The following is a 144179-nucleotide window of genomic DNA, read 5'->3' on the forward strand; positions in this document are numbered from 1 at the left end:
AGGAAGATAGGGAAAACAAAAGCTTTTCAGAGAAGGTGCATAGCTGAGTGGCAGAGTGTAGGTTTTTCATGCAGAAGGTCCCACGGTTGGTTCCTGAATTCTGCAGCCAACAGTCATGGCCAGCAGAGCCCAGGAAGGCAAGTATCCATCACAGTTCATTAAGTCAGACCTTGATGGACTGAAGTTGGAGCTAGAAGACAGTAAGAGCGTTTCCATGGGGGGCATTGGTACCATGCTCCTTTGTTCCCTAGCTGGCACAGCCAGTGGGCAGCTGAGCCAATTTTCTTTCTTGTGGTTCAGCTATTCTGAATCCCAAACTGAAAATCATCTGTGGAGCTCCACAAGGCTTGGGAGTGGGCAGTTTTCCCATCGTCTGGAACTCTTGCCAGGGGCCACTTCCATAATTCTGCCTCTTGACTGCCATCATCCTAAGCCCGTGGCAGTGTTGCATTAAACTCCAGGGCTTTTTGTGGTCAGGCCAGTTTTTTTTTCCTTCTTTCCTGACCCCCGTCAATTAATGTAGCAAGGTAAGGACAGAAGCACAGGCTTTTCTGAACGTCCTTACCAGTTTGCTGGAAAGAGTGCAGATTGGTTCTAGCCGTTCTTGCAACGGCGGCAGCAGCAACTATATTTATGAGGGGTTGTAAGAAGGGCTCTTTGATGGCTATGTGGAATTGCCCAGAGATACCCATATGATACTCTATGGCAGTGTTTCTCAACCTTGGCAACTTTAAGGTGTGTGGACTTCAATTTGCCAAGGTTGAGAAACACTGCTCTGTGGGGTAGACTGTAAGTCTTACTTACCACTTTTTCTTGAATTTGGCATTGGCCCCTGATGTCACAGGGCGAAAAAAAAACACCATACCAATCTGTGGCACTCACTTTATTGTCACTTCAGTTTTGCACTTCAAAGCACCTTTTACCAAGCGGTAGACCGGTATTGCCATTGTGTTTGTAAGTTACCTGGATACTCGATTGCTGCGGCACTCAGTCCTAGAGCCTGAACCCAGGGCCTTATTCTCCCATTAGACCTGTTGGGCCTCCCACCAGTCTCAGCCCTTTCAAGAATGGTTGGTTGAAGATAGAAACCAGAGGGTCAAGCCATGGTAAGAACAGTTGGGCTCGCTTTTACTGTGTTTAGGATTGCACCGAAGTGTAGAGGAAAACAAAGTTGGTGAAGGTATGGAAGAGCCTCTGAGCCTTGTAAAGGGAGGGAACATGAGAAAGAAAGTTACTCAAGATAATCCCTCTTGATTCTGTTTGGTATAAGAAGGGGCAAAGGGAAACTCTGGCAGGCTTTCAAGATTCTGCTGTTATACCTTACAGCAGCAATTGTCCTTGAGGGATCTGTTTCTTGACCTGGCTTGCCCAAAGGCCTGACACTGAGCAACTGAGAGTAATCCTAAATATATGAAATTGCAAGTCCACTGTCAATCCTCTACCTGTTGCTTTCCAGGTGTATTGGATTCCAATTCCCATAATTCCCAGTCAGCATGTCCTATTTTATTCCATGGCACTTCTTCTTGGTAAGTGGGATGGATGTCTACAACCTAATGACTGCAACTGAGACTCGAATGTGTGCATTATCCCATGTACTGTAGTAGCTTTCTCACCTCTCAGACTCAGAAGCAATGGTTTCTCTGGAGTCAATTTATACCAAAAGTAAAATGGTTGCACGCTTAGAATTGCATGTCTGAACAAAGCCTGAATCACAATTATAGACTGAGAAGATACATTTTAATGAAGATGTGCTCATCTTTTGAAGTAAAAATTTATGGCATAAAATGACCTGCTAATTCCATGATTCTTTAAAATGTATTTTGAAACCACATTGTTAAATGCGTACAGTAGTTTTATTTGGTATGCACTTACAACTAAGCACAGTACCAGTAAATCAACATTATATACAATAAACAATATAAACCAGAATCACAATGAAACAATATAATAATGTAATACATTTCCTAATTTAATACAATAATATAAACAATTCTCAATACACATTTAGGATAAATACAGCAAATAACAAGATAGCATGTGACCAGTTTTATCCTGTTTGGGGCTCATCAGCTATATATAGCTAGAGATCTTTCAATGGAGTTCAAACCCTCCCTTCATCAGAAATTGAATGTATGGGCTATTGTATCCTAATGTGATGATAATAGAATAGGAAAATAATTGTCAATATGTCAAAAACATATGCTCAGTAATACGATTCAACTTACTCTGAGAACCGTTTGTTGACAGGACTGGATCAAACACAGCTGGGTTACTGTCCAAAATGCCAAATCCCCAAGAGCTCTTTTTGCACAGTTCAGAAAGCTGATTTCTATCCTATTCAGCGACCTCTGGATATGGATCCACTTTTGCTCCCAAAACAGTATGGATCTGTTCTGCACTGGTAAGGCCTTTTTGCAATCCAGCCAAGGCTGACGAAGCTAACGTTGGCAACCCATCCAGAGAAGTGCAGCAGTTCCTTAGAAGCATAAAATAAAGGCAGACTCTCCAATTACATGCTGCTGATTACATGTTTGTGTGGTTTTCTTGGCCACAATATGGAAGTGGTTTCTACAGCCACCTGCTGCTGCTGCTGCTTTGTGTTCCAGTCTAGCCTACGGCCCTGGTGTTTCCCGGTGGTCTCTGATACGAGTACTAGCCAGACCTAATCCTGCTTAGCGTTTTTTATATCAACCAAGTGCTGTGCTGCCACCTGTTGAGGCCAAAAGAAGCATAAATATCATCAAGGAGCTTGCTTTCTGATGCTTCGTTGCAGGGAAGCACTGGGATTTTTAGTTTAGAAGGAATGGTGGTGGTGGTGGTAGTCCTGTACCTTTGAAAATATCCTGCACCTAGATGTTCATTCTGCGCCTCTTTTGAGGAAATCAGGATTGTCTGACACTTGCAGAAGGTTTTGCAGTACCGAATGAGTTTCATACACCTGCCCAGAGGGGCAGCCAAGAAGTAATGGGGGTTGCTGCACTGCAGATCTTTCCCCTCCTGGTAAAGGCTGGAATGGCGGAATCTCAAGTGGCAAAGTCAGTGGTTTCCCCTCACTGGGGATGGAGGTCTTAACCTGCCACTCCATCACTCAGTTCACTTTCTCCTTCCCAGGTGGCAGCAACAAAACCTCAGCTGAAACAGCCTATGTGTGCCTCGCCTCATATTTCTTTCTGGGGATGGAAGGACTTATTGGTCTGCTTTTCCATCCCACTCAGGCAGATAGGCACCAAAAAGCAAACAAAATCTGTTGGCTACCACCTTTTTGGAGCTATTTGGCTATATCTGCAATTGTCTACATCAGTGTTTCCCAACTTGGGCAACTTCCAGGTAAGTGGGCTTCAAATTCTAGAATTCCACAGCCACCATAGCCCTTGATGGAAATTCTGGGAGTTAAAATCCACACACCTGGAAGGTGCCCAAGTTAAGAAACACTGGCTTAGATGATAACGCAGGGTGGGAAAACCATGGCCCAGTAGGTATGTTAGACTTCCCATAGACTTCATATGCCTATGAATGCACCTTGTTTAGTAGGCCACACCTCACAAAATGAAAAAAACAAAATCCAAAATTATTGTTCCCTCCAGGTGATATAAGCATCTTACCACCACATACCTTGTAGCCTTTGAAAATCATGGGTTCAAAGGAGAAGAGTCTTCCCTTCCTGACAATAAAAGAAAATAAACAGAGGTAGAGGGACCTCCAAATGCCCAAGCAAATTACCTTGACACCAGCCAATTGTCTATTGTCTCACTGAGAAATTTTGACATGATCCAGAATAGAGTATGTAAATTTGCTTCAGCGGGTCACCGATGTAGAACAAACACAGATGTTCGCTGATTTGTATATAACAGAAAACAGGATTGTCCTTACTGGACTGCAATGCAGTGTTTGACAGGTTAAGGCAAATGGATCATCTCTCAGCTTCAGCCACTCTCTGGAGGAGCCGTGTTCTCTTCATCGTTTTTTTCCTGAGAGCAGTGCAATAAAATGCTAAGTTTGGACATCAGAAAATCATCTTCAAGTAGCCATTCTGCTCTGACCTCACCAGATGATCTTAGAAAAATGCCTGCCTTTAATCTCAACTTATTTCATAGGTGTGACGTAGGACCACAATGTTTCTCTGAACTCTTTGCACTAAGAGTGAGATACAAATGGATGACAGTGAAGTATTAAATGCATTATTCCATCAGAATTTCATAGATAACAGTTAGTAATTTAAACCATGATGGCATGATAGCATTCTGTTGCCATTAGGTGCATTGAACACTGAAATTCACATAGGGTGGAATTTGAAAAGTAATCATCACAATTACCAAAATGATAAAGAAAGGGCATGTCTGCCTTTCAAACCTTTTTTAACTGTCATGGCTTCTGTGGAATCTTTATAACTTGAAGTTCCATGCTGAAGATGTGGCTCTTCCAGTGAAATTCTCACACTCTGGAAACTACAGCTCTTACTGGTCTTTCGGGAAAAAAGAGGACAAGGGCAACTGCCTGCAGAACATCCCAAAAGGATTAAACAAGGTATTGGTTATACTTGTGTAACTATTCAAAATGTAAACTGAAGACCGTTCCTACAATTCAGTTTTTCATCAGTAGAGTTGAGGTAATGTAATAGTTGGTAAGTTTTGCCATGAATGTCTGTCAGTAAATTAAAATCTTGAGCAAGATGGCATTAAGAAAGCAGGCTCCATCTTCTGATATTTGCATTGACTTGGTTTAACAAAGGTGAATCTCAGTGGGCTTTGATTTGAGCAACAAAGGTTTAATATTTCTTTTAAATAATCAGTAGTTTGGGTTACATATAGTTGACTTTACAAATGGATTTTAAATTCTTTCTCACATGGAAGTTAAAATGCCCAATATATATATATATATAAACGCATTAAACTAATGTTCCCCAGCTGAAGTTCCTAAATCAGCATTAGATACAGCAAAAAGTTGGCCAGCTCTTAAAATATTATTTAAAATTATGACAATGAACAGTGGAAAATACAGCACTTATGGTTTGCTATAGTTCTCTGTAGTATGAGGGATAGAGATCAATTTTCTTTCTACCCATCAATTTCATAGCCACAGTAAATTCTCACAAAAGGTGTTATTTCAGATGAGAAAATGAACCCTGTCTTCTGACCAGTTGTGGTTATTTCACCCCAAAGACTCTTGGGAACTCTAGCTGGATGAAGAATTTGAATGGTTTTACCTGTAAAATTCATAAAACTACAGTTTATAGAGTTCCATGACAGTTAAGCCATTTTAATCTGGACAGAGCAAAGCCACAGAATCCTAACAATTTATTCCAGAGTTCGTTTGTTTTTCAAATTTCTATCACCACCCGTCTCTCCGGAAAAGGGGACAGAGTTGATGTTGCTACTCCAAAATTACTACTTTAGACTCACTGTTTGAGCTGCCTATCATTTGTCTTCTAATTAACCAAGAATGAGAAGAAAAAAGGAAGGAATCATCTTTAAACTATTTTATCAGTTTTATTTCATTAACTTAGTCTCTTTTGGATACGCCATCTTTTTTCAAGGGTTCAAGCTCCCAAGGATAGTTTGTAACTTGTATGTTTTCTGCTTTAGAAATTAACTCATGTTGGGCTAATTAAAACTTAGAAAAGATTCTTCGCAGATAATTATTTTGGAGTTTTTTTCCCTTTGTTTTTATTTTATCCTTCACACACAGATTCGTCAACTCCTTTGATGAACATCTTGTTAGATGCAACTATATAAAGTCCCTTTTGTATCAAGTTCAATTCCTGATGACTTTATGTCCATGTATATTTTGGGACAATAATATGCCATTGCCTTTTTCCATATTTTTCCTTTTTACTTCCTAGTCTAACCTGAGGCCATACGATTTCCTGTAAATCCACCCTGCTTAGTTTGTTGAGATTGGCCAAAACTAGCCAGATGCTAAATTGCTCTATTATGAATTTCATTTGCTCCTGCGCTATACATTTTATGTTCTCAGCTCTTCCACACGTTTCTCCAGTTCTCTTTTTTTAGTAAATTGCCAGAAAGGATGATTCATTTCCAAAGTCCAGAAAAATGCAATCTGTTCCCCTCTCCTCATACAATTCCCTCTCCCACCTCTTTCTCTCTTCTGAAATAGAATTTGATTTTTAAAGAATATCATATACAATCTGGTTGCCAATGCGCATGTCCCTTGCTTTTATTTCACTTAACGTTTACTATGCACTTCATAAATGCCAGCTAGACATCGACCCATCCCACCCGGTCAGGCAGGGAGGGCCTGCTACAGACCCTGTCCATGAGGGATTTCCAATTGGGCAGGTCCAGGAGGAGGGCCTTCTCTGCCATTGCGCCTGCCCTTTGGAATAAGTTACCCCCGGAGGTAAGACAGGCCCCCACTCTCCTGGCCTTCAGGAAGGGGGTTAAAACCTGGTTATGCCACCTGGTTTGGGGTGGGAGGGACGATAGCCATACATGGAGGGGTTGGAACTGTGATGGCGCCAACAGTAAGATCTTGATTTGGCATCTTGTCTTTGTATTTTTATATTTATATTTATGTATATTTATATATACATTGTATTTTAATGATACGTTATTTTTATTATTGCAAACCGCCCAGAGTCGTTGTATACAAGTTGGGCGGTTGAGAAGTTCAGTAAGCAAACAAACAAACATATGAACGGACTCCCCTGGAAAACACAACTTTTGAACTGTACATGAACAGAGGAAGTTGTTTGCTATTGTAGGTCCCCAGACTATAATTTTGGGGGACAACTGAAACTACTGGAATGATGGAGAACTACCACATTCCTTTGGGCTTGGGAAATAGATGCATCCTGGTGGTAATTTCTGGAGATTAGAGTGCTGATGTTGGGGAGAGCAACAGACCTGCTGAGATACGAATGTTCCTGAAGTGCACCATGTTCCTCAACTCTGACTCATCATCATCATCATCATCATCATCATCATCATCATATTCTTTAATGTCCACAATGTTGCTTGTACGAAGACAGGAATGCGGGTTTTCAATGTGACCTAATAACTCTGGGTTATAATGTATTTTTAAGGCATAAGAGGAGCATCTCACATTGGACCATTTGAGTTCTAGTACAAAAGGCAGGCTACACCATGCACAAGCCTTGGTCACATACCAGTTTCCCTTTTCAAAAAAACATTGCTGCCTCTCTTCCTAGATCACTTATACTTGAAGGTAATCTCGAAGGGATAAAATCCACTGGGAAATTCTCATTCAGTTTGAGTCCTTGCTTGTTTTCATTTGATTTACCACTTCAGTGGACATGAAAGGAAAAAAGCTTTATTTTCTAAATAATTTCACACAAAATAGCTCCTATTTTGTGGGCATTTTCTAACATGTATTTCAAGTGCCCTACACATTTTAGTTTGGGCAATTGCTTTTTAAATCTGCTTTCTGTAAATTAGTATAAATTGTTTGGTTAATGCAGAAGACTGACTTGTCTATATCACCTAGTATTAAAATAACAATTGATATTTGCATTTACTAATGCACAGAGAGGCTTCCTTCTTAGCTATTCTTTTCTTTTCCAAAGTGTAATTTTTAAAATACATTACAGAGTGCTTTGACGATTGTCAAGGTGCAGACCTTGCAGACCCTAATAATTATAATTTATTTCCTAGCTTTGAATTTCCACAATTCCTAGTAATAAAAGTACATGTTTTAACTACAAAGCACCTTGTTATTTACCTCCTCGTTATGTCCCATGGGAATATTACAGAAATAAGAGTCTGAAATTCATAAAAATAACTTTGTGCGTGGGAGGCTCAACCTCATCTTTTGCTGGAAAGTAAGCCCAGCTGAATACAGAGGGAAACTTTTGAGTAGATACGAATAGGATTGTTTTGCAATAATTCTTCAGTAGGGATGTGATCGTTTCTGTTTTCTGATATGTACCTTTGCTTCTGTGAATGGAATTACTACTACTACTCTGAGTTAACCATGATAAACTTTCCCCTTTATCCAAAATTAACTGCAGAAAGCCAACATCAGAAGAAGGCTTTGAAATTGTATTGACCTTTAACTAGAGGGAGAATCTCTTAGAGGAAAAGAGAAAGGTTTGCAAGAAAGCAAGCAGTTTAGAAGTTGGTTAGAGACACCATTACATCCTCTTCCTGCTTACCTTTTTAGGAACAAACACTGGCTGATTTAGTGCAGGAACAGCCTTGTCCTTGACTGCACATGTAACTTGCTTCTTTCTTTAGGAGTTCTAGAAAGACAGCGGATTGATCAAAGAGAGTTTGTTTCAGATTCTTGTATCATCTGGGCTCCTTATGTATTCCCTCCCTTACCAGTACCTTACTGTGTACCTTATCCACCATTGCAATGGCTTCTACTGCAGTGTTTCTCCACCTTGGGAACTTTAAGATGTGTGACTTCAACTCCCAGAATTCCCCAGCCAGCAAGTCTGGCTGGGGAATTCTGGGAGTTGAAGTCCACACATCTTAAAGTTCCCAAGGTGGAGGAACATTGTTCTAGTGGCTTTGGAGAGGTCTGCTGATGTTTGCTGATTTTGGAGTCCTGCACCATATATTCCTTTTAAAGAATAGAGCCTAATCCATAGGAAACCCTGGAAGTTGGAGTTGCATGGTGGTTTCTACCAAAAACAGATCAAGGGTTCATGTTGACTCAGAAGGGTGACCTCCCTTATGCTCCTCTCTCATCTTACCTGGGTCACATGACCAAGAGGGAGGGGGGTTTAGAATGAAAGAATTGCAGCATTTTTGGCTGCTGGCCCATCGCCCCTCTTGCTGCTTCTGCTGCAACAAATTTGGCCCTCTTCTAACCAGGTTTGGGAGAATAGCTTTCAAGGCCTTTTATGCAATTTCTTTCCCACATTCCATTGGGTTGGAAAGAAGAAAAAGAGAAAGACTTTAAGAAGTTGGAAGGTAGCAGAAGGATAGGTAGAAGGATGTAAAGAATTCCAGGGACACCATATGGTGGACATTCATATTATGAAATGATTTTGTCATTCAACCTATGTTACAGTAAATTAAGGGTTTCCTACTTTTCCAGAGTGCAGCGAACACTTCTTGTAAACTGGTTTCTTTTCCTACTGCCTCATCAGATTAAAATATTTGATAATCTAAACTAATTACTTAATCTAACCTGTAGTGGTCCTCAAAGAGACTATCAAGTGCTGGTTAAACACAGGAAACACTGCAGCTTTTATCTGATTGATTTGGAAAACCCTGAAACCCTTTTGCACTTCTATTTTTCTTCCTGTCAGACTGCATATTCCTTTCTCCAGGAGCTATATCTGACACAAAGCATTTCTCCCATCAGACTTCGAAAGCATAACTTGGCTGAATAATGTTCTCTATGCAAGGGAAATAATGCTTGAGAAGCTAAGAATACAAGAATCTTCCCACAAACTGGAAGTTGGATGGGAACAGAATTTGAGTCCCCAAACTCAAGGAGTTCAAGTTTCAAGAACTTTTCAAACAGTGACTTTTTGCTGGTAAAACATGACTTATACCTGAAATTGTTCTATTGACAACACTACGCAGAATATAGTACACTACAAAAGTCAGTGCTGGAAAGGGAAGAAGGACAAGAGAGAAAATTGTAGCAATTGAAAGAGTATTCAGTGCTTTAAAAAAGAATAAGCATTTAGAAGCAATCACTACATTTCCATACTTTGGAAGAAGGCAATAGCCAGATACCGAAACTGGCCGGTTTGCACGCTGAATTAAGCAATAATGATGTTTTTAGTTTGCTGAGTTTGAGCTGAATGTTTTGTGTGGTAGCATTGTGGTTTGCACTCATTACTTAATGGTAGTGTAAACCTGACTAATGTGGCTTAAGTTTATAGATTCTAATGAAAAATAGTGGCTTTGTACATATATGAAATTAGTCACTAATTAACAAACCATAGTTTAGCATCAGTCTACATGTTCGGTTTGTGTATGAGTTTTCATAAATGCAGGTTTGTCTCCTAAGCTAGGCCCAGCCGAAGACTCTAGTCCGGGATAATGTTCCTGAGTTAATCAGTAGGAATATGCTGCACTTCAGATCCAAAGCAGAAAAGGTGCTTTCGGGTGGAGGTGCTTGTTGCCTTGTCGGCGCCTCAAAATGTTTCTTTTCCTGAGTTTGCACAGTAGCCACACAATCCCAGGAAAATACGTGCATGAATTAAGGAAGTGCTGAGTGCGCGCCTAAGCCCACTCCCCAGTATCTTGTAGCTGCTTAACTCAGAATTACTGAGTGGACCGGGAAAAAAATGCAGCCACGGTCAGATGCGATCTATGCCAAGGCACCTTTTTGGCTTCCCCTGAAGTGCTGTGCTGTACTAATCAGACCCTGCTGGGAAGCCCATCTGCATCCTTCTTCCAGGTCTGTTCTGCAGCAGCTGATAGAGAGACTTGGATTCTGGAGGTGCTCGTCAGCCTCCATAATGCAGTCCTTCTGCTCTATGTATTTCTCTAATCCACTTTCAAGGCAGTTCACGCTGACTGCACTGGATGTTCCTAGATGTTCTAGGAGACCCAATGAGGTGCATTAGTGGGGGAAGGTTCAGAAGAAGTTAAGATGTGGACTCTTTAGAATTTATAATGGAAAATATCCAACAGTATGATTCAATTTCAGGATATTGGATTAACAAAAAGGAGATTCAAATGTTGACATGGAACTTATCTGAAGAAAGCAGTATATGCAGCAAATAATATTTGTATAAGATTACTGTTCTCAATCATCAATCAAACCTTTATTATGGCCAGAAAGCACAACCATAAAATACACAGACCTGTAATTAATAATAAAACTTTAAAAAAAAAGACATAATGCAATATAATATTACTGTTAAGAAAGTACAATACCAGGGAATTTACTTGACAAAAACCAATAAAGATCTGTTTTAAAATAATTATGTTTGGAAAGCTATAATGACAGATATCCTAAGATGGAGGAAGGTAAAACTGTATTGGCTAGAATGAATCACCGCTATAAAAATGGATGTTCTCCCAAGGCTTAACTTTCAGTAATGGAACGTAGATTTGACTCAGAGAAGGCGAGAAGAAATGTTGAGCCACCACAGAAAAGATATCTGAGTACTGAGTTGAAAGCATGAGAAAGAAACTCAAAACTCTGCTTTGATTGTGTTAGGCAGTGTTTCTGAACCTTAGCAACATTAAGATATCTGGACTTCAACTCCCAGAATTCCCCAGCCAGCCATACTGGCTGAGGAATTCTGGGAGTTGAAGTCCAGACATCTTAAAGTCACTAAGGTTGGGAAACACTGGTGTTAGGTATAAATTAAAGTAGAGAGGAGCTTTGGCAGGCTTTTAAGATTCTGCTAGATAGCTGCATAACTTGGATAATAGACTGGCTTATATCACCTTACATCTGGGTTATGTCTTTTGAGGGGGCAGGATTGATAAGAGTTTTTAAAGATTAATAAAAGAACTCCAAGCAGCTAACAACAATCTTGCAAAGTACAAGCGTGAACCAAAAAGAAACGTGCACATTAAGCCTAATTACGTTCAGAAAAGAATTCAGTCTTCACACAGTAGTTAGATGAAGAGAAAAAAGAGGTAGCTTACATTTATTCAGTAGATCTGGATGCAAGTAGCTTCAAAGCACTTATCACTGGTTCTTTGTAGACACATTTCTATGGAAATAGAAATGTCTGCGTGCGAGATGAAAGGACAAGAGCTGCATTCTGCATCACCTCCTGCTTGCAGGTGTGCCAAAGGGTAATGGGGATCATTAATGCCCAAACCCAAGAAGAAGAAGGAAGTGGAAAGGAAGCAAGTGACCCATGTGACATCCCACAAGCACAACAGAGATGCTTTTACTAGAGAACCCCCCCTTTTATGCTTATGAGACAATGCTGAGTTGACCCTCTGATAATTCCAACAAGGATTTCCAGATATTTTACACAAAAACTTTTGGCTTGATATAAATAGAAATAGTAAATTAATAAAAGATCATTAAATAATAAGCAGCATATTAAACTATGGGATAATCATAAAAAAGACATAGCTCAGATTTATCACCTCTTGGTTTGTTATTAAATATTTATTTTCATGAAGGTGAAAATGCAGAGACATTTGGTCAGTGGAGAAATAATAAACCATAGAGCTTACAAGATGTAATTGTCAATAAAACAAAGATGGAATCTTTTGGGACTCTATTGAGATTGGTCAGAACCACCTGACCAGTTCCAATATCTTCAAATAAGCAGTATTGTTTGGAAGGAATTACAAAAACAAGGAAGAAAATGACTGAATTTGAAAACTTTATAGCAGAAACCTTGGACCATTGCTGGGCCTTATTTATAAGTTATTGGTGAAATATAACTCAGAAATCAAGTAAGTTAAATATTGTATGATTAAATTGATGCAAAATTTAGACAGAGCAAAGTGATATGCAAGAGTGGGAATTTCAGTGGAAGAACAATATTCACTGTAAATTTAATCTGGATATCAGCTTGAAGCCATGAGTGGCCTGCTAGGACCACAGAATGGAGCAGAGTTTAACACAGCAGAGAAGATGCGCACAGAAAAAGAATATTATCTTAGATAGCTTTAATGAGCACATCAGAGAAACACAGGTTATTGATCTTACACACTCAGCCCACCCAAGCATAAAGAATCACAAGCTTAGACAGAGTAGGTTCAAAGTAAAGTAAAAAGATTCTTACTGACTTTATTGTTGGTTCAGTTACATCCATCTTCAGCGGAAAAATGATGTTCCTTGTTTCTTCTGTTCTTTAACTATACTTAGTGATCTCTTAGCCCTATAGCTGCCAAGAGCTGCACAGAAGAAAGGGGAATTCCAGGCCCACAGCATGATGCCCAGAAAGATGGATGCACAGCCATGTGCTTCGCTCCCATTGGTGAAGGAGGAAGAGGAAAGGAAAGAGGAAGTGGGAGTGGCAACAAACAACTTCCTCTACAACACGGAGAGTTGCATCCTGGGAGAAACTCAATTTACATGCTAATTGAGGCATGCTGATTTGTTAACATTTCCAACAATGCTCAGAGAAAACAGGTATAAAGTGTTTTGCTGATGGTAAATCACTTCAGGATTCTTTGGTTAAATTAACAGTTCATTTTCTGAAAACTGTTGGAAATGACCAGGTTGGACCATTTTTGTATTTTTGGAAGTAACGTTGTAAAGCCCAGCATTTTTGGAACATGATTTATCATAGAATGAAACAAATTCTAAAAAATGGGATTCCTTTTCCAGGCTACCATCTTTCTATTAAATATTATTAAGCCTTGAATTTCTACAAAGTACACTAAACTAGCTTTTTACATGCTGATAGAGGTGTCAGAGGGTGGGAACGGACAAGAAACCACACACGCGCAGCTAATGAGTGAAGATAGTGCTGTTTATTAGCACACAAACGTAGCACAACGTGTATTTACAAGACTTGATGTGTTTAAGTGTTTATAGCTACCATGATCAAGCATGAATATGTACGCTAAGAAATCTAACTATAAGGTATACTGTCAGGGTCAGCCTCGCTCCGAATAAGACACGGACTCACTTAATAGGGATTAAGGATTTCCGGTTTATTGAAACGGTACTGACAGAGAGAAAAACGGGAACGGGGGTGCGGTGGTGAGGCGCCCTGTTTATACCCTCTTGCGGGGTCCCGTGCTCCCCCACCCTTCATTGTCCCCAATCCCCCTTGATGGGTTGCTTGATGGCTGTGTGGGCGTTTTCCCGGTGGCTTTCCTTGTCCTCTTGGTTCAGGTGTGGCCTCCAGGGCACCAGGTGCGGCTTATCGCTGCTTATCTGAAGTCCTTCTTTTCAGCTGTATGATTCCACGGGTGTGGGTGCTTGGTTTAAGCGCTGATTTAATTATCTCCTTCCTCTTTCCTTAATGATCATGATTCACGTTGTGAGGCTCTTTGTGCCTTGCAACGGGGTCATGACATGCTGCCCCCCGAAGATGTCTTTAGGGTGCTGGTTTCTCTGGGTATGCCTCGTGGAAGCATCTAGTCAGTTGTTTTGCTAAGACGTGTTGTGCCTGGACCCACTCTCGGTGTGGGAAGTGCTTCCATTTAACGAGGTATTGTAGAGTACCCCTTTGCCTTCTTGAGTCCAGTATCTCCTGTACCTCAAAATGCTGTTGTTTATCTATCATGATGGGTGGGGGCGGTGGGTCTTCCATGTGCCATTTGGATGGGCTTGTTGGTTTCAGCAAGGCACAGTGGAATACTGGATGGATCCGTCGTAGATTGTGTGGCAGTTCCAGTTTGAATGTCACTGGATTGATAACTTCTGTGATTTTGAAAGGTCCAATGAATTTCGGTGCCAGTTTCTTCGAGGGTTGTGAGGTTTTTATGAACTTAGTGGAGAGGTAGACCCTATCTCCCACTTTGTAGTTCGGTGCCTCCGCCCTGTGATTGTCCGCATATTTCTTGTACGTGGTTTGTGCGTCTGCTAGGGCCGTTTGGATGATTGGCCAGGTTGTCGCCAGTTGTGCCGCCCAGTCGTCTGGTGAGCAGGGTGGGGCATCAGGTTGAGGTAGTTCTGGTATTGGCACAAAGTCCCTTCCATAGACCACCTTAAATGGGGTGTGGCCAGTGCTCTGGTGCACTGCATTGTTGTAGGCTACTTCTGCAAAGGGTAGCAAGTCTACCCAGTTGTCCTGTTGGTAATTTATGAATGTCCTCAGGAACTGTTCAAGGGTTGAGTTTAGGATCTCCGTAGATCCGTCTGTGTGTGGATACCACACAGTGGACAGTGCCTGTTTGGTGCCAATGAGTTTTAAAAATTCCCTCCAAAATTTTGACGTGAACTGTGTGCCCCTATCGGTCACCAACCTACAGGGGGCGCCGTGGATCCTGTATATGTGTGTCAGGAACAGGCGTGCCAGCTGTTGCGCAGTGGGGATGGTTGCGCAAGGAATAAAGTGTGCCTGTTTTGAAAAGAAGTCTTTTACCACCCAGATGACTGTTTTCCTTTGGCTGGGTGGGAGGTCTACAATAAAATCCATGGAGATTTCTTCCCAGGGGCGAGAGGGGCTGGCTACTGGCTGCAGCAGCCCTTGAGGTTTCCCCCCCTTCCGTTTGGAGGTGGCACATGTGGGGCAGGTGGCTACGTAGTCTTTAATGTCTTTTCTCAGGGTTGGCCATCAAAATTGCCGTCTCGTTAGATGTAGGGTTTTTACGAACCCAAAATGCCCCGCAGTCTTGTCATTGTGTGAGCGGTTTAAAACTTCCACCCGCAATGACTCTGGTATGTACAAGACTTTCTCTTTCCAGGCTAGGCTGTCCTTGATAGATACAAGGTGTCGGTTGTTTTGTAACCATGTATCTGTTTGTAGTGCTTGTGCGAGTCTTTGTTGCCAGTTGGGTGAAATTGAACGGCGACTCCGTTTGTTTTCCTGCGTTCGTGCTGGCGTGCGCTGGTTCCTCGTATGGCTGCGCGTGATGGCTGGGCAGCCCAGTTGTTTGTTGATCCATACCGTCCCCACGATGTCTGAGGCTTGCGTGTCGTCCTGTGGCCATTGGGAGAGGGCATTCGCCAGGAAGTTCTTCCTGCCCAGTATAAATTTCAGCGTGAAATTGAACCGGCTGAAGAACTGTGCCCAGCGCACCTGCTTCGGGCTGAGGCGTTTAGGCGTGCTGAGAGCCTCCAGGTTCTTGTGGTCTGTCCAGACCTCGAAGGGGCAGGCTGCCCCTTCCAGCAGGTGCCTCGTTTCCAGAGCTGCTTTCACTGCGAACGCCTCCTTTTCCCATATGTGCCATCTCCGCTCCGTTTCGGAGAATTTGCGGGAAAGGTATGTGCAGGGTTTCAGCTGGTTGTCCGCATCCCTTTGTAGCAGGAGAGCTCCGATGGAGAAGTCAGAGGCGTCTACCTGCACCACGAAGGGCTTGGTGGGGTCGGGATGTTGTAGTACTGGCTCAGCTGTAAACAGGTTTTTTAGTCTCTCGAACGCCGTTTGACAGTCAGCTGTCCAGTTTAGCAGCGCCCCCAGGTTTCTCGGTTTGCGAGTGTCCCCCAAACCCTTGGTCTTTAGGAGGTTGGTCAGGGGTAGTACAATCTCTGCCAGCCCTGGGATGAACCCCCTGTAAAAATTCGTGAATCCGAGGAAACTTTGAAGTTGCCTCCTCGTGCGTGGGCGCTCCCATGCCAGTATTGCTTGGACCTTGCTCGGGTCCATTTCAATCCCTTTTTCCGAAATCCTGTACCCTAAATAGTCAATTTGTTGTTTGTGAAACTCGCACTTGGAGAGCTTGGCAAAGAGCTCTGCCTTGCGAAGTTTCTTGAACACTTCCCTTAACAGCTGTTCGTGCTCACGCTCTGTTTCAGTGTATGTTAGCACATCATCGAGGTAAACCAGCACCCCCTTAAAAAGGTGGTCACGCAGGACCTCGTTGATTAATTGCATAAATACACTCGGTGCCCCTGCCAGTCCAAAAGGTAACACCTTGTATTGAAACGACCCCAATGGGCAGTTGAAGGCCGTTTTCCACTCATCCCCCTCCCGTATCCTTATGCGGTAATAGGCTTCCCTTGGGTCTAGTTTAGAGAATACCTTGCCCTTTGCCAGGTGGGACAATATGTCCTTTATTAGGGGCAGTGGGCTTTTATTGGATACAGATGCTGCGTTCAGGCCCCGGTAATCTGTGCAGAGTCGCAGTGACCCATCCTTTTTTTCGCGAAAGAGGACTGGTGCTCCTACTGGGGAGTTTGCAGGCTCGATAAAACCCCTCGCCAAGTTCTTATCTATGAAGTCCCTTAACGCTGCCAGCTCCCTCGGGGTCATGGCGTATATTTTGGGTTTGGGTAGAGGTACCCCCGGGACCAGTTCGATGGAGCAGTCTGTTTTTCTGTGGGGGGGGGGGGAGTCTGTCCACTTCCTTCTCGCAGAAGACATCTGCAAAGTCCGCGTAGTTTGGTGGCAGGCCGTCCAGCAACGCCATCGCTCTATGCTCCGAGGTCGTCGTTGCCCTTCCCATTGCTGCCCGGGGGACCCTGACCCCTGTGGGTGCTTGGTAGCACCCGTCAGCAAACTTGATCTCTCTGGTTTTCCAGTTGATGACTGGGTTTTGCTGCGCGAGCCATGGGATCCCTAGTATCAGTAGGGGTTGCCCCACCGGTGCTACGATGAAAGCCAATTTTTCCTTGTGGCTGCCGAGCCGTAGCGTGGTTTTGCCGGTGTATTGGGTGACCGGGCCCCCTCCCACTGCTGTACCATCAAGCTGAGTAAACACCAAATGGTGCTGAAGTGGATAGCAGCGGAGGTTAAGCGCGGCTACCAGGTCCAGGTGCATTAAGTTTTTTGAGCAGCCAGAGTCAATCAGTGCCCAGACCTTTTCAGTCTTTTCCCCATGAGTGAGGGTGACACAGACGTAGAGGGTGGGGCATTCTTCACTCACTCCTCTGTCGGTGCGCCTGTTGCTCTTCTTCACCTGTCCTTTGGCACCCATTAGGCCAGGTGGCTGGCGTTTCCCGTCGGCTCGTCGGGATTGCTTCCCTCCTCCTCTGGGCTGTAGGGGAAATGTCTGGCTCGATACTCCCCCCTTGCTGCTGGTCACTTTCTTGGCGCTGGGGTTGGTGCGGCTGGTGCCCTCCGCGTGCTCTCTCTGGGTGTCTGTTTGGGGCAAGCTGCCGCCTTATGATCGTCCCTGCCGCACGTGAAGCACTGCCCTTTAGCGAAGCGCCAGTCCCGTTCCTCCTTCCACGGTTGGGATCTCGCCTTCCCCGGCCTTGCAGCTGTCCGTGATGGTCTCGCTGTCTCCGCCTGCTGTGCTTCCCTCTGGGCTTGGCGGAACGTGTCGTGGGCGTCCTCTGCTTCCCCTGCTAGCCGGATCCACTCGGTCAGGGAGTTGGGGTTGTTGCGACAGAGTGCCCACCGGAGCACGTTCAAGTTAAGTCCTTCTTTGAATTTCTCAATCAGGGTCGATTGAGACCAGGCTTCCACCTTTCCGGCTAGGGCTTGGAACTCCATGGCATACTCTGCCACGGGGCGCTGTCCTTGCCGTAGCGTTTTCAGAGTCCTTTTTGCTCTTTCTTGTTCCAGGGGTTCCCTGAAGTGCAGTTCCAGCACTCGAAGGAATTCTGTGCTGTCCTGCAGCGCCCGGGCGCCTGATTGGCACAATTGGACGTACCAATCAGCGGCCCGTCCTTTTAATTTTATGGCGAGGGCATTGACTTTGCCCCATTCAGTCCTGAAACAGGGACCCCATTCTTCAAGGTAGTACCTCGCATTTGTTAAGAAAAAGGAGAGTTTCGAGGGGTCGCCATCAAACTTTATGCCAAAGTCCTTGACTGCCATTCTGGCCTGGCTCCAGGTCACATCTGGGCCGTGCAGCGTGCTGCGTGGGGGCTGGTGCGGGTCGGATCGGCTCCAGGCGTCTGGCGGTGTCGGTGTCGTCTCTCGCTGGGTCTCCTCGCCAGTAGGTCGTCTCATCGGCAGGGTGGGAGGGTGGGATGTTGTCCATCTGGTGGCCTCTTGGAACCGGGCTCCGCCATAGCCCCCGCCGTCCGCTGGGTCGCCGCTCCGTCTCTCGTCCGGGTGCGCCTCCAGTCGTCGGGTGGGCTCCTGGGGCCGGGCTCCGCTGTAGCCGCCGCCGTCCGCTGGGTCGCCGCTCCGCCTCCCGTCCGGGTGTGCCTCCAGTCGTCGGGTGGGCTCCTTGGACCGGGCTCTGTCGTAGCCGCCGCCGCCCGCTGGGTCGCCACTCCGCCTCTCGTCCGAGTGCGCCTCCAGTCGCCGGGTGGGCTCCTTGGACCAGGCTCTGCCGTAGCCACCGCCACCCGCAAGGTCGTCCCGCCTCTCGTCCGGGTGCGCCTCCACGATGTTGCCGCTGCGGGGTTCCTGTGCCATCAGCTGCTGGAGCATCAGCCGTATCGCTTGCACCCCCTCCTCCAGCGCGTCCAGCCTCGCCGCCGTCCGCAGACTCCCGCCGGTGCGCTCGCCTCTCCGCTCGCTCTCGCCTCCGGCCATCGTGGATGACGGTCTGTCCTTCGGTCCCGCCGGGGTCTCGGGCGAACCTAGAGGGGATCCCCCCATCTCGCGCGCCGCGGCCCGCTGGCCACGGGATGCCTGGGTGTCCCCCCCCCCACTCCTCTTCCTCCGAGCTGGATCCCATACTTACCTGGGCGTTGCGCCGCTGGGACCTCAGGCACATCCCTCCGAGGGGAGGGGAGCTTCTCCGCCGGGTGCTGAGTGGTTGCGCTGCCGTGCTCCATGGCTCTTCATACCTAGCTGGGTCCCTCACAAGCTGGTTGGATTGGTGCTAGGTAAAATTTTTTTTGTGGGTTCCCGTTTTTATGTCAGGGTCAGCCTCGCTCCGAATAAGACATGGACTCACTTAATAGGGATTAAGGATTTCCGGTTTATTGAAACGGTTCTGACAGAAAGAAAAACAGGAACGGGGGTGCGGTGGTGAGGCGCCCTGTTTCTACCCTCTTGCAGGGTCCCGTGCTCCTCCACCCTTCATTGTCCCCAATCCCCCTTGATGGGTTGCTTGATGGCTGTGTGGGCGTTTTCCCGGTGGCTTTCCTTGTCCTCTTGGTTCAGGTGTGTCCTCCAGGGCACCAGGTGCGGCTTATCGCTGCTTATCTGAAGTCCTTCTTTTCAGCTGTATATGATTCCACGGGTGTGGGTGCTTTGGGTGCTTGGTTGAAGCGCTGATTTAATTATCTCCTTCCTCTTTCCTTAATGATCATGATCCACGTTGTGAGGCTCTTTGTGCCTTGCAACGGGGTCATGACATATACTAACAGAACTTAACTGAATGGTTTAAGTGTCTACTTTACAATACAAAGCCCTTTGCTGCTAGCTGCTCCCTCCTCCCACGCTGACTTATCTACAGGTTTAAAAATGCTAACAGCTTCTCCCCTTAACGCTCTCTTGGCCAGTTCTCCAGCACATGAACCAACGTGGAGTTCATTCATTCTGCCACCTTCTGCGGACCTTTCCTGCAGGACTTTCTTTGGCTCCAGCTGCCTCTGGGGCCTTCCCGGATCTTCTCCCTGGCCATGGATCCTCTGGCTTCTGGCTCTTCCAGCTATTGCTTCCTCTGCTCCACGCCTTGCCTGGTGGCCTCTCACTCCAGCAGCATCTCTTCCAAGCCTAGGAGAACCCCCCCCCCTTCTATCTGCCTGCTGTGGGATCTTTTATACTTCTTTCTTTCAAACCCCACGTGCCAGCCTGCAGGTGCTTCTTGGCGGAGTTTTAAATATTCCCCCCCGCCTTTCTCTGCAAGTGCCTAGATGCCTAAGCCAACAGTCAGACCACTGCAGAGAAAACAACTGTGACCTTGAGTGGCATGTAACATTTTTCTGTTTTAGGGCAATTCATCCTTCTACAAGCTGCTAGCACACTTTACATTTATCGGAAAATACATACAATTTCTTCTGTAGAAGAATGGCAAATTAAGTTGTGGGAGTATGCCTCAAGGTCTAAAATAACCTCATATTTGATTACAGAATTTATTCTGATACAGAATTTAATTTAACATGGAAACTATGGACTGTAATTCTACCCATGGGCTTGTACCATATTTGAAATTTGGGTTTCTCTTAATACTGTATAAGGTTTTAATCTATAAGTCATGGATCGTTTGTTAAAGAAGGATGGGTTTTTTATTGACTAGATAAGACTACTGTTTCGCTTTCGTTTATATTTCATACTGTGCTGATTAATGTCATTGATACTTGTATACTAACTTAATATTAATAATGATGTGTAGTTTTAAAATGACATAAGGTATTCAAATATGTAGCACTAAATTAACATTCTGAGAATGTATAATTACTTAACCTTATGATGCTTGTAAATCTCTTTATCTGTTTAATTTGCGCTTTCCCCCCCTTTTTTGATTGTTTTTCTTTAAAAAAGTTGAATCAATCAATCAATCAATCAATTCATTTAAGATGGCAGGACATGACCAGGCAGTCAAAGCCACATCCCTTTTTAGAGTGTGACCCATATAGAAAACAGACAAGTTTTTCACTGCCCAGTCATGGCCACCATCTTGATTTTTTTTTTTTTTTAACGCTCCCCTGCAGACATCCCTGGGAACAGAAAATGATTTTGGGCCAGTTACACTCAGCCCAACCTTTTCCCACAGGGAAAAATGGGAGGAAGGATGGCTTTGTATATTTCCTTGGGGAAAGGTGAGCTATACATATAAAAAATAATAATTGATTTCTATGCAGGTGTTTTCTATGACTGATGAAACTAATTGTAGGAAAGTGGTTAGGAAAAAATAGTTTGGAACATGTGATGATGTCCCATTTGAGTCGTTACTCACCCAAGCATTTCCTGAATACTCTAGAAAGGTAGAGTCTAGATCTAAACAATACAGTGATTAATTCCTGTACAATTTTTGATGAGTGGTGAGAAAAAAAGAATTAGAAATCGTTAGAAAATAGGAAACAGCTTGTCTGGGGGTGTGTAGAGCAGAGTAATTTTTATGAAAAGAGGGCTAATTTTTAATAAATGCTGATAGTGTCTTCCCTGAATTTATCTATCCTCCTTGAATTTGTTTCATCTTGTTCCAGCATTAAACACTAGTGGATACATCATGCTTTTTGGCAATGAAATACTTTCCTAGGTTGCTCTAATATTTTCTAACATTAATACCAATACTTTCTAGACTGACAGCAAACTAATTTAATTAAGTGGTCTGAGTTTTAGAAAGCCGAGAGATGGATAAAAATAATTAGGTGCATAAGACCCACAGGATAATTTTCTATTAGCATCTTAACTCAGCATTCTCAAACTCTGCCCTGCTGTTCACTGAAGGTGTGCACCGTGCGTTCATTGTGGTTGAGGTTGGTCAAGAAATAAATGTACCTACTACAAAATGATAAGTAACTTTCATCATGCTTTCTTGATTTAGGCTTATTTTTATCAGCACTACTCTAAACTGTCGCCGTTGGCTTTCTTCTTACCACTGAACAAAATGCTCCGTTTTGAAAGGGTAGGCATTGAAAATCACAGGTTAAAAATACTGAATGTCACTAATCCATACACTTTTATATACACTCCAGACAGAATACTGCGTGCCTCACTGGAAGTTCCCAGTTGCTGGAAAACCATGATTACTGGGTAGCTTTGACAGATGGCGAAATGCACAGGGTTACGCATCTTTTGAAATTTGCTCTGAGCTTTGTTCTTCACTGCGAATGCTGCTTACTGGGCCTGGCAAGCAGGAGCGAATCTTGACAGTGCTCTTGCTTTGCCTGTACAAAGTTGATCAGCTTTCAGAAAGAGGTTGCAACCCCCATCTAAGTTGCTCATGACCCAGCATTTGAGAAGGCCCATCTTAAATGATCCATTTTACTCACCCAGCAAAGATTGCAGGCATGTGCACGCATGCTGAAGAGGAAATGTGGAAGTCAGCAGAAGTGTTCAAAAAAGATTTATACCAGATCGGACCTGCAAAAATCCAGATGACCACTAGACAATGGTTAGGATATTCATCCTAATATTCATCCTTTGCTGCACTTAGTAATCATCCAGATTTCTGTTGCCCAGATATGTCATCTCTGGATTACCTATCAAATTTTATCGTAAATGTCTCTGTATCAGAGTCATTTCAAGTTCTGCGTAAACACTAAAAACTAAGCCTAAGCTCAGCGCAAGGGCATTGCAGGATCCTGGCTGTGCTTTCGGACAAATTCCACATTACCCAAGAGATGATTCGGTCCTTCAGAAGATTAGAGGAGAGTGTACTTTGTTCCAAGACCTGCTTCGGGTGCAGCTGCTGTCCCTTGAACCGCCTAATTGAAGCGGCCTCTGTGACAGAGCAAACTCTAAGGGGAAGAGTAGTAACGCAGGGGTCTGATTTACACCAGCAGAAGTCAACAGATTTTAAATGCAAACTGGGATTAGGCAACCATTACACAAACCATCCGTCCTTGATCTAAGGGTGGCATCGTTTGAAGCTGACCACGGGCCTTCTTTATGGGGAAAGAAATGCCACTGAGGCCCAAGCCTTCTTCTAAGATATGAGCCAGGACTGGGGCTGCAACGCGCTGATGGCCCAGCAATCAATCACAGCAAACTTTCAACTCTGCATCTTTTGAAAGGAGTCTCTACCTACAGATGTGGGCACTCAGGGCTTGCTTTCCCCCACTTTAAAAAGTCTTCTTCCAAGGTACAACACCCCCTATGTAAATCCAACCACAATCTATTCCCAACCCAGCCGTGGCTAATAAACGCTAGCAGTATGCAACGTGGATAGCCTTTCCCTGTTCGTCTGGTATGCGAGGATATACTGCCCCTGAACTTGGAGATTTCACCGTGCCACGGATCAAACACCGACTGCTGAGCCGCCTGCGCGTCAGTCAGAAAGCGAAACGAAGCTCCCCAAGCGAGAACCAGCGTTACACACGGAGTCGCGGAACGCGGAGGAGCGAGTAAAGCCCTGCCCGAGTGAACAGCCGCAGTCCCCCACCCCCCGCACGGTCGCGACAAAGCGGAGGCAAGCGGCGCCAAGCGCCTCCCAGCCCGCCCGCGGCCAGGCCAGGCGCCCCATCCCAGGTTTGCAGCAAGGTGCAGGAGCGCCCGGCTGCGGGATTGGCGAAACCAGGCCAATGAGCTCGCGGGGGCAGGGAGGCTTCGTGTAGGCGGAGGAAGTGGGGAAATTTGCGACGGCGCCCGAGAGCGAGAGCAGCCCGGCAGAGAGCCGCAACTCGCTGCAGCCGCGCTCGGCGCCCCTGTCGCTTTCGGCCGGCGGAGGCTCGGCGCTGCTGCGGAGGCTCCTGCTTGGCCCGGCGCGGGCGGCGTCCGGGAGCCGCGCGGGGCTCCTGCGCCTCGCCGGGAGCGGATTTCTGCAGGTGGGGCCGCTGATCCGGCGCGCGGGGCAAGGGGAGAGGTGCGCCCGGACCGGCTGCGGGGTGGCTTTGTCTTCCTTTCCGCGCGGCGGTTGTTGCCTCTGCTGGCGGGGCAGGAGCAGCCTGGATGGAGAAGGGTTATTTCTGGCTGGCTGTTTTCGGGGAGGGAGAGGAGGGGAGGAGAGTATCGCGTCGTCCGAAGGAGGGGAATGAAAGTTTTTGGCGTTTTGATTTTTTTTTTTTTTTTAAATTGGGACCACCCTGTCTGGGGATGCAGGACGTCCTGGTGGCGGTATACCTAGAGCCTGCTTGAGGAATTCTGGGAGTTGAAGTCCACACGTCTTCAAGTTGCCCAGGTGGAGAAGCACTGACCTAGAGATAGAGGCTTAGAAAGAGAGTTAAAAATTGCAAAGAGGGGTGGGGGGTGGGGAGCGAAGATAGGCATGAATCCAGCAAGCCGACGTTGAGCAACATCAGGTATGAGAAAGAACGTGACTTCTTTGAGCAATAATTCGGCCTCTCTTTTCTCTCCAAAGAAATCCCTCTGACCATGCACTTAATATCAGCGAATACAGAAGCGAATCCGCCAATTGGCAAGTTTCAGCATTTTAAATTCCTGGGGCTTCTGTTCTCCCGGCAGAAACTAACCTGATTTCTCAGGAGTCCTTCCCATGCAGTCAGCAAGGCCTTTCTTTCGCTTTCCACTGACAGCCCAGGGGCTCACCTGCTTAGGGGACTCACTGCTGGCCTGTGCGGACACACTTCCCTGAAACGGTGCAGGATTAAGCCGCGTGATCACAGTCACACATTTGTTGCGGCTTTTGGGCATGAGTCAGGAGTCCCACCTGGAAGTGCCCAACAGACCGTCTGCATTCACACAGCATGCTTAACCAGGTTCCTGAATTGGCTAATTTTCTGGGCTTGTGCAGCATGATGAACCAATAGCAGCACAGGCTAAGCCACAAAAGAACAAAACCAAAAACGCTAACCGAAGTTAATCCCACCAAGCTTAGCGTGTAGTAGAAAGGATAGCAAAGCTTCAAGCCATGGTGAGGATGCTGCTGTTCCATGTTAGGAAAATCCCCCGTAAGCTGAAAATTGGCATGGCATTTGCAGGCAGCTGATAATGTTCGAGAGAATGCTAGGCAGGGGTCCCCTTCACTGTCCATCCTCTTCATCTTGTGGCTGAGGCGGTCTTCACGGGGAGAATAAGCCGGGTAGCATCTTCCTCAGCTTGCTTTGGTTCCAGCAGCGAACAAGCCTACAGCCTTAATCAATTGGCCAGGCCTCAGGGAAGTGGGCCTCCTTCTCACTGTGGCTCTTTTTCTTCTCTTCTCAGCTGCTGATCATGAGGAAGAAGGTTGAGGTTTGGAGAAGAGTCCCGGATCCCTGGCGGTGAACCACAGCCAGCTTGTAGCATCCAGAGCTAGAGGAGAAATGCATTTTCCATAAAGACTGCCTTTTCTCTGCCCGATGCTCTGCCTGCCCCGTGGGCTTCAGCTCTCTTTGTGACAAGGCATGACTCTGTTTTGAGACGAGCGCGGCTGTTCAGATCTGGACTTGAGAAGCCCTGGGAAAGAATGGAGGAGTTCACTACCAGAACGTACGGGACCAGAGGCCTGGATAACAGGCCTCTTTTTGGAGAGACGTCGCCAAGGGTAAAATGAAAGACCTCGTGTTTGCCTAATGTGTCTTTTGTCCTCCAGGGAAGGCGTGATTTGCAGGGCTAGCCCAGGTTAAGGTTCTGCCCCAAAAGGCAGCGTAGATGTGTCCTGGAATGTGTGACCACGTTGCTCCTGATTTCAGTTGCAACGGGGCTCCGGAGCCGGCATGGCGTAGTGCTGACGGTGCTGCATTTAGGGTTCCCGTCTGGCCTTAGCCACCAAAGCTTCCTGGGGGAATTAGGACAGTCATTCTTTCTCAGCCCAACCCACCTCCTAGGGTGGTGGTTGTGGGTTTAAAGGAGAAGGGGTCGCTGTCCACACCACCTTGAACTGCTCAAGGAAAGATGAGATGTAAAAGAAATACGTACATTAAGTGTGGCTGTGTGCAATCTGGATGTTGCATTTGATGCCCTGTGCAGAGGGCTCTGGACATGCAGCGTGGCTCAGCCATGCTGGCCCTGTGCACCTTTTCAAAACAGCAGTTGTCTTCTCAGCTTTGTGGCAATGGAGGGTTGCTTTACATTGAGTTTTAGTTGAATTTTCTAGCCCCCGCTGGAACATTATGCTGGTGACTGCAGAAACATGTACGGGTTATCCTCTCTAACTGTGATTGAGCAATAGTGTGATTGTGTAATACATACACAACAGCATGCCTTTAGCCTGCAGTCTTTAAAACTCTTGCTTGCTCTATGGGCTCCTCTAATAAAGAGCTCTTTGTGCGGCACAATCTGGACACGTCTCAGATGTGACAGATTTACCTTGGAATTTCCTTGGGTTTAATGGGCTTATTTCAACAATCTTTCAAAGATTTTTGCAGGGAGAGGAGCTTTGACCCTCTGGCTTAAATTCAAGTATGAATAACCCCGCTGGGCTATAGTTCACATGGGTTTTTCATATAATTTGCCATGCTCATCCTGTACTGACTGCAATAAATAGCTTATGTTTTGGACTCCGTTAGATGAAGTTTTTATCCTCCGTTGTGATGGATTTCTTCATAGGACCTTCCCATAAAGGGCTCTTATAAGCCAAGCCATGTAGAAACCATCCTTCCTCAAGGTGATGTTTCCCCAAAAGTTGGACCAAATGGTTCTCAAAATCCCAACCAGCTTGGTACATTTAAGACTGAGCTGTTCTGTGTTGATGGGGATGGGTCCCTGTGCAAGCACCAAGTCATGTCTGACCCTTCGGGGGGATGCCACTTTTGCGACGTTTTCCTGGCAGACTATAGCTGGGTGGTTTGCCATTGCCTTCCCTAGTCGTCGCCTTCCCCAGCAAGCTGGGCACTCTTTTTACCAACCTCGGAAGGATGGAAGTCTGAAGTCGACATGAGCCGGCCACCTGAGAATCCAGCTTCTTCTGGGATCGAACTCGGGTCGCGGATTTATTTATTCTCTCATTACACCAGCATCATTGTGATCCCCTCTCATACAATCTGAGGCACTGCAGCAAAACATTTTTCAGACCACCCCTAACCCCAAGCAGGCATTGGAAACATTCAGCTGTGTGTATCTGTCAACAATTCCCAGTGAGAAATGGACAGACACTAGGTCTGGGTCCTAGGCAGATATTCTAAAGATTACTTGTGGAATAAATTTTATCAATGGGAAGTCAGTTCAGCTGACATGATCAATTTATGTTGGGTTGTGTGATCAAAAAGGTGTACACAGGTAGTCCTCACTTAATGATCACAATTGGGACCAGAATTTTGGTTGCTAAGCAAAGCACTCATTAAGTGAATCCAACCCCGATTTTATGACCTTTTTGCAGTGGCTATTAAGCGAATCACTGTGGGCATTAAGCAAACCACATGGTCGTTAAGCAAATCACGTGGTTCCGCATTGAGTTTACTTGCCAGAAGCTGGCCAGGAAGGTTGAAAATGGCGATCATGGGATGCTGCAGTGGTCATAAATGCAAACCAGTTGCCAAGTGCCCAAATCGTGATCGTGTGACTGCGGGGACGCTGTGACAGTCATAAGTGTGAGAACTGGTCTTAAGTCATTTTTTTCAACACTGTTGAAACAACAAATGGTTGTTAAGTGAGGACTACCTGTATATCTTGGTGTCCATTACAGTTTCCCAAAGAACATTAAGAGGATGCAAGTCAGATTCTTTGCAGTTCCTCCTGGCTGCTGTTTCAGATTCTAGCCAGAGAAGATGGGGGCAGTATGCAGAGTTTTCTATACATATGCTCTATTGGTAGAGCTCTGAAGCAATCAGTACTTCGAATTTTGGTACCCTAACGTTTTTAGCTGATTTTTTTTCTTTATTTTTTTACTTGCAATGAACTTCATTTGTCCTTTCCTTTCTCAGCTATTCCATTCTGAGATGGGTAAACTACATGCCCAGAAACATTTGTTGCAGTTAAATGGAATCAAGTGTGTAATTATATGGAGTGGTAATCTCTGACTTTTAAAATGTCTTTTTTTAAAAAAAAAAAATTATACTATCTTTTCTTCAGTGTGATGTTCTCCTGATGAATTGGTTAGTGTGACTGTTCTGGATTAATGGACTTTGTAGTTGAACATATCAGGAAGGTCTCAAGTTGAGTAAAGGTGGTTTGACACGTAGGGACAATTGAATTATGACAACAATATATGGAATGCCAACCTACTGAAACGTCTTTCAGGACAGAAGCAGCCACAAACAACAATAAAGGGGAGAAGAGAAGAAAGGAAGATCTAAGCATCTTCTTGAGAAATAAGTTTGTCTTGTTAAGAATACAACGCCTCACCTTTTTAACTCTGTTCTGAAATATCTGGTGTCCCTGTTTTTTTTTTTAATCCTGCTTTCAGTGGTCTTTCTTTAGAGTTGCCTAATCTAGACTTGTTGAGATAAAAGCTATCTTGAGAAATGACACTAATACTTTGGAAGTTGCACCACCCTGGGCAAAGGACTAGCTGGGTCAAACAGATGAGGAAGAACATTATTGGCTTAAAATCAGTCTTCTGTATGATGTACTGAGTAAGTTGGCATGTAATGAGTAGATACTTTACTGCGTGTCTGAATGTTGTCCTGGAAATGTTAAAAGTACCTCTTTCTGAAGGTATTGCTAAAAGAAAACAGTGTAGGAAAGAAAGAGAAGGGCTGTTCTGAAAGTGAAGGCTCCATCCCATAATTCATACCTATTGAACTGCTAATATCATCTTCTAGGTTTTGACATAGGATGACCTAAAGAGGGACTATAACAAAATGAGGTTTGGCCTTGGACTGATTGCATCCTGAGAACAATCTGAAGCAAACTTTACTACTGTAGAATGCCCAACTGGAGACTGGGCGAACAAGTTCATCGTGTGGTCTTCTACTGCATGTACAGTGTCTTGGTATTATACACCTCAGGGTATGTCCTGTGCATCTCTGGTCAGAAATAAGACCTACTTGAGTTCATTCCTGTTTACTCAGCTTTGGCTGATCTTAGTACTTGGATGGGAGACTAACCAGGAAGCCCCAGGGCTTTCCTAGGCTGGAGTAGGAACTCAAAAGGAAGACTTTGCAAGGAAATCTGTAGTATTGCCCAGAAAACTATTTTGTCCTGTTTATGCAATCACCATGACTTCAGCTGGAGTCAAAGAGCTTTTACTCTAAAGTGTGCACAAGATTGTGTTGTAGCCTTCGATTGGTGTTCTTATAAAACAAGCGTGTGTATATTTGTTTAGAGATTAATTCCAGGTTTTCAGAGGGACTTATTCCCTAAATGCAGTGTTTCTCAACCTTGGCAACATTAAGACGTTTGGACTTCAACACCCAGAATTCCCCAGCCAGCATGGCTGGCTAGGGAACTTTGGGAGTTGAAGTCCACACATCTTAAAAGTTGCCAAGGTTGAGAAACACTGCCCTAATAAGTGACTTGAAGACTGTGCCCTTTTAGTTTTGTTGAAAGAGCCATTTTATTTTCACCGTCTGATATTTCCAGCAATCCATTTATAATCCTTGGGTTCTTTTAGAGACAAGTTGCCAGATTAACCACCATTTCTTATTCAGGAAAAATTACAGGAAATGATAAAGAAAATTCCATTGGAAAGCATGTGCTACTGTTCTGCATCCTGGATTGTCTGTCTCTTTTGCTGACCTTTTTTTTATATAGAGGCTTCTGCCCCTAGTTGTAATGTTTAATTCAGAATCTAAACTTATTTTTAATGTAAAAATAAGTGCGTGTTTTTTCCTCCCCTACACCCGCCAATGGGCAGGGGCATCTGTGGGGGGGTGGTATTAAAAGTTCTAAGCCCTGCTCCATTTTTACATGTGACACATGTAAATATTTGCAAATCTTTCCTCCTCCACTCTTAAAAAAGATGGGAATGGGCAGAAGCATCCACAGTAGGGTGGAAAAAAAAATAAAATCAAGATGATGGTCACAATGTTGTTAAGCGATGCAGTTACAGGATGCCACACTTTATGACTGCAAAGTTTAGCGATGTCAGTCCCCATTGCCATGGTAACCCAGGGACTGCCTGTAGGCCGGGCAAAAGGCCATGAGGCTTTTATTTTAAATTCTGGAATTGGGAGAAGTGTAACATAGCACTCGCTCTCCTACCTTCTTACCCCTGTCCCGCTATAACATTTCCATTTAAGTTTTAAATGCATTTCTTGCAAGCCTCAAAAGTCAACGCAGGGGAGGAAATCCGAAACAATGGCAAACATTCTGATGGGCTTCGGTGGTCAGGAAATGGAGCCATCCGCAGCTGTTAAGGGCTGTGCTGGACACAAGGGACCACAGGAGATGTAGGCACTTAACAAACCTTGAGATGTGTGAATAGGAGGACACTGAAACAATGCATGCCTCTGGTCAGGTAGAGGTCAATCTTCATTGAGCTCTGTCTTGAGAATGCATTAGACCAGTGTTTCTCAACCTGGGCAGCTTGAAGCTGTGTGGACCTCAACTCCCAGAATTCCCTAGCCAGCATGGGGAATTCTGGGAGTTGAGGTCCACACAGCTTCAAGCTGCCAAGGTTGAGAAATACTGCATTAGACTAATAGTCGAAAAATTGGGGGTGTGGGGGGGAGACTCAAGGGTAAAAAAACAAGGAAGAAAAATGCATCCTTTTCTAAAATCCAAGAGGGCCCTGAGTAAATATAGCAATAGAATTAGCATAGCAGCAAAAGGAGTAAGGGCAAATGAGAAGAGGCCCTCATTTTTCAATCTACAGAGTAGGATAAAATGCGACCCAATAAAAGATATATAAAGTTCCCACATCTTTTATTCATGCCTGACATAGAAATTTAGCAGAATGGCACACGGTCAGTTTTGTTTCTTCTTCATGTAACTGCTCAGGTGTGAAAATTTGGAAACGATGGGGGGAAAATTCTAGGAAAAGATGGACATTTTGGAAAAAATGCAATATATACAACTCTTTTAACACCCTGTATAACCCTAAAGCCACTGTCTAAACGACTTATAAAAATCCGGACTGTATTTTGCTTTGCTCATGACATTAGCAAAATTGAAATCTGGTATAATTTTTTTTTGATAAGATTTATTCTAGATTTTTTCTCTTTTCATTCACAGTGTTAATTTACAATGTATCAAACAAATTAAAAAAAAAACTCTTATTGGTGGGGGGGCTGGGGAAAGATAAGGCTCAAGAGTCAGACTAACCTTTTGCTGAATGAAATGTTTATTCAGTCTTTATTTTCTGAATCTGAAAATCTAGTGGAAGAGATCTGATTGGAATGCAGCCAAGTCTTGCAATAAACATTGCAATATATTTTTTTTCTCTCTCTCCCTCCCTCCCCAATCATTGTCAATTCTTCTGATTCTTTATTGTCCAGTCTCCTTTGAAATAGTTGGGAGGTCTGTGAAAACAGCCTCCTCTACTCCCAACATTAGAGAATTGAGGGGATGCCCACAGTTCCTTTGAAAATCTTCCCAGATCCTTGGGGGCACCATAACTCTGTGGTTCAACTGTTGTGCAGAAAAGATGGAGTTAAGTTGAATGATGATCCTGTAACTCCTCTGTTCTCTTTGTATCTCACATATTGTAGTAATGAGCAAGAGTGGGAGGACTATGCCAATTGTATGGTGTTTTGGTGTGGTCTTTTGCTGTCATTCTCCAGATGGCAGTTGGACATTGGATGGCTCACACTTCTTCCTATTAGCCCTGATCCCACAATGTGAATGACCTGCCATCCCATCTTCCAGGCAATAGATTAACCATTGGGCATTGGCAGGACACTGGAGGTGGTGGTGGTGGGGCTGTTTTTATAGTCCTCCCAACAGTTTCAAAGGAGACTGGAGTTTTCCACCCTGCCCCTGCTTCACTTGCCTTTGCTGGTGTGACCAGGGTCAATGTCCCTGTGGACTGGTTCAAAGGGGAAGTGTCTTGTCCTCTTCCCATTCATTTCTGCTTATTTTTGAGACCCCTGTAGGGCTGCAGGCAGTGGGTGGAAATTGAAAGTGCCCTAGAAACAAAGAGGGGATTTATGTACAGAATAAACAGCAGGGGAGCCAAGATGCAGCCCTGTCTCCTCTGTAAGTTGGAATCTCATTAGGGTGGTGGCCTTGCATACTGCATCAGACCTTGACTCTGGAATTCTTATAAAGATTATGCATAAGCAACAGTAACCATCTATCAATGGTAGCATTCATAAGCTTAGTCCATGGCCTTGCTCTGGGAATTAGATTGAATGCGGACCTAAAATCAATAAATGCAGTATATGATATTGAGCCTGCTTTAGATGTCCATTTTTTGGCCAGGTGTTGAAGTAAAAGGGCATGTCCAGAGATAGAATGTCCAGCCTTAGAGCCCATTTGCTTGTCTGCCAATATGTGCTCTAGGTTGATCCAGTCAACTAATTTGTTGTGCTTGCTTATTACACTTAAAAGGCTAATAGGTGGACTTCCAGGGAAGATTATGGCCAACCGAGCACAGCTCTGTGAATAGCGGGGCCAACGGTTCCTTGGAGACTTCTCTCCAGATCAAGGAGAGATCTAGGGTTGCTCTCAAGTTTGCTTCATACAGCAGCTCAGTGCAAGGGGGAGAGATCGTGGCCTGATCTCCAGCGGATTTTAGAGCTCTGGAAGCCGTGGGAAAAACATCCTGCCTATGCTGTGGATCGGCGCCTCTCAAAGAGACACTGGGTTTGTCAACTTCCTTTCTTAAATACGCTAGGAAATTACCCATAATTGAGTTTTTGGATTTTAGGAGCCTCCAAAAGGGCAAGTAAGTTACACCGGGAGATTTCCCTTCTCCCCCTGATGAAAGGATTGCTCTGTAAGTTTTAAGATTAACAAGAAACACTTTTACTTTTGGGAAACAGCAAAAGGAGAATTAAAATGTGGACTTTGGAAAGCTTAGGGGCCAGGTGGACTAGAAAGTATGTTTTCTGCAGGATGTTTAATAGGTTTACAAAATATATATGAAGATTTTGAAATTAAACTGAAAGAAATCCTCCCCTGGGAATGTTTTGGTGATTGGAAATAAGCGTATGATAAGAAGAGACTTTGAAGGCTGGCTGGAGGGAACTAGAGAGAACTGAAGATTACATTTAAAGGGGAAATGATTTTTTAATTTTTATTTTTTTAATTATGGAGTATTGGACTTTAGAAGAATTCAGAACTGTCTGGGAACAGTGTACACAGGATTTACTTTTAAAACTGTCTGGAGAAGAGTTTTTATTGAATAAGAGGTTGAGGCTGATTTTAATGTGGATTTGAAAGTGGATTTAAAGATATCAGGTAACGAGAGAAATCAGATTTGCAAACTGAAGCTGATTTGAATGTTGCTGATCTGAAACTTAAGTTAAAAATGCTAGAGTCCAAGAATGAGTTGGAAAAAGGTGCTAAAACGGACTTACAAAAGATACCAGCTGATATCTTAATAATCAAAAAGGAGGTACAAATAATAAACTTGAAGACTGACTTGGAAAGCCTTTCTATTTTGGATTTACAAAAAAACTATCTCAAATCAATGAAGATGTTTTTGAGAGGAGATAAAGAGAAACTACTGGAGTTGTTCCTGAAGGCAGATAAAGAAAAAATGACAAGAAATCAATCCGCAGGTCCTTCCCTTGACAGGATTAAAGAACAAGCTTTTTAAAAGTAAACAGAAGATTTATAAAGTAAACATAATGGACCAGGGTTAAAATATATATGTTGTGGTTTCTGCTAGTGATTAATGGGATTTTTTTTTTTAACCAGGATTGAATCATGAGTCTTTAAGGATTTGAATATTGGGGAGAGATTTCTTTTGTTTTACTTTCTTGAGTAGGGGATAAGTTGGTTTATGCAAATGGATTGTTTTGATTAAGCTAAATATATGTATATTACTATCTCTGGTAGTTCTTCATAGATTTTGCTGATGGAGACTGAAAGATGAGTTTTTATAATTTGATTCTTGTTAAGGGCTGAGATATGGGAAGAAGAGTCCCTTTTTTGCCTTTTTATTGAATTACTAGAGAAGGTGTTAAGTTACGGTGATTGTCTATACTTGTCTGGAGGGAGGGGGGTCATCTTTTATATGTCTGTCTTTTTTCTTTTTCTTTTTTTCACTTCTTTGTCTCTTTTCACTTCTTTTTCTTTACTTTTTATATTTCTTGTAGTTTGCGTTAGTGTTTTATCTTTGTATTTTAAAACTGTAATAAAATATATATTGTAAAAAAGGCTAATAGGCCTATAATTAGCAGGCGGGCCTCGGGTGCCCTTTTTATAAATGGGCACTGTGATGGCTTGGCCCCAGTCCTCTGGGATTTGTGCATGCAATCAGTATAAGTAAAAAGGGAAGCAAGGACTGGGGTCTTCCGTTCCACATTCTTGCATAATATTCCTGGAGTAATAAAGAAATTGCCTGGAGTTTTGCCAGGCTTTAGCTGATTTATAAGCATCTTTATTTCAGCACTTGAAATTGGGCCCAATTAGGGAGCAGGTTAGCATTAGGATTTAAGTCGAATTTAGGAGAAAATATTATCTATTATATTCTTCTCGTGAATATAATGCTCTAAAGTGGTCCTCCCACACTGATGCAGGTAAGAGATGGGGCCTGTCCATTGGGCGAGAAGCTATCAGGCGCCAGAATAGAATGGGATTTCTGGCTTGAGATGCTGTTGTCAACTGCTGCCAGGAAGCCCTAGTGAATTCACTTTTCTTGTTTTGTAATAGATGTTTGTATTGTTTCTTCAGGAACATGAAGTTCTGGATGGAGCGATCAGCAGGGTTCTCCTTATATAATTTGAATTTCCTAATCAGTTTACTCTTGGCCTCAAAACATTCCATGCCAAGCCAAGGCTGAGAGGGATAAGCCTTGCCCCATGCTTTTCTCTCTTCCTCGATATCAGGGTGGAGAGCACTGGCTCCGGTGGCTGAACCAGTTGGGTGAATGTCTGCAGAAGGGAATTCCCAGACCTCTCTTTCACTGTAGTTGAGTGGAATTACAGTGCGGATTAAGACAGAAGCAGCTGAGCAGGTTGCTCTGCGTTGCTGAGTCCATCTGGCATGGACCAGCCCTGGCTCTGGGTTCATTTCCAAAATTGGAGGAGGTTCTGTTTCCAGAAAGCAATTCCCGAATGCTTTTATAACTGTGGTACCTGGAAGATGGTCACTATCAGGTCAATTCTCTAGATAAAATTTTTGTATGAGAGTAATTACATTCCATGATATCAAAGTGTAATCCATCATGGCAGGTCTTGAGCTAACCCAGTGGGAGAATCCGCCAGTGAAATCACCACTGATAGATCCATTCAACAGATATAAATTAAGTTTGTGAATTGTTTGTAATAAACACAGCCCCTTGCAATCCCCTTTTGAATCTTTAGATTCCTGGGTTGATAGAACGGGAATTGTAACTAATTCTGGAGGGTTTTGGTGGACTGAGTAAAAAATGCCTTATCGTTTGCCCCCAGCCCTGTGTTTGGCTCACCAGAAGCTATTACATAAGCAGAGGGGTTATTAAAGATGAGGGTACTTATGTATGCTTTGAGTTTGGTCCATAAGCTGTTAAATTGGGACCTATTTTGGGAAGGTGGAAGATAGACATTGACCAATAGTAATAGAGCATTATTACATTGCATAGCACTCCATTGGGTCTAGCTGCATAATGTTTGGAACATGGCTTGGTTGAAATTTGTCTACTTATGCCACCACACAATTTACCTCATCCTGCTCCAGGAGCTGCTACAAGTGAAAAAAACATATACCTACTTATAAACAAGCTGCCATCTAGCCAGGTTTCTTGGTGTAGGAATATGTCAAATTCAGCAACATAATTCATGAAAGCGGAGTCTTTGAATTTAGCATTCCAGCCTGCAATATTCCATGAAAGAATTGTTGGGGTTTTAGAGGTATCCAAATGTCAGTCTGAGTTCCCAGTAGTGGCCGTTGTAAGAGGCAGCTCCTCAAGAATGGTGGGAACAGAAGTTGGTTCATGCTGTTTGGTGTTAAGATCAGCTGTCAGAGAAATGAGTGTATTTTGGATGTCAGAGAAAGCAATATCAGTATCAGAAGAGGCAATTCCAGAGATGGCCAGACTTCTAAATGGTGGCTAATCACTGGGATAAGAATTATCCTTTGTCGGTTTGATCTTCAGCATCTCTATCTAGCCCCCACAATGATTTATAAGTATTTTCTGGGGGATACAATTGGGGAGTTACACTATAGAAGGGTATTAGTGTTAAAAGCATGCCTGGCTCTGACGAAGGCAAGAAACGAGCCTTTTTCTCAGGGTCTGCGTAATTAGATTCTCTAATTGATGTCGCATTTTGTCAAGCTGCAGACTACTGGGGAAGGGGTTAGACATTAAAGGTTCTCCATTGGTGGTCTGTGCGCCTGGGCTTCTTGTGGCTGTGCCAGCATTAGCAATGTGCTGATTGAGTTTATTGCCACAGTCCTGAGTGTATAGGAGGACCAGATTAATTAACAGTTTCACTGTGGAGCGTATTGTCACCAACGTTTCTCTTAATTCAAAGTTGAGAATCACATTCTTTAAAGCCAGATTCAATATTCCCCAATCTGCACTACTCCAAGGCAGATACAGCAAAGTCCCCATAGCTGAGCGAATCTGCCCAGGCGGTGAAGTGGAAGTAGAAACCATTTTACATGTCCTGCTACACTGTAAATTTTATAGGGATATCAGGTCAATTTACATTTTGCCCCTAAAAGAAAAACTCCCTGGGTATCCAGATAATTTTTATGTGAACTATCTACTTCAGGATTTAAAACCTTACATTACGTGTACAGTTGCCAAATTCTGTGTTGCTGCAATGAAAATAAGACAAACCCAGACAAAGAAATAACTCCCTATTTTAAAAAGTACTTTTAAATTTGAAATATTTTAATAGATAAATTTTCAGGGGATATATATTTTTACCTTCATTTTATAACTTCTTACCCTATAATTTCTAATGTTTTAGGCTCACCCCATAAGGTAACAAATGCATTAATACAGTAATGGCAGAGTGAATGCTGTATCATTATGTGATATATTTTGTTAGTTCATAGTTTATTATTGTATTTCTTGATTGTACTTTTTTTCTTTTAAATTTTGCTGGTCATTGACCGAATAAATATATTTCTATCTATCTTAATTCATCCAATCTCTGTATGGTGTCCGCTTGCTCTGAATCTGGCAATGCACCAAAGGAGTCAATCAACTTTTCTTCCAGTGAGTCCTCGGCAGACTCTCTAGCTGTAGATAAGTTTGTTGATCTGAGCTCTTCTTTCTTGGGGTCGTTGCTGGTGAAACATCCCTGCAGTTATCTGGATTCAAATGGTTAGAATCATTTATCGTTTAGATTTTAAAGTGGTCATACCCTCTTGGGAAAACTGATCCAAAAGCAGGCTGGCTTTCTCTGAACAGAAGACACGTATGGGGAATATTGAGAAGGTGCTCGGGAAGGGCTTCATTTTGAAAAGCGTGCTAAGGACTGTAGATTGCTTAAATGTTGGCAGAATTTGCATGCAGCCTCTTCTAGATGGCAGCCATTCGGCATGTAGCAGATCTGTCAAAGAGCTTTTGCAGGGAGCAGCTTGCTCAAGGACAGAAGAGCTGCCTTTTTGAAGTCCCATCACCCTCCGTTCACTCTACTGTTGGAAATCTGCCGAGTGATCTGACGGGTCTGCAAGTCATAATTGCACTTATCTTGCCTCTGCCCCCTTTCTGCTTGAGAGTTAAGCCCCCCACGGTTATTTCTTCCTCTCCTGTTAGTTTTGGGAGTGGAGTCAGCTCTAAATTCCCTGTTAGCTGCTTGTTGCTGTGAGCAGCAGGTGCCTTTACAGCTTCTGCTGTTTTATTTGGGTGACTCTCAGTATATTTCACAAAGGACTCCTTTAGTAGGTCAGCCTTATTTTTTACTGAAGCTAAAGGTCTGAAGATCGAGATCACCATTTGCGCTGTGAGCAAGCATTGCCTAGTTACAAAGCCTGTTACATTCTCCCTTTTTAAGTTCATCTCATCCCCATCTTGCATAAGCAGTGCAGCTGCTGAACAAACAGCAGCAGCCTGGGGAGGGGGCATCCTCTTCCAGGGAAGAAGAAAGTTCTGTAAGCTGTTGACTCTCAATTTCTGTCTGTAGATCCCATTCCAAAGAGTTTTAAGTGTCATCTCTGGAGAGTAAGTAGGGTCAGAGTTACTTACTGAAGTTGTCTGTTTATTGTATATTCATCCATTTTCTGCTGCTTCAAGGGCTTGGGTGGAGTCTGTGCTGTGGAGTGTACCTGCTGTGTCTCCTTCCTTTTCCCCATTCTTGAGTCCTGTTTTATATTTTATTGATTTGTAGCTGGAGCAGGTAGATGACCTCCCAGGCGTTACAGTTTATAGACAGTAAATTAAAAGTATATAAAAATGCAAATAGCAAGTTGAAAGATAAAATAAAATAGAATAAAACAGAGAGCATAGGTTCAGAGCTGCTCACCCATCGCCATCTTGAGGTCACCATAAGTAAAGTTTTCAAGTCAAACTGAACTCTTGGAGAATGACTACCTTGTAATCTTTTCAGCAACAGTAGGCTTGTTGTAGGCTTCTTCTGAGATGTTTTTTCAGCTTATAGCCCTGAGGTGTCCTGGTAGTCTCCCAATTCTCCTCAGCTTCCCAGTCCAAAGAGATCTAGGGGATGCTACCATCTACTTATTGAAATTGGCAATCATCCAATTTGTGAATAATAATAAAGGCAGAATAAAAAATCTAAAAAAAATCCCTCTTTAAAATTTGTTTCATTCCATTATAAATAATTTTCCAGAACTGTTGAGCTTTATGACATTGTTACCAATTTTTTTTTTTAAATGATTCAACCTGGTTACTACATCTCCAACAGTTTTTAGAGAACGAATTGTCTATTTTGACAATCAGTACTGGAGTAATACACCATTGATAGAACGTCTTATACCAATTTTCTCTAAATATAATATTGAGTATAAATTTTATATTCTTCTTTCATTGATATGCTCTTTGTTGCATGTCAATTGCCTTATTCAGATTTTGCATCCATTTAATCATATAATCTTCACTTGTTCAGTACTGAATCACACTTCACCAGCAACTTATAATTAAGCCCAACAGATGATTTGAATGTTGTGTGATAAGTTTTTCAAATTTAGTCAAATCTCTAATGGTTCCACCTTGTTTTTGTAACTCCTTTTGGACTATAGAGCTTATTTGTAGATATAAAACCAGTGAGGTAATTCTGGCCATTCTGAAGAGAAAGGATTTCATCTTTATTGATAGTTAAGTCTTTGTGAGGGAGTGAAGTTGGGAAAGGCAACAGAAACACTTCTTAACTCATTTCCCTCATACATATTCATTCACTAACCCACAGTATTACTAACAAGCATCCAAACTGGCATTCCAGCTGCCTGTGATAATTGAGCTCCACCCTAGCAATTCAAGGACGTGCAGACGTCCAGAGGCTGAAACAGAGTGGGGAGGTGGGTGTACGAGGAAAGGTGATGAGCAAACCAGATACAGATGGGGAAGCGGAGGTGAAGTCTGAGGATTGGCAGCTATTACAAGCAGGCACTTCAGCAAAGGATCGTTACCTTGTCGTGGTGCTGGAGCTTGAGCACCTCAATGATGCCATGAGCTAAACCGTGAAGGGCCACCCAAGACGGGAAGGTCATGACAGAGAGGTCAGACTAAATGCGATCCCTGGGGAAGGTAATGGCAACCCACCCCAGTATTCTTGCCGTGAAAACTAAATGGATCAGTACAACCAGAGATATGTCGGTATACCATCGGAAGATGAGACCCCCAGGTCGGAAGATGGTCAAAATGCTACTGGGGAGGAACAGAGGATGAGCTCAACTAGCCCCAGACTTGATGACGCAGCTAGCTCAAAGCCGAAAGGACGGCTAGCGGCTGACGGTGCTGGTGGTGAACGGCGAATCCGATGTTCTAAGGATCAACACACCATTGGAACCTGGAATGTAAGATCTATGAGCCAGGGCAAATTGGATGTGGTTATTGGTGAGATGTCAAGATTAAAGATAGACATTTTGGGCGTCAGTGAACTGAAATGGACTGGAATGGGCCACTTCACATCAAATGACCACCAGATCTACTACTCTGGACAAGAGGACCACAGAAGAAATGGAGTAGCCTTCATAATTAATAGTAAAGTGGCGAAAGCAGTGCTTGGATACAATCCAAAAAACGACAGAATGATCTCAATTCGAATTCAGGGCAAGCCATCTAACATCACAGTGATCCAAATATACGCCCCAACCACAAATGCTGAAGAAGCTGAAGTAGAGCAGTTCTATGAGGATCTGCAGCACCTACTGGACGACATGCCTAAAAGAGATATTTTCATCACAGGAGACTGGAATGCTAAGGTGGGCAGTCAAATGACACCTGGAATTACAGGTAAGTATGGCCTGGGAGAACAAAACGAAGCATGACATAGGCTGATAGAATTTTGCCAAGACAATTCACTCTGCATAACAAACATTCTCTTCCAACAACCTAAGAGACGGCTTTATACATGGACTTCACCAGATGGACAACACCGAAATCAGATTGACTACATCCTTTGCAGCCAAAGGTGGCGGACATCTGTACAGTCGGTAAAAACAAGACCTGGAGCTGACTGTAGTTCCGATCACGAACTTCTTCTTGCACAATTTAGAATCAGACTAAAGAGATTAGGGAAGACCCACAGATCAGCTAGATATGAGCTCACTAATATTCCTAAGGAATATGCAGTGGAGGTGAATAATAGATTTAAGGGACTGGACTTAGTAGATAGGGTCCCGGAAGAACTCTGGACAGAAGTTCACAGCATTGTTCAGGAAGCGGCAACAAAATACATCCCAAAGAAAGAGAAAACCAAGAAGGCAAAATGGCTGTCTGCTGAGACACTAGAAGTAGCCCAAGAAAGAAGGAAAGCAAAAGGCAACAGTGATAGGGGGAGATATGCCCAATTAAATGCAAAATTCCAGAGGTTAGCCAGAAGAGATAAGGAATTATTTTTAAACAAGCAATGCGCGGAAGTGGAAGAAGACAATAGAATAGGAAGGACAAGAGACCTCTTCCAGAAAATTAGAAACATTGGAGGTAAATTCCAGGCCAAAATGGGTATGATCAAAAACAAAGATGGCAAGGACCTAACAGAAGAAGAAGAGATCAAGAAAAGGTGGCAAGAATATACAGAAGACCTGTATAGGAAGGATAACAATATCGGGGATAGCTTTGATGGTGTGGTCAGTGAGCTAGAGCCAGACACCCTGAAGAGTGAGGTTGAGTGGGCCTTAAGAAGCATTGCTAATAACAAGGCAGCAGGAGACGACGGCATCCCAGCTGAACTGTTCAAAATCTTGCAAGATGATGCTGTCAAGGTAATGCATGCTATATGCCAGCAAATTTGGAAAACACAAGAATGGCCATCAGATTGGAAAAAATCAACTTATATCCCCATACCAAAAAAGGGCAACACTAAAGAATGTTCAAACTATCGAACAGGGGCACTTATTTCACATCCCAGTAAGGTAATGCTCAAGATCCTGCAAGGTAGACTTCAGCAGTTCGTGGAGCGAGAATTGCCAGATGTACAAGCTGGGTTTAGAAAAGGCAGAGGAACTAGAGACCAAATTGCCAATATCCGCTGGATAATGGAAAAAGCCAGGGAGTTTCAGAAAAACATCTATTTCTGTTTTATTGACTATTCTAAAGCCTTTGACTGTGTGGACCATAACAAATTGTGGCAAGTTCTTAGTGGTATGGGGATACCAAGTCATCTTATATGCCTCCTGAAGAATCTGTGTAACGACCAGGTAGCAACAGTAAGAACAGACCACGGAACAACGGACTGGTTTAAGATTGGGAAAGGAGTACGGCAGGGCTGTATACTCTCACCCTACCTATTCAACTTGTACTCAGAACACATCATGCGACATGCTGGGCTTGAGGAATCCAAGGCTGGAGTTAAAATCTCTGGAAGAAACATTAACAATCTCAGATATGCAGATGATATCACTTTGATGGCTGAAAGCGAAGAGGAACTGAGGAGCCTTATGATGAAGGTGAAAGAAGAAAGTGCAAAAGCTGGCTTGCAGCTAAACCTCAAAAAAACCAAGATTATGGCAACCAGCTTGATTGATAACTGACAAATAGAGGGAGAAAATGTAGAAGCAGTGAAAGACTTTGTATTTCTAGGTGCGAAGATTACTGCAGATGCTGACTGCAGTCAGGAAATCAGAAGACGCTTAATCCTTGGGAGAAGAGCAATGACCAATCTTGATAAAACAGTTAAGAGCAGAGACATCACACTGACAACAAAGGCCCGCATAGTTAAAGCAATGGTGTTCCCTGTAGTAACATATGGCTGCGAGAGCTGGACCATAAGGAAGGCTGAGCGAAGGAAGATCAATGCTTTTGAACTGTGGTGTTGGAGGAAAATTCTGAGAGTGCCTTGGACTGCAAGAAGATCAAACCAGTCCATCCTCCAGGAAATTAAGCCAGACTGCTCACTTGAGGGAACAATATTAAAGGCCAAACTGAAATACTTTGGCCACATAATGAGAAGACAGGACAGCCTGGAGAAGATGTTGATGCTAGGGAGAGTGGAAGGCAAAAGGAAGAGGGGCCGACCAAGGGCAAGATGGATGGATGATATTCTAGAGGTGACGGACTTGTCCCTGGGGGAGCTGGGGGTGTTGACCGACAGGAAGCTCTGGCGTGGGCTGGTCCATGAAGTCACGAAGATTGGAAGCGACTAAACGAATAAACAACAATACAACAAGCAGGCAAGAGGACTACCATTCAACTGCCAGGGCCACAGGTTAGGGTGAGCAGCACACCCTGGTGGGAGACCTGCTGGGAGCTCAGTAGCAACTAGAAGAGGGGCAACCACACTGAGACAACACCTCAACCCAGCTAGTGCAGGAACCTTTGGAAAAAGGGGCAAAGGTTGTATGCTACTTTATAAACTTTGAGACTTTTGCTTGAACTGATTATAAAGGACTGAGTATTAAAGATGCATGTCCATAGCAACTTGCGAGTCCTAGATGGGTGGAATTGACCCGGAGCAATAGCCTGTTGCTAGGGAAGGTGTGTGCCGCAATAAAGCATTCTGTGCAGATTGGCAATGCTGTGGTGTGTCCAGTCCTTGGAAAACATAGAACTCTCACAGTCTTGCAACTGTATGAATTATTACCCCTCCACTGATCGGATTTGTACTTTTTCTGTAATGAAAATAAATATCTAATACTGAAGCAAGAGGCAATCTGTCTGGGCGAATTCTTTTTCTGAATTTATCCCATACTTTTTGAACACTGCTTATTGAATGATCTCTTATGGATTGTATTTTTCTAACTGTATCCACCCTACTGCTTTTATAGAAGCAATCCAAACTTAAGGTATTGTAGTACAGCCTGTTGTCCAAGATAAGCAACTAGCTTGGTAGTACAATTTAAAATACGGTGCTGCCAGTCCAACTCGTTCTTTTAAGTCTTGTAGGTTCTTAAGCATTACCTTGTGTCTTTTTCCAGACCATACAGAATTAGTTGTTTGTCTCTGCCAGTCATTTAATGTCTTATCTTCAGTTCTTATTGAATTCATTTGGAAGAAAAAATAACACCTTGTCAAAATGTTCATTTTGACTGCAGCAATTCTTCCTAACCAAGACAGTGTCAACTTTCTCCCATTCTTCTCCCTTTTGAAATGTCTGCATTTTCCAAGTCTGGGAGTTATTGTTCTTAAATATTTGTTGAATAAATTCCCCAATACATTTTCTTTTTAGCAGTTATGTTAAAGCCTGGCCTGTTGTTTGCTGCAAATACTACTTTTTTCCCTTGGATACATTCTGTATCATCATCTGGATCTTGGTCTTATTGATTGGCTAGTTTGATAATGAGCTATTCAGCTGCCTGCATTCCATTATTGATGCGAAAGAGTCCTTTGGGTGGGTGACAGCATCATTTCCATATAGTTTTAAATTATGTTCTTGATTTGATGATTTCATTCCTGAGATTTTATTTTCTTGTTGAATCTTCTTTGTCATTGGTTCTAATGCTGATAGAAATAATGAGAGACAGAGGTTTGGTTTATAAGGAGCTCTTTACTTCGTGTTTGTGTTGACCCTTGAGTTTAATATCCTTGTGTAGTAATAAACCATTAACTCTTTACCTTTTTGGCTTGAAGCTTCCTCTGTATAATCTGACAATTATTGGATTATGATGTGCATAGGTCAGCAGTGCAACTTTCACATCTATAAGTTTAGTTAATGAGTTGGAAATCCAGCACACATCTATTGAAACGGCTCTCTGTTACATGAGGTAGACACTGACAGGCTCTGGAAACCTTGGGATTTATATTCATCCAAAATGACTTGATTTAAATTCTTAGATGGCATTCCAGAACCAACTTGGTGAGGAGTAAGAATGCTCAGTTATTGGGAAGGCTGGCAAACTGCTGAAGAGATGGAATAGAAAATAGGTAAGTGTAGAATGGCTTAGCAGTAGTTCTGGATAACCTCACACCATGCTGTGTGTTGTTATAAATATTGGCAGAGCAACTGTCCGCAGTTGGTGTTCAAGGAAACTTGGCCATGCGCATGCCCAGCGAATGGCAGAATGACTGGTGCTTCTCAGTTTATACTTTGGCCTGTGTTTCAGCTTCCAAGACCTTCTAGAATGCAGTGTAAACTTCAGAATGAAACTAGTGATTTCTCACAGAAGGAAGTGAAAGAAAGAAAAATCTGCCTTTGAACATTCTTAGAACTATGAGCTGGTGGGTTTGGGCTTTAAGCTTGTGCAAGAAAAGAACAGTGGTTAGGTAATTCTGTCCAAGATGAGAGGGATGACAAATGACTTCTTGGATATTATGGATGCAAGGATTTGGGCCTTAAATTATCCTTTATCGTTAGGAGTGTGTATAAAACCCCTAGGTACATAACTTAACATCGTGGAAATTGAGACAAGTGGGTGTAAAAGTCATAAACATGTGTTTGGCAATGCAGGCACATGAATATGCACCTACACAACCAAAGTTAGGGATAACAGATGGAACGATGTGATCAACAGACTTCATGATCTTGGGGAGTTTGATTTTCCTCCAAGTGAGTAATGAAAACAGAACAAATTTAGATGATTGTAGCTACATTTGTGTGATTTGTGGAGAATACAAGATACTGAATTTTTGATTTATCTTCTCACTGCCTTGTTTTATCTGTCAAAAGTGGCTTTCTTTGAAGGAAAAATCTAATAAGTGGACTTTAGGTTACAGTGAGAAAAATTCTTAACTTTGAACAGTGTCTTCTGTAGGCAACAGAGATCAATATATTCTCTAACTTTACCCTCCTTCTAGTATAGCCTCAGATTCTTAGTCTAGCTCAGCCTTTCTCAACTTTTTGACCCTGGAGGAACCCTTGAAATATTTTTTTCAGGCCTCGGGGAACCCCTGCACATTCAGGCTCAAAGATAGGCCAGACATTACAAAACTATTATATTAGTTTCATGGGTAGGTTGTATATGTGCATTAACAGTGTTCTTAAACTAAAAATAAAGAATGAAGCTTGCCTCTTTAATGTTAAGTTGCCCAAATTTGAAATAATTTTTTAGATAATTCATGATCTCCCAGGGAACCCCTAGTGACCTCTCACAGAACCCTGGTTGAGAAACCCTGGTCTAGCCCCATATGGGGGCTATATAACCTCGACTGAAAGTATTGAGATAAATTGGGAGTTGCCTTCAATCCACGCTGAGAAAGTTTTAGCAGATAAACTCACCTAAGAACTCATGAGTGAACCTACAGAATAGCACCGATGGTCACAAAGCACCAAGCTTTCTCAGCCAGCATTCCATCTTAGCATCTTCCATTAGAGTTTTTCAGTGTGGCTATGATTCTTTTGAAATTTGGCTAAACCTCCTGATGACTGCCCTAAAAGGGCACCTTGCAGTAAATGCAGAGGGCAATGCCATTGTGTTGTAAGCTAGCTGCATGCTCTGCTCTGTTGCTCTTTGGATCTTTTATATCTGGGTCTTGCGTACGCTAGGAGCCTATTTTGGCGACATTATTTTCTCCCGCCCCCCCGCCCCCAAGTGAAATCAGCTATTTCTGTGAGGGTCCTGGGTGAATGTTTGCAGCTATTCTCACGTTCCCTCTTAGGCTATGCTGGGTACATGCAATTTGCTACGCTAGGATTTAGTTAAGTCAGCTTTGTGCAGCATTAAGTGGCTGAGGTCACATATTGCATGGCCGTAGCATAATCATTTTGTGTACTTCATTTTGGCCTAATAAATACTTTCCTAATGATACCCGCTGGATTTTTTTTCTAACAGCCAACCCATTTTTAGATTTTACGTCTTTGGTTCTGTCATAGCAGCTGCTAGTCTTCAGTTCTGGGTAGAGCTGTAGTTGCTAGGCCGTGTATTGTGTTATTGTTATTATTGGTTAATTAAGCATATGTACAATCTATATGGACTGGCAGTGTAAGTTGTAATTCTTGCAGACACACTGGAGTTTGCTGCTTCCGAGGTGTCGATAAAGCAAGCGACAGAAAAACAGACTCTTGACTTTAATGCTTTTACTGATCAGTAGAAAAGACAAAGCAGCTTTTTCCTTTTAAACTGGACCCTACTTCTTGTCTAAGAGTAATTTTGCCTGTTTATTTCTGTGGATCAGGCTGCCATTAAAACCTTCAAAGGCCATTCTTTCTCTCTCCCTTGCGTTTCTTGAGTGCAATACCTCTGGCTATGGCATATCACAAAGCCCAGCAGCCAGGAGTGGATGATCAGGGCCACCATGGCTGGCTGGGGAATTCTGGGAGTTGAAGTCCACACATCTTAAAGTTGCTGATGTTGAGAATCACTGTTTGAGATGATTAGTGGGGCTTGCTAGACAGCTCACCTGATGAAGGTACAGAGAAGCACAGTATCAGAGACTGAAGACTGATCAATTTTCAGGGTTCTCTTTTTCCTTCTTTTAATTGTCAGTTTCTTAGCAGTTCCACAACCTTTGTCATCCTGATGTCCTCCAGAAATGCCAGCCTTGAAGAGGCATCTGGTTGGGGAAGGCTGGGTGATGAGGTTGAACTTTCATAATCCATTGGGTGGGTTGAATGGAGGACGCATTCCAAAAGTGGATGGGGTCATTCACTTCTAAAATCACTTTCTACCATAGTTTACTGCCCCGACAAATTTTGATTCCATCCCTGCCCCATTTTAAAATAGATTCCACTCCACCCCCAATCAGCTTTGATCATAACTTGACATGTACAATATTTAACATTTTTACTATACTATCTCTTAACTGCCCCCCTCCTGCCCGGATCACTTTTCTTCTGGCAGTTGCAAAGAACTAAAACTTAAGTCCTCAGATGATTCTTTGCAAAGTTCTTTCCAAACTAAAGTTCTTTGCAAAGAACTAAAACTTGACAAGTCTTCAGCTGATTCTGCCCAGCAGTATAAACGCCATCTGCAGATTTTACAGGAATGCCAGGAAAAAAATAAAAAGGGGAAAAAAAACCAGGAATAAATAAAAGGCAAATGGCCAAAGAAGGGTTGGAGAAGAATTGGGGCTTTTCAGTGGTTGGGATTTTCATAACACAAGAGAAGCCAGCTGGGGAATCGCAACGAGAGCAGAGTGCCCAAACAAAGCCCACTTTCTGCAATTTTTAGAGGGGTTTAAGAGGCAAACCGGTGGCCTTAAGCCGTGAAGCATTATCAGATATGTTGATGCACTGATTGCCAAGTGACAGACACTTGAATACGAAACTGTTCCTAATTGCTTTTTCACTTTTTTTGGCTAAATCAGTTTCCTCCCATCTCAAATTGCTTTGCTTAACTTATGAAAACTCTTAAAGACTTAGAAGTTGCACGTGGTTTGTTTGCCCTCTCATGTAACTAGCACCAGTTGCCAGCTGTTTTCTAATTGTGTCAATATTGTGTATCTTGCAGACATAGCAGAATGTCCTTTTATTTTTATTTTTTGTCTTTCAGGACAGAATAATCAATTTTGCAGTTGGCATTGTAGCTTCCTTGTTGCTTATAGTAAGTATTCAACTTAGCCTTGCATATTCACTAATTCCAGAAGTGAAGTTGTGATGTCCATGACTTTTAGGATTGACCTACACATGCTTCAACCTGTGCCAAAATGTTTCAGAGCAGGGTTATCTTCTAGCTTCTAGCAGCCAGTAAGGATATGTTTCACTCAGTATTCTCTCCATGGAATGGCAAAGCATTAATTTCCTCCTTTTTTTAAAATACGTTCAATCGTGTCCAATTCTCGGAGACTGCCTGGATAAGTCCCTGCAGTTTTCTTGGCAAGATTTTCAGAAGTGGTTTGCCCTTGCCTCCTTCCCAGGTCAGAGAGGGACTGGCCCAAGGTCACCCAGCTGGCTTTGTGCCTAAGACAGAACTAGAACTCACGGTCTCCCGGTTTCTAGCCTGATGATTCTAGCCACAACACCTAACTGGCTCTCCATTTCCTTCCTACCCAATATCTTTCATAAGGGCATGGACACTTTGGGTTTTCCTCATTTCTTTTTCAAAACTTTTTCTTCTGTTTCTACAAACCTCCATTTTTTCTTGCAAACACTGATACCTCCATCTTACTCAGCTGCTGTTTATAAATATTTGATTTACATATCATAGCTAAATACACAGATCAGAGCACTTTAATAGAGTGACTAGGTGGTGAGTGCCAGTAGAAAGAGGCCCAGCTTCCACCTGCTTGAAATACAAATAAATACACTCTGGGTTGATAACCTCTGCTACCACCAAAGTAGCCAAATTTGGATGCAGCATGCTCAGTTGTTAGAGCAACTCTCCATTGGAAAAAAAAAAAACCTGACTGGGGAAAGAATAGAATATGCTGCTGGCTTGTTGCCACCATGAAGAACATGGTGGTAAGAAGAGGAGATAAACTCCAAGCTCTGTTTCAAGTCCCATTTGTCCTTTTTCAAAGCCCAGGGTATAATGTGGATATGTCCTTGTCAGGTAAGAATTATTTGCTAAGTAGTACGAATATATGAGATGCAGAACATGGTCCTGGTCTGAGCACTTCCCAGCCCTCCTTTGAAGATCTTTTAACTGGCAATGCTTCATTACCAGTCTCAATAATAAACTTAAGTTCCATTACTATATGAATGGTTTGGTTCTCCATTATGATTTTCAATCAATTTTTTCTCATTTCTATGAGTTTTCTGTCTTTTTTCGTCCCTAAACAAAACATCCAAATCTGTTAGAATTTTCTTAAGGGAAACTGTTTCGAATTCTTGTTAATTTTAGTTCTCTCTTGTATATTGCCAAGCTCCAGATGTAAGCATCACTAAAATTTAGATAATTAAAGGCACCCTCTCGGTATGTGTTAAATGCCTTGTGTAACAGCTGAACTTTTAGCACTATTATAACAACCTTCAGAGAGTTGTCTGGATGATTAAGAGAACTGTGCTTTCTTTTAAATCATGGATTTCAAAACTAATGCAGTTAAAGCTGTACGAACTGCTCAAATCAATGTTTTCTTTCTAATTTGGAACTTTTTTCTTCAGTCTCAACCGGTGGTAGTACCTGGTTGACATTACCTGTCTAAAGCCGAACAGGATCAGGCCTAATACTTGCATGGGAGACCTCTGGGGAATCCAGGGGTGTAGGCTAGACTGAAAAGTAAAATCATCAACAACTATCGTTCTGGAAAAAGGCAGTAGCCAGTCAAGAAAACTATAGGGATGTGTCCCTGAAATCCTCAAGAGTCAAACACAACATGCTATCATCTTCAACATACCCAAAGTTCAGGGGACAAGTTATTGTATTGTGCTTCTAAGTTCCTTCAGTGAGAAGATGGCCAACAGGACCATTGTGCTGTTGACATTCTGAATTTCCACGGAACCTAGAGTGTGACCAGAAGGTCTCAGTAGTTTAAATGTGGGGAATTCTTGTTGGGTGTCTAGAAACATCCACTGCCTTTCACTTACCTAGCTATTGCTATAGTAAAGAACAAGAGTGTACTAATGCCCGTTTAAGAAAAGTTACATGGAAGGTAGGGATCGTGCAAGTGGTTGAACCGGTAAGTACAGTCCAGTGCTGGACTGCAGTTGCCTGTGGTGAAAATCAGCTCTGAAAAACAACACTTAGAATTTTTTCCCCCAAAAAAAGATTGTATCTTTTCATTCTCCCACACTTGAGTTTCAGCCAGCTGGCCAACACTAAACTGGCTCATGTGTCACATTGATTCCCCAGGCTAGGTAGACTCATTAAATCCTAGTGTGTTGTGCCAAGCTCTGGTGGTAAGGAATAGCTGCACTAGGTTGATCCAACTGCATTCTGACTGCTCTAGAGCTTATCTTAAGGTAAAGGTAAAGGTTTCCCTAGACGTAAAGTCCAGTCGTGTCCGACTCTAGGGGGTGGTGCTCATCTCCGTTTCTAAGCCTTAGAGCCGGCGTTGTCCGTAGACACTTCCGGGTCATGTGGCCAGCATGACGACACGGAACGCCGTTACCTTCCCGCCGAAGTGGCCTACTCACATTTGCATGTTTTCGAACTGCTAGGTGAGCAGGAGCTGGGACTAGCAATGGGAGCTCACCCCGCCGCGCAGTTTCGAACCGCCGATCTTCCGATCGGCAGCTCAGCGGTTTAACCCGCAGCGCCACCGCGTCCCTTTTAGAGCTTATCTTAGATTTAAACAAATCTGGATAATCACGTTTCACAAAAGTTTGTATGTAGTTTTTCAGTGAAGATAATGCCTGAACTCACTTTTTTTTTTTTTTGGCTGCAGGTCACTTTAATCAGTGCTTTTGTCTTTCCTCACCTACCTCCAAAACCAGTGAATATATTTTTTGCTTTCTGCATCTCCTTGAGTTGTGTTTCGGCTGGCATTCTTGTAAGTATTGTTGTGTTTACTTTTGCGAAGATTAAGTAGACCTTACTTTCCAGATTAGGGGAACAATAGTGCACAGTAGGCCAGCATGGAAAGCTGTAAAAATAGTGCAGGGCCCAAAGTGAATAAGGATTTATACCCACAAGTGATGTATAGTTCTTTGCATTAGCTGGCTAGCATGAGCCCTAAGCCAGGCTTTAGAATATCTTGTATTGCAGCTTTGTCTAATAAGATTTCCACTTTTCCTTGGGGAGAATGAATGGCTGGTTCTAGAACTGTTGTGTACTGTATGAGAGAGGTTATTGTAAAGGATTAGGAACAGGATAGGAAAAAGTGATCCTCAGTTTCATTTCCCTTTTCCCATCCCATCTGTGAGAACAAAAAAAAAAAAAACAATTTACAGCAGGATTGCAGCTCAGAACCCAAAGCTTCTTTCCTGCAAGCCCTTCCATAAGTTTTATTATACTCGAAGGGTGAAAAAAATGAAATATAGGGTTATTTTCAACTGAATTTTAATTAGATGTTGCTTTTGTCCTGGCCAGACCCACTCTGGGGAATGCAGCCTGCTTAACAAGCATGGCCACCATCCCAGTGTGCACCTCTGATCTACCCAAGGAAATGATAAACAGCAGAGTAGGTTGATGCAGGGATGATTGTGATTATGAAAATAATGCCTACTTTTGTTATCTTTAATATCATGGTCATGTAAATCTCATTAGAAGCAAATCCCCCACTGGGTTCAATTCCCATTGCCAAGTAGCAAAAGGGCACTATTCTCACTTTTGCTGGGAGAGGACATCAACCTCTAGAAATAGCCCATAGCTGGTCAAGGGTTCCTCTAATACAGTGACATCTACGTGACCAGTTCCTCTTACATTTCCCCCCCTTTTCTTCTCCCTCCAGATCTATTGGTATCGACAAGGAGACCTAGAGCCTAAATTTAGGAATCTAATTTACTACATTTTGTTCTCAATCATTATGCTATGTATATGTGCCAATCTCTACTTCCATGAAGTGGGGAAATGACTTTCCTAGGACAAACGTTGCAATGCATCCAAATGGTCCAAGGCACCACTTCCAGATGTGCTGTCCGAAGAGATGACTGCTTCCAAAAGGCCAAGGCTTCATCAGTACAAACATTGGAAGGATGTCCTTGAGACTTCGCAGATGTGTATTTTAATGGCTCTTCCTTCTGGTGAGGTGAAGTAGTGCAATATGATATGGCATCTGCTTTTGGGGGGTGGGGGTAAGCAACAGAATAGCTATTAGTGCACTTAATGAACATTCCAATTGTATGCTTGTGTTTTTCAGAATGGCACACCCTTTTTTCCTTTGTGAAAAAAATGGCATTTTTTATTACACTGTACAAAAACTGCAGCACTGCAAATGTCTGTACTACATTATAAATAAAAAGGCATCTACTATTACAGAAGAGGAATAGCTTCTCACTTGCATTAAACTGGACACCGTTATTTTTGTTCCTTCCCAAAGCAACCAACTGTTTTGTTAACTACAACTTCATTGTACATGAACAAAGCTACAGACTGAATACAAACTAACTTCAGAGGAAGCTAATAACGACAGAAGTCAATACTGATTTTGATTTTTTTTTACATAGCCTTATAGATCTGAGTATGTTGCCTACCCAAGTTGCACCATCATCTCAGCTTAGTGTTTCCATGTACAGATCCTTCCATGTAGATGGAACACTCAAAGTCATCACTAAGCTTGTTCAGATGAGAATCTCTGAAAAGTATGACCTGAAAAAAATGAACTGGGTTCATTTGCAGAGGTGGTTTTAGCTTCTGTAATAGATTTCTGAATAAAAATGAGAAGGTCTTGGGATTTAAACATACTTCTACGTTTATTGGAGCTTGAAAGTCTTCTCTTCATGCTAGACTCGGGATTCTAGTAATCGTATTTGAAGTTTAAGAATTGCATCTAATCGTTCTGGGATGACATCCATTGCCAGCAACAGATTCTTTAGTTTCAAGGAAGATCGCAAATGTGATCTTGCAGTGCTTTATACTGCTTGAATACACTGAAACCATTAGAAAAATAAACCTTTTCTAATGTCACCTCTTGTTTTCTGTAGTTACAATATGGTAACTATATTCTATCCTAAAACAGGAGGATCAGTGCAAACTCTAAACTGCCATATGGTCATTTACGGCTGCGTTATTGGTCTAAAACACTGAATTCCCTCACTGTCCAACTGGGTTCCTATCCCCAGGGGTCTAGTAAAGGTTGTATGCTACTATGAAAATACAAGACTCCTTTAATGCAGAAACTTTGGGGGAGGGTGGGGGTGGGCAGCTGTGACTGTCACCATTTGAAATCAGAAGACAGCAAGGTTCCTTTGGTGAGCACGACAGCGTGAAGCTCCTTTGACCAGTGCAGAAGTTACAGACCGCGGCACACCCTCAGTGACAGCTTACTAAGTTTTCCATACCCTTTGAGTCTTCAGAGCCTGGGCTGTCCAAAGAAGAGCCAATAATATGGGAATTCTCTCCATGGTGTTGTAATATAGGGTCTAGGAAGAACCGAGATACAGTAAGTTGTTACATAAATACGGCTTTTGTCTCTTGTGCTGGCCTAACATGCATGCTAGTTATAACACTTTTTAAAGTTTGCTTCCTTTTTTAAAAAACCAACAGGATAATGATATTATGAAATTAAAACTTTAGACGGAAAGAAAAGCCAGGAAAGCGGTCTAACAGACAAAACTCAGGAAAATTTGAGCTCAGTGCTTAAAAGTCGTCTTCCTTTCCCTTCTTTTGGAAAAAAATGGGGCGGGGAAGGAAACCCTAGTTCAAATATTGACAGCATATATCACCAAAGTGCTGTTGTAAATCAAGAGGTATCTTTCCAGTACTTCTATCATCCATCCATCCAGGATCCAGCATCCTTGAAAACTTGATAAATTCACTATAATGGGAATATAAATAAAGAGATTTGGCCAGATCACCCAGAACCCATGCTAACTGTCCTGAGACTTCCAAAATACATCCATAGTGGACAAACCTAAACCACGTGCATTAATTTAACTTCTGAATTGCATCTGTGACAGCACAATTGTAACCAACCCTTATACAAAGCTTTCTGCTTTACTGGCCAGAATCTATGATTGAAGAGACTGATTTTACAGTTTGAAAACAACCTAGCTTGCCAAAACAAAACACAAAACCTTAAAATGTATTCTGCCCATCATCCCAAAAGCTGTGCATATCCTGCGTGTCAATTTCATCTCCAGTACGTCAGTTTCTTATAAAAGCAACTTACTGGCATCAAGACTCAGTTAATTCTTCCAGGATCTTTAATAAATACGAAATTTCAAATCTTTATCCTGAAGCAATAGCATGGGATGAACAATTCCAAATAATAAATGTTTATGTTGAATAAACTGCTGAGAATATTTGAGGAAAACCAGATCCAGTTTTCAGTTTTACAAAAGATTCAAAATGTGACCCAAGCTCTATTGTGCCAATTGTGCTGTTAAGAGACGTCTAATTTGTCCCCACAAAAAAGGGTTCATCACCTATTTCTAAAGTTGTAAATGACTGGAAAGATCGAAACTATTATTTCCCATATATAGCTTTTATACACATAGGTATTAAAACTGATCCCCAGACATATAAGGATCTTAATACCTTCCACGATTTCAGTGGGATCAAAGTTGAGTTCAAAGAGGAGCTGATTTCTGAGATTCCAATTTATAACTGAAGCAAAAATAAATGCTAAAGGATCATGTTGAAAATGTGAAAAATTAAATCTACTTTTATACAGAAAATTAAAATGGGTGTAGTAAGAATCTTGTAGGATGCTTTTGCTAAAGAAAAATATGAGTTGTTTAGAAATATGCTTGAAACAGTATGAAGAAATTTAAAAATCTTCTTAAATCACCAGCTTCTGTGTTAAAATTAATCCTAAAATAGTATATATCTCGCTCCAAGTATCCAACTGAATTCTAACCTGTCTGTCTAGATTTTGTTTCATCTGTGTCCACAATTGAGAACATATAAATCTACCAATTGAGAAACCTTTCTAGGAACGTTAACAGCAAGGTGAACAAACAAATCTAAATTCAGCCGCAGGTCTCTGAACTTGGGAATCAGTTTATATCATACTTTTGTCCATCCAAATTGCCTAAAAGCAGTAATTTAGTCTCTTGGATAGGACCTCTGAAACAGGGCTAGGAGGGCATCTGTGGATTGGATGTGTATGTCAGAAAAGTCAAGATGGTGGCAATGACTATGAGATCAAAGTCCACTCATTTTTTAAATATGTGTCGCAATGCGTGTTGCACGTAAAAAAGGAAGGGGCAGGACTTCAATTAATTTCATGGTTGCGGCCACTGTTTTGCCTTTTTCTCACACCCCTCCTGCCCCTGCACGAGCCTGTGCAAAATGTCGTCCAAAGTACTTCTCCGCCGAAGATGGCATAAATGTTTTATTTTTATAAATTGCTTTAAATGTTTGCATGGTTTTATTTAAGTTTAGATTTGCTCTACCACATTTTATCTGTATAAAATAAATAAGAAGTAATGAACCTGGCCAAAGGGCCATCGTTGAGAGACAACACAGTTCAGTAACTATAATTTATTTTTTGATAGCTATAACTATAAAAATAAGTGGTTTAAAATGTCACTCAAGAAGGTCAAACATCATAGTAGTTTGTTTGAATAGTGATATGTTAAAGAAGTAGCAATAGCTGGGTTTACTCTGCATGCTAATCAAAGCCAACCAAAATATGGAAACTGATTATCCAGTTTTCAGATGGCATGATTTAGCAATCCAGAAAGAAATAGCCTTCTAACCCCCTTCATTGTAAAGGCAACTCAGTTCCCCATCACATATGAGTTTAGTAGTAACTAATAATAATAGAAAAAAGAGCAGACATTGCTAAATATGTTCAAGTTTGGACATCACTTGGGAGACCACAAGGCAAAAACTGAATATTCCCCACTTTGCCTTGTGGTTGGTGGACAGCACTTTAAACCTCAGAGTAAACTTGCCTCACCAGAATTAGGAACCTGTGTCTTTCCAGATGGCTTTGCTCGATCACTCCTGGGATGGCTGGGTTTTACACAAGCTGAATTTGGAAAGCAAAACGGATGTGAGCTATGTCCACAGACAAAATAGGGGAGACATTTTGTCTTGTTTTTGCTTGAGACAAAACAGCCCCTCTTGGAACACTCCAACGGAATCTGGCTGGGTTCTGTCAGAAGAAACACTGAACTGGCTCAAAGAGCCAACCTCAAAACTGCAGGAAATACGTTCTGTTGTAAGTGCAGAACACTTCACAGCCCATTTGGTGTAGGGTGGAAGGGGTAGAAACTGGGCCATGGAAGCCATCAGAGTGACTTTGGGCCAGTCATTCTCATAGGGTTGTAGGGAAAATAGGAGGGGGGAGCATTTTGTATACCGCCTTGAGTTGTACAAAATAAAGGTGGGATATAAATCAGTCAACATGGCCTGTTTTGAGGCTGAAATAGCTAGGATTCCCTTGGAAACATGCTGCTCAGAACAGAAAAGTTCTCAGTTGGACTTCAGAACCAACCTCCTGAAACTGTTTTGCTACAAGCTCAGAACCTTTGAAATGGTCTTGGCAAGGTTAAAATGTTCTAGACACCACTCATCCTCACCAAAAGTTCAGTATTGTGGCAGAAGGGTGCACAACTCAGAAGAAACAAAGTCTTAGCTATTACACATGCTTCAGTCAGGGGCACGGCAGGCTCTGATGCGCCCCTCAAGCTGCATAATGCTAAACCAGACAACCAAATCAAGTTCGGATTCAGGGCAGTTACCTGTTAACGTTGTTAGAGGGAGCACTGATTCACCATCTATATCATCTGACGTCTGGATAAAACCATGGGGAGAAGGCACAATGAGAACTGTTCCATCCATGGCAGACTGTTCTACTTGTTCTTCTGTCGTGGGAGAACCGAGATCCTGTACAACAGAACCAACACCTTTGCTGAAGCATTTCTGCAGAATTTTAAAAAGTGTTTTTAAAAACCCACAATGCCAAATAAAGTCCAGAGACACTTCTTGCTATAAACGAATCCCTAAAAGCAGAAGTGTATCCACAACGGTAGATCTTAGTGGCAAAGCCTCTTACGAAAATATAACAATATGATGGTTATTAATAACTTCTTGGTAGGAAAGCAGAGAATCAAGAAATTGCCGTGAGCCATCATTACCTTTTTAGTCCATGCCAGGGCTCAACTAGTAAGCTGAATTAGACAAGAAGCAATCTGATTTCCTCACTGTCTAATGCTTAAGCAGATTTCACATTTCTGCCGAATTTGGTAAACCATGGCTTAGGGCCACATGAACATCAGGTCACATGGCTACGTGTGGTTTTCCTTACCCTAGAAACGTACGTGCCAGCCAAATCTGACGGACAATCTTCTTCACGCTTGAGATCCGTACTCAGAATGTCTTCTGCTCTCCCCATTTGGCTATTTCTGCTGCCAAATTTGGAGGAGTCAACCGCACTGAAAGCAGATGGTTCCTCCCCTGCCAGTTTGGAGGGGGGGATGTCATCTGGGAAAGCGTCTGTTTCCAGGGATGTTGGCGTGTCCGCTAGATCGACAGGCTGCATGTCCGAATCTACACTTAGTTCTGCCTGGCTGACGGAGGGCGAAATGTCTTCTGCTGCGACTGTGCGAATGATGACGCTTGGGGCGTGACACTGGACCGTGACGTTCTCAGCCGTGTTCAGCAGGTGCTCTGGCTGTGGGAAATTGCCACAACATGACTATTTGCATTTACAAAGATCGCAGAGGCTGAGCTTACCCTCTTTTGCAAGCCGAGTACTGGTTGCTCAGTGCCAGGCAGTTTTAAAAAAGACAAACCATGAACATTTACAGAACAAAATGGAAACTGGGTATCAGTCACCCCATATATCATACTCACTCAAAATGAAGACAATCCCCCACCCCCAAGGAAGAACAGAGAAACATAAATGCACACAAAACCAGTTGGACTGCCAACTTCAGCAGAAGCTAGTCTTGGAGAATGCCCTCCACTCCAATAAATCTCAGTGTCACACACACGTGTCTACTTACCTGCCAGAAATTACTGTACATGCACAGACACATACAAAGGCAAAGCCAGGACACACACACACACACACATAAATATGCACTGACTGAATTAACTACTGACAAAAATTAATTGCTTATACAATAAAACTCCTCGTTTACAGTGGCATCTACAGAGCCGGATCATGACAGGCAAGAAGATGGGAGGGGCATTGCAATCCAAGCCCTGCCCCTTTTGTGTGTGTGATGCCTGGGGGGCAGAGCTGGATGGGGAGGCCACCCCTGCCATCTGCCTGCTTTTATCTCCTCCTGTGGATGCCGCTTCTGGCTTCTAAATTCACTGATTCCCCCATCTGCAAACACCAACCATTCCGATCTCAAACCACCTTTACTACACGTGGAGTCCTTACAAGCACCTTCAGATCAATCTTCCATACCTTGGGGAGGAAATGTTTGCAATCATTTGCGCTTCTTGCTCTTTCCTTTGTTTTCAAAAGCTTCTAGTCTTCTCAATGGATGTAAAGTGACTTACTCTATTCACAGACAATTATCTGGGGGAAAAGGTTTGTCCTCCTCCTGGTAAATATGGTTTTGTGAATTTATTATTATTATTATTATTAATAATAATAATAACACCACTATTCCAGATACATATAGTACACCTCAGTACTACAGTTAATAGTGTTTCTTTCATTGAAACTCTACACCTGAAAGAATTTCTAAGCTCAGATTTGAACAACCTCAATCCATTCCTTGGATCTGAACAATGAACACCTCTGCATTTCTCTAGTTAAATAGCTAAATACAGGAATACAGTTCAGGTCCAAGTTTCTGGACACGCAAGTTTGGATTCATGGATTTAATATCTGAAACCCAGTGCTGAAATATTTTAAAAAGATTAAGGGACAATAATGGTATATAACACCCACTTATCAAGAAATTCATAGTTTAGAATTTAAAATATCACAACATTTCACTGTGTTACTTTATTTTATATTTACAGATTTGTCACATCCTTTGAGAATATTATAGAGATGCTTCCCCCAGGCAGAGTAAGAAAAATATTGACTAGCAAAGGGCCATAACTTCTTTTAAGAGTTGGCATGTACCCTAATGGCAAATGCGAGGCTCTGCTAAGGCCGTACTACAACTGTATAGAGCAAATGTATGGAGCTTACAAAATCCCACACCCAACGATTTCAAGTTTGGTTCAAAAGACTCATTTCTCTTATTTGATCTGCTGACAACAGACTTCTCAGGAATGCAGCAGTTGACTTGAACAAGCCATGGTTCCTTGTCACAAACAAACACTTCTCACTAGAACACCTACATTCTAATAATGTCAAAGCAAAACTGATACACACCGGAAGTGCTTTGATACACTGCTAGTGGCCAGTCATAGCAAACCCAACTCACTAGCACAGCTCTGAAGCCACCCACCCTCCCTGCACCCTCTTTCTGTATCCCTTCGGTCTGCTTCCACGATACATACGGACAAGGCGTGAACTATGATCTGGTCTGGTGAGGCTGGGGCCGCAGCAGCCGTCAGAGTCACAGTGGGGCTGGTGGTTAGTGTCAAAGGCAGACCCTGGGTAGAGCTAGTCTGGAGTAAGTAAGTGCCTGGGGTTCCAGTTGGCTGTAGATGAAAAGACTAGGAATAGAGGGGAGGAGGGCAAGAGAAGAAGTTACATGTTTAATGGCCATCTCAATCCTGATCATTCCAAGCGAGACATCAACAAGAAATTAGACTCAAAAAGAAGTTAGAAAAAACATAACTGAAACAAGGTATTAAAAACTAGCTATTTATACTGTCTACTTTTTTCCTCACAAACAACTCCAGATTGGTTAATATGAAAGCATTTCTTTAGTACATTTTCTCCACTGTTTAAACAAGAGTATCAGTTTTCTGTATGGGCCTCCATTTTCTCCTCAGAAGAACAGGAGGGGCTGACTGGGGCTAGTCTAGCGAGGAGTTCAAAGTTTCAGCCTGGATCTGCCAGTTCAGTGTTCTTGCTATTCTGTGCTGCTCATCTATTATAAAGAAAGGGAATTAATTGCTTGATAGCTGTTCTAAGTTCCAGGCATGGCTTTTAATAATAAGATTATCTCCTTTGGAATTCAGTGGGACTTAGGAGTGTAGCCTCAAATATGCAAAACGCATGGACAGTGAAGCTGTTACAATGACTTTAAAAATTTTCAAAATTATTCCTACTATATGACCTTCTGGTAACTGCTTCTCTATATTCAGAGGATAGTGGTGGTCAGAAGTCCCTTAGTTCAGCTTTAGCTGATGCACCAGTTTCATTTTTTGAGGGAGACGGATGAGGCAAAAAGCTTCATATACCATGTGCTCTTGTGGGGGTGTCCTTGAAGGATGTTTGGAACCTCTGTCTGTCTGCTGTGATAGAATAGACAATACTGATCTTAGGGCAATTCTATTTGGTTGCCAGTCATTTTTCTGATTCAGTTCAATGTCTTGGTGCTTTCCTAAGGAAGCTCAGCATAGTTGGGACAATGTTATCTCAAGAACACTGGCTTTCACATAAGCCCATCATTAGCATTCCCAAAGCTGGTACCCTTTGGAGATGCTGAACTAAAATGCTTAGTGTTCTCAGTCTGGGGCCATACTAGTTCTAGTTGAGAATTCTGGGAGCTGATTTGGGACTCTGTTTCTGTATATGATAACAGCAGCAAGACTCTTGCATGTGCAAAGATGGAAAGAAACACAATTCCCACAAAGGAAGAATGGATGGTGACATTATTGGAGTTGGTGGAGATGGCAAAATTGATAGCATCAATAAGAGAAAATAGTGTGACTGGATTTGTTTCTACATGGAAACCGCTTCTGGACCATTTGCTTGTAACTGAAAAAAATGAAGCCTTGATTTTGAGTTTTGATAATTAAATTGTTATTTTTGATAGAAATAATATTTATTAAGGTTTAGTTAAGAGTAAGAGATCAAGAGATCAATATTTGTATTCATATCTGTGTTGGAGAAGGTCGGGAAGCCACTTTCTATATTTTTCTTCCTAGTTATTTCTGCACTTTTTAAGTTCTTTTTTCTTTTAGCTCTTTCCTCAAGTTTTTCTACATTTTGTATTTTATCTGTATTTGAAACTCTAATAAAGTCTTTATAAAAAAAAAGAGAATTCTGGGAGTTGTATTCCCGATACATCTGGAAAGAGCATCAGAATGGGAGATGCTGATGTAGATACATGTTCTACTTTGTACTAGAACTTTAAATATCTTGATTAAGATCTTTAACTGAAAAAGGTAAAACAAGTTCAGTGCATTATAATCAAGTCAACTCCATAATACTTACTGGCAAAATCTCAAAGGTCTGTAACGTTCCACTATTTAGTGTTATAGTTTCAGAGTCAACAGAAGCAGCAGGGGAATCGGCAGAAGCTACGTGAGAAAAAAACACAACAAAACAAAACAGGACCAAAGGTTCAAATCAGGAAACAAGCCCTGAGCATATTAACTGACAACAAAATGTAAAATAGAACATGCACCAAAGGATGATCTCCCAAGCTGTCAAACAAGGAACAAGGAAAGGAACTTTGCATGTTAAGAAGCTACTGTTGCAAAAGGCTTGGGATAGCTTAAACAGGGTTTCTGGGAAGACCCCCACCATGATTTACTCATTGGGCCAGATTTTGTTAACTTTGTTAGAGGATGAATTAAATCTCAGTCCTCTTAGAGAAGGAACAGAAGTCTGCCTCGGCTAATGGAAACACACGTTATTTGAATGCTGGCTATGGCACCCTTCCAACTCTCTCTGGGTGTATCTGCACAATGCTGTCCTCAGCTCAACAAATCTTCAGTGCCTGCAGTGGTCAGATTCACTAACTACAAAACAAAAAGCCAAGCCTCCGTAAAGTCAGGCTCCACTCTAAATAACTTTATGTCCATGTTCATGCAGTCTTTGTGGCAAGAGTATGGAATGCAATGATGCTAAGAATATTAGCAATGGTGACCCATGGAGTAGCATTTTAAAGAAGAAACAAACATTTGCCATGACCACGTTTGCAATTGTTTTGCATCTTGTTCTCCTCTTAGCTTTGGCAATGCAGAAAGATTCATAATATCACAATGATTTGTTTAGTTATTATCTCCACTTTGAAGGACTATCAGGATTTTTACACAATCCTGGTCATCTGTTCAGTACCTCCATCATGAATCCACTCTAACATCTACACAGCAGCTGCATTCAAAAAGCAAAGGCACAACCACAGCTGTGACTTGACCACGTCCAGGAAAGATTTGGCAGGTAGAGCCAGTGGGTCAGTGAATCTGAAAAGCCGCGATATAAAATATGCAAGACGCTTGCACAGACCAAAAGCAATCGGAGGCACAATGCTGGGTAGTTCATTGCAATATCTCTAAGAAAGAATGGATCAACCGTATCAGCTGAACAGAAAATGGAGAAAGGATAACAGAAGTGGGGAACGTGTGTGACCAAGATTATGCATGTGGGGTGGATAGGAAAATTTTATTTATTTGGAGATTTATATACTGCCTTTTCTCCAGGAGCTCAGGTGGTCTACCCGTCTCCTCCATTTTTTCCAACGGCACACCTGTAAGGTAGGTTGGGCTGAGAAATAACACTTGTCCCAAGTGAACTTCCATGGCTGAAGACCAACACCTTCACCACTATACCACTCTGGCTCTCATTAATTTCCAAATCTGAACATGCAACACCTGTTCAACTTTTCACATCAACATGGCTGTAATGGTGGTTACCACCATTCAAAACCCCCCCAGCAATACTTGCACTCTATGCATGTTGCTCACAGCACATCCTAAACAGAAGATCCTAATTTAAAAAATGTGCATACAGAAAAACCTGATTGGAGAAAGACATCAAGGCATGAGTTTCCGCTACTTACAGACATGGGTGATCTGGACCGGGATCTGGAGGGCTGCCATGGGGCCAGGAGAGCTGCCCGAATTTTCTTCCAAACGAGCCACTCGAATCTGGACATGCTGAACGCCAGAACCAGAATGAGAGTTTGGCAACCCAGGTAAAGATTTAGTCTCTGAAAGTTGGTGCCCCAGAGCATTTTTCTGGCTTTCATGAAGTTGTTTCAGACCTTTTATAAGAACTGGAACACACAAAAAGTTATTCATGTTGCTGGAAACATTAAACAAAAGTACACATTTATATAATAAAAATAACGGGTACCAAGAACAATTGTGCCTGAATTACTTATTAATGATAGCAAGTTAGAATGAACAAGATCCTAGACTAGTCCTGTATTTAACCACTCACTTGGTCATCTGCTGGTGATCAGCTATCTTCTCCAAGTATCCTCCAGTTACCAGAGGAAAGAGCAGTCCTTCTCTCCAGGGCTGCGGTAAATGTTTCAAATTGCAACTCTTTCAAATGTTAGAAGTTTTGCTTTCAAAGGAGTTGTTTTGAGTTTGAAATGGGCTTAATCATTAATCGTTATGGAAAGGCTGTGCTCAGACCTCTTCCATGATGGAAACAGCCTGTCTAGTGTGTGAAACCACTCCTTTGAGCTAGAAGCAGGGCAATATAGTGGTTCGGATGCAAACCTCCTTTGCCAGTTAACTCAACTTTTGACTGAAGTTAAAGCCTCGTCCTCAGAGACATACTGTCCTGTTGCTTCGATCCTTGATGTGAAGTGAGCCCAACTTGCAGACTGGCACGCAGGAAGAATGGCCCTTAGTGCACGTTCAAGCTCAAAATCAAGCAAAGAAACAGAAAGTCACAGCTTCCTGGAGTAAGAGGAGGCACCTTAATTGTGAATATAAAAAAACTGGGATGATTCCCCCATCCCTGAATTGTTACGAATTCAACCGTTCTACATTTTAGTCAGAGAAACTTCCAAAGACGTCCCTGTAAGGAAAACATCAGGACTTTTCACAGGTATGCATTAATATTCAAGGTCTCAGACTAAATCAACCGTGCTAGAGATATGTATTTCTGAGCCTGAAGTTCTAACCTTTTAGTTTCCCCTCTCCTACTTTAGCCTCAGTCAACCAACTGGAAGACTATTAGGTTTGAACTGTGAGGGGGAATTCATAAACTGGGGCGAGCCAAGAATAAACTTAACTCCTTACCAGGGAATGAGACCTCTTTGTGGTTTGCGATCTGCCTCTTGATAGCCCACCATTTGCTACGAAGCCACTGGGGTGAGCGCACGCTACTCCAACCTTCGGCCAGCAAATCCCAGTTGATGTCGTTTTCGTCAGACACTTCTAGCTCTGCTATTCTGACAGGATAACGTGGAGAAAGGAATGTGTCAGAGGAGGCTGTGACTTCCAACACGGAAATGCCTCTTGAGCTTCCTGCCCCCCTCCCCAATCCGTAAAATTTTATTGGACAGTCAGGGCCCGAACAGTAGCCTCCAGAGCGACTCCTGGTGGATTTACAACTCTTAAAACAGTATCGGCAGGGAAGCCACAAGGCCGAAACAGCCTACCGAACGAGCCACCCGCTGTGAGGACCCATCTCAGGGAACGGGACATTGCTTGCACGATCAGATTCCCATGACGTTCCTCCTCCGTGTGGATAAGTGAACTGCTTATCTCGATCCCTTTTACAATATCAACATTCAGGGTTCTTTTAAAGATTAAACAAAGCATCAACATTAAAATCTCCCTCAAGCCAACCTTGACTCCTGGTGACAATCTGCTTTCTTGGCATGAAGACAGGGAGGGTTTTATTTATTTATTTGTTTGCTTGTTTATTACTGGAATTTCTGTTACCGCCCATCTCCCCACAAAGAGGGGGGACCCTTTGCCAACAGGTTTGCCATGGCCTGTTTCTGGTATTTGTTTTATGCTTCCCAGTAGAGTCTACCTTTTGTTTCTGATTTTTCTGGTGATCTCCCATCTAAGCCTAAACTTTGCTTAGCCTTTTCTGAGATCAGCCAAAGTTGGTAAGGCGTTGCCACCTACTGTGAACCCTGAATATTTAAGAAAGAAATGTCTGGAAACTTGGAGCAGAGAAGACGTCGTTGGGAGAGGATTCCACAACATCTTGGTACTCTAAAAGGAAACCCGAGGGTGCTGGACCCCCAGCACCCATCACTTCGGTCCCTCCTGCTGCCCCAATCCCCGTCTTTTCCAAGTCAGGCAGTGCAAACCTAAGAATCAGGTTGATTTCATCCTCCTTTGTCCATTCGGTGCCTCCACTCTGCTTCCAGTTTAAGTAGTTGAGCCACTTGGAGCGGCACTGCTTTTCTGACCGGGTCCCCACTCGTTCTGCCACAGCAGCCCAAGAAACGCCCTGCGTGACAATGTCCCCGGGCTCCGTGCTGGTCAGTTCATGGACAACTTCTGCTAGTCTCTTTTCTTCTTCTTCCGTCCATTTCCCTGAATTAAAGGCAATCCAAGTGATAATGCGTAGTGTGGAAGGGAAAAACACTCCCCACCCCAGAGCTAAGCCCAGCATCTACAGTTTATTCTTTCTCCTTATTTTGTGTTATTTTTATAAGGAGGAAGCAGAGAGGCTTCTCTGCCTTCTCATTTTTCGAAACACCTTTCTGTCCTGTTGATCAGGAGCTGCTGCTCAGCAGAAGGCAGTGACTGGGACCAAAGAGAATTGAAAAACACCAATACCTGTGGTAGAAATGGGATAAGCAAAGTAGAGCCCTCCAGATCTGTATCCTAGTTACAGGAGTTACAAGGGCAATTGGAACTGGAATTTCCATCGCTAAGTGATGTGGTTGTAAAGTATGACATTACGGGACTGTACCACTGCAATCCTGGCAGTCCCTGTTGCATCATTAAGCAAGGGCCACAGGTCGTTAAGCAAGCACCTCGTGTGACCATGACTTGCAACTTCCTGCCAGCTTCCAACAAGCAAAGTCAATGGGGAAGCCAGCAGGAAGGCACAAGTCATGGTCATGACAAGACTTTCCTTCTTAGGCAGCTCGCAAGCAGGCCAGAGGCAAGAGCTACAGGTGGGTGGGCGGGTGCAAATGCGGGCAGGCTCACAGGTGGGTGCTACAGGTGGGCGCAAGTGCAGGCAAGTGCTAGCGAATGCAGGTGGGCGCAAGTGTGGGCAGGCAGGTGCTACGGAGTACAAGATCCACCCAGGGGCTCCTCAAGAGAAGAAGCAGCAGGAATGGGAGTGACTTACAGGAGCAACTTGCAACCTTCCCTGCTGGCTTCCCCAATGATTTTGCTTGTGGGAAGCTGGCAGGGGAGGTCACAACTGCAGATCACACGACCACAGGATGCTGAAACCATCCTAAGTGTGAGCTGGCTGCCAAGCGCCCAAATCACGATCACGTGATAGCGGGGATGCTGTGACAGCTGCAACTTCGAGGACTCCTCATTCAGCACCATTGTAACTTTGAAGAGTCGCTGAATGAATGAACATAACCTGAGGACTACTACTACTTTGAACTACAACTCCCACAATCCCTTGCCATTAGCTGATCAGGCCAGGGCTGATGGAACTTATAGTTGCCAAAGCTGTCTATGGAGAATCTGTAATTTGACCAACTTCTAAAAGGAACATTTCTTGTACCAGGCAACTTTTTTTAACACTGCAAGAGGTAACAATAATCTGATGAAATATTGTATAAGAAGCAACAGATCCCAGTGGAAACATATCCTTATCAGTAGTTCTTGCTAATCACCACGTTAGGAAACACTGAATCTTTGTGATCAGTCAACTGCAGCCACAACACAAGGGGGTTTCATTGATTTATGGTCAGATCAGATCAGGAGGAGATACTGGAGAGAGAGGAAGATGGATATAGTGAGTAAGGAAGGACAGAGCTATATGGACAGCTATATGGATAGAGCATCCCACATGATAAGGCATTCTGAGGCACACTGTTCAGTGTAGAAGAGAGGCTGCGACATATTCCCATAAGGCAGCAAATAGAATGAATTCGGATGTACCATGGACAGCTCCTTGCAAATCACCAATGAGCTTGGGAACAGAAACTGAGGAAAGGCAAACAATATACTTGCCAATACACAAACAATTCAGAAGATATGGAAGGTCTGAATCTTTCCCAGAACCAGTTGACAGAACCCTATATCCTAATATCCTATGCAAAGCTTAATAACCTAAAGCTCGTATTTATTACGAGTGTGCAAAGCAGTCAAAAGAGGATGTTACTCTGAATGAAGCTCCTCTCTTCAAATTGTTAAAAGTAGCCATGTATTTTCTATAATTCATGGTTTCTTCGAAAGGGTTCCCTGGCTTTCTATACATGAACGTCCATGCTGAAGTTGCTTTGTCTACAGATCCTTCAGAAGGGTTCCTATGCAGCTACATGCATGCACAGACAACGGAGAAAAGATTTCGAAGAAACTGCACTAGGCTTGCAAAGGAAACGGCTGCTGTAATACCTTGAAGAGAGGTGCTTTTTCCTGTTAACACACGTTGCAAAACGTCTCTTTCAAAAGCTTTAACTGTTATTTGTTTGGTAAATACATCCATAAAAACATTTTGAAAGGTGTGGCGCTAAATATATTTTCTTTAAGCCAATCTATTTATGCACCGGTGCAGCTGGTTCCACTGGCAAAGCCATTCCACAGGCACAACTAGGTTTTCCTGGGCAGTTGTTTTAACAGCTGTACCTGTGTTGCAAGTGTCCTTCATCAGCCTGCATCGGTCTTTCACAGACGAAGCGCTCCGACCAAGAGCTGCTCCGATTGTCGCCCAGTCGTTACCGTGCTTTATTCTTAATCTAAAGGAAAAAGCTATTAGTTCTGTTCATCGGGACTGCGAAGATCAGTTATTGCACAGTAGGCTAATATATGCTGATTGGAATAGGAGCAGAAAGCCAAGATAATCATTCCAAAATGTTCCTTTCTATAAATACAGTACAGTATACTGTACAGTAGAAGGGCCTACTTAGGCTTGAGGTTTCTTTAGAAAGAATGGGACATGGATCCCACACAAAGAGCTGCACTAGTTCCTAACAAGCAGGCCATCTTGCACACAGAGAAAACTGTTAAAATATAACATAAAATCTATAATTGGCCCTTTCACTTTTGCTTCTCAAATTACTACTTCATGATTTTTTGTAAGATTTAAATTCATCTCCTGACAATACTCACAACTACGTATCAAAATATCAAAGCCGTTTCCGTCAGAATAATTCTATTCCTCTGCATACAGTCCTCTTAGGGTCAGTCCTGCCTCTCAACTGAATGGGACAAGCCATGCATAAAATTAATTGCCCTTCTGGTCCAGAAAGAGCATTGGAAGTTGGCTTATGATCCTGGAGGCAAGGCCTGTTTTGTGCCAGCTAGCTGGAACTCAGAGAGGAAATCCACTTTCTTTCCAATCAATCATGGTACATTCAAAGAAGAAGCATTTGCTTTTCTGGCAATAAAAAATAAGATAAGGAAGGTCCATTCTGAGAGATATTCCATACTAAGAGGGTAGATCAGTATTCACTCTCAAGCTATGTCTACTAACCCAGCAATCATAGTTAGTTAAGCCTGAGTTGGGCCTGACACCAGGTGCAACAATTCAACTGAATTCATTCTTGAGGAAGGGCCTGTACTTGAGGATGTGGTAGTCTACCCCATCCTCAAGAAACCACTGCTGGACCCTACAGTGATGGATAACTTCCAGCTTGTGTCCAACCCTTCCTTTTGTGGGAAGGTTGCTGAGAAAGTGGTCAGCCTGCAGCTGCCAAGGGCTCTGAAGGAAGCTGATCATCTCGACCTCTTTTGGTTGAGATTCAGGACTGGGCACAATCCTGAAACAACTGCACCAGAGGAGTAATGTAGAATCAAATAGAAGTTTTTTTCAACTTGTGTTCTGCAGAATCTTAAGATTCTGTAAGAACCTGATGGGGTTTTCCAAGAAACTAAGGGCAACAAACAAACAAACAAATTTGAATGCAGCCAATTTTTTATCAGTAGAGCTTTGCCTCTTGATCAAAGGCTCTGGGATTATTATTTTTCTTAGTTAAGAAGTTCTGCACCCTGAAAAAGCTTGAAAGCCTCTGACATACTTTACAGCAGGTTACTGTTGGCCCCTCTGGGGGAAGGGGGTGTCTCCACAGCCAGATTCAACACAGGAGTAGCTTCTCCATCCCTTTTCTATAGCTCCTGCCAGTATTCCTCCCACACTGCTGCATGGATGATGCAATCATATTGAGGTAACTTTGGAGGGAGATGCAATGGGATGCCAAAAAAAATGCTGAGTTTTTAGACTGAGCCACAGGAATCAGCTGTTCCCAGGGCATCCTTGTAGCCTCCCTCTTTTCACTTTTGAGCAGTTGTCTATATTGCTGTTTAGATATATAAGGATGATGGGGGATCTCTGTATTCCTGGCATACATTAATGAGAGCTTTTTTGGTGTTTATACAGCCAGTATCAAATCAGGTCTCTGAACAGTAGACAGCATCTTGGTCTTTCTATAGGTTCCTGTCAACTAAGAGTGGCTGTGACATAGAGCGTGAACGCATACAGCACAGACTTAACACAGCCTTTCGAATCAAGTTATTTGCCCCAAACAAAGCTGAAAGGTCTCCCCTAAAGCCCTATGCAGATGCAGAGGCTTCCAGAGAGCATTTAATTCACACAATCCATTTTGATGTTTCTTTTCTCTCTTGATATCAGTTCATGAATCTCCACCTGTCAATCTAAGATTAAACCAAGCTTCTAGAATGGAATATGAACTATTGGCAAAATCTGATTAAAATAAAACTTACTCTTTGAGCTTTTCAATTTCTTCAGGAGTATACCTGTTAAACATTTAAACAGCATATTTAATGAAGATATAAACATACACACATTATACAAATGCATCTTGTTCCATTGTCTTGAGGAAACACTTGGAGCAAAGGGGAAGCCATGAGTTCTCCCATTCTTCACCATCTTGCATACAATTTGCTAGTTTCTCACTGTGGGAAATCATGATTTTAATTAGGATCACTAGGAAAGGAAGCCGTGTAATCTGCTCCTTGTCACTATAGCAGGAAACCAGCAATCAGTTATTCACTGCCTCATGGTCATTCAAGCCATAATTTTCATCCAGGGCCTATATATTACACACTCCTATTTTAAAAGAACACAATCTTACTTAAAGCAGATTAAATACTATTCATCTATGTGGAGACACCACCTATGAACATGGCCTCCACCTCTTCTGGATTGATGCTCAGGATATTTATTACAGGAATAGGCAGAAGTTAAATTTGGATCTACTGTACTCACAGATCTTCAAGTGAATTTCAGTACATGAGAAAAGATTCTCAAATGTTTTGCCCTATCAATAATGTGATGAGGACCTATGGAGGGTGAAGGTCTCAGTTGGAGATTCTCTTTACTTTTTTTTTTACAGCTACAGCAAGTTTTTTATAATTTTCTGGTCAATTAGTTCATATAACATCATCGCTTTCCAACATTTTAGGTCTCTATTCTTCAAGCTAGAACCTGTTGCCCTGCGCATCAAGCTATTCACAACTCAAAATCCTACCATTCAGGTCAAACATTAGGAAGTTTCATACTTGCCAACGTGGTTTCGGTCATCGTACATGCGAAGTACTCGTCTATAAACAGCAAAGAGAGGCCGGTTCAAACCCCATGCAATGGTCCTGTAGAAATCTTTCCTTTCATCTTTTGACATCTCAAAGATGATTTCAGTGGCATCTTTTATTCCACGTGCCTGGTCACATTGAGAGTGGGATGACAATTTAAGTTTCCCATCACTGGACAGTAAATGAAAACTGATTTTTCAGGACAGGCTCCTCCAAATGAGTTGGGCAATTAAAGCTATAATTAATCTTAGCCAGATATTGTTCATGATGGTAAATGGGAATGGAAGACCATCACCTCTGGAGGGGGTGGAGAAATAAGGCAGTATCTGATTTTGCATGTTTAAGAAGGCTGCTAAATAACAAAGACGTTTTATTATTGCTCGATTATATAATGATTGTAATGACTATACATTTAATATGAGATTAAGAAGGCAACAGTGTTTTTTATTTTTTTAAAATAACTAGCAACCTGAAAAAGGTGTGAAATTCATTTCAGCTGAAATCAAATATGGGAGAAATGAACTTTTCATATTTCTAATGGATTTTAAAAGTCAAAACAAGGAGGTTCAAATCAGTAATTTTTTTAAATTACAAAATGAAATTCATTATAAACAAATCTAACTAAAAAGTTCTTTATACCTCTCTCTATATGGAAGACACGCTGCTTAATGAAATTGGATGGAATGGGATTCTTAAGTACTTTTAAGAAAAGGTTGAATCAGCATCAATCAGGGTGAAGCTGGGATTCAGGATGTCCCAATTTAAGATCCATTGGATTCATTGCCAACTACTAAGTCCTTGAATTAATACTATAAAAAGGATGGACAATCCCATTTTAAACAAAAGCACCATTCACCATTTAGTTAAATAGGTAAATAAACAGTCTGGATGCTGCTTAACCAGATCCACTGCTGTATAAGCTCCTGCAAACTCAGGTGAAGAGGGAGTTATCTCCACATACTGAGATAGAGGCACTTGACAATATTCAGAAGTCAGTTTTCAGGAAATTGGGGGCTATAGCAGAAAACATGGAAAAACCCTACAGTGCAAATGGAATCCTTGATGAAAGTTCTGAAACCCAGCAGACAGAAGAGACCAACTTCTGAAACTAGGAGGCATATTGACAGCAACACAAACCTTTAAATAACGCTCAATGTTACTCATCAAAATCTCAATTTCTTCCTTCGACCACATTCCCTGTTTCCACTTATGACCTTAAAAATGGAGAAGAATCTGTCACACAAAGACACCCTACTAGTAGTTAGACTTATGGGGAACAATTAGCACAGAGAAGCAAAGGAGGTTTATTTAGATCCACTGCTAATCAAGCAAATAAATTTTAGTAATTGATTGGCGCCACTACAGCATCATTTTTAATGTGATCTGACAGAGAATAGTAATTATTGGGTGGATTAAAATATAATAAATAAGATATAATTAAATCACAGTATAACCTTTCCAATTATTTTCCAAGTGAGCGTCATGCAAAGTGGCTTTAAACCTGTGCACCCAATGCAACAAGCATTTATCAGTAAACTTTTCATACACACAACAAATTAAATAGTATATGGACACAAATGTTGACGTTTAGCATTGATGATTAATCCCTAAAATTGTACATGAAGGGTTTCTATTATTTCTAGGCAAGAAAAAAATGTAAAAGCTGGAGTGACATAGAAACCAATAAAATACACGCTATAAAAATTCATTGGCTCTCATTGTAAAAAAAGCTAGCATGTTTTCCTCAAATCATTTTAATAAAATCTATTAATTTATATCAAAATAATGTCATACTTCTCTATCATGTACATCATGCACCAAATATCCACAGGTATTCACCCTGTGGAAGATACAAGGATGCCTTCCACAATGAGAAAATGTAAACTTGCCTTTGTTTGTTAAACAATCCTTATCCTCTTTGGTTGTAAACCAGGCCTGACTGACTGCAGACACTTCTTCATTGGCCAGAGAAGAGATTTCATCCAGTTGCTCATTCTGAAGAATCTGCGAGAGGCAAATGGGAGAGGAGGCCTTTCAACTGATATTGAGGCTCATGAATAAAGGATGCAGATGACCTATGATACGCATACAGTCTGAATTAGCTAATACAGACATTCTTACTGTGATTACACTGAGTCCAAATTGCTCAGTATAATCAATAGGAATATTATACAGATAATCCTATTGATCATACTGAATCCAAATGGCCCGATAGGGGAAAGTAAAGGATGTCTCCACTTTTTTCTGTTTTGGAATGTAGGGCAAAACCTGAAAACGTTTGATGGATATAATTAAAGTTATTCTCATCTTCCTATCTGCAGATGCTCTAAAATGACTGGAAATGATTAACATTTACTTATAGTCCTTTAGTATTTGATGAATTGTCCCTGCTGCAGAAATAAATCAGCAGGGGGTGCAGGAGGATGCTGTGTCTGCTATGTAATAGATTGGGGGGGGGGCGCAGAGGGACAATTTATCTGGCCCTCGTAGGTGTAAAATATTCCATCTAAAGTATAATTTAGTATCTGAAATGATCAGTTGTCCTTCCTCCAAGGTCCATATAATATCCTGCCTTGGGAACTGTTAAGTAAATTTAGCAATATGTTTGTTTGGAGTTCCAAGGAACAAGTTTTTCTGAGGAGGGGAGAGACATTATCTATATCCTAGTTCCTGATTAAATAGGACAAAACATGTTAAGAGCAACATACTGGCTGAGGAATTCTGGGAGCTGAAGTCCACATATCTTAAAATTGCCTAGGTTGAGAAACACTGGTGTAGCAGAATCTACAGGGGGTGGGAGGGGACAGCAAGGGGAGTCAGACCGATGAAAGCAGCACTGTGATGTCACAACACAAATCCCATCCTTTTTCTACAAAAAACATCACACGGGCCCCCAAGAGGGGCAGAGCTTGTGTCATGACCCCACAATGCTACTTCTGTTAGTCTGACTAAGTGAAATCTTGCAGATGCTGCTGGTATTTAGGGTAAACTCATTACTCTGACAGCAACCCTATTTTTTAGATTTCCAAATCCCATACAACCATGCCCCAAGAATGCATTAAAGACCTCTAGAACTGTATTATACCTGAATTTGAGTAACCGTTCCTTCGTTAACCTCACTGTCGGCTACCTCTGTGGTAGCGGTCATAGTCACCTCAAAGCTCTGATCACTTTCTGAAACTTAAGCACATGTAAAGGGTTAAGTTTGTACAGGACTTTTACCTCTGTTGTAAGTGTTCTTCTCACATATGCACGATAGCTACCATCTTCGATGAATATGCTTTAGCGAGTTATGACTCCTTGCTATTTCTGTTTTCCTGCCTGTTTTCTTTAGGTATGTTTACAGACAGGGATAAGGAATGGTGGACTCACTTCACCAGCCAAACAAAAATTCACTTGCCATGCATTTCCTCAAAACCTCCTGATCCATACGTCAGAGAAGGAACTGCACCATGTTGCCACAAATCAACATATACTGTACATACCCAAATTCTCTTTTTCAGATTTGGAAAGGCCGTACGCCATGAAACAGAAAATGAACACATTTCGTTGCACAACTCAGGTAGCCCTCACTTAATTACCACAATTGGGACCAGCAACTCAGTCGTTAAGTGAAGCAGTTGCTAAGTGAAATCTCAACAGTGCTTATGATCTTACAGGTAGTACCTGCGACGCCCATAAAAAAAAAACACAAAGCTTTAACTCCATTGTTATGGCTGCCAGCTTGACTTTTTTGACCATAGCCTGAAGACAGTCCCGAACCTTCACCAAACCATCCACATTATGGCCTAGCATAACATATGACTCCACTGACAGAAAGGTTGAGCTATTAAAATCAGGCATCAATACTTATTAAAATAGAAATGTGTAACATCCAAACAATTAACACAGAGAGAGGGGGGAAAATCAGGATAACAGGCTGAAACAGCAGCACCAACCCCTCTTGAGCTGAACTCAACTCCTGATGAGATCACTATCACCAAGATGCAGCATTCATGACATTGTTATCAAAGGGGTTGGCAGCTGTCTTTTGAGATTTTTTCCCCCTGACTTTTTAGTCTAGCCAACAACAGTTAGCTCAGGTTCAACTGAGCAAGGAGAGAGTTCTGCAATCTGGTCACTGGACTATGGAACATAACTATGGAAGGGATCACCAGAACATCAGCATCATCAAGACCATTCTCGTGAGAGCTCCCAAAACGTCCCAACCAGCAACTGCTTGGTCCATACTCAGGCATTAGCCCTGTGGCAAACAGGGATATGGTCTTACAACAGCAACCTCCCCTAAGTTGCATCTGCACATACTTAGGAAGAACAACTCACTTGGAACTGCAACAACAGAAATGCATGGAGTGCTGCCGTCAATACTCTGGTCATCTTCTGATGATAAGCAAAGCCTTTTATGTGGAGGTTCAGTGCTGTCTTCGGAGTCTATTTCATCTGCCTCTAAATACGCACATAGAGAAGGAAAATGATAGCCATGAAACTCATAAGGAAAACCTGTTTGGCACTATTCCTTGCTGAACTGCTTACTGTACATCAATATGCATTCATTCAAGGACATTCTGTAACACTCAGCTGGAAGTCCTATGGAAAAATGTAGTTACTGAGAAATGCCAGTTTTGATAAAATTCTCGGGTTCAGACAGCTCCTGAAAACTATTCACATTGCTGTTGGTCCAGGGTGGGCAATCCATGGCCTGCTTGAAGTCTCCCAGACCCCTTTTTTCAATCCCCAGAGACCAGCAGCTAATATTTGATGGTGTGACTTTTCACTTAAAAGAAAAAACAATAATAAGGCATAAAATAGGGGGGAAAAAAGAAGGGGGAAAAAGAGGAAAAAACATGCCAAAAAGTCTGACCTGTTCTCTGGTGCCATAATACCATGCCCTTTAAAGATATGAATGGCTTAATTTCTTCATTTTTTTAAGTGCAACCTCCAGTCCTAATATATTTGCCCACCCTACTATGTATCATTAAAATAAGCTTTCTTTAATCCTATTTTCATACACATTAAACTCAATTGTGTGAAAATGATCTGGTCTAGTCCTCCCACATCCCATATCCAGTCTCAAGCAGCTTGAGTTAAAAGGGTAAAGTGGTGCAAAACACCTCTTCTGGAGACTCAACAAATGGATTTTAGAGAGAAATGTCCAAGGGGGATGGGGTTTTGCACCATCTTCATGCTTCAGAAGTGGGATCACAGTCTCTTTTGAGGAGTGGGGTTCAGGAAGTGAAACTGATGTCTTAAGGAAACGCAACTCTTAACTCATCCATTGAAGACCCTTGTTTTGTTTTTTATGGGACAGTCTTGAAATTCCTCTAGGAAACTGTAAAATTCCCAGTGAAAATGTGATACATAAAAAACTTTACTACAAAATTGTACTACAAAAATATGCCACATACACCCCCGCCCCACAGTGCAACCAAACCCATTATCTTGGTCTGTGGAATAACTATAATTTGAAATAATATGGAGAAAGCATACAGTCAAATAACAGGTGTTCTATACCATCCTGAGGGCAGTGAAGAATAAGGTTGCCTTGAGTATCTTGTGTCAGAGTCACAGAATTCACGGTTTCTACTGTCACTGTGTCAGACTCTTCTTCAACTGTGGTCATAATCAAATCTAGAAGAGAACAATCCCAGATTAGCAATTTGGTAATTATTTATTTTGAACCTGCAACCTACTTATTATCTCAGAATCCAAATGGCCCTAGTACTTTGTGCACAGACCAGTCAGCAAAATAGCAGTATGACAGACCTAGACCACAGACATTTGCTCCTCACCATGCTAGTGGACAATTAATTCCTCGCAGCTTCTCCCCACTGCACAGCATCAGGCACAAGTCTTTCATACCTTTAAGAAGAAGCAGTCAGTTATCCTAGGATCAAATAAGGGCTGCTGCTCCCATGGGGTGATGATTACCAAGCAGAAACTCACATACTGCTTTGTCTGAGTGCCAAGCTGCCAGGAATTCCCTAGCATTTTTGGATTTGGCTTGGTCTAGGATGCTCATGGTTTCCCAGTTGAAAGTATGGTTGAGTCTGTCCATGAGTTCTCATCTGTCCATGTGGATCCCTCTGTCCGTGTGGACAGACTCAACCATACTTTCAACTGGGGAACAGTGAGCATCCTAGACCAAGCCAAATCCAAAAATGATAGGGAATTCCTGGAAGCCTGGCACTCAGACAAGCCAGCCACCAACAGGCACACAGAGGTAAACAACATTTACATGCCGCTCAAAAGAGACAGTAGAAAAGCTAAAAGACCAGAACACCTCCTCGCCAGCAAAGATTAACACCAGGATTAACACCAGACGAACAATCAAACAGTATGCAACACCCTAGTCAGGGAACTATCAACTCAGTCAACCAAGCAGCAAACAACAGCCCAATCAAAGAACTCCCAAGGAGAGATCAACACCCCCACCAACACAAGCAGGGCAAGCCACAGTATACAAACAGAGAGCAAGGCCCACTCCCTCTTTGCACTGAAGATGCTGCCTAGTCTGGCAATGAAACGTCTGCAAAAAAACAACAAGGCTCAGAGAGCACCAAGGACACCACACTTCAACCCTGAGCTACAAATTTTCGCTTCGATTGGAGCAGGTTCATGTATATGTTTTTCAGTATAAAGTTTGCCATGTTTCCAGCTACCTTTAGCATTTGCTATATTGTTATGAAATATAACAAAAGGAAGCATTTTAAACTGCCCTGAAATTATTGCTTAAAACTTTGCTTTCTACATCAGGTGATATTTAGAGTGTTTCACTTTGGTAGATCATATACTCCTTAGCTAGGCCTGAACTACATATCTCAGCAGACATCCAATAACCATTCATCTACTTGCCCGGAAGTGGGAAAAAGAGATGTTTTATTAAGTCTGTACCTGCACAATGTACACAGAGGATTAGGCTATAAAGTACCAATTAATGTTTACCTTTTTTTCTTTAGAAACTTTGCCTTTCTTCCTTGAAACCCACATTATGTAGAACCACTTAGTTTAAATTTAGAACATTCACTGCTTTGTATTTCTTCAAACTGTGAGTTAGCAAACTCCAACATTCACTCACTTGAATTGTGGGAAAATACTTCCAATGTGCATACTCAGAGCTTGCAGTTTTTATTTCAAATGCTGCAATCTCTCTACACCCACAATTTACTATTAAGTAACTATCCAGCCAAGGGTTCTACAGTATATTCACATTTCCAAATTCTAGTTAGTGGAATTCAAGGAACGGTGATTCTGCTATGAGTGAGGCTTCCAAGCTCATGTTTCTGAAATATCTAGGTTCTAGAATGAATCAAGGGTGCAATCCAAAATTCTCTGTAACAAAATCAGAAGCTACCAGAGAAATGTCCTCTTATAAGCCAAGGTAGTCTTGCTGACATATTTATTTATTGACAAGACCTTTTCTAAAGCATCCAGAGTTTATTTAAAGATAAAAATGCAAGAGTTCCTAACCAATTCCATAAATTAAACTGTCATTATCAGGTTTTTGAATCACACTATAATTTTATTTATTTGATTCTATTTATTTGATTCAAGCGAGTTTGAATGCTGTTCAGATTTTATTCCAAAAGGCAGCTGTGTGCAAATCAATATCCAAATGGAGGTAGGACATGAATCATCACAAAATGCTAGCTGAAAAACACATTAGGAAAGAGATAGTTTCCATATTACTCTTTTAGTTGCACTGATGTACTGGTTTCCCAAAATTAACTAGATGATCACAGTATCTAATATACCAATTTATTATCTGACAAGATTTTTTTTTCCAATGATCAAGAAGCTTCTTAACAGTTCCATTCAGCAGAGGTATTTTCCAATGTTAAAGGAGTGGCCCCCTTCTCAATTTCCCCATTTTCTTTCTCCAGAGGTGGGCAATAATGAAATTTTCTTTGTCTAACTTCTGCATTGCCTGCAAGTCAGTAGGGCTTTCATTACAATTTTCATTTTAACAATATACTGTTATGCTAGAAGATAGAAAAATGAATAGTCTTCTCCATAAATCTGTCTTCAGATCCCACAAGAGTCCATGAGGTTAACAGCTGAAGACCTATTTGAAATTAAGCATGAAGCAATGTTTTGATGGGCAAAGCTGATATATTTTGAGAACTGAAATGTATTTTGAAACAGTACTATGTATTGTGCAGGTGTAAAATTAAAGAATATTTTTGAAAATACAGTTGAAGAAAGCAGACATTTTGAAATACAGCTTTTATTTGTCAAAACATTAAAGCAAGTAGCATGCTTTATGTAAACTTCTGAACTGAAAAAATGGACAGAGTTTATTTCAGAGTATTAGTGGTAAAATTTCCATACATGTATTTTTTGTATTACAATGTCATGGTTTGGTTCTTGTCTCTTGTTCTCTTATCAAGGCCTCAATATTGCTTATGAAATTTTAAAAAAATAATGTAACTAAAAACTTCTCAGCATCAATATTAAAACAATCAAATTCAGGAGAGGATTTGTTTTGTGTTAAAATACTAGTGACACAGGGTAGTGGTTACTTATACTAGAAAAGTAAACTATATTAAATGTTATACAGATCGTGGGTAAGAGACTCCAGATATTTTAAAGAAATAAATCATCAATGTGAAAATCCAGAGCGACAATTTTGGGGGCAGGATACGAGAACATTCATTTCCTGAAGAATATGTATGGTTACATTACCATTTTAGTGGGGACTAAGCAGAATTAGGAATCAAAATTGTATAATTTAGGAGAGTAGAGAATGAAACTGGCACTTTTTAGGTACTGGGGGTGTTTTTAACAAGTAGCATTAGGCACTACTTCATAGAAGGAACAGAATAGAAAGAGGAACATAAATGGTAGTGCTATAGTCTTATTCCAGAGTACTTAAGGAATGTGAAAGAAAAGATGGAAATGCCAGAACTAGAAATATGTTGGTGTTATGGAGGTGGGGAGATCAGAGGAGTATTACATACTACAGAAAAGGCAACTTTTCACGTGTAGGGAGACAGTATGAGGAGGAGGAACAGCAGACAGGAATACATCTTGACAAAACTGTGGTAGTCCCACACATACACCCCGTTCATGTAATACTTGAACAATATCTGAGTGATACCTGAGGGACTGCCTCTCCCCGATTACACCTGCCTGCCCCATCGGGCCTGGCAGAGAAGGCGTACTGCGGGTTCCGTCTGCCAGGGTATTATATCTGGCGGGTCTTGGGAGGTGGGCATTCTCTGCTGCGGCACCCGCCTTGCGGACTCTTCTCCCCCCAGAAGTGAGATTAGCGCAACCCCGCTCAACATTCCGCATGTCCCTGGGACCTGCCTCTGTGATCAGTCCCAGGGTCTGGGGAGATTTTGCAATGGCCCCCTTACTGTGGTTGATATCATCCCCGCTTGTTTTATGTGCTTTTCAGTTATTTTTAATTGTGATTCTTATATATTTATTGTTTTTAATTAAGTCTTGTATGCCATCCAGAGTCACTTTACGTGAGATAGGCAGCTATATAAATACAATTGATAGATAGATAGATAGATAGATAGATAGATAGATAGATAGATAGCCTCGTGACTGAATTAGCCCATTTTCTTGGTTCACACCAAACATCGAACCAGCAATTAACCAAGCTAAGCACCCCCTCCTCGCAGAGTTAACTCTAAGCTAGTTTCATACACTGTGTGAAGGGAACCACTAACCACGATGTTAGGTCACTTCCTAAATTAGGGCAGCATGTTGTGTGAAAATTATATTACATCTCATTCCTCTGCGTTCCCCCCACTCCCATTACTGTGGCCACTTCTACCCACCCCTCCCCAGCTTATTCTACCTCCATAATGCATCAAGAGAATGAGACAGGACATATTTCACAAATAAAGAAACAGCAGCATCAATAGACATAGTAATGGGATAGAGAGACAATGGGGGTAGGAAGAAAAAAAGAAACAAGTTACTACAGTTATGATGTAGAAAAAACAAATACATTTTGTATAAAAATATGTTGCCTCACATTAATGTGTGTGTGATACCTATGACATACAGATATACACACACATATGTATATTATATACACAGATATTATTTGATATATTATAAAAATATTATATATGGCTGGCAATATGTTACTTTATAAACACACCCACCCTTAGTTTAATTACACATACGCGCACACACACATCTTATACAGATACAACTTCTGAATGACCTACCTTACATACACATAGGACAAACAAAAAAAGAGACTTCATTATCTATAAATATAATAGCTTAGCATCGTATTTTTTATATATACAGATGTGCCAAAAGTCAGGCCCCATAGACAATTTATTATATAAAATATACAAAATGTTCTAAGAGGTTGCCATTTTCTTCTGAACACTTCCTTACTTGTTTGATGCATGGCCTTTGAATGCTCCTAAGTATAGGAACATTTTCTCTGGAAAAAATAAATAAGTAAAACACATTATGATTGGCCTATGGGGCCTGATTTTTGGTACACTCTGAATATACACAGGCATGTTATCATGACATATCTGTGTATTAGAGAGCAGATATTATGCATAATGTCTTGGTGATAAATGTATGTATCTCTGCATGCACACCACAAAGAGAATGGTTGGGTTGTGGTGGGATATAAATGGAATGAAGAGATTATATACTGTACAATCTTGCTATAACCATAAACCTTCCTATGTGATCCCTAAGAGTCCACCAACTCGAGGGCGTGTAATCCGCAATCACTCGTTCTAATGATGCACATACCGCTTATGGCAGACTATACATGTAAGAGTAATTATTAAACATAATTTATTAAACTTGTAGGCCACTGAACTCTCAACCTCTCTGGGCAGCTGACAACAATCAAAGAAATAACATTAAAAAATTGAAGATAAAAGACGGCAAGCGTGATGAAGCGAGGGGCCTCCCTCCCCCTCACCAAAGGCCCGGGTGAAGAGTCAGGCCGTCACAGCTCTTCTAATATCATATATACAATATTACATTTTATCGTTTGATATATATTACATTTTATTGTATATATCGTATTATATCTTAGAGTTTGATATATATATTTTATTATATAACGCAAGTATTATAGTTATATATTATAAAGGAATATTTATTCATTAGATTTATACTATTATTTATTAAATTTATGTGCCGCCCACGACTCTGGGCGGTTGACCAACAAGCATTTAAAACAAGACGTTCAAGTGACAAGAAGCCAAAAAAAGGGCAAAGAGGGCAGGACGAGAAACGAAGGCGGACCCCCCCCCCCCCCGGGTTCACAGGCGGCCCAGAGACGGGGCTCTGGGCGGGTCGCGATATCCCAGCAGCGCTCAGACGTTCGTGATGGAACTGCGCCGGGAGCTCCGCAGTCCCTCTCGGGGGCGGTCCGGGAGCCACGCCCCGCCCCGCCCCGCGGGGCCCTCTCCCTGAGGAGCCGTCTTCCCCGGCCGCTCCTGCCGCTTCAGAGGACGAGGAGGGTGGGGCCGGGCCCGGCCGTGCCGCCGCCCCTGGGCCGCGCAGGCCGGCAACCCGCGGCCGGCCCGTCTCCAGCTGCGGCGCTGTCCTGGCCGTCCGAGCAGGCCGGGCCGCAGCCAGGCAACCGCCGCGCGCAGCACTTACTTCCTGTTTTGGGTCCGGGCACTTGAGAAACCAGGATGGAGGCTCCGAAATACCAGGATGGAGGCGCTCGCAGAGCGGCCGCAGCAGCAGAGCGGAGGGAGGGCGCGCGGGGCGGGGCCGGAGGAGCAGGCGAGACCCGCGGCCAGAGCGGCCCGGAAGCGCCGCCGAGGCCCCGCCCGCCACTTCCGCGCCGCTGCCCCCCCCCTCGCTCGGTTTACGCCAGCGTTGTGGCCGGCTGGTGCGCTTGGCCGTTTCATCCCTTCTTTTTGAACGATCTTTTATCCCAGCCTCGCCAGGCCGCCTTCAGTGGCCTCCCTCCGCCCCTTCTCCCCAATGACAGCCCTGCGAGGTAGGCCGGGCTGGGAGAGTGACAGGCCTCCACGGCCCAGCTTGGGCTTGGACCTGGCTCTCCCCTGGGCGGCACTTTAAGCACGAGTTCGCTTTATGTGTTGGTCTGGTCAGGACTTGGATGGGAGACCACGAAGAAATCCCAGGACTGGAGGTTCCATGAGGAATTTGAGGAAAAAAAAAACCATCCTGGAAGAAGGCAGTGGTGAGCCGCTTCTGGACAGAGACACATCCCTGGAGTCTTCAGGAGTCAGGCTTGGCTTGAAGGAGAGGTTACCTTTTGTCACAGCAGAGGGCACCACTTAGCAACCTTTGGGATTATTTATTTATTCATTAAATTTATTTGTATTTATAAGTTATAAATTTAATGTGACTGGGTGGTGTACAATAAAACAAAAACAAATCTTAAGTCATGATTAAAAAAATAAAATATGAATAATATCATGCGCCTACATCTAACGTGCAATGCAACTACCTTATGGGCTCCTCATTACCATGGGATTCCCAAACCTGTTGAAAAAAACGTCTTTTAAGACAGGGTTCCTCGGCCTTGGCAACTCTAAGCTGTGCGGACTTCAACTCCCAGAATTCTGGGAGTTGAAGTCTGAACAGCTTAGAGTTGCCAAGGTTGAGGAACCCTGTTTTAAGAGATTTCCAGAAGGTCAATAGGGTTGGGGCTAATCTCACCTCTGGAGAGATGGTATTCCAAAGGGCAGGTGCCATGGCACACAAGTCTCGTCTCCTGGGTCCCATGAGATGGAACTCCTTAGCAGACGACTTCTAACATGCCTCTCCTGCCAGACCTGATGGGATGGATAGATGTAACCAGGGAGAGGCGGTCCCTCAGATAACCCAGTCCTATGCCAGGAAGGGTTTTAAAGGCCAAAACCAGCCCCTTGAATTGGACATGGAAGCAAGCTGGCAACCAATGAAGCTTATGGAGCAGAGGTAAAGTGTGCTGTTCTAGGGGGCACATAACTGCCCGCACCGCTGTATTTTGCGCCAGTTGAAGGTTCTGGTTATTCTTCAAGGGCAGTCCCGTGTAGAGCACGTTACTGTCTTCCATTCTGGAGTTGACCAGGGCATGAATAACTGTGAGCAGAGCCTCTTGATCCAGGAATGGGCACAACTGACACACAACCTGCAGTTGCACAAAGGCCCTCCTAGCCACAACTGCCACCTGCTCTTTGAGCAGGAGTTGTGAGTCCAGAAGAACCCCTAGAATGCACACTGGTCTGTTTGGGCAGTGCTACCCTATCCAGTACCAATGATGTTAAAGTCCCAGATTCAGAAGCCCTAAAACCCAAAGCCGCCCCAGTCTTGCCAGGGTTCAGTTGAAGCCTGTTGTTTGCCATCCAGACCCCCACCACCTCCAGGCACTGGCACAGGACATCAGCATCATTGCTGACTTTGCCAGGGGCAGAGAGAAATAATTGAACATCGTCGGCATACTGATGATCCCTCACCCCATGGTGGAGGATGGATAATCTCACCAAGAGGCTTCATGTAGGTGTTAAACAGGTGTGGAGAGAGTACCGAGCCCTGGGGCAGGCCACATAGTAGTTGCCTTGGGTGGGACCTTTCCCGATCAACACCGACTAGCATCCCTGTAGAAAGGAAGAGAACTAGCTCATTACAGTGCCACCCACTCCCACTCCACAGAGCTGATCCAAAAGAGTACCATGGCCAATGGTATTGAAAGCCACCAAGAGGTCAAGAAGAATTGATAGCAGATCCTCTGTGAACTTGTGCAGATCTCTTCTCGAACCATCTAAACTGGTGCCCCTCACCAGATCTGAGAGTAGTGAATTCCATAGCTCAACCATCTGTTGTGTCAAGAAGTTGGTCCTTTCTTCAGTCCTGAATCTCCCTGCAGTTTTTTTTCGGTTGAGGATCCTGGGTTCTGACATAGAAGACACACACCCTTTTTCTGTTTTTACCGTTCACGCCATGTATAATTATAGATAACTCTATCATGCTTCCCCTTTCCAATTTTTTTCAAGCAAAAAAACTCCACAAACTTTCTTACAGGAGAATTGTTCTAGCTGTACTTGTTCTAGTTGCCCTGTTGGGCGCCTTTTCCAACTCTACCTAATCCCTTTTAGGTTAATAGAATGATGCAGCATTCCATAGATGAATGTAAGACCATTACTATGTCAGTAGTTTTGTTTTCAGATTCTTTCCTAATGGTTTTCAGGTTCCAGACAGTAGCAATACCTTGGAGTGACCAAAGTTGAAAGTGCTGAAACCCAAGATTTCAATTGGAGACAGTTAAGCTTTTAGTCTTCTGCTAAAATCAGTAGGCTTTAATGATGATTAATTTAGTTGGATGATGTCTATGAATATTTATTTGATGAAATTATTGAATTAGTTGCCTAATTTAGCATAGTAACCAAACATTAGGAGGACTGGCAAAATCATTGCTGTCTGAATGTTGTTGTTCAAATAGGCTTGGCATGCTTTAATTTAATATTTATAGTTTACAGTTTGTAAGATTATTTTACAATTTACCCAAAGCCAAATAAATGAATCATCACTCCTTACTTAAAGATTGTGATACTCAGTAATCTCAGACAAATTTTCAAAACTAGGAGAAAAAGTACCAGTGCCTCTGTAGGCTTTTCCATTTCTCAATCCTTCCAAAGCAATTGGAATCCAATTAGCAATTCTCTTCATAGTTGCCAGGCTCAAAACACGTGGAAGATGCTGGCATTTTCCTCCAGTTGGCCAGTGCTCCCTCCAGTTGGCCAGTAAAAAATCACCTTGGAGAAGCAAAAATCCCTTTTACTCTCTCCATGCAAAATGAAAGACAAAATAATCCCCCCTACTCCTCATTACTTTGATGGGAAGCTGTGCAAGGCTCTACAGTTTGTTTAAAAACAGAAACAAAATGTCCAAGTTCTCTTGCCAGAATGACTGTGTTCCATACAAAAACGTGAAGATATAATGATACCATATTGGCAGTTTTGTAAACAGCTAATTTCCTCAGTATCTCTAGCCATCATTGCAGGCTGTTTAGCACCTGTAGTGGAGGAGAGGCAGATACATTCTAAACAATGACGACAAATTCCAGGTACTCCTGCTTAAAATGCAGCTGAGATTGATCTAGGCTGTTTTGATTGTTGGCAGTTCCTTGAAACTTCCTTGGGAACTAAGTAGTTGAGGAAAGCATGGAGGTGAAATTGTTAAGAGTTATATTTGCTGCTCGCTCCTTTTCAGCATGGCATCTGTGGGCATATAAAATGCCAGGCTGCTTGTTTTTTTCTGGCCCCTGCCTTGAAACAGAATGGTTCACCTGAGTCCAGGTGCTGGGAAGCAGTTACCATCAGTGGGAGGATAAGCTGCTCTGGTCTTGAGAAGACCAGCTTTGTGCCACTTTCAGATTTTTTAAAAAAATGACTTGCTTCTTGAAACCAGACAGATCATCACATCAGACAGATTCAAAGCCATTTTTAAACTCGCTCAGAATTTTTGGGTGGAGATGCCATTATATCATGAGAAAGTACAAATCTAGATTCCAGATGCTGTGATAGTACAAATTTATGCATGTCTACTCTGAAGTAAGCCCATTACATTAAATCATCTTGATCCCAATTAAGTCAGAACACAGCTTTAATAAACTGCAAGCAATAGTCAGACATGCCATATTTTCTGTGACTAATTCATGATTACCTGTGGCTATTTGATCTTTTTACTATGATTACTTCCCTACTTCCTTGTAACCACCAGATGGCCCTCTTCTTCAGTCTCTGCTTTTCAGTTAAGTACAGCAATTCCATAAGAGGCATGTTGCTTGTTTTATTAAGGTTCTATTGAGAACAAATGTGTATCACACCCATTGTCCATAAAACTGTGGTGTTTAAAGACCACCATGAAAAGGCAGCCATTCTACCATGTACTTCTGCGGGAATTTTCATTTCACTTTGTCCCAGCACACTGGTTTGCTCCACCTCTGTCATGTTCACCGTTTCAACGTTCTGTTAACATCGTAACGTTTCACATGTCACAGCTCTGATCCGTGTATTGCAGGCTTGCAGGCTTGCTGGTATTTTTCCGTTTCTCTTTGTTTCTTATCTTGCTGCTTAGGAATGTATGTTTGGGTTTGTAAATCTGTTCAAGGTTACTTTCTCAGGCCGATGTGGGTAACGGTTGCTAGCACCTGGGTTGCTAAGAGGGGATAGGGGCGGGATTGGTTTGGAAGCAAGGGTTTTTAGTTTGTATTTGGTGCGCTTTTGCTCATTCTCAGCTTTATCTGTATTTGCACACTATTCTTATAATAAATCAGTTATCTTTAAGCTCTGGCTTGTGAGACTGAGTATTTTGGAGTAGGCAACCATTACAACCTCCTCCAGTATTTCCCATTCCTTGCCTGTTGAACTGTTCCCATTCTTATCAAGTAGGCAGTATATTTCATACAGAGGAGGGAATGGACTTGTTCTCCGCCACCCTGGAGAGCAGGACCAGATAGGTAGTTTCGGTGGGTAAAACTCCGACTCTAACAGCATCAACCAGTAGCTCATGAATATGGTATGTTCCTCTTCTCTGGAGGTGTTTAAACAGAGACTAGATAGCCATCAGTCTGAAATGCTTTAGCGGATCTTAATTGAGCAAGAGGTTGGATTAGATGAACTCCGAGGTCCCTTCCAACTCTGATTCTGTGGTTCTATTTTGGGGTGCTGTTTTGTTTTTCCCACCTGGATCTACAGACCTTTGGGTTTCTGTAAGCCTGTGAATACTTCACCTTTGCAAATACAGGTGACTACTTCACCTTCGCCATTTTGTCCGCATAAGGTTCCCACTCCAGAAAGTAAACTTGCTATTAGTAAATAGAATGGTCTCAAATGAAGGCTTTTATGACATTTCTTGACTTACTGAAAAGACCATTCTGTTTTCTAGTTGGGCGTATTTTTTATGCTTGTTTTACCGGATTATCATACAAACTCTTTAAACATGCTTTCACATAGTAAAATATGAGAATAAAGAAACCAGTAACAAAAAGGTAAAGGTTGTCTTGTATTGAGCTTGGTGTCTGGTCAATAAGTTTGGCATTACTTTTTTCTTGTTTTTTTTTTTAACTTCACAGACCAGCCTATTGGCCTGGCATTTCCTAGTGGTCTCTCATCCACTCATCTAGTAGGGCCCTATACCCTTTGAAAATGATTCAGAACAAGTTGTAGAGATATTGTGCCAATGCTATTCATTAATCTTTCTAGGCTTCCATGCACACCAGAAATGTTCAGCCAAAATCACCACTGTTATGGCTTCATGTGGTGCAGGGGTTTTTCTAGAGACAGAATTCTTAATCCCATTTTCTGTTTTTGCACTTGCCATGCCAGCTTCTAGCTGTGCTGCCTGCTGGAGGTACAGTAAGGTTCATTAACAGATAGGACTGTTGAGCTGATTAGAATCAACAGATTGATTAACACATGAAAATGAGTTTCAAAAGATATGAAAGAAAAGCAATAGCTAATGCATCATGCCTGACTCTCATATATTTCAGACTTGAAAGAATGGATTGCAAGGCAGAGGTCAAGATAGATCTAAACAATTCTTTTGGCTCTTTATTTTCTTGCCCAGCTTTTTTTAATTACCTGTGCTAGACTGAATGCATAATTACTGACGCATTAAGGGTCATCAGGTACATCTTCTCTACTAGGAGGACATTAATTGGTTTTGTGCTGAAATGTGATTAATTATTTCTGCACATGCATTTCTACACATGGGATAAAGTAAGGATGCCCTCGAGTCCAGCTCAACTTCTGATAAGTATAACCATGCAGTTTCTTAGCCGCGCTTTGTCGTTGCCTTCTTCCAAGATGTTCCTTTTCTACCCCTCCACCTTTTTTATAAGTTTTATTGAAGAAGTTTTTACGAAGTTAAAAAGGTAAACACAAAACAATATAAAGAGTTAGAAAAGGGAAAAGATTTTTAAAAAATGTTAAAGCAATAAAGAGAAAAAATAGAAAAAGGAAATTGAAAGATAGTTAAGGGAGCAGCTTTCTGATCTTCTTCACCACAGAGGCTATAAACATGTTTAAAACTGTTTCTCTCCTTCGAAATTATATAACATGGTTCCCTTCTCCCCATATTCTGCCCTTATTAATCAGTAAATCCAGAAATCATCAGTTCATTTTTGTCCATTTTCAGCAAAAAGTCCATAAAGGGTTTTCAGTCTTCTATAAAAGTAGTAGCTGTTAATCAGGCTGTTAATCAAGCTAAGTAAGTAATCAAGTAATCAAGTAAGTCAGTTTAGCCATTTCCATGAATTCAGCCATCTTCGCTGTCCGTTCCCCCATTGTAGGTATTTCTATATTCCTCCATTTTTGTGCATATAATAACCTCTCTGTCCTTACCATATATAAAATCAATTGTCCATAAGTCTTTTCTAATTGACTATAAGTCCTAATAGAAAAAAAATCTGGTTCCATCTAGATGTTAATTTTTAAAATTCATTATCATATGCATTTGTGTCCAATATTTTTTCCCCTTTTCACAAGTCCACCATGCATGGTAAAACATCCCCTCATGCTTTTCCCATTTCCAACAATGATTTGAAGAACCCTTGTGCACCTTTTCCATTTCCCAAAGCTGGTCCTGCTTAGCTTCTGCCAGCTTAATGGAACAGAAGCTCATGTATAAAATAGCAGCTGGATGTTGTATGCAGATCTATACCTTCTTTCTGCCGAATGTGTTTCCTATTTTTGGGAGTAGCTAAGTAGCCTGTCATCTTCAGGAATGGCCAGCGTTCTAGAAGGATAAAAAAATGTAGCTGAAATCTATAGTACCTTCTCATTCACTTTTTAATTCCCAGCTCCACTAGTTTGAAATTTTTGAACAAGAAGAAACAGTTACAGAGTTTTTTTAAAAAAAAACAAACAATCATGGCTTTTGTAAACCCACTCCGTGTAAAGAATTTCCTTGACCGGAGAATAATGTCTGGGCTCACCTATCATGCTAAGGCATAATGATTTGTTCACTTTTAGCTTGCTTTATGAACTCAGTCATTAGTGGTCTATAAGCCATGGTGTATAGCTTAATATTGTTGTCCCCTATGTGGCACCCATGATCCTCTGCCAAGCTCTCTGCCCAACTTTTTACAAATGTTTTAAAATTTTTAAACAAGGGCAGTGTCTGCTGCAGAACTAAGAGTCAGCCTCTAGCATGATCTATATTTACAAGAGCACCTTTGGGCTGCAGATTGAGCCCAAAGCTTTATTCTTAGAAAATTAAAGTGGGTTGGAGGGTGCTACAGCTCCATGTTCTGCTTGAAAGGTTGCCCACTGTCCAGAAAAAATAGACAAAGAGAAAGAAGCGAAGGCACAGGGCATCCCAGAAGTCTAGCAGCGATGATGGAGAACAACCTCACCCATAAATGGATCTTCTCCAACTGACTGTGCCTGCCAAGGAGTAGCCATTTGGGGAAGAGGGGAGCCATTTTGTCTGTGTGCCACAACTTGCTCTCAAAAGTCTGAATGTGCTCCTGGATTCAAAAAATTGGGTGCTCCGGAATTTTGTATTGTGAAAACACAGCCAATTGTGGATGGTCCAGCAAGCCCTTGACCCAGCCCAAGCAAATTTCATGTATGTTTTCACTTAAAAAAATAACCCCTCTGATTTTCAGTAGAGCAATTAAAAAGTCTTGAAAGAATGATAAGATGGCACCTTAAACAGATTTATGAGCAGGTGCAAGGAGCAGGCAGGAAATAAATGCAGGTCAAAACTGAGGCTGAAAAGATTTCTGAAGGGACTTTGCCAGAAAATAAACAAACAAAAGATGAAAGATAGAAGATGAGAATGGGCAGTGACTGAGAGCCATCTCAAACACAAGTGGGAGAAAGGCCTGAAGGATGCTTAGCTTACTGGTTTAATGGCAGGGAGACTGTCAGTAGTGACAGAAAAAGGCCACAAGGTTAGCCAGCCAGATTTGAAGACTGACAGCCCATGCTTTCCTTCCTGTCAGTTTGACCTCATTTCTTCCCTTCTGCCCTGCTAGGTGAATTAACATTAGCACCAAAATGCAGCAGATAGCACAGAACACATTTCCAGAAACTCCCAGAAATTTGTTTCTTGCTCCTCCATAACTTCAGAATAAATATATGGATGATGGAGATTTTAACTGCTACATCTTTTCTGAATAGCAGGCTATTTTGGCAAATAATGGGGGTGTTCATCAAAATTTATTATTGCTGGGATAGAGGAACTTGAAGAAGAAGGGAAAAAAAGTGGGAGGGGGAGAAATGGTGGTGGTACCCATTAGAGAGCAGGCCTTTATAAAGATGTAGATTGTTGCCACTTGAGGGGCAGGGTGAGACCAAGAATGCTGGGCTGTCAGTAGGATCTTCTGGGCTAAGCACCTCGGATCTGGCATCCTGCAGATACGTTAGAAAACATTTCCAATTCCTAGAGGTGGCATAGTCACAGTCCTGGAGGTTGTCATGGGGCACTTAATGTTCCTGGAGAGTTTGGGAGGGTTTTTAAAGGGCATGTTAAACTTTGCAGAAGCTTCAACCCACATTTCCCACTTTTTAGGCAACACACAAACACACATGGTAAAAAATCACAGGTCTGAAAACAGATAGTCTTGCTGCCAAATTTCAGCAGTTCTATCTGTGGATGTCCTAGACAGGTCACCAAACCCTGCCACGGATATACTGGAGCCTCTGCCCGTGGCATTGCTAAGATGGACAGTTGTTGTTGTTGTTGTTTATTCGTTTAGTCGCTTCCGACTCTTCGTGACTTCATGGACCAGCCCACGCCAGAGCTTCCTGTCGGTCGTCAACACCCCCAGCTCCCTCAGGGACAATTCCGTCACCTCTAGAATATCATCCATCCACCTTGCCCTTGGTCGGCCCCTCTTCCTTTTGCCTTCCACTCTCCCCAGCATCGGATTCGCCGTTCACCACCAGCACCGTCGGCCGCTAGCCGTCCTTTCGGCTTTGAGCTAGCTGCGTCATCACGTCTGGGGCTAGTTGAGCTCATCCTCTGTTCCTCCCCAGTAGCATTTTGACCATCTTCCAACCTGGGGGTCTCACCTTCCGATGGTATACCGACATATCTCTGGTTGTACTGATCCATTTAGTTTTCACGGCAAGAATACTGGGGTGGGTTGCCATTACCTTCCCCAGGGATCGCATTTAGTCTGACCTCTCTGTCATGACCTTCCCGTCTTGGGTGGCCCTTCACGGTTTAGCTCATGGCATCATTGAGGTGCTCAAGCTCCAGCACCACGACAAGGTAACGATCCTTTGCTGAAGAAGATGGACAGTAGAGGCCCATAAGTGTCTACTAATGGATCCTGATCAGCAGCCTGCTTACCCCTCCCTCACTTGATGTTCTCAAGATTATAAAACTGTGGAAAAGGGAAAACCGGATATTCCAGCTAATTGTAGGAAGGAGGACAAAGTTGCAATAGCTAACACATTCTGGTAGTGTTCAGATCTCCCAGAAAAGCAGTGAGGACTTCCTTTTAATGAGTTTGTTATTTTCACATTTCAAACATGCAGATACAATGTGCAAAACAGGGTGAGCTCTTTCTCAGTATTGAGGAAGATGTTGGTTGTGACAGACAGAATGAAAAATTAAGTGACCTGAAACTTCTGGCATTGACTTTGCCATGATTGGTAACACTTTTTTCCCTCTGGAGATGAGCATCTGCTGAAAGATACTGTTATTACAGGGTAGATACCAGAAGACAGATGGTGTGATGTATAAATCGATTAAATATTCTACACTCCTCCCAGGCGTTTAATTCTTAGCGATGGTTTATTTGCAGAAGAATAGAATTAAATCGACTTGCACTGTGTTGGAGTTTTTGTTCAGTAAATATGTGTGAATGCCATTCAAAATGAGCTAGTTTCAGGAACTTTTATCCATTTTCAGTCTTCATTCTAAAAACCCTTCAGAATGATTATAATGTGCTTGCAATCACATGGTTTTATTTCAAATGTAAGGCCATTTCAGGATTCTTTCTTTATTATAGATTGACTGATTCTGCTGTATGTAGGTGCCTGACACAGAGAGGATTGTGAATAAATTCACTTCCCTGTTTTCTTATTTTCGTTTCAGTTGTGGATGAAAAATGAAGGCTTATTTGCATCTTACAGTCTTTGATACTCTATTATTCCATCCCGAACTCTTCCCAGTGCAAGCCCATCAAGAGAGTCTATAATGTTTTAATTAATGCCTGCATTCTCATACGAGCCCAGCTGTGGTTGTGTGAAGCCAACCATTGTGATTTACAAGCCATTATTTTTGACTTCATATTATGCATATATCCAGCCACTGGGGCTATTCAACAAACCATGGTTCAACAAACTGATTGAGCATGATAAACTAGCCATTTCAACTGCGAAAACTCCACAGCTTTATAGGCAGGAAATCATTGTGTTTTTCTCCTTTGAAGCTTGTTTGCTTATATCAGTGGTCCAGGCATTCGTTTTCCACTTTCCAACTTACATTTTGATTTGTTCTAAGGATGGAGATGGAGATTGATTGCTATTTCTTTCTTCCTCTCCCTTCCATCTTCATCCATTTCAGGGCAACAGGATTGGCCATGACACCTCCTTTGCTTCTGTTTACCCCTCTTTTTAGCTGATTTTTTGGGCTGCAAAAAACTGCATGACCACTAGATGGCAGAAAAGGGTAAGAGTTTATATATCTCTTTGGGCTTCCATCTAGTGGTCATCTGGATTTTTGGAACCCAGATCTGGTAGTCCCAGTCTTACAAATGAAAGTAAAAACTAACACAAACTAATATAGAGTGAGGAAGAAAAAAGAAAAAGAAAGGAATCAAAGAGAGAGCTAAAAGTGCAAGAAAGAAAAAGTAAAAGAAAAATAGAAAAGAAAAAAGATACAAAGAGGCGGCTTCCGATCTTCTTTACAGCAGTTATAAGTCCAATTATAAATTTACCTCTTTCTCTAAAGTTACAACATGTCCCTCTTCTTCCTATCATCCATCCTGTCTAATCATTAAAACCAGAAATCATCAGTTCATTTTTTTGTTTTATGCAAAAAATCAATAAGGAGTTTCCTGTCAGCAATAAATGTAGATAGTGTCTTTTCTCTAATCAAACAAACCAATTTGGCCACGTCAGCAGGTTCTATCATCTTCACCAACATTCCTCCATGGTAGGCATTGCCAGATCTTTTCATCTTTGTGCATACAATAATCTCATTGCAGTTATTATGCACAAAAATAAAGTTCCATGACTTTTTCCAACTGTTTATTCATCAGTCCCAAGAGGAAAAATTCTGGTTTCAGTTGTATATTAATGTCAGAGTCCCTGATCAAACGTTTCACAGAAACCCTTATCAGGGCATCTCCCATCGTGTCATTCTCACAAGTTGCAGGATGGGAAGAAGATGGGAGGGGGTGTGTGAAGATGGAATGTAAGGGGTTGTTTTGGCTATAAGCACATCAAGGACACGAGGTTGAGATACGACAGGAATACCATCTGGTTGGGAGGGGGAGTGACACGCTTCATGGGAAAGGGAACTAGCTAAGGGAATGTAGTTTAAAGTAGGTTTTGGCGGGAAGTCTTTATTCACAGCTTGCCTTCTGTACCGTTCATTACGCTTCCATAAAACAGTTCAAAGAAATCCAGTTTCTTGACTGTGTGTGTGAATGCTTGAATGAGCAGGTGCTGACAATTAATCTTTAAAATCCTCTGAATCAGTGTATGCATTTGAATCCAAAATTTTCTAGCTTTCTTACACATCCACCAAACATGATAAAATAACCCTTCTTGTTTGCATTTCCAAATTTGAAGTGCCTTTATACATTCTAGACAATCTCATATACCAACAGTACTTCATTTTATAAAAATTCTCTTTAAGATTATAGCACAGTGTAAATTTTAGTCCTTGCAACCACATATTTTCCCATTGCTTGATCTGTATATTATAACCAACATTTTAGCCCACTTTATCATGCATTCTTTCACTTGTTCTGGTAGCCCTACTCTTTATCCATGAGAATCAATGAAAATGGGAATAATCAGCACTGAAATGTACAAACAGAAAAATGCCATTGGAGATGAAACTACATTCACATGTAACACTAAGCCAAGATGTTTTAACCATAATTTATTAAACAATCCACAGTCTCTAGTTTGTATAGTTTGCTAAACCAAAAGCATACAGACCACATTATGGGAGAAAACGCAGAAGATTTCTTGAGGAACATTGAGCCATATGATGAAGATGAGTTAAGAGAAGAACCCAAGAATAAAGCCAGTCCTTTTGTCTTCATTTAGTTATTTATTATAATTCTTTTGTTCTTTTTAGGACATTTAAGGATTTACCCTTCTGTGAAGGAACAGTGTAATTATTAACCCAATAAAACAAATTACAAAAGTAGACAGTTGCATATTAAACAACATCACTCCAAAAATGAGAACACAATCAGAAAAAAAGCCAACAGACTTTGGGGGCTCATATAAGTCTGCAGTATCACCTGCCTTTGCTCAGTTCCACAGGTGGCCCTTTTGGCAGAGAGGTAGCTGATGAATGCTACAATATTTTCCACCATGCAAACTCCACATCTCTCCAGAACATGGCAATAACAGATGCTCTGAGTATGTATAGCCTCTGCCTGGATGAGCCCTGGAGGGCTAAATCAAAATAAAACCTTCCAGTGATTCCAAGTGAATAATGTGCATTTAATTGCAGCCAAGCTTAGATGTCATATAGAAGTTTTTCACATGGATGTACATGCACAAGTAATTTGAACAAGAACAATGGAAACATTCGATCCTTGGATTCCAGAGAGAAAATTGGATCTTCCTTGCTTGCAAACACTGTAGTTAGACCATCGAAATGTCCTAAATGGGCTGGACATTTTGGAATGGCTCCTCTAGAAAAATAATAATAGGCCAAGCTCAGCAAATGGTAAATGTTTAAATTAGAGCCTGAAGGGTATAATCTTGTAGTAATAATTGGGAGTATTATAAATACCAGAGGGAGGAAAATCACTGCAAATCAGTCATGCATATAAACCATGAATAAGATGGGGGGAACAACTTTTTGATTCAGAATTGTAGGTTTGGGGCCACCTTCCAATATGCTCACATATACATTAGTTTTTTTCTGTACAGATCCTTAAACTCCTCTCCATCCCTCTACCCCCCCCCCCCCGAATTGGCTGAGGATATTTTGCTTCAACTTTAAGGAATTTGTTGGCAGAGATCTGGTTTCCTGACAGGAATAGGAAGGAATGGTAAGAATAGCGAAGGGCATAGCTAATGTGTGGCTTGCAGATTGTCCATCCAGAGAAATGGCCCGCTTGTTCTGCTGCAGAGCTGAATAATAATTACAAACTCTTATTTGCTAATAAGGGTTCATACTAATTATTCAGTTCTACAGCAGAACAAGCAGGCTGTTTTTTCTTCAAGTACCATTTCATCTTCAGAACGATGCTCGGCCGGTTCAACCTTTAGATAGCCACTTCATGGAGAGTACATGAAGTCTTTGATAATTCTTTGGAAATCAGGATGGTTAAGCAATAGGGAAATTGCTTTTATGCTTTTGAGGTGCAGATTCATACCTGATCAATGCCTGTGGGCAGTGAGCCAAAAACAAGGCACCTTATAAGGATAAATCATACCAGGGACCAACGATTCCAGGGAATTCAGGCCCTTTTGGTAGAGGTTCAAGAGCTCGTGAAGAAAAGAACTGGGCCAAACTATGAGTCAACAGCAAGATATTGGTTCAAAGGTGATGGCAGGCAGCAGGTGAAGCTGGCAGGTAAAAGGAACCCTCTTCTAGTCAGCGGTGTCATTGTGGTTTACCCACATACACACACCCAAAAATCAAGGGAAAATGAGAAGAATGGGGCCTCTCTTGGCTCTCCTCACCATGGTCATACCTGGGGGCTGCAAAATGAAAAGGTGGGAGGAATACAAGACCCTTCCTCAGCCATAGCTCAGACTTGATAGCACTCTTGGAAAAATAATCTGAACTACCAATATTCAGCGCTGTTATAGATACTGTATGTCAACATACTAGTTTTAGGTAGATAACCTTCGTCCATACAAATGCCTTTCTGGGCAGAAATATTAAATACAGACGTTTAAAATATTTGAATTCTACATTAAGATTAATATACTGTATATGTACATGTATCTGTATATGTGTGTGTGTATACACACACACACACATGCACAAAAAGAAAGAAGAATTCTCTCACTCTCTCTCTCTCTCTATATATATATATCCTCGTTCTTCTTTCTTTTTCCTATCTTTGCTAATATATGGTTATTATTTTTTCTCCCGTTTTTGATTTTGGATGTTTTCTTTTTTTTTACTTAGTAACTTAAAAAAAAGAGAATCTGGACCCAAGTTTGGGAATTGTGGACCTTCTAGAGATGTAATCATCTATGAAAATAAGAAACCCTGCCCTGTTCTCTTGAGGTAATGTCTGAATTCCCATGAAAAAGCAGTTTAACTCAGTACCATTTTCACAGTCAAAAGTAAATTTATTCTTTCATAGCAAGGAAGAGCGAAACCAAGTTGGAAGATGGAGGAGAGAAATAACTGACCAAGGAACGGTCCCAGAGGAGAATATGGCTGAGGGATTCGACTTCCCTTATGTCATCTGGAGGACTCTGAATAGGCTGAGGGTTGGAGAGCCTGAGTGTAGGACTAATATGCTCACGTGGGGATTGCTGACGGATAACAACACGCTGTGTGAATGTGGAGAGAGACAGAATTCGGCCCACCTGCTGACCTGCCGGTTATTACCAATAGTGTGCACTGAACATGACTTCTTTTTGACCAATGACAAAGCCAAGAAGGCGTCATCGTATTGGCAGCTTAAGGTTTGATCTGGATACAAAAAAAGAAGAATTAACCCACAATCCAATAGCATGGCAAATGAAGATCCGTTTAACTCAGAACAAATGCGGATTGAATAAGATGCTGACTGATGAGAGACAGTCAGAAATGATAAAGTAAAAAAAAAAGTGTGGTCTTTAGCTGCTCACAGGCTGTTGACGCTTAGAAATTCCATTTTCCAAAGGATGGCTGATCCCTGCAAGGAACCATGTGATCTCTTTGAATCAAGTTGCACCCAGGCTTAGCTAAGTATCAGAGAATTTTAGGATTTCAGTGGCTGTTATGGTTTCAGCCATTAAATTGAGCGGGTAATCAGTGCTAGATAATGGGATAAAAGGGCTAGAGGAATGTACGAAGAATTGCAAAAGGCCAGAGTTGTCCACAGGACATGGGGGGGGAAAAGCAAGATGGTGGCCAGTATGGTGAGACTGAAGCTCGATCTGTTTTTGTGTGTGTGTTGCATATGCACAAGTCCAGTGAAAAGTGAAAAACAGATCATTCTTGTGAACCACAAGCAACCGGCTTCAGATTCAAGTCCTACAGCAGTGTTTCTCAAAATTGGCAACTTTAAGATGTATGGACTGGCTGGGGAATTCTGGGAGTTGAAGTCCACACTGAGCGTAGCTGGATTTCGATCTAGACTCAGTGGTCAGATATGAGATTCTTTTGATTTGTCATCCTTGACAGGCACCAGAGCAACCCTCAATATACGCTGAGCCACTGTGGCTGAATCATGAATTCTATTTATTAACTTCTATACAAATGACCCATTTCTTGATACGTTGTATGTTTTAGAGAAGCCACAGATTTGTAGTATTCCTGCGTGTGCCTTTGTAGCAAGGGGAAAAAAAAAGAGCAGAGTGGCTGCATGCTTTAGATGATTTCATTTTAAATATTTCCTTCTCGGTAACAGCTTGGCAGTGCCTGGAAATCTTTGCATAATAAAATGGCTTACAGTATAAGCAGTCAGTATTCTGAGCTGATAGGGAGTAACAGATGATTTTATCCATAAGGCCAGTGGATTTATTTAAAATGTCCAGTTACCTTGTAGCAGCTGATAGTGGGTTAGCCATAAAGGACATTCTTTTCCATCCTTCTGATGGGACTTGCTCTCAAAGACCAGTGAGAGACTTCTTAAAATTGGAGTTAAATTTAAATGGGAGTTCACTAGGGAAATAGCTTATACAAGGTGTCAAGAATAACAAACAGAAGAGGAAATTAAATAAAACATCTTTTCTAAATGAAACACAATCTATTTAAAAGCTTTTCCTACAAAGCTGCCAGCTACCAATCTTACTAAAGCTTATATTCATTGCACAACATTGGTACTTCTGTCTCATTTTCAGCAGAATATTCTCTCTCATATAATTGTGTTCTGCATAAAAAGTTAATCGGAGAAGTTGCTTTTTGGTTTTTCAGGAAGTTAAGTTCTCTGTCCAGTGCATAATTATGAAGTCATATCAAGAATAATCAATAATAAAATCCTGCCTTTCTTTCAAGAGCTCTTATTACAGTCCAACACGTTTTGCTTCCTGAGGCAATGGATAATGCGGGATGTCCTATATGTTCCTCACTCAGAAATTAACTGGGCAGGAAATAGCATTTTACTGCATTACCTTCCCTGAGTCAGTGTCTCCATCACAATGGAGAAAATAAGTTAACTACAGAGGAACAAGGAAGATTGTGAAGCACACAAAACCTGTCCTCTGAGGGTGAGGAATAATCTCAGAGTTCAGGAGCTCCTGCCACGATCTGCTGCCCCCGACCATCTAAGCATCAGCCACTTAAAACTTTAGGCTATGCAGAGGTGTCTCCAGGGGAGGTTTAAAAAGGAAAGATGGCAGCCACGACCATGCAATCAAAGCTGCCATGTTCACTTTTTGGACCTGCCCCCTGCAGATGCCCCTGAGGCTATTAAGGGTTGGGCCAGCCCTACAGTTGCATTTCCAGTGACCCAAAATGACATTGATGACAAAACATGGTTAGGATGAGGCTGTGTGGAACTCGGCTTCTTAAGCAAGTTGAAATTGAACAGCTGACATGACAGTTGTTTTGCTGAGCAATGTTTTGCAAACAGACAAAAAAAAATTCTTTGCAAGGCCTGAGTAAATGCCTACTAACCACTAACAGCCCTTAGGCCTCATAACGCATGTTCCGAATCCAGCATCTTTGTTGACATTGGTCCCTTCTCCTGTGATTGTGCAGTTTAGAGGAAGACTGGATAAGCTCTCTCTAAGGAAAACTTATCCATTTACCTTGATTAATTTCTATGCACTTAATTCTAAAAACTGGAAAACACAGTTTTGGTATCACAATTACTGTAGATCTAAACTATCAATTTGTCAGCAGCCTTTGCTTGAGTAGCATTTGGGATTCCTGCCATATGCACATATTTACTCTTCTTCTGACTCAAACATGTCTACTGCCTGATCCAATAATCACATCCATAAGTAGATGGGCTATTATTGGTTTTTGTTATTTTTTTATGTAACTTGTTATACCATCAGTTAATGAAGTTTCTCTGTGGGTTACAGTAAAAACAATTTTAAAATCAAGTCATCGGAACAGCTAAAATAACAAATAAAACAACTAATAGTAGGAGAAAATAAGAATTAACAATTAAATTGACCATTGCATCAACAGTTACAACCCAGTACAAAAGAAATATGCTTGAAGGGCCTTTTGAAAAGTGAATAAAGAGGACAGGTCCCTCCACCATCTTTATCAGGGAGGGCATTCCAGAGAAATGGGCTACCACAGAGAAGCGGAGAAGGCTTGGCCATGAATCACCACTGGATGAGCTCCCAGCAACTGTAGGAGAACCTCTTCAGATGATCTCCAGGAGCAGAGAGGTTCATAGCAGATGGGGCCTCTCTCAGACCCCTGCAACTGAGCCATGTAGGGCTTCAGAGCTAATGAGCACTCCAAGAAACCAACTGGCTCAGGTGTACTATGGACTCTGCATTTTTCTAAGAGCAGCCTGGCTGCCAAGACTTGGACCAACAGAAGTTTCTGGACTAGACACAAAGGCAGGTCCAGGTAGAGAACGTTGCTACAGTCAAGCTGGGAGCTTTCAGGGGCCTGTGCCCCAGTTTTAAGGGCATTATTTTCCAGGAAGGGGTGCAGTTGGCAGATCAGTTGAAGCCAATCAAAATGCTCCTGGCTGTGGCTGGGAAACCAGGGAGAGAGTTGGATCCAGAGGTACCCCCAAACTGTGGACCTGCTCTTTTGTGGAGAGTGTAGGCCCATTCATATTAGATAGATCTCTGGCTTCATGGTGAGCAGCTCTGTCTTGACTGCATTGTTTCATTTTATTATCCTCATCCAACTCATTACTGACTAAGAGGGGAGCCACTTCATGTCCTGAAGATGTCCCTGAGAAATATATCTAGTTCTCACGAGCATACTGATAGCACCCAGTTCCAAATATCCTGAAGATCTACCCTGGCAATTGTGTGTAGATACTAAAAAGCATTAGAGACAGAATGGAGCCACGTGTTAGCTCCTGTTTCAAGGACAAACTGTGTCGAAGTGGCATGATCTGAGATCTGCCTGAAAGGCAAGAAAGGAAGCAGAATCATAGCAAGGCCATCTCCCCATCCCCAAATCTCTCAGGTGACCAGAAGGATACGATAGTTGATGGCTTGAAAGCACTCCAAAGATTTTTTTCCTTGGAGATCATAAATTGAAATTGATTCAGTGTTACTAATCAAGAGGAGTTACTAGACACCCCTGTATCAGAGGAGGCATCTAGACTAACCCAGACTTTATTGCAAGCCTCTGGTTTGTTCTACTACAGAGTATCCAGTCTAGAGAAGTGGGACCTATGCTGGCTCACCTGCCTCCTCAGCCATAAGCCTGGCCAGCTTTCTCACCCACAAGCAAATTGTGGGTGATCTGGTCTTGTTTTGAACCAATCGGCCATTATACCAAAGCAAGACCAGTTCTGAGAAGGACTGGATCCACTGTCCAAGGTCTGAAAGCTAGTAAGACTGCAGGAAGAAGGTTCAACACATACATTTCTAACCTCCCTTCCCTGCTAATGGCCTGCTGACCTGTCAACACTACATTTTCTACTTCCCACCACTATAGTAATTGTAACCTGAGTTCCAGAGATGCAGGTCCTGCCTCTCCACACGTGCTGATCCAGACATTTTAAAGTACTTGGAAACTTACAAGCAAGATCCCAATAAGCAAAAGTTCCAAGCAGCAGCCCAGAGGTCACAGAGTTGTCCTGCGTTGTCAGTCCAGGCTCAAAAGCACAGAGTTTTCAGAGGCAAGGATTCAGGGCACCAGGGACAGAGATTCCAGGAAAGGGAGCCCCACCAGCTGCAAGCAGTCGCCATGGGGAATGCCCTTGCAGACCTCCTCTGTTCTGCCCTTCACCCAGCCCTGTGTGCCTTAGGACTGGGATGAGATCCCTCATCTTCTGCTGCTTCCAGCTGCTCCTCAGGCTCGCAGCCAAATCAGCCCCAGGTGTCTCTCTCTGCTGCTCACTGAGGCAAGCTGTTGTTCCACAGGGTCCTCTGAAGCAACCTCCTCCTCCTCCTCCTCCTCAGAGCTGGCCATGACACCTCTATTCTCCTGGCACCACATAATTCTAAAGAAAAGAGAAAGAGGCCATGAAATTATCCATTAGCACCTGGATCTTGGCATCTGGCCAGTTTTCACTTCATGGTTGAAGGCGTAGGTGGTAGGAGGTATAGCTGTGGACTTTCCCTGGAATGAATATGTGGGAACTTATGGAAATCCGATGTAGAAAAGCTTTGGGTCACACAGTGTGCAATGGAAATACGAATGCCCCAGATCTCCCTCAGAGACTGAATCTGACATGAGGAAATTTGATGACATCTTTACCTTCAAAGATGTCATAACGATAGCATTAAAGTGGGAATATAAATAGGTGGGGCACACTGTGCATTTCCCTAACATGAGATGGACACAAACAGTGACACCTTGTAGGAGAGATGGACCAAGAAAAGATCTTGGTCCCAACTGGAACACCCTAGTGAAAGATTGAATGAGATATAAGTATCTGTTGGGGAATTTAAAAAGTCAGAGTGGCAGACTGCAGACATGACCCCATGACATGCTTTAAAAAGGGGCAAGGCTTCGATTGTGCCATTGCAACCACCATCTTGACTTTTTTGACATCCCTCTGCAGATGTCTAGGCTATTGACTGCAAGCTGCATACCCTGTAATAATATGTTTTATGAATGCTTTCTGTAATATGACTATTCACTTTAGCAGAACAACTCACTTTGGCCTTCTTCTAGCTGGCCCAGCTATTCTTAAGTCTTCCCTTACTTTTGCTTCACTGTCTATGTATGTGGCTCCATTGTCCCACTGTTTATGTTGCTTGCACAAGCTTTGTGAATGCCACTTTGTTTTCTTTGTGAATCACTGTTTTATTAAAGGCTTTGTGTGCAGCTGGTTTGAGCGATGTCCTGGGATGAAAACATAATAGCAGAGCACACAGAGACAAAAAAGCACCAAATCCTCCTATCCTCTACAATTTTGCTTTATTTTTTATTCCCTAGCAATCTTGGGAAAACAAGAGACATAAAACAAGCACTATTATCTGCTGATCATCCAGCTTTCCCCAGTCTTGCAACATGAACATTTGTTAGCTCATTTATAACAGAAATCAAGCAATTCTCAAATATAGTTCCAAGCCCCCGAAGGTACTTGATGCCTGTCATTTTATCCTCGAAAAGAGTGAACGGAAATTATCTTCACTGGGTATTAATTTGCCACTGAGTTCCTCTACTGCAGTGTTTCTCAACCTTGACAACTTTAAGATGCGTGAACTTCAACTCCCAGAATTCCCCAGCTGGCTCGCTGGCTGGGGAATTCTGGGAGTTGAAGTTCACGCATCTTAAAGTTGCTAAGGTTGAGAAACACTGTTCTACTGTAATGATCATTTCACAAAAAGCTGCCTGGGTTCTCTTGCCAAAGAAATGAGGAGCATTGTTTCAGATTGGACAAATTGTCTAAGAATCCAAGCTGCTTTTTCACAAGGGGATCTATCCCATCACAACCTGTTCGCCAGGCAGGCCTTCCCCAGTAGGAAAGAAATTCAGCCCTGGATCCACCACATTGCTCCCCAGTCTGCAGTTTGCAATCCACAGATTAGGAAGTAAAGGATAGGATGGTTAATCGGATTTCACCGTTGGAAAGCGAAGGGCAGCAGTCGTGTCTATGTGGCTTTTTCAGAGCGGAGTATAGAAAGTAGGGATGATAACGTTGATGGAGGTATGCAGGAGCTGTTCCCTGCAGGGGACAGGGGATGAAGTGTTTTGTTTCGTTTTGTTTAAGTCTAGAACGAGATGACATTCAGAAGCAGCTCAGACAGACACTTTCCTACATCTCTGAACTTTGAGGAGGAGGAGGAGGAGGTACAGCACCATCAGACTTGCAAGATTCTGTTGTTATAGTCGCTCTCAATAAAAGTAATTTTAGCCTGTGGAATTGATTTCCTGGTCTAGTCTGTCTAGTGACGCTGGTATCCTCTCACTGTGAGCTGCCTTAAAAGCAGTGGTTTTCTTCCACTTCCCTGTCAACTATGAGTCATCCAGTGTCCAGTGATTTAATGTGGATTTTCTGAGTAATACCCCTGTCCAAGATTTGATATTGTGTTCAGATCGGCCTGAATTCATCTCTATATCAGAAATTTATTTATTTATTTATTTATTTATTTATTTATTTATTTATTATTTAAATTTATATCACCACCCATCTCCCCCCAATGGGGGACTCTGGGCAGTACGTATAGAAATATTGAAATATAGTAGATATATAGAGATATACCATCTCAATATCAGATCGATCTACCTACCTACCTACCTACCTACCTACCTACCTACCTATCTATCTATCTATCTATCTATCTATCTATCTATCTGAATGTCAGGTCAGCCTGAATCCATCTCAGTATGAGAAAGGTGTGTGTGTGTGTGTGTGTTATGGGAAAACCTTAATTTTTTTGTAACCTTCCTTAGTATGGGCTTTGTATACAAGTAATAAATTTATTTACAATATCTACAATGTTTATAGCTTATGTATTTACATCCAGCATGTTTTCACACCAAAAATCACCTCCATAACTCTTCTTCCTGTCCCCATCATGCTTTTAAGTCTTTCTTTTTAACAATCTGCTGCATATACTTTGTATTTATTCAGAGGGAGTGGTTTTAGCTATCCTAACTTCTGAAACAAGGAACGTGGACATAGCAGTTTTCTGTTAAAAATAGTTACAAGCTTAGTTTGTGTAAAGGTTAGCTTTGGACTGAAAAGTGCAATGCCAGTGCATCTTGACTTCCAAGTAAGATCTGCTGGCTTCAGTGACATTTACAACCGCCTGGATTAATGCAGAGCTACAACCGGAGGTTCAACAGGAATAATCCAGTAAAGTTTATTTCTGATAGTCATTAATGGCATGTTGCATTCTTAACCAAGGAACATTTAGCAAAATAGTAACAGAATGCTACAGCAGGCCTGGACTGGGTGGATTGTTTCATCTTCACTGATATTTTTTTAACTGATGATATCTTTTTACGGCTTAAGTAGGTTACCTTGACTTTTGATGATGAGCTGCCTTGAGCACCATTTGTAATGGAAAAGCAGGATATACATATAATGCATGAAAGGTTTTTTATTATCTGCTTTTGATTCCTGCTGCTGAGCATCACAATTCCATGCTTATCCACTGAGATATTTCAGGGAACCTTCCATTAGCCTTTTCTTCTGCAAATGGTGGGTTTACTGGATCCTGCTGATATCTGCTTCTTATGCACCAGTGTTGCTAGCCATCTTACAGAGGAATCCATGCTTGCTGGATAATGAGTTTGCTATTAGTATGTAGACCAACCATGGCCCAGACACGACAGGCAACATCTATTACCTGGACAGGCAGTTTAAGCAGGGATGAAAAATATACAAAAGGTTGCTTTGAAAGGTGTCTGGAAAACCTTCTGCAGAGGCAAATTAATTAATTAGACTGTGTTATTTGTTATCTCCTTTTTATGATGAATCAAGTCTGGAGAATAAAATACTTACTATCTGTACGTTGGAGTACAATTCTCCTAATCATAGACCACTGACCATACCGCCTGAGGATGATGAGTGTTGGAATTGACCAACATCTGAAGGGCGTGTGTTGCTTACCCCATTCTGCATATTTAAGAGTGTGTGTGTGTGCCTGTGCATACACCATTGTGAGTTTCCAGCCAGCCTCTGACTCAGAAAATGAAACTCTTTCTGAGTCAGAGGAGGAAATAGAAACTTACCAGGCTGAAACTGGTAGTCAGAGTCAGCAGCATGGGAAGAATCACAGGTGCTGATTGGCCAATCTTCAGAGGAGGATTTGAATCCTCCAATCAGTGCACACCAACGACGGGCAGAAAAGCACATGAAGGAGAAGGCAGCCCGATTGGCTGCAGAAGGGAACAGGCACGCGAAGGATTGGCATAAAAGGCAGACATGCAAAGAGCGAGCTGCCGGAGGCAACTGATCCTACAAGCCTGCAGCTTCCGCAGAAGAGTCCTTACCCACGTCGGAGACGGCGTCTGTTACCGAAGAGGGATCTGCACCAGCATTTTCCACTGAAGATGACTTGAATCCTGCTTCTGCTGCCACTGAGGATCTTCTCCTTGCTGGACCTGGAAATCTCAGTCTCACGTCCAGCCTCGGACCTCCACGATCACCTTGTGCACATTCCAGGTGCACTTCCAGTCCTGTTTCGAGGTTCCAGCCGTGTCCAGAGTCTTCAGTTCAGCCTTGTCATGCCTCAAGTCCACAGCCTCACCCTGAGTCTTTGGTGCAGCCTTGCAATGCTTCTAGCTCACAGCTTAGTTCCAGGTCTTCAGTACAGATTTGGGGTGCCTCTGACCTCCAGCCTCGCTGCAGATCTCCAGCCCAGTTTAGCCGCACCTTGGGTGCTTGACATTGCTCAGGAGTTTTGCACCTATCTCGTTGTGAACCTGGTTTGCAACCTTGTCTAGAATCTGTAGTTCAGTCCTGCCATGTCTCAAGCTCCTTGTCTAGTCCAGAACTTCCAGTCCAGTTGTCTCTTGTGCCTACCTTCCAGCCTTGTCAGGAATCTCCAGCTGAGTCCAGCCTTGCTTCAAGTTCTCAGCCTTGCTCCGAGTTCCTAGTCCAGAGTATTCAGCCTAGCCCAGTGTCTCCTGCTGAGCTGAGCCTTGCTTCAAGTTCTCAGCCTTGCTCCGAGTTCCTAGTCCAGAGTGCTCAGCCTAGCCCAGTGTCTCCTGCCGAGCCTAGCCCTGCTTCAAGTTCTCAGCCTTGCTCCGAGTTCCTAGTCCGGAGTGCTCAGCTTAGCCCAGTGTCTCCTCCCGAGTCTAGCCTTGCTCCAAGTTCTCAGCCTTGCTCCGAGTTCCTAGTCCGGAGTGCTCAGCCTAGCCCAGTGTCTCCTGCCGAGTCTAGCCTTGCTCCAAGTTCTCAGCCTTGCTCCGAGTACCTAGTCCGGAGTGCTCAGCCTAGCCCAGTGTCTCCTGCCGAGTCTAGCCTTGCTCCAAGTTCTCAGCCTTGCTCCGAGTTCCTAGTCTGGAATGCTCAGCCTAGCCCAGTGTCTCCTGCCGAGTCTAGCCTTGCTCCAAGTTCTCAGCCTTGCTCCGAGTTCCTAGTCCGGAGTGCTCAGCCTAGCCCAGTGTCTCCTGCCGAGCCTAGCCCTGCTTCAAGTTCTCAGCCTTGCTCCGAGTTCCTAGTCCGGAGTGCTCAGCCTAGCCCAGTGTCTCCTGCCGAGCCTAGCCCTGCTTCAAGTTCTCAGCCTTGCTCCGAGTTCCTAGTCCAGAGTATTCAGCCTAGCCCAGTGCTTCCAGCCAAGTCTAGCCTTGCTCCAAGTTCTCAGCCTTGCTCCGAGTCTCCAGTTCTAAGTATCCAGACTAGCATGAGTCATCGAATCCAGTCCAGTCTGGTCAATAGAGCCAAGATGTATCCAGAGGGTTCCACTGAGCCTCGCCCAGCATTCCGGTGCCAGCCTAGTTTGAGTGGTGTTCCAGTTCAAGGTCCGTCAATTCCAGTCCCAGTAGTGCCACGTGCTTCAGCTTCTCTCAACCTTCCAGCCTCTGTCAGAGAATCCTGCTCCGCCGTCTTGCTGCCATCTCCTCCTGTGATCTTGCCGGCTTCCTTGTTGCTGCCCAGTTGGTCCTGATTGAAACCAGTCCCTTCTTGGTTCTAAAGACTTATTTACTGTAAATAGTTATATAATAAGGAATATTTTTTATATTAATCTGCCTGGTCGCCTCTAAATCTGATCAGGACAACGATTCCGCTTTTACATAGTTTTTTTTTCTATCCTCATGGTTTTTATAGCCCAATCCTGTGGTTATTTTCCCCAGAAGTAAATTCTACTGTGTTGAAAGAGATTTCAACTTGCAGGCCTAGCACAGGGAGGCCTCAATTTCAGCACCAGAGTATTAAAAAGCCACAATAAAGAGGCATTCAAAAGCCTCCAAATTTCACAAGAACACAGTGGACTTACTGAAGTGTTCCTAGATACTGTATTAATCTCCAGATAATATTTAAATAATGCCTGTATCCAAGTAAATATCAAAGGTGACTTGACTCATGGGCTACTTGATTATTCTGCATTGCCTTTATGGCAAGCACATTAATTTTTAAGAGTTTAATCATCCGTCTGTTTGCCTTGTGAAAAGTAATCTTAGGGTGGAATTACTGAATGATAACAAAAGGCAGAAGTGTGCATTCCACTTCTACCCACTCTTTCCTCTGAACAACAGTTAGTAAATCCCATCACACGGGATAATATTAATATGGCCAAGAGATTCTACCCCTGCCAATGGTACATGCCATTCTGCCCCTAAGCTGCAAGGAAGGTGCCCGCCGCCTAAATTTCCTTTATCCTTATGAAAATTAGCCTTCCCCCCCTCTGCCGCTGCAAGTGGGACAATCCACTAAATCTGCTTCAGTTCCTTGTGTCTTACACAAATGTCTCTGTTGCAAATGACTGGTGTGTCCTTGTCCCCCTTGGTCACTGGTCTCTGCCTTCACTGGCTATTTTGTACTTTCATGTATTGGCATGAAAAGCTGGATAGTTGCCAGCTAGCTATGTCTGTCTGTATTTCTACAGGTTCACTGGTTGAAAGGCAAATGCAGACTCTAATTTTTTTTCTTTCAGCTGGGTGAAATTGACAAGAGTGCTGTCAAGTTTCCCTTTTTAGCCCAAGTGACAGGAAGAACTGTCAAATTGTGGTACAGGTAATCCTCACTTCATTTACTGACACTTCACACTTATGACAGTGCTGGAAAAAACAACTTACGACAGGTCCTCACACTTAGATTGTCGCAGCATCCCCGCAGTCATGTGATCACAATTTGGGCGCTTGCCAACCAGTTCACATTTATGACTGTCATAGTGTCCCGTGGTCACCTGATCATCATTTTCGACCTTCCCAGCCAGCTTCTGGCACGCAAAATCTATGGGTGACTGCATGACTTGCTTAACGACCATGTGGTTTGCTTAATGCCCATAGTAATTCACTTTACGACTGCCGCAAAAAAGGTCATAAAATTGGGTCAAACTTGCTTAATGACCACTTAGCAACTGAAATTCCAGTCCCAATTGTGGTCATTAAGTGAGGACTACCTGTAGTTCTTGAGACCTGAGCGCTCCTTAGAGAACTGCACGTAGCCTTTGAGAATGTTATTTTGTGCGGAGCAGACAAGAAATAATCACTGGAACCATTGGCTGACATTCTGTTCAGATGATCAATATCATGGGAGCAGACTCAATCTGGATCTCTCTGCAGAGATGCTTTCTCATAACCTTGTTGGAGGAAAAAGTGGGCTGAAAAGCCAGAGTAATTGAAATCTCTATGTTTTCCTTCCAAAGGGAAATGGAGTTGCTCCTGAGAATTCAGGGCACAAGAGAATCTTTCATACAGTTTGTATTTAGACAGTATCATAGCCAGCATGGCCACACACCTCTTTCTATAGAAGGAAGACTAATATCTAGGCACGAAAGTTCAACATGAACTCTTCAAAGGATGCAACACATAGGCTGGTTTCTCTTCAGGTCATATAACCCTTTTGCATAATAAAAGGTAAATGTTTTAAAAATTAGCATTAAACCTTGGTAAGAGTGGAGAAGAAACAGATCAACGCTTTTCTCCATTTAAAGACCTTGTGAAGTGTTTCTGGAGCCAAGAAGTAGAAACGTAAGCCTTGGATCATTAAGTTCTGTTCCACATATCACTTCTGGTGAGACCAAAAGACTCACCTAAATTCCTATCACAATTTCAGAGACCACAATCTCTACACACCTTCTCTCTCACTCCATTTACATCTTTAATTTTTTTGATAGTTTTTGAAAAAGAAGTTTGAAACAGGAAGTTAAAAGGGGGAATGAGTTAGGACCAGAAGTGGTAGGCATCAGGACGAGGAGAAAGACAAATCTGGTCATCCTCCAAGAAGAGGCCACATCCTTTCAAAATTCTCCTCTTCACACATTAGTGCTTCAGTCCTTGGCATTAAGAGAAGGAAAAATGGGACTTGAAGATTCCCCACCACCTCCCAAAATTAAAAATAAAAAAAGGTAGGACTTATCTTGCAACAAAGTTGCTGAAGAAGAAAGTCAGGTGAACTAAACTTTTGAGCCATGTAAATGGGAGAAATATAGATGGAGGGAGACTCTTGCAAAGATGTGGTACCCTCCCATCTGGGCTTCACATTTTTGTTCATAACGTCATAAATTTGTTAATATGGTTCTGGAAAGAGTACTAAGGCTCCAGGATGCGAAGGTTAATTACATACAAGAAAAAAACAGATTTGGATACTATCTTTATATGAAGGACTATGGATTGATCAAGTAGCGGTTTAAATAAAATGGATAACTCTTTTAAAATGGGAAGACTGGGCCATCCCATCAATACAATATTGGATCAATGAAGCGTGTTTGCTCTCTGCTAATGAAATGGCTTTGATCAATGGAATGGAAAGGCTGACCAATATTGCTGTGTGATCAAGATTTAATGCTGGGATTAAAAACTGAGCTTTTTCCTGTTTTCATCCTTTTTCTTCAGTTCTCCTTTTTCATGCTTTGTATCTCCCTGTCGTCCATGACCACCCCCTCAGCTCCATTTCTGTATATTACAAAAAAATGAAGTAATTTTTTAAAGGTTTAAAGTTAAGTTTTAGTTTTGTGTTTCTTTTTGTGGTCATTTGCCAGTCATCTGGTTTTTTGCAGGCCAGATGTGGCAGACCTAACAGACATTGTCTTTCTAACGGCTCTTCTGGACAGCCATGTGAATGCCCTTTCCTGCTGTCCTTGAGGTAGGGCAGTATCGTCCATGGGATGGGCAGTCTGAATTGGCAAGACCATGGGTGGAGCATCGCAATGCATGCTCCATGCATTCTGAACAGGTGTGCAACATCAACAGGCTTACAGAAGGGGCGGGGCTTGCATTGCGATGCTCCACTCTCCACCTTGCTGATTTTGACTCCCTTGTCCTGCAGATGCTGCTGAGTTAAGATTAAGGTTAGCATTTAGAGGCCATAAGTGTGTGTGTGTATGCATGTATGTATGTGTGCACTGTGTGCAAGTGTATTTGGCTAAATGCAATGAATGAACTCAAACTGGTTTGCACACCTAGCCAGGTGTGCCTTGCTCAGTGAAACATAGTTGAACAGATCCTGGCTTATCAGGATGTAGAATGTGCATTTGCTGCCCCAGGTTTCAATTAAGAAGAGGGTAGCGAATAAAGTAAAGATGTCTCCGTGACAAAATTGTGTTACGTTTTTTAATAGGTCTGCCTTGAATTGTAAATGGAGAAAGAGGCAGTTTATTTTTAAAGCTTTGCTCATTGATTGGTGGAGCTCATTAGGGGATCTGAAAACAATTTCGTTGCAAAACTGAAGCAAGCCTTCGGCAGTAGGTCAAGGGGCAAACAACACCATCGTTATCTTTCCAAATAGGGACATCTCCTCTGCAAAAGGATGCCCAGCAGTGGCTAATGTCAGCAGTTTGGGGACACTGCAGATGACCTGAAAAATAGGACACTCCCTGTCCTATCCTGCCTCTTTAGGGAGTTAGAATTTTGCTTTTGCCAAAAAAAAGAAAAAAGACAGAAATCGTGAAGAAAAAAATTCGGAAGGAAAAGTGGGGTCTTGTTTTCTTAAAGTCATGGAAGGGCTTTCTTTTTCTAACCTTCCCCAGCTGGCTTTGAGAATTTGCTGAAGTCTACAGGCTTAGCTCCTCCAATCGCTGTCTGTAAGCCTTAGTTGCTATTCTCCTGAGAGTCCTCCTTGCCTTTCCCCAAGCCTGTTCCAATTTCCCTGAATCGTGGATCTGCATAGATGAGCTGTCTAGCCCTGTGTTAAATACAGTGTAAGGCCAGCTACTGTATGTAAAAAGCTACTTGCCTAATTACCTGTGATGTGTATGAATAAACTCCAAACAGTTAGGAAGAGGAATATTACATAAGCCAAAGTTTTCTTCCCCCTCATTCACCCACCACTTAGCCTACACATGACAAGTTGGGTGCACTATCTCTGCCAAGACAAGCTGGGTAGGACATCTTGTCACTGACTGTATTACAAATAGTCCTTGCTTAACAACCGTTCATTTAGTTATGGTTCGGATGTATGATGGTGCTGGAAAAAACGACTTATGAACGGTCCTCACACTTAGGACTATAGCAGCATCCCCATGGTTATGTGATCACGATTTGGGTGCTTGGCAACCGGTTTACATTTATGACCATCGCAGCATCCCGCCATCACATGATCGCCATTTTCAACCTTCCTGGCTGGCTTCTGGCAAGCAAAATCAGTGGGGAACTGTGTGATTCACTTAACAACCACATGGTTTGCTTAACACCCACAGTGATTTGCTTAATGACTGCTGCAAAAAAGGTTGTAAAATCAGGTTAGATTCACTTAATGACTGCTTCACTTAGCAACCAAAATTCCAGCCCAATTGTCATCGTTAAGCGTGGACTACCTGTACTGCAGTTCTACTCCTTTCTCAGCAGACAGTTCTTGTTATTAAGACAAGGGGAGAGGAGAGATCAGCCAAGGGGTTGCTCATTTCTGGGGTGCCCCAGGTTTTGGTCCTTTCTCCCCTGCTTTTTAACATTTGCATGAAAGTATTGCAGGATTTGGGGTACAGTATCATCAATTGGTTGATGATACCTGACTACATTTCTGCCCTTGCTGAATACAGCCAGTGTTTTGTTCTCATGTATGGAAGTTGTGTGAATCTGGATGGCATGAAACAGGTTGAAGTTGAACCCAAGCAAGCTAGAGCTCCTGTTTGTTCATCAAGGCTATTATCTCTGGATAAGGAAGCACCCCCCCTGAAGGAGCAGGTTCATAGGTTGGGGCTCCTCCTGGAGGTAGAGGACATGGCCAGGGGTCCTTTGTCCAACTCTAGCTGTTATGCCAGTTGCAGCTCTATCTGGAGTGAGAGGACCTTATGACAGTAATCCATGACCTCCTCACCACTTGCCCTGACTAGTATAACGTACTGGGCACAGACTTACCTTTGAAGACCATTTGGAAGGTTCAAATGGTCCACAGTGCAGCAGCCTCTTGGCTGTTGGTAGGTACCTGTTGATCTGAACATGTTACACCTGTGCTTTGGACTCTGCATTGGGTCCCAGTAAGCTTCCAAGTGCAAGTCAAAGTGCTGGTTTTGACCTTTAAATCCATACATGGCTTGGCACCAGAGTATTGCAAGAAGACCTTCTCCACCACTTTCAGCCTGCCTGACTTGGACATCCTGGGAGACCATGCTTGTGAGTCCCCACTTTCATGAGATAGAGGGGTGCAGCTTGTAGGTGCACCATTTCTCAGGGTACCTCTACAATTTGGAATGGACTGCCCCCAGAAATTCAACCTCCTCCTACTTTATTAGCTTTCTGCAAGCTATTGAAAACTAAATTATTTCAGAAAGCCTCTGGGGAATAAGCTGACATTATTGAAGTAACTGATCGTTGTGTTGCTTTTGATTAATTGTTTTTATATTCTTTTACTGGGATGCTTTATTGCATTTCTGTTGATGCATATGAGGAGTCTCTTTGATTGTGGTGGACTATAAACCTAATAAACAAATTCACCAGGGGTGAGTAATTGGAGTGAATTTATTTGCAAAGCAGTGTAATATCTGTTCATATATATGCTTATCTTTGGGCATTTGTACTGAATATATATTCTAACTTTTCTGAATAGAGCAAAAGATAAGATAGCTTGGTGTTCCAGGATGCACCCATTCAAGTATTAATTAAATTAATAGCTAAATTCAGGCACTTCACTTACATGCAACTATGTAGAAGTGGTTTACCAATGCTTTCTTCCAGGATATATACTTTTTTTGTATTTTCCACTTTAGCCTAGAAGTCCTCTGTGGTTCTCCCATCCAAGCACCAACCACGTCCCTACTATAGCTTCAGAGCTCAAATAAGGTCAACCAGATACTGCCACATGCAGAGACAGTCTTGGTTGTCTTCAGCAAAGGTGCTGCATCATACAGCTTCAGAGCATAGCTCTGCATATGATGCACATGATGTTTTGCTCCAGTTTCACTGCTATATTAAAGCAGGTGAGCCGAGCCCACTTCATACATCGGTCAATGGGTTTTTCTCTTAGATATTACACATCAAGAAGATAATGTTTCAATGCTTAACTGACACAACAAAGTTAGTATAACTGGGAAGGCTCTTGTAGAATCTTCTCTGATTTGTACAGAGAGACTATAAAAATGTGTGCACATTTATTGTGAGAACTTCATATGTTGGGAGATCTGGGGCTTTTTAGATAGACAAAAAGGCAAGTGAAGGAAGACAAAATAAATGCCAACTATGTTACAGAGAAAAGAAGCAGAATCCATTGTCAGCTATGGAAAACAGTGGCAGACTCAGGAGAGAAAAAGGACAGTGGTGAAATATGGAATTGGCCACACTAGTCACTCTGATAACCCAACTTTCATGGTTTAAATGATTAGACCCACTCATGGAATCTGAAAATAGTTACTGGTCAGGATGGCTACAGGCTCTCCAGTGCTGATGGAAGTAGATCTCAAGGTCAGTTACTGAGAACCTCACGCAGAAGAGCAAAATTCCCCTCATGGCTGGCCTTGGGGTCACCTTAGCTGATCTCAGAAAAGCTAAGTAAGGTTGGACCTAGTTGGACTTTGAATGGGAGAACACCAAGAAATCTCAGGAACATAAACTTGAAAGATGATCCCAGAGGAAGACAGCACCAGTCACTTCCATACTATTACCAGAAGTCAAGCTTGAGTTGTGGGGCTCTTTTGTTTATCTCTCAATTACGGTGGCAGTAAGTGCAACTTTGAAAGACCTGAAGGGCCAGGTTGGGGACAGCTCATCCTGCAGCAGTCCAACTTATGTCATTGATTTAATCAACTCAATCAATTTATCTTGCTTTGGGGCTTTTGCTGGCTTCAAAATGCCTGCTTTGCAAACAGGTTGGTGTAGTTGCTGAGTTAGTAGTCTAACTGGACATGGGATTTACATTTTAATTGTCTCGTGATAAAGCATCAAAGAGATGGTACTCCTCTTGAGGTCTGGAGCCAGAGTGATGTAACGGTTTGAATGTCGATTAAGGGCTGGAGCTGGTTCACCCAGCCAGGCAGTTCCTTGAGGGAGATGCTACACCACGCTTGATCTTAGCCGAACGGCCGAGAAGCCAATGGGGGAGACCTAGTCAAGTCCCTGTAGCATTTGGCCTGGTCTCCCTCGAAGGCTTGATGTAAGGATAAATGTGGAAGAGAAATAACCAAGAACAGCATCTACACTTGGTTCCATCTAAGGCAGTTTTTTTCAAACTTGGCACCATTAAGATGTGTGGACTTCAACGTGCTGGCTGGGGAATTCTGGGAGTTGAAGTCCACCCACCTTAAAGTTGCCAAGTTTGAAAAACACACATCTAAGGAATTAATAAATAGCAGAATACTCATGTTTAAAGGACTGTAATATTCTAATAAACATATATATCAGAGGATTTGCTTGACATTTTCCAAAATTTTATGTTTCCTAATGGGTGCGGGCTAGAGATGAGTAACATTAAATTTCATTCAGTTGCCAGCCTTCAGTTTTTCCTCTGCCATTTCCTCATCTGTTCACAATTTATATTTTAATAAGCCCGTGTGAATATTTGTATATGCTTCCCTGTGCTTTTTTCTTAACATACACATTTTCTGATAATTTTTTTCCTCAAATATATACATTCTGGTATACATTTTTCCTAGTATATGAAATTTTGCAAGTGGTTTTGTCTAATGCCAGCACTTTTTTCTTACAAGCATTTTTTTTCCCTTAAGCATTTTTGTGCACGACACAGGCCTTTAAAATGTGACTATAATGGTATTTTGTTTCATACTGGAGAATGAGAATGAGTGTAAGTCACATTAAAATGTAAATTAAACAAATTTCTTCCCCTCTCTGAACTGAGACTGGGGTGATTAAAATGCCAGGATTCCTGTAGCTACTTTAATAATGACACAGAAGACAGAATAACAGTTTTTAATAATCATTGAGCCATTATGAGACAATGTACTAGGTGTGCTGTATCTCTTAAGAGAAAGCAGGGTTACCTGCAATTCTCTTGATGTTGACAATAAAGCCATCGATTTATTTTATTTGATCTTCACCTATGGCTGTAAAAATATCTGCGTGAAACACCCACCCTTCAGCATTTGCTGGGTGGAACTGATAGGAGCTCGAACTCAACAGTATCTGGAGAATTACAGGTTTTCCATCATTGAAAAGCTGCTTTTCTGCACCACTGGCCCTCAATGGGGCATCCAAGATGGGGGCCACAACTGTGCGTTAGAACCTCCGTGCCTTTTTCATGTGTATTACTTTCATCACATGGTTACAACCACCACGTTGACTTTTTAAAAACCTCTTCTATAGATGCTCTGAGTCCAAGTTCTTTTCTTTCTTCCCCACAACTGTGTCTCCAAATTTGCAGCATGAAAAATCAGTGGTATGACTTCCTGATGTTTTGATGTAGGGATCACATAAAAATGAGAGCTTGCCCTAAAACAGACTTCACACAGCTAAAAAGAACAAAGGAAATTCTCGCTGTCTCCACAAAAGCCTTCAGAGCGCTGGGAAACTCTAGTCCCACTCATATGTGATGCAGCTGCACCCATTCTGCATCTTTGCTGTCTCTTGTGGTCCTCTGCCCAATTGTTACACATGGCCAGGAACAGGAAAAGGTTCTCCACCTTTGCCATTTAGCAACTGAGCTAATTTATTTTTGGCCTGGCTGCAGTATCTTTGACACTGGAACTCCATTTCACAGAGAAATGCCTGCATCATCCTGTCTCCCAAACTCAGCTTTGCTTGCAGATCTCGCAAGAGGAAAGGTGGCTTGGCAGCTTTTCAGCTCCTAATGATAGGAACTGCTAGGATTTTTTAATAGATAGCCAAACAAATGAATACAATGTGAATGAAGGACATGGATTCTGTCTCTCTCTGTGTGTAGATATCAGTATGTGTGCACATGCAAAGTGTTTATTTTAGTCTGGAGTGCGGGTTAGGGCTTCACTCATTGTTCTCAGAATTTTGAGGTTGGTGGCAGTGAAGTCATGGGCTAGCCTGGTCCATGTGGGGCTGCTATGACATTAAAGTCAGAAGCTCTGAATACGTCCCACCCCAAGCAATGCCCGAATAGTGGCTAATCAATTACAGTATCATAGCAATGACATACTTAGAGTTGCCAACTGATCAGTCCTTCAAAATGTCCAGTTTTTAAAAACAGTTTTCTTTTAAATCCATTTAAATTCAACAAGAGAGGAAATGAAAGGAAGAGAGGAGGCAAGGAGAGGAGATGCATTATTTAGTGTTTTGCATAAGTCAAGGAATTAATAGTATCCCATAAACACTAAATGTAAGTTTCAGTACATGCAATGAAGAAAATGTCTTTCTAGTCTGATCTGCCTGCGGACTTTTGTGACCTCATATGACTAGTATTGTAGAATTTTTTTGTTTTTAAATTAGTACCCCGCAACTCTATCAGCAGGTGCATTTCAGTTCCTCCTGCTTGAAGTTTTACGTCACTGTTAAAATTTCATGGATGCTGAGTAAAGAAGGCATTCATTAAACAGCAGGAGAAACTGATTAAGTTGTCTGTAATTTATTGGTTTTTGTTTTTGGAGCTCCATGGTGTGAAAACATAGAGTTTAAGACCAATTTTACATTGCTTAGGACTGAAGCCTTAAAGGATGTGGCTCAAGTTTGAATTTTAAGATCACTGATTATTGTATTTGCATCAACAACTTTGATTCAGTTTGTTTGGGAGTAACAAAGAGACAAATTTACAACCCCAGTGCAGGTGTTAAAAGAAATTCAGCAGTGCTGAGTGTTAGCGACTGTTAACACGGCCATTTCAGCATGCATATTTGCTTACTTGAAACATGAGTTAAATTGTTACAAACCACAGATTTTTGTGTATCAGTGCTTCTACAGCACAAACTCACACATACAAGAATAACAGGCAATTGATTAAATGGATTATAGTCCCAGAAACTTTATGTTGTGGATATAAGTAAGTTTCTATGGATGGTTTTTTTTTGGTTAAGCATTGGAGTCCCAAAAATAGTGAAAATTTTTATATTGCAAGACCTTTCAAGGAAGCCAAAGGAGAAATTGTTAAGATTAATGGTTATGAAGGTGATAAAAATCCCACTTTCTCTGTATTCAGTGCTGCATCATAGAGGAAAGATGTATGCTGATTTGGAATTTCTTTTATGATGGATGGTAAAATTAACTTTACAGTGGCATTTCTCTGAGCATGCAGTGTCCATCTACTACTGAACACACTTTAGCATAACCAGGTTGGGGTGAAACTCAGCAGACACAGCCACAGAGCAGGCTGAACTTGGTTATCGTTAACCTTGGTTCTTTCTGGGCGGTAGGGACTTCGATTGAACCTAGCTTATTCAGTTACTTTAGAGTTCCCTGTAAGTTATGGGCCCAGAAAACCAGGATTAATTAGTAACGAAGCCAGGCATGTGAACCCCAGCAGATGCATTCATTCAGGATCCGAGATAAAGTCTTGCGCGATCAGGTCCGGGTCCGTTCGATTAATTCAGGATTCAAACGTATCGTGTGAACCCGGGAAAGTGAGGTAGTCCGTCCTCGGGTGCAGCGCGTGGAGTGGAGCCGGCGATTCTCGGCCCAGCCCGCATCCCCAGCAGCCGCGCTGGTCTGAGCCGCTGGACCGCGCGACAGCCCCTCGGCGAGAGTCGCCCACCCCCCGCCGAGCTGTCACGGCCGGGGCCAGCTGTGAGGGAGCCCCGACCCCCTCTCGCGCCTGCGCGCTGGCAGGGCCGCCTCCCCCCCGGCCCCGCCCCTCTCTCCGCCGTGTCACTCACCGGCTTGGTCAGCCGCCGAGCGGCTCCCCGGCGGGCGGGCGAGCGAGCAGGTGGCAAGGCGGCTCTCGGACAGCGGGCGGGCGGACTGAGCGCCCGCGCCTCGGGCATCCCCGGCCAGCCCCAAGGACGCGGGGACACCTCTCCCGGCCCGGGAAGCGGCGGGGCTACCGGGGAGCCGAGCGACAGCCGCCGACCGCTTCCAGCCGCGGCACCGCTCGGCGGCGCGCCAAGGCGGCGGCGCCCGCCCGGGAGCAGCTGCGCGAAGCTCCGCCGAGGCGCCGGCCGCCCGCCCGCCAGCCGCGCGCGAAGAGTCCGAGGGGCGCCGCCAGCCTCCCGCGCGGGGCAGGCGCCGCTGCCGGCCGGCGGGCGCGGGGAGAGCGCCGGCGATGCTCCGGACGAGGGCGGGGAGGCGCCGGGCGGGCCGCGCGTCGCCCGGCGCGGGCTGGAGCCGGCTCTGCTGGCTGGGCGGCTGGGCGCTGCTGCTCGGCTGCCCGGCGGCTCGGCGGGCGGATGCCGTGGCGGCTTCTTCCAGCCTGCAGCTGCCGCCGTGCCGAGAGGTGAGAGTGGCGCGCGCTCCCGGCCCCGTTTCGCGGGGCTGCTCGGCAGAAGCCTCGCGCTGCCCGCGCCCCTTACGCCGCCGGCGGCTTCCCGTCCTGCCCGGGGGCGCGGAGTGGCCAGGGAGCCGCACGCGGGGCCCTGTCCGTTTCCCTGCCGGCGGCGGCGGCGGCGGCGGGTGGTGGGGCGGGTCGTCCGTTTCGCCTCCTCCCTCGGGAAAAGCGTTTGGGTCCCTGTACTTTCTCGGGAAGCGGCCGGGGCTGTTACTGGACCTCAGTAATTCACGGGAAGCGGGGTTTTCTCCTGTTGCAGCCCCGACCGACCCCGCTTTATCTCAGTAGCTAACCCGCGGGACTAGGACTTAGAGAGGAGACCACGAGGAAATCCCAGGACTGTCACTTAGATTGGGCACTTGAAGACACATCCCGGGCAAAGGCAAGGGCATGCCAGTTCTGTATTGCTGCTGAGAAAGCTGTGGGGTGTGGACTGTTCCCGGAACTGCCAGGAGCTGAGCTGGGCTAGAAGAGTTACTGTCCCGAAGGGGGAGCAGGTTCCAGTGGGGGCCGGGGGGGGGCTGTCATTCTTTTACAGCAAAAACAACAACAGTCTCCTGGGGTGTAAAGAACTAGCAGAGTCCTTGGCATCAGCTGGCTTGAACATGAAGCACAGTAATCAGATGATTATCTTCTTGGCTTAGAGATCAATACGATGCATGTGGGGAAAAAGCACCTGTTCAATTTGTCAGGAACAAGGTTGGGTAGACTCTGAGCTTGGTTCTGGAATGAACCATTTTTCAGGTTCACACAGTAATCAAATTATTATTATTATTATTTACCTGAATGTGCACAACAACACTTGTTAACTCAGTTACTGAGTTAATGTGCAGTCTGTTGAATCAGAAACTGAAGTAATAGGCTGGATTCCTACAACATGCTGAGTCCCTCTTTCCAACAAACCACGTTTACCCTACCCAACCCTAGCAGCTTTTGCATGTTTTCCCCTGACCTCTTTGTAAGTGGCGGAAATGCAACTTTCGTGCCCCAGAAGTGCAGGTGGCTGTATAAAGGTGCCACCCTGTGTGGAGAAATGGGCTTCTCCAAATGTTTATTCCTTGGAAGGCTTGCTTGGGATGGCATTTCAGAGCTGCGAGGGTTTCCCATTCATATTCAGAGGAGCATTGAAATGTGCACATGCGTGCACACGCTGTCAAAAGTTGGGCCTAGGAGGGGTTGGCTTTGGGACTCAGGAGCTGGGGAGGACAAGGAAATATGAGTTAACTCTTCCCTAACTCCCCCACTCATCAGAGTCTTCTCTAAGAAGTTCTTCACTCTGTGATGCATTTAAATGTAAAGTTTAGAAAAGTTAAGTCCTGCGGATCTCATGCCCATGCAGCCTTCTTGCCAAAAGTAAGGGAACAGTTTTGTCATAGCCACCTTTTCGGAGTCTGCTGTTTTACTTCCCAGTCTAGCCTTTAGCCTTGGGTTTGACTGATCCCGTCCTGCTTAGTTTCTAATGCCAGAATCAACCAGGAGCTGCCCCTTGTATTGGGAGGCATTGACCTTGCTGTAAACTTACCTAGAACTTGATGGAATAGAGAACATCTCTGCAAGAGGGAAAAGATTTGTCTGGTTTAAGAATCAGATGAAGGAAGTCAAATGTCCTCTTCTCATTCTTCTGCCCTGCTGCTTTTACACACTCAAAACTGCTGTTTGTGCATTCCTGAGAAAAATTTTAATGCCAGTTATTCACACCGATGTTGAATTAACATTGTTTGCTCCATAACTACAACACAGTGTTAGTTCCTGCTTGCTATATCTTGTCAGATAGCCTGTTGTCGGACATGGCTGTGCTATGTGATCCATGATGAGCATCTGCCAGGATCCTTTGTGGAACAGTAATAGCTGGATAGGCTGTAATTTCCCTTCTGTTTTCTGCAAGAACCTTCCCAACCTGATCCCTTCAGAGGTGTTGGGATCACAACTCCCCAAATTCAGATTTTGTGGTCCCAACCCATCTGGAAGGTCCTGTGATGAGGGCGCTCTGCGTTGTTGCAGATTATTCAGATGCACCTGTCTCCATGAAGCTGCCATTCTGAGCATCTTGAATTTTTTGCTCAAGGGCTTCAACTTCTGTGGATCCAGGCTGGTTGCCTTTATTAGATGGATGAACTGGAGGAGAAAGAAAGTTATGCTCCCAGGGCTTCGCTTTACTTGTCACTTCTGATCCTCTTCTACAAACAGTCAGCGCATGTTATTCTCACAAAAGATCTGGCTTAGACCTTCAACTCTGGGTCATGGTTGAGATTGGGTTGATCTCTTCTGTTGCTCTTGTCTGGCATGCTGCGGGCCACGTTATAAAAAAGCAGGAGGGGTCAGGACAAAGAATTGTCATGGGGTCAGGAAAAGAGCTAAGGCCAATATAATTGAAAGTTACATTTAAATAAATTAGGTTTGATTAATAACATTGTCGGTTAACCACCCAGAGTCCCCTTTTTGGGAGAGATGGGCAGTGATAGAAATTTGAAGAATGAATGAATGAATGAATGAATGAATAAATAATTTTCCATTCTGTATCATTGTCTCAGTCAGTGGCATCATCTTGCTGACTTTAACTGATCTTGAGATAAAATTAAGGTCAGGCTTGTTTAGTGCTTGGGTGGAAAAGCACCTGGAAATTCTAGATCCGTACTGCTAGACTGGGAAGTGGATAAACTTTGTGGAAGAAGGCAGTTGTCAAGTTCTTCTGTACTACTGCCCAGGGAGCAACATGGCCATGCCCATGAAGGCATCTAGTATCAAGCCTGACTTGAGGGAGTCTTTATCCTTTGTTCTTAACAAGTGGCAGTACTTAGCTGAGGTGGTGTAGTGTTAATGTATTAGACCTGGCCAGTGTCCACCTGACACAGATCTCACTGGATGATTGAAGGCCATTCCCTTTCTCCAGCCAACCTACCTAACAGGCTTGTTGTGAGGATAACACAAGGGGAAGGGGGAGAAATCCCAAGGAGGCTCTCTTTTGCTTTCAGAGATAAGGCAGGTTATAAATGCAGATATAAGCAAGAAAGATACATTGTATTAACATTAATTGAAATTCAGCTTTTATCCTGACCCCATCCGCTTTCTGGGATTCATCTCCCAGCATGCTGAGCAATGGCCAAGGGCAGACTTCATGCCCCTCAAAGCTAATTATCTGTGCTGTAGCCTCTGAAGGTCTGTTACCAGCTGAGACCAGTCATGGATGCTATGTCCACTCTTTCTCACAATTTCTGGAGGAGAGTTACTTTGGTCGGATCCCACGGTGAGACCTGTATCCAGGCCCTTCAAGAAGGAGTCTGTGATATTGGGCTGGGTTCCAAGAAGGACAGTGAGGATGATCAGAGACCTTGAAGCCACCTCCTATGGTGAGAGATTGAAGGAGCTGAGCATCTTCAGCCTGGAGAAGATTAAGGAGGGGTATGATAGTTCTTTTCAAATACTTGAAAGATAGAAAGACAGAAGAAGGTCAAGATTTGTTTTCTCTCTTGCTCCAGAGTGCAAGACAATTAAACAATGGATATTAGTGGATTTCTGTATATGCAGGTAGATTCCAAATGAATGTAAGAAGAGATGCCTAACAATAAGAGCTGTTTGAGAGAGGGTCCAACGGTGTAACGAACTGGTACGCTCCCTGCTGTCCTGCCAAGTGAAGGCAACACCATCTGTCAAGGGTGCTTAATTTGGATTCCTGGATTGATGGTCTGAAAATCCCCTTCCAGCTGTAGGGTTTGACTTGAAGACTCCTGTGGGTATCCAGGAACTTATTAAGTGTCTGCTTATAGAAGCCTTTTGTGGTGCCAAATCTTTGGAATTTCGTCTCTAGGGAAACCGGCATGGTTTTATTTCTCTTTAAATTTTGGAGAGAAAGTAGGACATCCTTACTTCACAAAGAAACAAGTCTGTTGCTTATATGGAGGAAAGAGAAGCTGCATTCTTTGCAATTAATGTTGACATTTTGAGTTAATCTGTGGGTGCTTTGCTTCTATCATCATTTCATTTTTCTAAAATAACTGGCATTTTGCTTAGAAGATGGAGGTTTTAAAATTCTGTGCCCTTGGGCCCATCTTTCTGCTCTTACCTACCCTTTCATTGACTTTTGAGGATTATATTTACTTACTTATTTTTAAGGAGCAGGGAGGCCGTCAGGCTGCAAAACTCGGACTGTATTACTTTGATTTCCAAAGACATATTTGGCCTCTGTATGGGCATCAGGAACATGCTTAGAAAATAAAAACCGGCTCAGCCTATTACTTTATTTTGAAGCTGCCCCCACCCAGGAAAACAGCAAGAATATACCATGGGAAGAAAGCAAAGGTTGCTGGGTGCTGGATTGGAGGCTTCAGCTGGGATGATGATGATGATGATGATGATGATGATGATGATGATGATGATGATCTGGATAGGTGTGATGGTCAGCTAGTGTTTGTTTTAGGCTGTTGTCTTTCCTGTTTTGGGTGCACAAATATATGTTGCCTGTTTTGTTTGGGTAGCTGTTTCATTCCCCTGGGTGTTTGTCCCTCTTTCTGTGAGCATTTCCTATTGGCTGCATGTAAAATAAATATTTTCTTGAGCTTTGCAGTGGGCGTGAGTTGGGATTCAAAACCTGTTTCTGCCTTTTGCACAGTTTCTTCTCCAGATTACTGGTTTCTGGGGACCGCCTCCCCATTATGCATAAATGTGCCGTGGCGGCCTTTTTTTTTCCTACTGCGTCCCCATGAAGTCATCATCTCGGCTTCAGTCTGTGAGTCAGGCTTAAGCCATCCTTAGCTTCAGTGGGATTAAAGTAACATTTTCCCCTCTCTTTCCCCACCATTCAAGGACAACCTTGAGATGCAAGTTCTGATGGCAGCCACAAGGGTGCTGTTGAAGCCCTGCCTGTTTTTTAAGCGGACCCAGATCCAGCAGACTTATTTAAGGTGACTGTCTCCCTGTTAGGGAGGGATTGACACAACGGTCTCCTGTGACCAATTTGCCTTGCGTTTTGCCAGAAACGTCCCTGAGATTTGCTCAGCTCTTGACTCCGCCTGGGCAGAGTTCTTTGTGGCCACGAGGGCACGGTTTTGCCATGGTATCTTTTGGTTTGGGAACTTTGAGGAAGTGGACCAGGTGCCGTCTAGGTGGTCTTCTGGCACCTGTTCCTTGAACTTCTGCCTGTCTTGGCTGTTGTGGAGGGTGGGTGGAGGGGTTATCAGTGCCTTTTTATAGGAAGGGGAGTTTCCAGAAGTCTTGAAGGAGGCTTAGTGTGCCCCTGTCAGCCCTCCCAGGTAGACCAGATGGGAAACACGACAAGATGAGCTAATTCTACTTTATTGTAAGGCTACGTTAACAGAATCTTGCAAGTCTGAAAGCCCAAATCTCCCGCCTTCCCTCTTTATTGCTTGAGTGGTCAAGGCAGGTCTTTCCTAAGTTTCTTCTTTAGACCATACCATCTCTCGGACTCCCTTTCCTTTTATCTGATTGTTCCCTAGACAGCATCTCTTCCCTCTGTCCTCCAAGGTTGCCCTCACATTCCATCACAGCCCCCTTCTGAAAAGGCTATAGCTTGATGCAGAGGTTTTGGTTAACTACTGCCCACCCTCCATCCTCCCTTTTGGGGGAAGGCTGTTGAGACACTGAGGCCAGATCACCTTTGCGGCATCCTAGAAGAAGTGGATTATTTGGATCCTTTTTAAACCGGGTTTAGACTGGGGCACAGGACAGAGATTACATTGGGTGCCCTTTTGGATGACCTGTGCAGGACCTGTAGTGTGGTACACCTTTCTTGGTTCTGTTAGATCTCCGGGTGGCTTTTGATACCATTGACCTTAGTATTGTACTGGATCACCAATGGCGGTGTTTCTCAACCTTGGCAACTTTAAGATGCGTGGACTTCAACTCCCAGAATTCTCCAGCCAGCATGCTTGAAGTCCACCCATCTTAAAGTTGCCATGGTTGAGAAACACTGACCTATGGAGAGTGGAAATAAAATACTTTTCCTAATCTCAAATGTGATCATCCATTAAAAACTAAGAGACATTAGTTTTACTAATGGCCATTCGTTCATATTGGGATTCCGCAAGATTGCAAGATTCCTACTGAGACACTGTATACATTTTTGTCAATCTCTGTATATTTTAATATTTTGATACCAAAATTAAGAACACTGAATCACATAGTTTCAGAAAGTGGTAATAAAGATTCATCTGAGTTAGAACAGGACAGATGTGGGATATGTCTTTTATCCCAAACACTGTTTATGAAGCTCACTGATCCTTGTGTTCTTGTTCAAAACAATTGAACACTTCATCTCATTGTGTGCAAGAGAGAAAGCCAAAAGCTGTTGTATAACAGGCAGAAAATAAATGATTGAGGATGTCTGTCCCTATTCTAAATTGTTGCCGAGAAAACAACATGAATGATTCCATGTCCTTATCAGACATTCAGCTTGGCTCAAGAGAGACTTTACTTAGTTTCGTTCTCTTAAAGCCCTTTTCTACCTTTGCATTTCTGAGTGCCAGTAAGAGAATGCTTGTACTTCCAAGTGCTGGCAAGTAATATTTTCCAGCCTGGCCACTTGGCCTCTCCTTCCTTCCAAAAGCTGTGGTGGGGGCTGCTGCTTTCATTCTGCCAGTCTCATCCAGCTTCTGCAGCTTTGGTATCATCCCCCTCTGTTCACCAGACAGCCCTGTGAGCTTGTCCTAATTCCTACAGGAGAGGGAGTGGGCTTGACATAGTAAGGGCTGCAAACCAAGTTAATAGACGGAAGGTCAGATCTGGGCATTATCTGAATTAGGCAACAGCTGGTTCATCCATCAGCCGACTCCTCTGCCCTCCACGCTCAGGTACAGAAGACTGGCTACAATGCTTAATCTCTCTATTCCATTCCCCGTCCAGCACTTAACTATGAGGGACTGAAAGCTCATTTTCAACCTAATAAAAACATCATTACTCCAAGCTGCAGAGTGCCTTGTCCTTCATCACAAGGCATCATCAGACTCCAGGAGAAAACTGCAGGAGGCACCAGAGTGGGCATGCAGGGTTAGTGCCAGGATCTAATGAGATACCTCTCAGGAAGAACAGAAAAAACTTCTGCAAACTGGATTGAACCATCAGATGATAACCCTGAGTCAGGTGCACTGTATCTTCCTGTTCAGATGTCAGATCGTTGACTGGCCTTACTTATTCTCCTGCTATATTCTGTTTAGAAGGCCTGATGATGTCATTAAATATGGCTGCACTCCCCTCACACTTAACCAGGTCAGTTAAAATCTGAGCTGCTGCATTTATACAACATGCCAAGCTTATTTTATTTTGGGTGGCGTACCGTGTTGGGCAACTTAGCTCTTTCTTTGGCCTATGTTTCAGGATATTGTGCAAATCCAGAGAGTGGGGTTAGCTCAGAAATTAGGTTAAGCATTGTTCTGTGCATCCAGTCCTTACATGGTATGTACAGTATTAAATTTGAATTAAACAATATGAAAATGGGCTGGACTTTCAAGAACAGTCACAAGAGCACACAGGCTCGTTTGTTTATAAAACGGAACGGCTTTACTTTGGCAGTATGAACACAAACCTTTAAAAATGGAATAGAAAAACAGAAATAAGGAGAAATCTGGATGGATGTAGAAAGTTCCACCCCATAATTTGGTTAAGGGGTGAGTTTGGCAAGGGTGAAGTTAGGCTTGCAAAACCTTGGGCTCACTGATGGAGGAGGAGGATATTATGTAAGACAATAGCCCAGGGGTCTGTTTCCTCCCTTCTGAAGAGCCAGCAGAAAAGACCAATTAGGAAGCAGTAATTCAGGGTGGTGTATCGGTCCATTACAGCCAACAGTGAGAAACTAATTACTGTGAGCCTGAATTAGCCCAGATTTGTTTCCAAAGTGCAATTTGATGTCCGTTACTAAATGATCAGAAACAAATGCCTACTTCTTTGTGTATCTCGGTGTGCTTTGCTTTGCCAGAAAAGGGAAGGCTCAGACAAACATCTATTTCAGCAATATCCCATGGCTGTTTTTGTGTGGCCAAGGAAGTGTGCAAGGCCTGGTCTCTTGAGGGCTTGAAGTGCCAAGTTCAAGAATTGGCAGCCTGGAGAGAATTTGAGAGGGGACTTGAAGAAATAAAGATGTTCAGATGTACCAGGGGGGCTCTTTTAAATCTCATAGTGGCTGTTCTCTGTGTTTGAAGGAGATTAGTCCATTTATCTTCATCTCCTTCCTTTTGCTGTTGGAAGCCCACCCTGCCCTCCTTGGCTGAAGGGAAAGTGGTGGGGAAAGGGGAGCATCTCCCTGGAAGGCAAAAGGGAGTTAATAATGCATACAACCATAAGTAAACGAGGCATTTTGCAACACTCGCTGAAATGATGTCTGTTTCTGCCTTGAAGTTAGTAGCTGCTGAATTGCTTTGACAGGCTGTTCAAAGGGAATGTGATAGATAGATAGATAGATAGATAGATAGATAGATAGATAGATGATAGATGATAGATAGGTGATAGATAGATGATAGATAGATAGATGGTAGATAGATGATAGATAGATGATAGATGATAGTTGATAGTTGATAGGTAGGTAGGTAGGTAGGTAGGTAGATGGATAGATAGATAGATGGTAGATAGATAGATAGATAGATAGATAGATAGATAGATAGATAGATAGATAGACAGATGATAGATAGGTGATAGATAGATGATAGATAGATAGATAGATAGATAGATAGATAGATAGACAGATGATAGATAGGTGATAGATAGATGATAGATAGATAGATAGATAGATAGATAGATAGATAGATAGATAGATAGATAGATAGATAGATAGATAGATAGATAGGCATTTACTGTATTTAATTTTCTACCAAGTCTTTCTGGTCCAGAAGCTTGGGAGTGTTTACCTAGTGCTTGAACACACCGTTGGAAATGTGTTGCTTCTTTGCTTTTTGGAGCTGGTAAAATACTCAGAGGTGTGGTAAGGATTACCATCTGTCTATTTTGTAGGCTGGCTTGGCACAGGTAGGGAGAAACCCTGGCATTGTGGCATAGGTGATAAAAGATTTTACATATACAGTACTTAAATACAAATATATTCCATTTTCACTACAGGCCTTGATAAACAGCTATGCCCATAGTGACAAGATAAGGTGTACATTCCAAGGGTAGCTTTTTCAGAGAAAAGATACTGTTTAATAACGGTCAAAGAGCCCTAGCAAGGATGGAAGGAAGTTCCTTATATGGAGTGATGATAAGATAGAGTGAAGGAAGGAAATTCCGAATATGGAATGAGACTAAGTGTCATGCGCTGCCTACCTCTGAATAACGTTCAGACACTGGGTTGCAAAGCAGGCTCTGGTTTATTTCAGGATAGGTACAACGTTGTTAGAAAAAGCTGAGAGTGACAGGAGCGCGCCGGTGCGGGGTTTAAATACCCCGCGCCGGTCAGCGCCCCCTCGCTCTCGGTCACGTCACCCCCCTTTGTCCCATGCGTTGCCCTGCCATTGGTTGAGGGTTTCTAGGATCGCCCATCCTCAGGTTTTCATTCTTCTGCTGATTGCTTTCAGCTGGGCGATCCCCGTGGTATTGCTGCTGATGGCTTGGGTGGCTCCGTGATCCGTTTATCTATTGTTTGTTAGCCGTTAGTCGTTGTGGGTTGATGGCTACTTAACTTGTACCCCTTCACCTATTTCCTTGTCATTGTCATGAGTGCCATTGCGCTGATTACTTTAGCTCAACGGCACTCATGACATACTGCCCCCTTTCCGAATAGTGTTCTCCCCCGGGTTTCTGGGTTTCCCCCATGGAGCTGTCAAAACGCCATTTTTTTTTTTTTTTTTTTTTTTTTTTTTTTTCAAAGTTCCCGCCGGAGTAGTTGTCGCCCCTCCCTTTGCTCCTCCCTCTACCACGTGCCTTCCCAGGGTGTGTCCATGGTGCGCATGCTCGGGTTCTGACCTGGCGTGCGCATGCTCCAACCACACCCTGTTTGTTTGGCTCAGTTCGGCGAGGCGAGAGGCGTGGCTGGTCGGGTGCTGCTCAGCTCCAGGTAGGGCCCTTTTTTGCTTATTTGGAGTGCGTCGCCTTTGTTGTGTCTCCTGGGCGTTGCCCCCAGGTTGCCCTGTTGACTTGCTTGCCACTCCCCCGCGGCCAGGGGGCGGGGGGAGGGTGCTGGCGATCGTTTGTCACCACCCCGTGGGCCCGGGGCGGGGGGAGTGAGTCCCGGGGGGGGGAAGGTCCACCCAAGTCGCGGGCTTGGGGGGGGCCCCTTCCCTTGGGGCACGGGAGGCGGGGGGAGGCCTGCGGGGGGGGGGTTGGTTTTGCTGACCTTGATTGCGGTTTGTCGGGGTATGCCCGGTGGAATGCTCTGGTCAGGTCAGGCGCTTTAACGTTGTGCGCCGCCACCCATTCCGGGTGGGGGAAGTGTTTCCACCTGACCAGATAGTGTAGGGTTCCTCGTTGCTTGCGTGAGTCGAGGATGTCCCTTATCTCGAAGTGGTGTTGCCCGTCGATCATAAGCGGTGCGGGCTGAGGCGTGCTTGGGTGCCATCGGGAGGTGGTTGCCGGTTTTAGGAGGCTGGTGTGGAACACCGGGTGGAGCCTCCGGAGGTTGTGTGGCAGGTCCAGGCGTATTGCTACCGGGTTCACTATTTGCGTGACTCGGAACGGCCCGATGTACTTAGGCCCCAGTTTTTTCGAGGGTTGGGTTGACTTTAGGAACTTGGTGGAGAGATAGGCCATGTCCCCCGCCTGGAACGTCGGTTGTTGGCGCCGGTGCTTGTCGGCCTGCTCTTTGTAAGCAGCCTGTGCCTCCTTCAGCGCCGCCGTGATTACTGGCCATGCTTCCGCGATCTTCCGTCCCCAGTCGCTGGCGTCCACCTGGGGTTCCGGGGGTTGAGGTAGCTCCGGTATGGGGACGAAGTCGCGCCCCGAGACCACTTCGAACGGGGTTTTTCCCGTGCTCGTGTGGACGGCGTTGTTGTATGCGACTTCGGCGAACGGGAGCAGTTCAGCCCAGTCGTCCTGGTGGTAGTTCGTATAGGATCGTATAAATTGCTCTAAGGTGGCATTAAGAACCTCAGTGGCTCCGTCCGTCTGCGGATGCCAAGCCGTAGACAGGGCCTGTTGGGTCCCCGTCAGCTTCAAGAAGGCCCGCCAGAATTTGGAGGTGAACTGTGTGCCCCTGTCGGTCACCACACGTGCGGGACATCCGTGTAGCCTGTACACGTGGATGAGGAAGAGTTTGGCTAGTTGTTGTGAGGATGGGACTGACGTGCAGGGGATGAAGTGGGCCTGCTTTGAGAAGTAGTCCTTCACCACCCAAATGGCCGTTTTCTTCTGGCTGGGTGGGAGGTCCACTATAAAATCCATAGAGATTTCCTCCCATGGGCGGGAGGGTTCTGCCACCCGTTGCAATAGCCCCGCGGGTTTGCCTGGTGCCCGTTTGGCCCGAGCGCACGTTGGGCAGGACGCCACGTAGGTTTTTACGTCTCGCCTGAGCGCGGGCCACCAGAATTGCCGCCGTGTTAGGTGTAGGGTCTTGAGGAACCCAAAGTGTCCCGCTTGCTTGGCGTCGTGTGACCTATGCAAGATCGCCTGGCGTTGCGAGTCCGGGACGTAGATTCTGCCTTCCCCCCATGCTAGGTCTTGCGCCATCGTTACCTTGTCGGGGTTTGCCAGGAACCAGGGGTCGGTTTTGAGGGCGGCGGCGAGGTCCGTGCGCATTCCCCCTGGTAGTTGCGGTTGCCTTCTTTCCGTCGCCGGTTGTCCCGCCGTCGGCTGCGCCGTAGCGTCGAGCTGCCTCCGTGCGCCGCTTCGGGTGGTCACGGCCATCCCCAGTTGCGAGGCGGATAGGACCGTCCCAATGGTGTCTGGGGCGGGCTCTTCGTCTTGGGGCAGCCGGGAGAGGGCGTCGGCCAGGAAGTTCTTCTTGCCCGGCATGAACTTCAACTGGAAATCAAAGCGGCTGAAGAATTGTGCCCATCGGACCTGTTTTGGGCTAAGGCGTCTAGGCGTTCGTAGGGCCTCGAGGTTCCGGTGGTCCGTCCAGACCTCGAATGGTTGGGTGGCTCCCTCGAGTAGGTGACGCCATGTTTCTAGTGCCGATTTCACCGCAAAGGCTTCTTTCTCCCAGACGTGCCATCGCCTCTCTGTCTCGGAGAACTTCCTTGACAGGTAGGCGCATGGTTTCAGGAGCCCCGTGGAGTCTTTTTGTAGGAGGATGGCTCCCAGGGAGAAGTCTGAGGCGTCGGCTTGGACCACGAACGGCCGTTCTGGGTCCGGGTGCGCGAGGATTGGCTCCGTCGTGAACAGCGCTTTCAGCTTGTCGAATGCGGTCTGGCACGCGGGAGTCCAATTCAGCACTGTGCCTGGGTTCTTGGCGCGTCTGGTGTCCCCCACCCCTTTGGTTTTGAGGAGGTCCGTTAAGGGTAGGGCTATCTCAGCGAACCCCCGGGCGAAGGACCTGTAGAAATTCGCGAATCCCAGGAAGCTCTGTAGTTGCCGTCTGTTGCGGGGCCGCTCCCAGTTTAGTACCGCTTCGACTTTTGCGGGGTCCATCTCGATGCCGTCCCCGGAGATTCGATACCCCAAATAGTCTAGGCGGTCTTTGTGAAACTCGCACTTTGTGGGCTTTGCATAGAGCTGCGCCCTTCTGAGCTTGTCGAGGACTTGCCTGACTAAGGTTACGTGTTCCTCGTATGTTTTTGTGTAAATAAGGACGTCGTCGATGTAGACCAGGACCCCTTTAAACAGATGTTCATGCAGTACCTCATTGATGAGCTGCATGAACACCCCAGGGGCCCCCGCGAGTCCGAAGGGCAGTACCTTGTACTGGAAAGCGCCTAGGGGGCAGTTGAACGCCGTCTTCCATTCGTCCCCCTCCCTGATTCGGATGCGATAGTACGCCTCGCGCAGGTCCAATTTGGAAAAGACTTTGCCCGTGGACAGGTGGGCGAGCATGTCCTTCACCAGGGGTAAGGGGTATTTGTTGGACAGGGAAGCCGCGTTTAGGCCCCGGTAGTCGGTACAGAGCCGTAGGGTCCCGTCTTTCTTCTCCCGGAATAGGACGGGGGCTCCGACCGGTGAGCATGCTGGCTCTATAAATCCCCTGTCTAGGTTTTTATCGATGAACTCCCGGAGGGTTGCCATCTCCTTCGGGGTCATCGAATAGATCTTTGGTCTAGGTAGGGGGACGTCGGGCAGTAGGTCGATTCGGCAATCCGTCTTGCGGTGGGGGGGTAGTTGGTCTGCCTCTGCTTCTCCGAAGACCTCGGAGAAGTCGGCGTATTGTTCCGGTAGGTCTGCAGTGGTAGCGGCGTTGTCTTGTGTGGTCGCCTCCGCTCGTCCTACCGTGGGGTTGCTTTTGCCAGCTGGTACTGGTGCTCGATACTCGCCGTCGCCGAATGTGAAGGTGCGGGTCGCCCAGTTGATCCGCGGGTTGTTTTTCGCGAGCCATGGCATCCCCAGGACTGCAATGGGCCGTCCGATGGGCGTGACTACGAACGATGTGCGCTCGGTGTGAGTGCCCATTTGCAGGGTGACCGGCTCGGTTTGTAGCGTGGCTGGTTTCCCCCCCGCTGTGGAGCCGTCCAGCTGGTGGAATGCCAGCGGCGTGGGGAGGGGGAAGCAGCGGAGTTCGAGTTTGGCGACTAGGTCGGGGTGGATAAGGTTTTTTGAGCACCCCGAGTCCACTAGTGCCGCGGCCGTGGTGGCTCCGTTGCCGGCAGAGAGTTGAATTGCTGCCAATATTACGGAGCTTTTGTCGTTTCGTTGAGGTGGTTCGCGTTGCTGTCCCGCCGCCTGCCTCGCCACGCGTTTCAGGGCAAGCGGGGAGCATTTCCCGCCGGCTGGTCGGGGTCGGTATTGTCCTCTTCTCCCCAGTAAGCGTCCCAGCCCTCTTCCGGTGTCGCTGTGGCCACGGTCATTCGGCGGTGAGGGGGCGGCCCCGGGTTGGGTGGTTTGGGGCTAATTTTCGGGGCGGGCTTGGGCGCGCTGGTCGGCGGTCGGTTGGCGAAGCAGTCCGCCGTCTTGTGCCCTAATTTGCCACACCTCCCGCAGGGCTCCCGGTTGAACTTCTTTTTAGGGTATATGGGGCCGGCCATCCCCCCGTGTGGTGCGGGTACCTTTTTCCCGACGTAGTTTGTGTCTTCCGTGGTTGTCATAAGGAAGGTGCGGTGCGCGTGTTCGGCTTTCCCCGCGAGGTGGATCCACCCGTGTAACGTTTCTGGGTCGTCGCGGTAGAGGGCCCATTGGAGAACGTCGCGGTTGAGCCCCTTTTTGAAGATTTCCAGCAGGGTGGTCTCAGACCAGTCGCAGACCTTTCCCGCGAGGGCTTTGAACTCCAGGGCGTAGTCAGGGACCGTGCGTGCGCCCTGTTTAAGTCTCTGGAGTGCGCTTTTCGCCCGTACTTTGGCTAGGGGGTCTTCGAAATAGTTTTTCATCTCGTTGATGAAAGCAGGGAAGGTGGCGAGGGCGGGGGAGCTGGACTCGTACAGTTGGACGTACCAGTCCGCCGCCCTGTCTTGGAGTTTGATTGCCACGGCGCCGATCTTGTCGGCCTCGGAGTCATAGGAGTGTCCGTGCCTCCCCATGAACTCCCTAGCGTTGGTGACGAAAAACGAGAGTTTTGAGGGGGTCCCATCGAAGAAGATGGGGAAGTCCTTTGGGGCCCGGGCGTTTTGCGCGGCCCCGCCTCTCGCTTCCCGGGATGTGGTGTCGGCCGCCTGTGCCGTCTGCTGGCTTTCCGCTGGCTCGTGTGGGTTCGGTGCTTCGCTCGGGGTGTGGGCTTGTGCGGGGACGTCATTGGGTGGCGCGGGGGGCATAAGCGCCTGGAGCATGGTCCGGAGTTCCGTCAGCTGAGCCCGCATGGCCGCGAGTTCAGCTCGTGCCTCCTCGTCCACAGCCCGCACCGCCGCTGGGGCCGGTTCCGTTGGCGCGTCCTCGGGGGGGGGGGGTTCATCGTCCCTCCGCCGCGGGTCCGCTTCCTCCTCCGTCTGATGGGTGTCTCCGTCGTCCTCCTCCGTGTCGAGCACCGTGGGGCTGTCGCTCCACGCCCGTTGCTGGGGTGCGATGTGGGGCGCGGGGTCCTCCGCTGGTTTCGGAAGTCGTGCTGCTCCCTCCCGCGGTCGGGTTGCCTCCGTCGCCATCTCCCCTTGGGGTTGGAGCTGAGGCTCGGGTCGGGTGGGGCGGGCGTCCATGGCTCCGGGAGTCCGCGGTGCCTCTGGCCTCGGTCGGTCCTCCTCTGTCTCTTGCCGCGCGGCTCGCCCTCCTTGCCCGCGCCGTTCCGGCCTCATCTTGCTGGTCTTCTCGCCGTCTACTCCTCCCGCGGCTCGTTGTCGTCCGGTGGGGCTCGGCGAGGCTGAGTTTATGACTCTCAGCTTTATGTCATGCGCTGCCTACCTCTGAATAACGTTCAGACACTGGGTTGCAAAGCAGGCTCTGGTTTATTTCAGGATAGGTACAACGTTGTTAGAAAAAGCTGAGAGTGACAGGAGCGCGCCGGTGCGGGGTTTAAATACCCCGCGCCGGTCAGCGCCCCCTCGCTCTCGGTCACGTCACCCCCCTTTGTCCCATGCGTTGCCCTGCCATTGGTTGAGGGTTTCTAGGATCGCCCATCCTCAGGTTTTCATTCTTCTGCTGATTGCTTTCAGCTGGGCGATCCCCGTGGTATTGCTGCTGATGGCTTGGGTGGCTCCGTGATCCGTTTATCTATTGTTTGTTAGCCGTTAGTCGTTGTGGGTTGATGGCTACTTAACTTGTACCCCTTCACCTATTTCCTTGTCATTGTCATGAGTGCCATTGCGCTGATTACTTTAGCTCAACGGCACTCATGACACTAAGGTGGACTATGGGTAACTGAGTAAGGGGCGGTGTCCTAAAGGAGGAGTTGAGTGGAAGGTATATAATGTGCTGTAAGGAGGGGGTCCTGCGCGGCCGCCCACCTAACCGCTGGCTGTCATTGCTTTTGCTCTTGGGTGAAAAATAAAGAACTTAATTTCATGCAACTGCCTGTTTCTTTGAAAATGAACCTGATAAGGAAATTTAAAAAATTCTAACATAGGTAACGATTAAACCTGCATTTGAATAACTGTAAATAAACATGCAAATTGGCAATTGCTACTGTATTGGGAAAGTCAACGTCTCTAATCAAACTTAAGAGTTGCTTCGCTTGTTGCAAGAATAAAGTGTCACATCGCCGTGTCATGCCAGGATGACTGTCGCAAGCCAACTCTTCCAGACTTTGTTTCCAATCACCTTTAAAGTTGTCATATTTCCTTAGCTTTCTGCACTTTCTCCCTGATTTAATACAAAATGCTTTGCTCTTTTCCTCAAGTTATCCAGAATCCGCTCCAAAATTGCACGTGCTATCCCTGCTGGCTTCACTCCTTTTCTGAATTTTAAGCTGTATGTAGAAGGTTCCAGAGATTAAAAATGATGGGTATATGTTCAAGATCATATTATGAAAACTGGTTGTCTTTGTTCTTCTGCTTTGACTTGGAAGTTGTACATAAGCAGTGCATGATGTGTTTCATAGTTGGCTCCTGGCTATGTCCTTGCTGTTATTGCTGAGCAATTCCAGCTCCTGGTACCAGTAGTATAGTCAATTTGATTTCTGGGTACTCTGTCTGGTGATGTCCATGAATATACACATTGTTGGAAGAACGTGTTGGCAATAAGGAAATAATTGGATTGGCAAAGACTGAAAAGTCATTCTCCTGCATCATTTCTGTTTCCTAAGGCATACAATCCAACTACGTTTTCCCCCATAATATTTCCACCTTTGGCATTCTGGTCTCCAACCAAAAGCAGCACATCTTGCTTGCATGTTCTGTCTATTTCAGGCTGAACTTGATCGTAACACTCATCGACTTCTTCTACATTTATGGTTGGAGCATAAACGGTCATACAAAGGGTCATCCCTGAAGAGGGCTGTATTTTGATTTGGATTATGAGGGAAAAAGACACTCCAGAGCAAATGGCTTTGTAGTACCTGTCCACAACGACTTTGACCAAACACACTTTTTAAATTTTTAAATTATTTATTTATTAAATTTATATCACCGCCCATCTCCCCCAGTGATCACATATGGCTCTGGAGGCCACTGCACAGGAACAGACACAGTTACTTTATGCAGTTGAAGACATGTGCTGCAAAGCCCCTTTTTCGCCTCCAGATTCAAAGTGCTGCACATCTTTACAAATGGTTCCTGTTCACATAGCATCAGGAACTTGGCCATGGGATAAGTGGAGTGGGGTGAGATGGACACCGTGATCTAGACCAAGGGGTTTCAAACTTTTTCAGAGCTCAGAGACTATGCTCTGCAGCCACATGAAGATTCATCCATAAACCAGGGGAATGTCTAACTAGGTCAGCTCCTTTGTGCAAACATAGCTATCCCTGGTCTTTTCCAAGCAAGACCAAAACCATCACATTTTTATGAGTTCTTATTCTACTATCTCATATTCCATTTGTCTCTCTGAATCGCTTCAGTTTAGGAAGCCTACTCCAGCCTTGGTAACTTTCTGCACAGGAAAGATCATCAATAGACTTCCAACTGTTGTTAAACTTTATATCTGATTTATTTCCATTTAGTACTTACCTTAATAGTCTAGCTCGTGTGTTCAGTAGATACCATATAATCCATCAGGCATGTAACAGTATTTGTTTATTTTTACTTACTTACATTTTTATACCACTCATCTATAATATTAGGTATGCAAAACATCAGCATCATGCAATATAAATACATTGGGGAGAAGTGGATTGCATCCGTGGGAACAGTAATTACATTATTGTTATGGGTGAAAGGACACTGTTGTCATGAGAATCTATTGCTATGTGGGAGGGGCATCCATGGGGAGTAAAAAAGGGGGGGATCTTGATTGTGCAGTCATGGCTGCCATCTTGACTTTATGATCCCTCCCATGGATGCCCTTGGCTCCATTTGTTTTCAAGTCACATCTTTTGTTCTTAGTGAGCAGTTGTATGACAGATCCTTCACAAAGTCCTGTGAATGAGATTATAACCCTAACCCTTTTATATGAGATTATAACCCTAATCCTTTTATATGAGATTATAACCCTAACCCTAACCTTTCCAGCCTTAACTGGAAATGGTAAGTAGGAATTCATACAGTCTGTCTATACCAGTGTTTCTCAACCTTGGCAACTTGAAGATGTGTGGACTTCAACTCCCAGAATTCCCCAGCCAGCATGGCATGGCTGGCTGGGGAATTCTGGGAGTTGACATCCACACATCTTCAGGTTGTCAAGGCTGAGAAACACTGGTCTATATGGTGGACTTTTTTATATGGTCAGAAAGATAATTCCTGGCATGGTTCAGGCTCTCTTCAGCCACCAGGGCTCTTTGATGGAGATGTCCAATTAGGGAAGCTTTCCCTGAAGACAGTTTGCAAACGCAACTACAACTGATTTGCTTTGTATGTTGCCTAATTACAGTTGTTTGCTTTATTAGCTGTGCTGTTGTTCTTGTTTTGGAAGTAAGACGATCTTGGGATGGAGTTAAAATTTTCCGGCAATTTGGCATTTTAGAGACTTCAGTTGCAAAAGCGGACGGATAAACAGTGTTTTGTATCCTTTTTAACTAAGCCATTGCTTCTCTATATAAAGTAATGGTAAACAAGGTTTACCTCCTGCCAACCTAGCAGTTTGAAAACATGCAAATGTGAGTAGATTAATAGGTACCGCTTTGGCGGGCTTCTTCATTAGATCTTCCCCAGAAAGTTCAGTACTGTAGACACCAGAACACAATTGCGCAGTGATCAAGCTGTCAGACATGGAGCAGGGAGAGCTGGGTTCAAACCTGCATTTGACCCCAAAACTCATTCAATGTCTTTGAGCTGTCCTCTTTCTCTTGGCCAAACCTACTTCACAGGGATATGGTTACAAGGATAAAGAAAGGGGGAGAAGTCCCATCTCATGGACTTTGTCTTGTGCTGCCAGATGAAAGGGAGGAAATAAAGGTGCTGGTCATTTTTAAAAAAGTGAATTTGTCTATCAGAGTTGTTAGCGAAGCTCTAATACAGTGTTTTTCAACCTTGGCCACTTTAAGACGTGTGGACTTCAACTCCCAGAATTCTGGGAGTTGAAGTCCACACGTCTTAAAGTGGCCAAGGTTGAGAAAAGCTGCTCTAATCCATTAACATTTTACTTTCCTTCCCATTGTACTGTGCAGCAGCTGGGATCCTGTTCTTGTCTTCAGCTCTAGAAGCCAGATCATTTGCATGCTCCGTCTATGCTGGAACAAGGGACAGTGCAAGGGCACATTGACACCCTCTGAGCTGCAGTGGCGTTTCTTTAATGCTCATAGGATAACCCAGAGCTGAATTTATTGCCAGATGTATTTATTTTTTTGCAAATGGCTTGCAAATTATTTTTAATAATAACCCATAATCCTCCAGGGGGATTAGTTGATGAGAAGGGAGTTTGATGCCACAAGATTGAATTGTGGTTTGGTCACAGGGAGGAGGAAGAACCTGGTGATACCATGGCTAGAAGTGTTGGTAAGAAAGAGACCTCTGTGATGTTTAACACATTCAGTTTTACAGTTTAGGAAGTTGTAGTTCAGAGGGACTTCCATAAAGATGCTTGTCCTTATGCAGTGGACTGGAAGCAACAGGGTCTACAGGATATGATTAAAAAAAGTCAAGGTGCAGCTGCATCAGTGTGATTGAAGCCTGCCTATTTTTTATGTGCTTCACTGCAACACACATAAAAAGCAGGTGGAGCTTTGATTGCACCATCATGGGTACCATCTTGACTTTTTTGATCATGCCCTGCAAACACCCCCGATTGGTACAGTATAATGTTTCCTCCTTGATGCTTCACCACATTGTCCCTGGGCACTGATGTGCACACAGAGATCTTCCTTGGCATCTTGCCTAACTTTATTTTATTACTTAGTTCACTTAAAGTCCTAAAGTAGGAAGTTGGCGTGCTGCAAGGAAGTGCCAATTTCAAGCATAATCTTTATTTACAAGAATGTTTTTGGCTTCCTGATACATTTTAGAGCCCAGTAGTTTGTTTGGAAGTGTTCAAACAACAACAACAACAACAGGGAGGCTGTGATGGTAGAGAGCATCCAAGGAGGTTGGAGGGAGGGAGGGAGGGAGGGTGAGTAATTTCACCAGTGTATCTTCTGGAAAATGAGTGTTTGGTGATTGGCTAATCCTCCCGTTGGCAGCCATTTTGTGAGAGCACCCATAAAGTGCTCTCAACCTTCTGCCAGTCCAAAAAGGTTGGGAATCCCTGAACTGCCTCTTGCCTTCCCATAATACTTTCCCAACTCAGTATATTACAGATGCCCTTTTGTAGGACAAGTCAATGTATTACAGTACTGGATAAAAGGTCAATTCACTGTAAAGCGTGGAATTCTCCTTCCAGGTATGTGGGTCAAGTTAGCTGACCAGAGAGAGACAACTTTTCAATTTTTTTTTAAAATTGTACTGATCATAATTTAGAGAAGAGCCCACAGTTAAAGAAGCAAAAGACAGGTAAACAAGTGTCTGGTTGTTTTGTTTGTATAGTTAATTCAAGAAGTGTTAAAAGGGGCTGTATTGAAACCCCCCCCCACTTTTGCTAGAAAATAATCCAATAGCAAAGATAGAGGGATGGGTAACAGGTGGCATAGGTGAATCGTGATGTGTACCTGTGGTTGCTGAAGAAAAGACAATTTCATCTTTTACATGTACTGGAAAGCTGGATTTCGTGTCTGATTCGGTTATGCCAAGAACAGCATCTGTGGCCCTATTTGTTATTAATGAGAAATAGATTTTACTTAATGATCAGCGTCAAGAGGAAATGATCCTTTTTGCTAAGGGCCGTCTCCATTCCAATTATCTCAAAAGGATAATGAGGACTTGCATTTGGTTACTGCGATCTCATTAGGGATGGGTCACGTTATAGACTGCTAACCTACAGGGTATAAAAGGAGCTTCTTTGAAAAAAAAAGTGTGAAAAATAACTCTTTTCACTAGGTTAAAGTCAGTGGCTCAGCGTGAACGATATTGATTAAATCCTACCTGATTCACAACCAGTTAAATTGGTGGGAATATATACCATGCTGAGCACATAAAGGAGAAGTGAAATATAACCCTAACAAATATGGTTGGGTTGGGTTGGGTTGATTTGAGAAGGTGGATGAATAGTGTCTCTTTTGATTGATGTGAACAAAAGGTTGGCAAGGTAATCTGGTCCATTTATTTTGTTTTGTCTCGAAAAGGTGAGGGATTTCTATGTTTTGGTTCCAGACCAGAGAGATGTGCACTATCATGCAATGCTGTGGATGCCAAAAAGAATAAACAAATACAATTAAAAATGCCAAAATTTTGTGAGATCTCATTAGGAACATGGTAATCTCATGCAGTTTGGGTCACTCTAATTTTATTAATTGGGGGAGGGGTAAGCATGCTGTTAACTTGTGCCTTTTTTTGATTCTGAATGAACATAGTCTGGAAAGAGCTTGCCAGACTTTATTTTCTGATAGACTTCCAGGTTATGCTGCTGTAGGAGGGGAACGGTAAACACTGTCACTGTTGTGAGGAGTGTAGCAGCAGCGCTTGATCTTTTAGTGCCAGATAGTTGAATACCAGTTTCTTGTGCCACTGTTACAAACACTGACATTTGCACTTGCACCAGGTTTCACTTTCCATTCAGCCATAAGAGGTAACATGGTAGTATAATAACAGCCCTGGGACTTCTCAAGCACTGCTAGGATCTTCCCTGATGAGATTAGTGTCTCCTCACTCAGAGCAGCCAATGCTGCAAGCAGATGGTTTGTCAATCAGCCAGTGCGTGGGCGGTTACTGAAAAGGCAAAACGGCTTGTAGGTGGGGGAAGAGACCACAGATTTGCATGGCTTCCCCGCATAGGAAAAATTGCCCTGCAAGTAGACCCTAGTGAAGAAAGGAATAGAGGAAGCAGAGGGCTTGCTTAGGACCCTTCTGGTGGTCTGACTTTTCCATCTCCTAGCTCTTCTGCTGGTGGTTTAAAAGATGCCCTGACTTTGGATTGTTTGCAGATCTGTACTTTGTCATCCTTCCTTGCAACCCCTGCTACCCACATGATAGTCCAAGGAAAGAGAACAGGGTTGAAAATGATCAGAGAATAGTGGCTGATCACAGTCGATTAGCAAGAAGATCAAGTACTAGTGAAGTACGAAGGGTGAGGTATAAAGGGTCAGTTTGGTCTAGTGGTGAAGGCTCCAAGCTAGAAACCAGGAGACGGTGAGTTCTAGTCCCGCCTTAGGTATGAAAGCCGGCTGGGTGACCTTGGGCCAGTCCCCCTCTCTCAGCCCAAGAGCCAATCAGGCGTGGTAGGAGAGTTCTAGTCCCGCCTTAGGCATGAAAGCTGGCTGGGTGACCTTGGGCCAGTCCCTCTCTCTCAGCCCAACTTACCTCACAGGGTTGTTGTTATGGGGAAAATAGGAGGAGGAAGGAGTATCAGGTATGTTTGCCGCCTGAGTTATTTATAAAAATAATAAAGGTGGGATAAAAAAATCTAAAACAAAAAGCAACTTCCCTGAAACCCATGTTCCCCAGTCATGGTAACCGTGGGGATATGTCAAGATTTAATGCCATCATATATTTTTGGTAAAAGGGTATTAATAACGTTACTTTTCTAAATATATAATAGCAGCAGGGTGTTGGCAGGTTGTTTTGTTTTAGTTTAAATGCTTTGGTTTACCTTGATAATTGTTTATCAGGAGGATTTTTTTAAGGGTTGAGATGGATGTTTTTGTTGGATATGATTTGTATAAATAAACAAGAGTAATACGATGTAGTCAGATTTTTTTAATGTTAGTTGGCAGACAGGAGCAAATGACAGTGAAGAAGGGTATAATGTTTGCTAGTTTCATAGGTGAAAAATTATGTTTGAAAAGGTTTCTTACGCTTTCTAACTGGGAGGGAAAATTGGTTTTAGAAGGGGATGCTGTATTGAGAATTGAAATGTTTCATAGAAATCATGTTTACAGTAATCTGAATTGGAGTAAGAGGTCGATATTGATTTACGTATCTCTTTGCTGTAGAAAGTCAGAGGTCCCCCCGTAGTAGTTTTCTTTGTATTTCCACACTATTCAGTTTTTTCTCTTTTCTTTGTAGGTCTCTTTATTTCGTTCTTGCTACTTTTTATCCACACATTGAAAAAAATTAATAAAGTTCTTAAAAATAAAAGATATAATGCCATCATTGGATCACCAGAGGAGACATCATGCAAAACCACTTTCCTTTAATAGCTCTTCAGGATTTGTTTCCTGGAATGCCGTTTCGGTCCCTGAATTGACCGAGCTCTTTCAAGGTGATCGTAAGAACTAGAATTTAACATTTTTTAATTTGACGCTATTGAACGGCCCTACCATTGTTTCTTAGCTGCCCAAAGAACTTGGAACGTATTTCATTTTTTAACAGTGTAAGGTTGGGGTTTTTTTTGCACGTTTACTCAAGGGGTTGGTGTTGACATTCCAAAGTGTCTCTGAGTGACTTACAAGAAAAACAAAGTATTAAAAGCAACAGACAGAAACTGTACAAGTAGTCCTCGTTTAGCGACCACAATTGGGACTGACAACTTGGTCATTGAACAAAGTGGTCACTAAGTGAAACCACAATGGTGCTTATGATCTCTAGCTTTCCTTCGCTTTACAGACCTGCAAAGGTTGAAAATGCGAGGGCTGGTCACAAAAAGTTATTTTTTCATCGCTGTGATAACTGCAAATGGTTGCTAAATGAGGCAATCACTAAATGAAGACTACTTGTACTGCAGTAAGGGCACCATCCACCAGGGGCAGGGCCAAGAGGACATCACTCAGAGGTTTTGGAACTGGAGGTGTAAAATAAAGATTAAAACCACTGATTTAGTAGGCAATGCAGTAAGTGTGACTTTCTCTGTGTCCATCATCTACTCCACACCAGGAGTCCAGTTTGGGTGCCAAAGAATGGGTAGGTCTGGAGAAGGATCCGGTGGGGACAACTGCTTCTTAGCTTTCAAATTAATTTGAATTTCCAGGTGTTGCTTGATAATGTTATTCCTGCCACCCACATGACCAATTTTGCTTGCTTTCTTCTCTCCCTCCTTAAACTCAACTTCTGTTAATCTGCAGTGGTACTATTAACTCAACTGAAGCAGCAAGCACTAAACTTTGATGCTGTTGTTGAAAGAAAAATTTTAGTCTCGGAACGGCTGCTTTTGCAGTTATAATTAGGGTCACTTTCTGGAAAGTGATCTTTGTGTTAGGCAAGAGATTTTAAAGACATTTGTTCAGTCTTTCTTCTCCTCTCTTCAGACTGTAGCCCTGTGTTTTATGGAACAAGTGTGGAATTAAACGTACAGGGTAGACAGTTTGCAGAACATTGTGACAAGTGGGAAATGCCAAAATGCAGTTAGCCATCTGTTAAAAAATCATGGGAGAAACGCAGCACGCTTCAAATGAGAGAGATTGTATGTCTCCTGGTGTAAAGTTATACTATCCCAGTTTGTATGGGTATACCCAAGGACAACATTTGGCTATTAGTTATACGGTTTTGCAAAGAGACTTTCTTTGGAAAGGACTGTGAACGAATCTAACACGCAGAAGCTTTAGACTCAAACCATTCCACTCAGATATTGAAATCAAATGCATGATTTAATGAATCTTACCAAGGATTTTCTTTCTCGAGGGCTCACATTTTGAATGCATGTTTGGCTCTCTTGTGTGAATAAAAAAAATTGTAACAAGGTTACGCATTAGCTGCCATGATCATTGGGGTGGAAAGTATTTTGGACTGATTTTTATCAGTTACAGGACGTCAAGGAAGGAAACGCTGCAGCCCAAGGAAGCGGATAAGATTTCTGGGCATGTGGTAGAATACAGAGATCCTTAGACAGTCTGGCTGATTTCTGTGCTGACCAAAATAGCCTTTCTTCATGTTATTGTTAGTAAAATGCATGTCATAGGATTCAAAGGCAAAAAAGCTGCTTTGGAATGCACCGGGCCACAAATGTGCCACCTGTTGTGCCTCCTTGAACCAAATCAGTGTTTGTGCTGGATGGCAGGGCAGCTGTAGATAGTAGGTACAGCTGGGATATGGAGTGTGTAGTGCTTTGGATCCGGTCTCCAAAGGAGGAGCATGCGGGAACATGATTATAGTCTTACTTGCAACACCTTGGAGCAGCCACATCTTTTCCGAGGTTCACGCAGCTGTCCATTTTTAGGTACTATACCTAAAAAAGGTTGCATGTTCATTCCGTTCCTCCTTTTCAGTG

General features: G+C 43.4%; 2 protein-coding genes across 4 annotated transcripts; one reads left to right on the forward strand and one right to left on the reverse strand.

Moving 5' to 3' along the window:
* The first annotated feature begins 23662 nt into the window (after positions 1-23662).
* On the forward strand, positions 23663-52089 carry TMEM243 (transmembrane protein 243). Its single transcript, XM_063308234.1, has 5 exons — positions 23663-23766; positions 25103-25421; positions 47783-47833; positions 50556-50660; positions 51561-52089. The coding sequence occupies exons 2-5, from the start codon at positions 25344-25346 to the stop codon at positions 51681-51683; spliced, it is 357 nt and encodes a 118-aa protein (XP_063164304.1). The 5' UTR covers positions 23663-23766; positions 25103-25343; the 3' UTR covers positions 51684-52089.
* An 828-nt stretch (positions 52090-52917) lies between these two features.
* DMTF1 (cyclin D binding myb like transcription factor 1) lies at positions 52918-81916 on the reverse strand. 3 transcript variants are annotated; one of them, XM_063308231.1, is made up of 18 exons: positions 81812-81916; positions 75716-75832; positions 74528-74650; positions 73290-73384; positions 72094-72208; positions 71342-71418; positions 70175-70332; positions 69377-69409; positions 67283-67392; positions 64825-65053; positions 63797-63948; positions 62599-62814; positions 61029-61114; positions 59198-59356; positions 57030-57395; positions 56464-56608; positions 53494-53585; positions 52918-53190 (listed from the first exon to the last, which is right to left on the reverse strand). In XM_063308231.1, the coding sequence occupies exons 2-18, from the start codon at positions 75822-75824 to the stop codon at positions 53095-53097; spliced, it is 2361 nt and encodes a 786-aa protein (XP_063164301.1). In that variant the 5' UTR covers positions 75825-75832; positions 81812-81916; the 3' UTR covers positions 52918-53094. The 3 variants fall into 3 exon arrangements, with proteins under 3 accessions (XP_063164301.1, XP_063164302.1, XP_063164303.1); XM_063308232.1 differs by lacking the exon at positions 53494-53585; XM_063308233.1 differs by lacking the exon at positions 81812-81916 and having other exon boundaries at positions 75692-75823.
* Between the last annotated feature and the right edge of the window lie 62263 nt (positions 81917-144179).

Source organism: Candoia aspera, chromosome 7, assembly GCF_035149785.1.
Source record: "Candoia aspera isolate rCanAsp1 chromosome 7, rCanAsp1.hap2, whole genome shotgun sequence".
Classification (NCBI taxonomy): Eukaryota; Metazoa; Chordata; class Lepidosauria; order Squamata; family Boidae; genus Candoia; species Candoia aspera.

What these genes read in the sequence shown, in the direction of transcription:
- TMEM243 (XM_063308234.1), top strand. Translation starts at nt 25,344, where the DNA reads ATGGAGGAGTTCACTACCAGAACGTACGGGACCAGAGGCCTGGATAAC. An exon ending in TTGGAGAGACGTCGCCAAGG is followed by an intron (nt 25,422 to 47,782) that starts GTAAAATGAAAG and finishes TTTGTCTTTCAG; the next exon opens with GACAGAATAATCAATTTTGC. An exon ending in GTGTTTCGGCTGGCATTCTT is followed by an intron (nt 50,661 to 51,560) that starts GTAAGTATTGTT and finishes TTCTCCCTCCAG; the next exon opens with ATCTATTGGTATCGACAAGG.
- DMTF1 (XM_063308231.1), bottom strand. Translation starts at nt 75,824, where the DNA reads ATGACCACAGTTGAAGAAGAGTCTGACACAGTGACAGTAGAAACCGTG. An exon ending in GAACGGTTACTCAAATTCAG is followed by an intron (nt 72,209 to 73,289) that starts GTATAATACAGT and finishes TGCCTCTCGCAG; the next exon opens with ATTCTTCAGAATGAGCAACT. An exon ending in CAAAGAGGTCTCATTCCCTG is followed by an intron (nt 62,815 to 63,796) that starts GTAAGGAGTTAA and finishes TGTGTGTTCCAG; the next exon opens with TTCTTATAAAAGGTCTGAAA.